The 108,817-nt window shown below is 47.4% G+C and overlaps 2 protein-coding genes and 1 long non-coding RNA gene across 7 annotated transcripts in view; all 3 read right to left on the bottom strand.

The window, feature by feature from the left end:
• The window catches only part of LOC121142735, a 16,494-nt gene extending 11,842 nt beyond the window's left edge, over positions 1 to 4,652 (bottom strand). Inside the window, exon 1 of the long non-coding RNA XR_005879808.1 lies at positions 4,462 to 4,652. This is a non-coding gene — a long non-coding RNA (uncharacterized LOC121142735). The remainder of the gene's footprint in view (positions 1 to 4,461) is intronic.
• A 31,034-nt stretch (positions 4,653 to 35,686) lies between these two features.
• On the bottom strand, positions 35,687 to 53,567 carry Asb1 (ankyrin repeat and SOCS box containing 1). Of its 2 annotated transcripts, XM_005082197.4 has the most exons (5): positions 53,239 to 53,566; positions 48,730 to 48,871; positions 43,943 to 44,245; positions 38,240 to 38,625; positions 35,687 to 36,282 (listed from the first exon to the last, which is right to left on the bottom strand). In XM_005082197.4, exons 1-5 carry the CDS (start codon positions 53,285 to 53,287, stop codon positions 36,155 to 36,157), a joined length of 1,008 nt encoding a protein of 335 aa, XP_005082254.1. In that variant the 5' UTR covers positions 53,288 to 53,566; the 3' UTR covers positions 35,687 to 36,154. The 2 variants fall into 2 exon arrangements, with proteins under 2 accessions (XP_005082254.1, XP_021089789.1); XM_021234130.2 differs by lacking the exon at positions 43,943 to 44,245 and having other exon boundaries at positions 53,239 to 53,567.
• A 9,057-nt stretch (positions 53,568 to 62,624) lies between these two features.
• On the bottom strand, positions 62,625 to 97,263 carry Traf3ip1 (TRAF3 interacting protein 1). 4 transcript variants are annotated; one of them, XM_040753017.1, is made up of 17 exons: positions 97,039 to 97,263; positions 93,906 to 93,974; positions 92,863 to 93,024; positions 91,579 to 91,716; positions 91,072 to 91,488; positions 89,699 to 89,767; positions 89,009 to 89,084; positions 86,561 to 86,662; positions 85,144 to 85,239; positions 77,857 to 77,877; positions 76,553 to 76,640; positions 76,129 to 76,212; positions 75,238 to 75,361; positions 75,012 to 75,048; positions 73,123 to 73,199; positions 66,291 to 66,514; positions 62,625 to 64,334 (listed from the first exon to the last, which is right to left on the bottom strand). In XM_040753017.1, exons 1-17 carry the CDS (start codon positions 97,159 to 97,161, stop codon positions 64,169 to 64,171), a joined length of 2,073 nt encoding a protein of 690 aa, XP_040608951.1. In that variant the 5' UTR covers positions 97,162 to 97,263; the 3' UTR covers positions 62,625 to 64,168. The 4 variants fall into 4 exon arrangements, with proteins under 4 accessions (XP_040608951.1, XP_040608952.1, XP_040608953.1 ...); XM_040753018.1 differs by lacking the exon at positions 77,857 to 77,877; XM_040753019.1 differs by lacking the exon at positions 86,561 to 86,662 and having other exon boundaries at positions 97,039 to 97,262.
• Positions 97,264 to 108,817: the final 11,554 nt, after the last annotated feature.

The following is a 108,817-nucleotide window of genomic DNA, read 5'->3' on the forward strand; positions in this document are numbered from 1 at the left end:
TTCAGAAAACGTAAAGCAACCAAACAAAAACACTTATTTTTATTTAAAATAGATTCTTCTCTCATACAATACATCTGACCCCAGTTTCCCTCCATACCTCCTAGTTCCCCACCCCAACCCCCTCTCTGCCTCCAGATCCACTCCCTCTCTGTTTTCCTTCAGTAAAATAGCAGGCCTCCAAGAGACAACAACCAAACATGACAAGATATAATAAGACAAGATTAAATCCCATATATCAAGGGATAAGGCTACCCAATAGGAGGAAAGGGGTCCCAAGAGCAGGCAAAAGAGTCAGAGACACCTCTGCTTCCACTATTGTGAGTTCCACAAAAACACCAAGCTAGCAGGCATAACATATACACAGAGGACCTGGTGCAGACCCACACAGGTCCCATGCTTGCTGCTTCAGTCTCTGTGAGCCCGTGTGAGCCCTGCTTAGTTGACTCAGTGGGCCCTGTTCTCTTGGTGTCCTTCATCCCCTCTTAAGAAGTGTTACTGCAACACTTCTTACAACATCATTATAAAATGACAACTAGCCCATCTTAAAGACGGTCAGAGAGACTAGCAATGCTTGTCTCACATGTTTAAGACCTTGAGTCCAACCCCCAGCACCACTGGAAAAAAACACACAAAGATTATGAAGACATGTTTCCCAAGAAGGATAAGCAAGTGGCCGGTAAACACATGAAGACATGACCTGTCCCCAGGGAAATGCTAATATGTCACCTTGGTGGCCTCCTCCAGTCCACCTGCCTCCACTCATGATGGACTGCCTCTGGGTTTTGTTGGGCTGTAGAAACAGGAAGCAACAATGAGAGAGATGCTAAGGAGCTCCTGGTACTGCTTAGTGTAACTCATCCTGTGCAGCAACACAAGTAAGGTCAGAAAACCCAGCCAAGATCTAGCTTCATGTTGTAGAGACATGCTGGGGAACACTACTGTTCCTTTGAGGCTGGGAGAGCAGGAGGTGAGAGCCCTTGGATGGGAATCATTGACTCGGGAGCTATATAGCATCCCCGGGAATCTCAGGAATGTTTCCTACCCTGCTACACGGTCTGGACTTTAATATACTCTCCACCTAAATGCCAAAGCATCCGTTCACATTCAGCAGGCTCTCAAGCAAAGTCCTTAATAAGCTTTGGGTGTTAATACCCAGTGCAATAAATGAGACACGGTCACATGAGGTGTTGAGAATGGGAAAGTTCAGCCTTTCCAGGCACCAACAGCATGACACAGCTGTGGGGACCAGGGCCCGGGACTTGTTCCCATGGTTCACTCTGCTTACACCAAATGCATGTTCCCTAAGTTCGTCTTCCTGAGCTAAAATCAAGGAATCAGCAGGGCCAATTCCCTTCCTCTCTTTCCTGCCTTCTAGAGGACCCTCCACTGAGGACACCTCCTACCCAGGACCTCAGTCAGTCACATCGGTAATGACCCCACCATAGTGTTCATGTGTTCCTGCCTGCCCTCTCCTAATTCACACCTTCACTTCTGTTCCAGTTCCGTGTCTGCTACTGCCACAAAATATCTTAACAGAAAGCAATTTGGGCAGAGGGGTTAATTTGGCTTATACTGCTAGGTTACAGTCCGTCACAGCAGGGGCGTGAGGGTAGCCAGGGTCTGAACCAGCTAGTCACATCCAGGCAAGAGCAGCGAGTACATGCAGGCTGCTTGCTTGTATGTGGTCAGGTCCTTCTCCAATCTGCAATTCGGTGTCGGGTCCAAAAGAAACCTGGGTCAGATCGCTAAGTCTGGTGCCTGTTAGCACACCAGAGCACCTGCTGACCCCCAGGCACTCTCAGCATTGCAAGTGCCTGTTACAGAGTCCGTCCTTGCTCCTCTCCGCTCTTCTTGCCCTGCCCCTTACCCTAACTCCTCCATCTCATGGGGTTTCCTTCCCCCAGCTTCTCATTCCTATATAGCCCTGCCATTTCAGTCATTCACTCCTCTCTACTCTTGGCTTTCTCTTGGCACGCTCTCTCTCTCTCTCTCTCTGTCTCTGTCTCTCTCTGTTTCTCTCTCTCTTTCTCTCTCCCTCCGTCCCTCCCTCTGTGTGTATGTCTGTGCTCACTCATGTGTCTGTGGTGTGTTTTGGACCCCTCTCTCTTGGTCTTTCTCAACACCTATCCCACACAATGGCCAAGTTCACTCGATTGGCCATGTTCAGTCTACTACTTTCTCTCCCTGCTCTGGAATCTTCCATATGCCTCTGGCTGTCCTCTCCCTCAAATTTATAATAAAAACCTTCCCCGCAACCATACCTTGGAGTGGTCATGTCCTCCCTTTATACATCTAGTGCCTAAACCCCCACTTTATACAATCAGGACCTCCTTCCCAGGGACTGGGGACTGGGTCTCCCACATCAATTAATTAAAACCACCCACAGACATGCCTACCGCCAATGCAGTGTAAACAGTCCCTCACTGACATGATTTTCCTAGGTGTTGTTTTTTTATTTGTGTCTATCTCACAGTTTAAGTTAACCATCACAATCCTAACCCCAGTGGGATGGGATGTAAAGCAGAACCTTCAGGAAGTAATGAAGCTACTAAGGCAGAGCCCTCATCAATAGGCTCAGTGCCTTTCTATAAGAACCCTGAGAGCTTTTTGTCCATCCTACAGTTGAGAGGACAACGACAGTATTTGTGAAGTAGTTGAGGATCACCAGACATGATGGTCTGGAAGGCCCAGCCTCAGCACTGGGAGCAATGCATGCCTATTGCTGGTAAACTAGCCAGCCTACCATGTTTCATTACAGCAGAGGAACAGACTAACATACTCTTCCACTGCTTAAGGGAACACTCACAGTTCTGCAGATCATGGTGGGGACATATTAGAAGCCAGCACTGAACCACTCAGTCAGCCACCAGAGGTCTCAATAAGGAAGCCAGAGACAGAGCCATGCAAAGAAGGCGCCCTGAACCAAGGGGCTCTGAAATAAGGGTTGCATGTAGTCTTGGAAGCTGTAATGCCTAAGGAAAGCATGTTCCTCTCAGAGCCGCTGTGAAACACTAACCCCAGAACTGTAAGAGGATAAATGTGCATTGTTCCAAGCCACTAGACATGAGGCTATTTGCTACACGGCTCTGAGGACACAGCCTTCCTATAGTGGCCACTGGACTATAAGGCAAGAACTAAGAGAGAGGTCAGAGAAAGTCAGGGTAGGGTCCTGGGATCCTAGGTGACCAAAGTCACCTAAGAACTCTTGAGCAGGTCCCCCAGGGAGTGATCAGGCATCGTGGCATCTGGAAGCAACTCATCTGGGTCTCAGCCAGGGCATTGACTCTGCAGCGCAGAAGCATGGACTCCTCAAGGCTTTGGATAGTGCACTTCCAACATCAGTTAGGCTGCAAATAGCCTTGAGTCACACGTAAGGTGGTGTAAGCCTTGGATCCCTTGGCTAATAGACCCCCTTGAGGAAGCAAAGCCCAAACATCACAGACGTAGGAAACCCACACAGGACCTGGTGCTTCTCTTAGAGCCCGGGTGGAGGTAGAGGGTCCCGGGGTGTTCCAGAGACCTTTCACACTGTCTCAGCAGTCCATTCAGAACTCAGCCTGCTAGAGACTGCAGAACAAGGAAGAATTATGACTTGTGACCTTGGAAATCGAGAGGCAGCCTGGGCTCCCCAACCCCCACCCCCAGGAGACACTGGGGTGGGAAGTTCAGCACAGATTTCAACTGCGAAGACCAAGGTGATTTAAAAGGTAAAATATTGGCGTTTGTGTCGGATTTCTGCGCCTTCCCCCTCTGGATCCTGGCTGCCCCCGCTTCCCACACCACACACTCCCTTAGCAGCCTGCTTGATGACAGCTAGCTTTGGGGGCTCATGTCTGCAGGTCGGAGCTCCGGCAACCCTCCTGCTCTCTGGGGCCCCGTGGAACCTTTCCTCGGGCTGGATTAGATGTACAGGCCACCCAAGGGTGGTAACGCTCCTCCCAACTGCGGTCTAGGTGCACACAGGGCCCAGTATACACACTGCTCCATTGTGCAACTATCCTGCCTGGCCAGAGGCCAGTCTTGCCCTGGCTATTCCACGGTTTCCAAATCCCACCATTTATGAATTGGGTTTGGTAGCTCTAGTTGATGATGTATTTAATTTTGCCACTATATTGAGTCTGCACGGACTGAAAGGAAAACACACAGACCTGCAACAATGCCTGGCCAGGCGCCCCGGGCACAGGTGTTTCTCATCTGCATTCCCTCCTGCTCTGCAAACGGCATTTTGCTCAATCCCTTCCTCCAGGGTGAGCTATGCAGAGGCAGGTTCTTTTAAACAACTTTGTGATAACTCTGTGCTCTCTATTCCCACAGCAGAGGACAAGCAAAACCCCAGGAGTCGGCTACCCAGGGAGGAAATTTACACCTAAACTCACCCATCCTTGGGAAGGGACAGAATGGCACCATAAGAGGGTGGCCAAGTAATTCTACAAGCTTGGGAAAGTTGCCTTTCTATGGTACCTGGAATGGGGCGTGGCTCAGCAGGTCAAGGGCAGAAATGTGTTGTGAAGGGCCTCAAGGTCCCCCTTGTCTGAAGCCTGAGGCCCTATGTTTGGTGGTCATAGCCCTACTGTCACCACCTTGAGATCATAAAGACAGTGGCGATGCAGCTACTCATCACCCATAGCAAGCCCCCCATGCACACAGCCCACCTGTAGCTCCTGCGTGGGAGAGCCAGGGCCAGGTGGACGGAGGTTGAAGTCGAGGACATGCCTCCCCACCTGTCACCTGTACCAAGTCACAGAGTGGGCCTGGGTTTCTGTAAGAGTCTGTATCTGCATGCCATTAAATAGGAATTTTTAAATACCACGAGGATAACAGTCAGGAGAAAAGCCACAGGAAAAGCTATTCCTGCTTCTTGAAGTAAGAGCAATGTGTGTCTACTTTGCACTACACCAACAACCTGGATTCACCTGGGTCCCAACACCCCCCACCCACCCCTCAGTCACACACACACACACACACACACACACACACACACACACACACACACACACACTAGCAAAGCCTACTGGTGCAGGCCAGCAGTCTCATCTACTCAGGAAGCTAAAACAGTAAGACTGAAAGTTCAATACCTGTTTGGGTTACACAGCAAGTTCAAAGCCAACCTGGGCAAGTTAGGGAGCTCCTGTCTCAAAAGGAAAAGTACAAAAGAGTTCAGTGCAAAGCACCAGTTGAGCCAGCAAAGGAGTTCTAGGCTCAATCGCAGAATGGCTTTGGGTTTGTTTGTTTGTTTGTTTTTAATGAACCTCTATTAGGGATGGAGACAGGACATAAGGAACCAGACAGGGAGATGCTACATCCAGCTCACGAGCCCTCACGGAACGGAGTGGCTGGAGAACCAGGCCAGGTTGTCTGGCAGAGCAAAATGACTGTAAAGGCTGTGTACACAGGAGTCTCTTTGCAGATGAGGTCTACAGCTGTTCCTGCACCCAGACATCCTTAAGGGACCAATGGGCCCCCAGGGGAAGCTGAGGAACTCCACAGGACATTCTCATATGAGTCACACGCTAGGAAGCTTCAGGAAAATATGTAGAATTTTTAAAGGCTTCTCAGAATCAGTAACAGGTTTTGTATTCTATTCTTTAACATTTCTAATATGTATTAATTTTTCAACAGTGACTAAACAGTGCAACGACTACAAATAAAAGTCAATCCCTCTCTGTGTATGTAAAAGAGGCAGAATGCATGTACACGGCATTGATTCACTCACATTTTGAAGGCTGTCTGGCTGTCCCAGCATGCTGGGTGGGTATCTCACTGGACAGCAGATCCAAGTGCTCATGCTGTATCTCTTAGACCGCCTGTGTACCTCTAAGCCACTGTTGAGGTGTATTAAAGGCTAGACGCGTGGAAGGGACACCCCAGGACACAGGGACATCTCCAAGAAAGCATGGGAAGGGGTGGGAGTCTCATGCCACCACCCCATGAGCCCTCGCGTGGCCCTTCTCTGAGTCACACAGCACTGTCTCTCATCTTCTGGGTGTTCCATGAGCTGAAATGGGACAGATGAAAAAGCTGCGTGTGACATTACAGGTGACAGTCCTGATTCCTGGCTCTGCCAACCAAACTGCTACATAACCACAGAAGCGTGCCTTTGCCTTTCTATTCCTAGAAGATAAGTGCTAGACTCCCCGTTGTAGTGATACCTTGTTTATACTCTAACAAATAAAGCTTGCCTGAAGCTATACCCCATGGAGGCAATGACATGAGCACCTGGCTGGGGACCAACCACAGTAAGACCCCAGATACAATCTGCTACTTCCTGTACACCTGTGTACACACACATAAATGCACAGATACACAGGTGTCCTGGCTAGATTTATGTCAACTTGGCACAAGCTAGAGTCATTAGAGAGGAGGGAACCTCAATTGAGAAAAAACTTCAATAAGATCAGGCTATAGAAAGGCAAGCCTCCAGGGCATTAATTAGTGATTGATGTGTGAGGGCCCAGCCTATTGTGGATGATGCCATCCCTGGGATGGTGTTCCTGGGTTCTGTAAGAAAGGCTGAGCAAACCTTGAGGAGCAAGCCAGTAAGCAGCATCCCTCCAAGGCCTCTGCATCAGCTCCTGCCTCCAGGCTCCTGCCATGCTTGAGTTCCTGCCTGAACTTCCTACAGTAATTGACTGTTACCTGGAAACATAAGATAAAATAAATCCTTTCATCTCCAGGTTGCTTTCTTCATGGTTTTCACCCCAGCAATAGAATCCCTAAGACAGCAGATGTGCATACAGACATATCCACACGCACAGACACTCACACCACCTCCCAGGAAGCATAGACCATACTCACCCCATGTCCGTTTTCCTTACAAAGCCCAGACTGGGTCCTTGTACATCATGAGAAATAGATGCTTAATAGATAAATGCATGATGCCCTTTTTACACATTTGTTTTGCATTTCTGTAAGCCCAGGTAGTCCTACTCTTGTCCTGTATGGCAAGTTCCCCGTGGAGCTATGAAATTCAAATCATGCAGTTTCTTTTTTTCATTCATGTAACCCAGGCTGACGTGAACTCACTATGTAGTTGAGGATGGCTTTGAACTTCAGGTCCCCCCCTACCTTCTCTTCCTGGGTGCAGGAATTATAGACCTGCACAACCACATCCAGTTTATGGAGTGCTGGGGATAGAACCCAGGGCTTTGCGGGTGAGAGGTAAAGAGTCTAACTGAGCTACATCACCAGCCCTACTCTGGTTCATTTTTAATGTCCTCTGACTCATAGCCTGGGGCTAGAAGCTTCAATGATGATCCGTCTCACAACTCAAGCTTGGGGAGGGCAGTGGGGACGGGACATGAGCACACGCCCTTCAACACCCCCGTTTATATGGTGTTCTGCACAGTATTCTCCATCTTCCTGGTCAATAAACAAAGCAAAACAACAGCAAGAATTGGCTTGAGGCTGGGGAGATGTGTGCTTGCCGCCCAGCATGAGGATGAGGTTGGTACTCAGCACCCAAGTAAAAGCGCTAGAAATGCCTGGTGGGTGTGGTGATGGTGCCTGAAATCCTAGCACTGGGGAGGCAGAGACAGGAGGATCCCTGAGCAGTATAGCCTGCTCAGCCAATTGGCCAGTTCCAGGCTAGTGAAAGACCTTGTCACTAAAGAAAGAAAGAATGATCAAATGGACAAGCAGACTGGAACACTCAAACAAACATACGTGCACAGGCACCACACACACACACACACACACACACACACACACACACACAGCCATGCACCTGTACACATGTGTAAACACAGAAACAAAAAGTGAGATCAACATCAAGGTGTTTTTTTTTCTCTGACAGGGCACTGATGATCCACATGTCTGTCACCTACAACCAGTTCGAAGACATTTCAGCCACCATCAGCATCCCCTCTAAACTCCTGGCCAGAGCCAGTCCTGAACAAAAATCGCCACTTAAGGACCCTGAGAACGTCCACTTGGCAGGCAGCTTTGCTGTCACAGAGCCCTTTGTGTTCTGTCATAGTTAGGCTTGGGGGAGAGAAAATGCATTTGCCAAAGGGTTGTTATCACCTTCTCCGTGATTCATGCGAAGGCTCCCCTCCTGGGAAGGGTGTTTTATTATGACTTCTCAGCTCTAGCTCCTTCTTACCCACTGTGAGCTGGGCTACATTCCTGCAATCCTGGGCTGTTCATAAAACACAAACAGCCATTCAACAGGCCTGGCCTCTGGAGGATGCATGACTCCCACCTACCCCAGCTACCTCAGCCTCTTGCCCTAGATGAGCTGGCCAGAAACCTGTGAGGAGCTTGAGCTGAGGTGCCCTCTCCATCCAGGCCATGATTATCTTCTACAGTCCTCTCAGGCCTTGGAAAGAAAGACATGGCCACCCCCACTCCCAGTACTAAGACCCATGGGATGGAGACAATGGGATGGACCAGTGACCAGGTCCCCCATCCTCTGCATCCTGTCCAACCCATACTCACTCTTTTATTGGCTGTATGCTCAGTCATCCCCAAGAAGAGCCAAATAGGGAAACGCCAAAAGAAGTTAGCAGGTTTATAAGCAAGTGGGTTTTTGCCAGAGAAAGCCCGTGTGCAGAGAACACAGTACATTGTGGTTCTTTCCTCGTTGTGGAGACAAAGTACCTGCCTGAGAAATTTAAGGGTTTGTTTCCACTCACTGTGTGAGGGTATCATTCATCGTGGTGGGGAAGGCATGACAACAGGTGTGAGAGGCAGCTGGTCACATTGCATCCACAGTCACGAGGTCACATTGCATCCACAGTCACGAGATGTGAGAGGCAGCTGGTCACATTGCATCCACAGTCACGAGGCAGAGGCGGTGGATGCTGGCAGGGAGATAACGTCAAGGTAGTACATGAAATGCACAGTCTGTCAGGACCAGCACTCCCCTGAGCGATAAATAAACATAATGAGGGCACCTGTGGACCCCAAGTGCATCACCATTTGTTAGAGCCAAATGTCACTAGTCATCCTTGTAACAAACTAGGAGAAAAGAACCCATCTCTTCACACAATTAGGAAGCCCCGCCCCAACCCCCACTTAATAGAAGAAGCCTGGATAGGTTAGGATTGGAGATTCCCTGACATTATAGGATCCAGTGGAATTTTCAGAACAGAGGGAGCCAAGGACAATAACACAGGAACTCAATTGTGAGGATATAAGAACCTAAGGCCTAAGGTATAGGGAATGAAGGACAGAACACGGGGACCAAGGACAGAACACAGAGACCAAGGACAGAGCACGGGGACCAAGCACAGAACACAGAGACCAAGGAGAGAACACAGAGACCAAGGAGAGAACACAGAGACCAAGGACAGAACACGGGGACCAAGGACAGAACACGGGGACCAAGGACAGAACACAGAGATCAAGCACAGAACACGGGGACCAAGGACAGAACACGGGGACCAAGGACAGAACACGGGGACCAAGGACAGAACACAGAGATCAAGCACAGAACACGGGGACCAAGGACAGAACACGGGGACCAAGAACAGAACACAAGGACCAAGCACAGAACACAAGGACCAAGCACAGAACACGGGGACCAAGGACAGAACACGGAGACCAAGGACAGAACACGGGGACCAAGCACAGAACACAAGGACCAAGCACAGAACACGGGGACCAAGGACAGAACACGGAGACCAAGGACAGAACACGGGGACCAAGGACAGAACACAGAGATCAAGCACAGAACACAGGGACCAAGGACAGAACACGAGGACCAAGGACAGAACACAGGGACCAAGCACAGAACACGGGGACCAAGCACAGAACACGGGGACCAAGGACAGAACACGGGGACCAAGGACAGAACACGGAGACCAAGCACAGAACACAGAGACCAAGGACAGAGCACAGGGTTCAGTGAGCCCTGGAATGTGAAGATGTTCTTGGGGACGCTGTATCTTCAGTCCTAAGTTGTAAAGTAGGGGGAACTGAGCCCTCTATGTGTGCAAGCCTTTCCTATGGCTATTCCCCTGGCCACCTACAGAGGACTCAATGGCTGCCCACTTGCTCAGTCAGCATCATCCAATGGGCTGTGACCCTATTCTGCCTACTCTACAAGTGCACACCCATCAAACTCAGATCCTGGTCTGCAGGGGACCCAAGGCCCATAGGCAGATGGTGCTGGAGAGAGCTAAGAACCATTGCTCCAGAAGATGATTCAGTCTTTGTGTTCAGCCACTTTGAACTCTTTGAATTCGCTTTTATTCACATAGAATGAATCACAAAAGGCCAGCTTCCAAGAGGTACACATGAGTAGCCCAGAATGTATCCAGAGACCTTCCCCTGGGTGGACCTTCAGAGATAGACCAGAGCCTGGGGTACACCTACAGCGGGGTTGGCAGGCATTAAGGAGGTCTCTAACTCCATGCAGAGGTCTGCAAACCCAGGCACTGGAACCTGTTTGCTCTAGCAAGCTCACTGCTGTGGCCTGTGGCATCCTGACATGCCTACTGTGTAGACTGGGGGATCATAGAGTCCCTGGAGAACTCATGGTGGGAAAGCTACCTCGCTTCTCCTGACAAAGAAGAAAGATCTATCCAGGCCCCAGGATAGGACTGGAGTGGCCCTCGGGGCAGCAGATCTGCCATGAAGAATGGCTCTACACCACAGCCCTGTGTGAAGTCCCCACACAACAATGGCACTTCTCAGGACTCTGATGACTGGCACACAGACCCATGGGACCACCTATGTAGGTGACTGGGAAAGGAAGACAAAACAGAAGCAAGCTCAACGATCCTGAGAGCAGACATGGCTTCAGATCAGGGGTGACCAGGGAGGGGTCCGCCCCGCCCAAGATGCTTGGGTAGAAATGGCAGTGGGAGAGACAAGCTATGGAGGGTAAGATGCTAGGCAGACAGGTGCCCTGGGGCTGGGCATCCCTTCTTCAAGGCGGTGGAAGTATGCAAGGTGCCAGCCGCACCCGCCTAGAGCGCTAGTGCTGGACCACTCTGAGCCACTTCCTTTCTGTCCCAAAGTCGCCCCGCGTGCCGGGGTGGAGACATTCAGAGAGCTCTATCCCCACAATTTGATCGGAATGTGAAGAGGAGGGGTGGAGCCTTCCGACCCCCAGCAGCTGTCCCCAAAGCAGTGCAGCTCAAAGGCCTCATTCCTCCTCATCCTCCTCCATCACGCGTTCCTTTATCCACAAACCCCTTGCCGGCTCCACGGAGACACTGACTGGTTAGTGGAATCGTCCAGTGCCCCAGCTTCTCTACTGTTCTCGTGGCTGGATCAGCCCCTGGAGCGGGGCGGGGCACGGGGGTACCAACCCTGAAGGGGAGTGGTTCTTCACTTCTAAGCCCTTCCACAGAGGGCTACTGGCAGTTGGTGAGTTCCCACTGGGAGCAGATTCACAGACTCCCTGTGGGAACAGGTCCTGTAGGAAGGGCGGCTCTTGAAAACAGCTGGTGCCTGCCTGCCATGGTGAGTGGACTTGGCTGGGTGCAGGAGGACCCACAGTCCCGGTCACTCCAACTTAGCTCCAGGCCTTTCTGAGTGGGGCAGGGAGGGGGATTGGGAAGGGAAAAGGTTTGTCAAGATGATGATGGCCAGAGTGCAGTAACCACTCTGACTGTGATCCAAGGGCAGCCGCTCCCACTTTTGAACAATTCTAAACACTTTGTAAGAATGTGAACCCCACCCCCAGCCTCGGCCATGTAGGCTAAAGGTGAGGCTAATTAGAAACAACTTTTGGTAAGTCTTTTGTGGGATGTGGGGCATCATGGGAGGGAGGTCCCCAGCCCACTGAGCAGCGTTTAGGAACCTGTGCCAGCTAAAAGTTGACTCAAGCCTAGTCCAGGATGATATCATTAAACGTGAACCATAAACCACAGGCCTTTGTACAGGACACCATCCATCTACCCTCCCTCACATCCAACCTTCTATGTTGTGGAAAAATCCTAGCATCTAAAGGTCACATCCATTATGAGACCCAGGCTTTCCTTGAGGTCCACACTGGAATCAGAGTAAAATCCATCAGGTACGTGACTGAGCCCCGCTCCCCCACAGGACCAAACCCAGCAGAACACCTCTGTCATCGGTCCAGAAGGACAGGGCACCCTGTCTCCCCAGCCAGCTCCTACAGCATTTGTACAATCATACCAGCCACTTTACTGGAGGCACAAAACAAATCTGTCTGTGTCTCACCTCCAGACCCTCCTTACTCTCTCCAGGGACAGCAAGCTAATTTAAGTCCCACCCAGCCATAGGATGATGTCATCTACCACACTCGTGGGTAATCCAGGTTGGCACCAGCACAGCCATTGGAGGACACTGTCAACACACCACAAGAATCTACCAAGTCCTTCAGCAATGAGCATTCCTGCATGGGAAGGGAAGTAAAGATGCAGGGGACAGGGACCATCATCACTGGTCCCCACACCCAAGATTCTAGCAACGAAAGCAAAAGTTCAATTAGATCGTATCCCAAACATCCAGGCCAAGCCACAGCCATGAAAATATACACTTAGGGTTGCGTGTGTTTATATAAGGAATGGGGCAAGTGGGAGCATGGTGTAGGGTATTGTATATGAGACATGTGATATGAGGTACATTGTGTATATGTGGTATATATAGTATATGGTGAGTGTGTATGTGTGTGATGTATACATATGGTGTGTAGTGTGCATAGTATGTGAGGTATGGTATGGTATGCTAAATATGGTATGTGAGATTGGTAAGTAGTATGTATAGGTCAGTGTGTTATATGGTACATATAATATGGGTCTGGGAGGGTCTAATAAATATGTGTGTGTGTGTGTGTGTTACATGCTATCTATGGTATTTGTCATGTGTGGTACTTCTTGGTATATGTGGCATATGATGAATGTTGGGGAATAAGAGCTATGAGGTGGTTTATGCTATTTATGATGTGTGAGTGAGGAGTGGTCATACAGAGCTATAAGATGTGTAGTACATATGTTGCATGTTTTAAGGGGTATATGTTGTGTATGTAGTACATATGGTATACAGTATTATAGTAAGTATTGTATGTAATGTGAAAATAAATAACTTCAGTGGGTATATATGTGGTGTAGGTATTATGGTGAATCCCATGTGTGGTATATAGTGTGTGTGTGTGTGTGTATGTGTGTGTGTGTGTGTGTGTGTGTAAGAGATGATGTAGTATATGGTGCGTATATATGGAGAGTATGTAGCATATGTAGGGGAACTGTTAAGAGTGTGGGGATATCATGTATATGGACATATGGTATAGTGTGGGGAGGGTATGAGGTCTGCTGAATGTTTGTGGTGTCTGTGATTGCAGGGATAGAGTATGGAGGGTATGGGGTGTATGAATGGGAGGCTTGTAATGTGTATGTGATATATACATATTTGTGTGCATTATTGGAGGAGTCTGTGTAGGTAGAGGACCAGATATGCTTTGTAAAATAAAAACATTTTTAACAAGTCAGGAAAGGAACTGAAGACAGAATTCACTCTTGGCATGCAGGAGGCTCTGGTCCAATCCCTAGCTTCACGCACATATGGAGAGCAGCTCAAAAATGAAAAAGAAGCCACCAGGAGCTGGGCATGGTGGCACACACCTGTGTTGTGGGATGCCCCTCTGTATGCTGTGAATATGTTTGTTAGTGTTGGTTAATAAAGAAGCTGATTTGGCCAGTAGCCAGGCAGAATAGAGCAAGTAGGAATGCATACAGAGATACGGAGAGAAAGAAAGCAGTCAGAAAGACAAAAGCAGCTGCCAGAGAAGCAAGATGTGAGGTAATAAACTACAGGCCTCGTGGTGATACACAGATTAATAGAAATGGGTTAATTTGGGCTGGAGAGATGGCTCAGCCGTTAAAGGCTAGGCTCACAACCAAAAATATAAGAAATGGGTTAATTTGAGTTGTAAGAGCTAGTTAGTAAAAGCCTGAGCCATCGGTCAAACATTTATAATTAATATAAGCCTCTGAGTGGTTATTTGGGAACTGGTGGATGGGAGAGAAACTTCCAGCTACACACCTGTATTCTCCCTACTCGGGAAGCTGGGGAGAGAGAATTTACATCTGAGGCTAGTTCGGGCAACTATCCTACTTTGCTTGCAGTCGTTGGGATAAAAGCAGCCTGGGGAGCCAGGATTCATTTGACTCACACGACCTGATTACAGTCCTTCGTTGAGAGAAACCAAGGCAGGAGCTGAGGCAGAGACCATGGAGGAATGCCAATTACTGGCTTTCTCTCTACAGCTTCCTAATACAGCCCCCATTCTGTCCTCACACAGCTTCCCCACTAGTCTTTCCTCCTTTCCTTATGTCACCAGTCCAGGGGACCGGGGTCCACCCTAATGATCTCACTTAACCTTAGTTACTCCTTCAAGGCCCATCTCCAAATCCAGTCACAGTGAGAGCCAGAACTTCCGTGTGTTTTCAGTGAACGGGATTCAACCCATAGCAACAGCAAGTTTGGAGAGAGAAAGATCGATGCCAACATTTCTATTTACAAGACACAAAGCTCTGAGGAGAAAGGAACGACCAGGCATGTTAGAAAAAAGGAGGACACCACCCATCCCCTCTCCAGGAGACGGAGGCAGGAGGTAGAAATTGGGAGCACAATGCATTTGGTTGAGATTCTATGAACCACGCGTGAGAACACAGATGTGTGGGCTAAATCCACGCCTACAGGAAGCACTAAGAAGCTTCCAGATCCTCTGTCAGGGGTCAGTATGCTTACATGGGGTATGAAGAGAACATGGCCCCCTGGGAGCCATGTTACCACATGCTGAGTGAGGGTCGGAAGTAGCACTCCTATGAAATCACACACAACTCCAGGAAGCTCAAACTGAGGGGGTCCCAGACTTGAGGAATGATGATGGTAGGGATCAAATACTACCTGTTCTAGAAGATGTACCCCATTCTCCAAATGTTCTAGAAGATGTACCCCATCCTCCAAAAATGCACTAAGAAATGCCAAGATGATGGGAGGAACAGTCACATGGGTGCCAGGCACCCACCCCATTCTCTCAAACACACTCAGGGACAAGTGCTACGTCAGTGTCAACTCAAGACCCTGCCCTTCCCCTGCCACCTGGAAACGTTCTGTAGATTTCCAGGGAAGACCTAAGCGGAGTTTCTTTTTGTCTCAGTGCTCCCAGAGGGAACAAAAGTGGAGTTCAGGGTTAGTGAGTCAGCCAAGAGCTGAGAGCACTAGGCCTAAACACAGTTTAAAACTGTGCCCAACACCGTGTGGCTTCGCTCCTCGCAGCGATGGCCAGTTTTCCCTAGAGAGAGCGAAAGTCAAGCATCTGAAAAGGCTGCCCAGAACTCATTGTGTCACTTTAGGGCACGCCAGGGAGCCTGGGGCACGAATAGGGATGATCAAGAAACAGAGGAGCCCGACAAAGACTGAACCTCCCTTGTCAGCTCAGCACCCACGCTGTAACTGCCTGAGTGAGCCAAAGTGAACATCTCCGAGTGCTAGAGTCGAGAGCAACGTTTCTCAGCTGTGGGTCACAACTGCTTTGGAGATAGGGCAGTCCTTTCCATGGGCCACATCAGGTCTCCTGCACATCTGATATTTACATCACGATTCATAACAGTAGCAAAGAAATGATTGTATGGTTGGGGATCACCACAACATGAGGAACTCTATTAAAGGGTCGCAGCTGTAGGACGATTGAGAAACACTGGTCTAGAGGAAGGTGACATCGTTCAGAACTGCAAAAAGTGTGACCTCAATTCTGATGCCCGACACGCATCAAAATTACCAGGCGTGACCTGGAGAGATGGCTCAGCGGTAAAGGGCACAGAGGTTCACTTCGGGGACCCACATGACAACTATCAAGCCAGCATCCATAACTCTAGTTCCCAGGGATCCTGTGCCCTCTTCTGGCCTTTGTGGGCATGGCATACACTTGGTGTATAGATAAACCGTTCAGGCAAAACACCCATGCAAATCAAAGAAAATAAATCTCTTTTTTCAATTACCAGATATACTGGACATGACACCAAAAGAAAAAGGTCACAATACTGTTTTGGAAACAAACGTCCAACAACAAAAGAACCGGCATATAAGACACAGGTTGTTATAAAGCGACCAAAGACAACTGCTACGGAACGGTGTCAGGAGACACAATAAACAAAGCTGGTTCAAAGAGTGCATACAGTGGAGTCCATTACCAGGAAATTCAAAAACAGACAAAATCAGTCTGTGGTAGTAGGGATTTTAAGAACCGATTATCTTTCAGGGAGATGTCAAACCCAAGAGATGTGAGGAAGACTCTGGAGTAATGGGAACTGAAAACACCTCAAGCCTGGTGAACTTTGCAGGGATGGGAAGGTGTGTGCTGGGCACCTCATCAGGCTAAAAACACCGGGATCTGTGCATTTTGCTCTATGTAGGTTACAACTCACTGCAAAATAAAGAAAGACCTTATTCAAAATCAGTGAATAGAACCCAGTGCCTGACTTTGCAGGCAGATTGGACTTCGCTGAAAGGACAGAGCACCGTAGAAAAGTCTGGAGAAAATCCCACAGAAAGAGAAAAATGCAGCATTGGGGAGATGGCTAGGTGAATAAAGCATTTGTTGCACAACTGTGAAAACTTAAAGTCCCAGAATCCATGCAAAGCCAGATGCGATAACAAGTGTCCTCAACCCCGGTGACACTATGATAAGACAGACAGCAGGGACAGAGTTCCCTAAAGGTCACAGACCAACTAGCCAGGTATGCGGTCGCACAACAGCAAAGAGACTTTGTCTCAAAGTAGAAGGTAAAGACAGACACAAAGTTGTCCTCTGATGCTCACACATGTGCCACACACACACACACACACACACACACACACACACACACACACACACACACGGGGTGGAGAGTCGGTGGGAGCAATCAGGCAGCCAAGAGGGGCTAGGAAGATGTCCCAGTGTGTAAAGTGCTTGCGTTTACCTTCCCAGCACTCAGACATGGCAGTCCTGGTCTGTCATCTGTTGAAAGGTAGGATCCCAGAACTCACTGTCCGCGCAGTCTAGTCAACGAGTGAGTTCCAGGGTTAGTGAGAGACCGTCTCAAAAACAAGTTTGGAGAGCAATGGAAGAAGACACAACATTCACCTCTGGCCTCCTGCATATCCACACACTATGTACCTTGGCCTCTGTCCACGGACACAGGCAGTGGCAGGCACACATGGGCAAAAGGGCGGAGAGAAAGGAATGATGTCTGACCAGGGTCCTAACCAAGCACCCCCTTGAGACTCATGTGACCCAGAAAACTGTTGAGAAATATGGAGGAACAAAAGCACCCTTAGCATAAACGGGGGGGGGGCGGACCTAGCACTTCCAGAAAGGAGGCAGCTGGGCCTGCACCCCTGCCAACAAGGAGGCTGTGAAACTGCTCCACACCTGCACTCACCTTTCACCCTGAAGAGCAAGATGGCCCAAGGGAGCAGAGGAAGCAGGGGCTCGCCCGCAACGCCATCATCACTTAGCCCTCAGGAACAACCAAGGCATTTCTCATATTTGCTTAGCTGGACCTCAGAACACCTTCAGGCCCGTGACTTCTTCCATTTTCAGGTGGCTGTGCTCTGCCTGGGCCACCACTGCCCATGAGGCATGAGGCCGGGAGCTGATCACTTTAGTATCACAGTCACAAAGATGGGGGCTAACGGCATTCCAGAGACTGCAGACTTGGGGATGCTTGACCCATGCTTGGGAGGAAAGGGAAGATGGATGTAGCTGAAAGGATGTTGGAGTCTTCCCCTGCTGTTGTTAAGTCCCATCAGCTGGGGTGGTGGAGGGAGGGGCTATGAGCAGTTCTGGAAGGTGGTCGGCCAACACCACGGTGCTGGCAGATCCAGCATCTGGAGAGAGCTTGCCTTCAGGTGCGCGGGTTCCGCCTTGTGGCCTGCTCACAGCTGGGAGAGGTGAGGCAGCTGGGGGTCTCTAGGGCACTAACAAGGAGGATCCGCCTCATGGCTCCATTACCTCTCGGGGGCTCCTTCTGGTGCCACCACTTTGACAGCTATGTTTTCAACTTGGAGATGACACAAATATACTTCAACAAGGGAATAGTGAGCGAAATTTGGGGATGGTAAAACACTCAAACTGTAGCAAGGGAGTTCGGTTTTTTAACAAGAATTTTTTAGCATTATATGGAGCATGTGGCTGTAGTATGACCTAAGAATGGATGAAAAAGGGGCCAGACTCCTCCTCTGAGTACCAAACATTATGTCCCATTAACCTAACCCATATTTTCTCCTGTGTGCCTCACCAGGCCTCAAATTCAGCATCCAGGCTACCTAGCATCTCCCAGTTTAGAGAACAAAATGCCCTATCCGGCAGCAGGAAGCCTCGCCCTGACACCCACCTCTCCCTCAGTATCATTACCTGACCCTCCAGGCTCAGAACACTTCCCTTCCTAAACTGTTCTGACATCAGCCTATCCCTACCCCTCCACCATCCACCACCAGCAGCACAGTCCACGTGGCCAGGGTCAACTGGACTCCAGCAATAGCCAAACTGCTGGCCTCTCCCAGGCATCCAGGCCACTCCTGCAGTCAGAGGCTCTTCCCATAGTGCAGACCACATTGTGACCACTGTGACAATCCCTGTCCAACTGTCATGTGAATTCTCGGGCTGACGTGACTAAGGATGCCCCATGACCTTTCCTGCAGTGACCTCTCTTGTTCCTCTGCACACTTGCCACCTCTTTGTTCCCTCAAGGTGCCAGTCCCCAAAGGTCTCTTCATATCTGCCTCTTCCTCAGTGCTACTCCCAGATGTCAAACATCAGCTTCCCATGGAAGCCCTCTAGCTAGCCTGGAGGCATGGTCCACTAGCCAGCAGCGTTTGTTCAGGAACCCATTAACCCTCCAGAGAGCAGTAGCTGGCTCCCAGCAAGAAGTGCACACAGGCTCAGGAAATCCCTGTTGAGGGAGCCAATGAACTCCTTCCGCCTTTGAGACAGGCCTGAGCAATGGGCATTCTTGGTTTCCCTCTGCGAATCCAGAGAAAGGAAGGGGAGCAGTCAAATAGTCACAAGGCCCAAGGCAGGCGCCTCTCCCTGTGAAAGAACAGGAGGCTCTGTTCACAACTGATTGATGAGGAAAAAAACTAGCTGTTGGGAATGCACATATTACCTTGAGAACTGTGCCACAGAAAAGGGAGAAATAAAAGTCCTGGGCAGCATAGGCATATGTGCTCTCCGACCCCCACGCAGCTGCTCTCACCCTGCTCGGTAGCTAACACATCCCTTAAGTACTTCCCAAGGAAACAGCCCAAGCGGTCTTTCCCACAGATTTGAAAATTCCTTATAATAAAAATGTCAAGGGTGAAATAAGACAATGCATTTTCCCAGCCCTCCATCAGGCCAAATTGCATATAAGCGCCAACATCTGAACAATAAAACTCAGAATGAGGCTCACCTTTAACTTGCTGGAACCCTGGTTGAGGTCGGGATTAAATCGCTCAGAGGTTGAAGTGAAATTTTTCATTTCCCTAGACTTTTTCAGACACGAGGCACAAATCTCCTTGGCCCCTTCCCAGACTCCTCCCTGCCTCCTTCCAGCCTGGCCTGCTTGGCCCCTGTAGCCTGTAGCTAGACCCTACAAATCCTGGAGAGACACTGACGGCTGACTGCTGAGAAGACATCTTTGCCTTGTGGCTGCTCTGCGCCCATCCATCCGTCCTTGCTCTGTGCTGAGCAACGGAAGGTTGCCATCAGGGATGTTCCAGACGCAATTTTAAGGGCCTTTGGGAAAATGTCCATGGTAGAGTTGCATGAGACAGACAGTGTCCCTCTGGTGTGTGCTCATCCACAAGATCTCACACCCTTACTCAGGACAACCAGATTCAAATTCCTGGCTCTAACCTAGTGTTCAGAGTTAATCCAGTTTCCCTATTGCCTTGTTTTCCCTACTGATTTCCTCCATCGCAGACAAGAATGGAATGGTGCATGGATACCAGTCCTTCTCCTTGGCCTGCAAAGGAGGGAAGCAGCATCCAAAACAGAGACCCAGGCAGCACCACACTTAGAGCCTTCTCTGCCTGGCAGAGTCTCGATCCACAGCAAGACTCCTACTGGATAGAACAAGGTGGCCAGCCCCTTCAACCGGCGGCCCTACATGACTTCAGCAGTGCAGCCGGGTCCACGCCTCTCCTCCGCCTTGCCCACTTGGCTCTGGAGATTACTGCTTTGCCTTTCATCCCCATGCGCTATGGAGATTAACAGACAAAGCCTGAAATCCATGGACCCCCGAGTATCACTGACACGGCAGCATTGGGAAGAAGACAAAGTTCTACGAGGCCGATAGCCAGGTTGGTGTCAGAGAAGACCACACCATCATGAGGCATCCTTCTCTATCAGCAGCCCAGGGTATCAACTCCCTTCTCAAGAAATGAGGCATCAGAGGAAGACAAAGTTCTATGAGGCCGATAGCCAGGTTGGTGTCAGAGAAGACCACACCATCATGAGGCATCCTTCTCTATCAGCAGCCCAGGATATCAACTCCCTTCTCAAGAAATGAGGCATCAGAGGAAGCCTTCTAAACTAGAGCAAGATCGGGATACTCCAATACAGCTCAACAGTACTCATCACGCCAGAACAGAAGCATCCTGGCTTGAGTCAAAAGAGGGTCCATAAACACTGACGTAGGAAATAAGTGGCAAGGATTCTAAGGCAGCCACCATCAAAACGCTTCAACAAGGACCTACAAACACACGGGAAACTTATGAAACAGAAAGTCTCATCGAAGAGGTAGAATCTAGGAAAAGGTAAAACTGGAAATATTGCACCTGGAAAAACACAGTACCAAACTAGCGTGGAAAACTCCCTGGATGGGCTCCACCAGGGGCAGAAAGCATAGGAGAGGACATGACTAGAGAGGGGAATGTACATAGCCCACTGCGAGCAAGAGGGAAACAGTGGTCAGGAAACTAACCGAACTCCAAGGCCTGTGAGGCCGTAACCAAGAGAGCCACACTTGCTTCATCTGCTTCACTCATTCGGTTCTGGGAGAAAAGAGAGTGAAGGAAGGATTGAAAAATCACGCCAAAGAAAGAAGCGGCTGAGATTTCCCAAGACTGACCAAAGCGGGTTGGGGTGGGAGCACAAGCCTGTTGTCCTGGTTTCATTTCTGATGCTACGATTTAAAAAATAGAAATAAAGAAACTGGAGGAAGGTGGTTATATGGCTGACACTTCCAGGTCACTGTCTACTGTTGAAGGAAGTGAAGTTCCAACCATGAGAGTGTGCAGAACTGAGTTCAGATCCCAAGTACCCACTGACAGCCAGATGCTGTGACAATGTGCCCCTACAACCCTAGCACTGGGGAGGTGGACACAGGAGACAGCTGAAGTTCACTGGGCAGTTGGTATAGCTGAACTGATGAGTTTCAAGTTCAGTGAGAGACCCCGGCTCAGAAAATTGAAGGTAGAAGAACTGGAGGGATGGCTCGGTGGTTAAGAGCACTGGCTGCTCCTCCGGAGGACCTGGGTTCAATACCTAGCACCCATACGGCAGCTCACTGCAGTCTCGGGATCCTACACTCTCTTCTAGCCTCCTAGGGACCAGACATGCATGTAGTACACAGACATAAATGCAGACACTCACATGCATAAAGTAAATAATAATCCAGAAACTTAAAGGTAAAAAGAGGAATACATTCAATGTTGACTCTGACCTCCTCATCCACATACACATATGACACTAACATTGAACACACACGCTTTTTTTAAAAGAGAGAATACAAGTGAAGGGGAAATCAAGACCCTCTCATGGTAGGGCATCTTGGAGTGACAGGAAGAAAATGGCCAAAAGAATAAAAATACCAGTCAACAAGGGCTGGAGAGATGCAACAGTTCATAGCACTTACTGCGCTCACAGAAGACTCAGGTTTGGTTTCCAGCACCCACATAGTGGCTCACAACCACTTGTAACTCTAATTTCAGGGGATCCAATGCCTTCTTCTGACCTCCATGGACTCCTGCACACACATGGTATACATATATACGCTCACACACATAAAATCAATTTTTTAAAAAATCAGTCAATACAATAACCCAGGCTTTATGGGAGTATTTTGCTAAAACGTTCATGTTTTTCACACTTGAAAACATTTCAAGGTTCCCTTGGCAGATAGAGAGCAGCTGGGGAATTGTGGAGTCTCATTAGGTTGTTTGAAGCTAATTTAGAAGAGGTTCATCCAGTTTCATTAAGAGAAACAATTTCATCAGATCGCTCTGCTTTTCAAAATATTCCCCATCCTTATTTGTAAGTTAGATTTCCCACAGAGAGCTTCATATACTCATAAAACTTTGAATTTCAATCTCAAGCTTATGCCAAATGGAGCTGCCAGATTTAGCCAATAAAAATATAAGAGGTTCCATTATTCCGTTTAAATATTGCATGGAGCATAGTCATACTAAAACCGTTCACTGCTTACTGACACTCACCAAGTAGGCATCCTGTACACAGGATGTACACAGGCTGGCAGCCCTGCGGGATGCAAGTCTCTCAGAGTCTGTGACACAGGGGTTCCTTCCAGTCAAAGGAAACAAGAACCTGCCAAGGGGCCCCCACATCCCAAGTCATCAGTCCCAGCATCCTCAGAAGTGTCCCAATGTCGTGGTACGGTGGTAGACTATAGGATGGCTTTCAGAGTGCCACATGATGGAACCCAAGACCCAGTGAGATGCTGTAGGAGGTGATTAGGGCATGAGGGCTCCATCCTTATAAAAGGGCTTATAGGACTAGCCTGGGTCTCTTGCCCATATGAAAACACAACACTCAAAACACCATCACAGAAGAAGAGACTAGGCCCTCCACAGACTCCAGAACTGCTGGTGCCTTGATCTTTGATTTCTCTGCCTCTCCAACCCTGGAAAATATACTCCATTGATTTGTTATACCAATGGGGATGGCACTGACATTTGCATGAGGATGTTCAAGGGCTTTTTCCAAGTTTTAATTCTTACGTGGGGACCACAAATCTGGTCCTTGTGGTCTCTGGGTGGAAATGAAAGGTTTAAGTGCAGGGCAGAGACCATCTGGGTGCCTGTACAAGTGACCCTGGCATATCTCTGCAACCAGGCCACTGACCCATGCACGCCTCAGGCCCTCGAGGCAGGTGAGTGGGCAATTTACATCCCAGCAATAGAACAAACACTCAAAGTGGGACCTGGTCAGGATCTCTGGCAGCTGGACAGCAGCTGCCACCAACATCCACAAGTGGCATAGGCAAGGGAGCGTGGCCAGGGAGAATAAGGCAAGCAGGCAGGGGTGCATTTGCCAGGCCAGGGCGAGGCGCAGGGGTGGTTGAGAAGTGGGAGCAAGCTGGGCTTGGCAGGACTCGCTGCCCCCACTGAAAAAGCTTCTCAATGTGAATCCAGCTTGTTCTCACACACCTGGAATTCCCATTCATTGCATTATACAAGCCCTGAAATTTGAGCTCTTGGGTAGAGCAAGACCCCTCCCGGCTGGCCCCAGGGTCCCCTGAACTGAGCTCAGAGTCCACAGCTCACCACAGCTTGGCTCAGAACCACAGCCAATCCTTCCGACACAGCATGGATGGCCCACTGGGATCTCAAAGGCATAAATGCACATTTTTCCATGAGCCCCTTATCAGGCTGCTGGATGTGAAACCAGACCTCAGATCCAGGAGCTGGGAGACAAAAAGTCACCTCACAAGCCTCCATGGCCCAGGATAAGACAACAGTACCTCAGAAAATGGCCCTCTAGAAATAGGTTCAACCTACAAAATTAATTCACTCTTGTCAAAGCATTTCATTCACTCATTTACTTATTCACTCATTCATTCATCCAGCATTTATGAAGCACCTACCGTACATATGCTGGCTCTATAGGGGTAGGCAAGGCACACAGGAAGGGAATGGGTTGCCCTTTCCCTGACTACAGGCAGATGCCTCTATGGGGAACACAGTTGCTAGGCTAGTTTAGTCAAAAAAAAGTACCAAAGAATAGCATCCTCTTCTGCCTGAAGGCATTGCTGAGTCCAGGCACCAGAGGACAGGACCTAGTATGGAATCCGTCTGGGCATGTCCAACACCATCATACCAATGGAGTGTGACCACAGCCAGCGGCATCACTGCCCCACCCCGAGCATCCATGTCCTCGGTGAAGATAGAAACAAGCAGGATTCCATGGACCACTCAGGGTCAAAAAGAAAAGACCTCAAACCAGGGTCAGTCACCACCTCAACCATTGTGCCATTGCAATGCTTAACTTAAGGAAAGGCAGCGCCCTGCCTGCTGCCTCTGTGAAGCTTGTGCCTGCAGGTTGGGCTGTGGGGAGCCAGACGGCAGAGCAGAGACAGGCAGGAGGAGGAGAGGGATTCTTATTCTAAACCCAGAGCAGCAGGGCTCAGGAACCCTTATCCAAGGTGCTTAGAGCCAGAATGTTGCAGACTTTGGATTTTTTCTGTTTTGGAAATATTTACATAGAGATAACAAGAAGGTATCTTGGAAATGGGATCCAAGTCTAAATGTGAAATTCATTTATGTCCCATAAACACCTTATGCATGTACATAATCTAAAGGTAATTTTAGGCAATATTTTTAAGAACTTTATGCAAGAAGCAAAGGAGCACGCTTTTATGAGATGGAAATTCTAATTTTGTAGCATCGTATCAAGTCAAAAAAGAAAGTTCCAGATGTGGTAGTATTTGGATTTTCGCATCAGCAGTGTTCAGTTTATAGCTCCAAAGGAGAGGTGAAGAGGACTGCTGGCCTGACGTGAGAACTGGAGAGCAGGTGACCCTTGCCAGCAGCCTGGAAATCAGAGATCAAACCACAGCCTGTGGGGAACTGGTGGTTCCTATAATTGGTGGTCGGGGGGCTACATGTGCATTTCATTTTTCTATAGGAAGCCAAGAGTAGAATCAGGGGTAGTTAAGGCATTGAGACCTTCATTCTGTCAGGCCTGGATCCCCACCAATCTCACCAGGAAGTACCAAATGCTTCCAAGCCACCGTGGCATCTCCCCTGATCTATCATAGCCCTACACGATAGTGAGCCACACCAGAAAGTCCTTCGTGCCATCACCACCCAGAATAGGCAAGTCACCAGCAGACATTCAGCACCACTGTTTGCATTCTGCCACTCCTGTGTGTCAGGGGACACTGAACTTCTTAGCAGCTAGCCTAGCTTGGAAGCCCTGGCTCAGCACCAACCTCAGATAACCATGTTGTCTTAGTTAGGGTCTCTATTGCTGTGGCCACAGCAACTCTTAGAAAGGAAAACATTTAAGGGAGGTGACAGCTCACAGTTTCAGAGGTTCAGTCCATTATCATCATGGTGGGGGAGCATGGTGGCGTGTGGGTGACATGGTATCAGCCAAATCTGGGTCAGAAGGCAACAGGAAGTGGACTGTAACACTGAGTGAAGCTTAAGCATAGACCTCAAAGCCTGCCCCACAGGGACACGCTTCCTTCAACAAGGCCACACCTACTTCAAGAGACCATCCCTGCCAATAGCACCACTCCCTATGAGCTTATGGGGGGGTCAATTACATTAGAACTACTGCACATGCGTACAGTGGGAGGTGAAGCCAGGGAGAAGCTGCTCACCTCCTTCCTATATCTGTATCCTTCTCCCCTCTCCCTCTGTCTCTATAGGGTCTTCCAATATAGCCCAGGCTAGCCTGGAGGTATGTGTTCCTCCTGCCTCATCCCCACGAGTGCTAGGGTTACTGGTATGAGATACCACATCTGGTTCCCACCCCGTTTTCTTAATTACCTGTCTGCAGATGGGTAGTTTTGCACTCCACTTTGCAGATTAAAAAAAAAAAGCCTGGAGGCCCTCCCTGACTATCTGAAGCTGTGTCTCAAAGCCAGGCAAGGGAATGGTCAACTCAGAACTTAAACCTTGCAGTCCAGTCTCAGAGCCGGCTCCATACCATACCACAGTGAAGTTTGGGGCTCAGAGACAGAGCTGGGGTTAGTTAACTGAACTTCTTGGAGCTAGCCTGAAGTCTAGCTGTACCCTGGCAGAGGCACCTATAGGTTGTGATTTTTTTTTTTTTTTGTTTTAACTTGGGACAATTGTGCTGGGGCCTGGGAGAGAAAACATTAGGGAAAGCAAGCTGAGGTGATCTCAGCATCTACTAGAAGATAAAAAGAATGTCATGACCCAAAGACACACTCCCACCGAGGGCCTCCCAAGTGCAGGCTTCCATGCCCAATGCAGGCTGGCTTCTCCAAGGAATGGACTTGGAGATGGTTTCTGGAGGTCAATGCATTTTTTGGAGTGCCCCCTGGGATCCAGTCTGCAGGAAGGGAAAGGACATGGGAGTGAGTAAAGCAAGAAATGGGCCTCAGTGCAGGCTGGTCCATGGGAAACACAAATGCTAGTTCAACAATTAGAAGTCTAAGTGTGGTTTGTGTAATCAGAGACAAGATCCCTGTTTGTCCAGAACTGCGCCTGGTGTGTCCGTCTCCAATTCCAGCATCCCATCGTCTGCAACTGAAAGCAGGAAGGGACAGAGCACATGATCATAGCCTGGCCCAGCATTCCTAGTGACATGCTACCAGAGCCGGTTAGAGCTGTATATATACCCACTATAGTCCCAATGCACTGTGTTTAGTATGCTGCTAACCGCTTTGCTGTGTTTTCCTTGGGATTTTGCACCTGTGCTTATCAGTGAGATGAGTTTCCCATCTTTTTTAAGCATTGAGGATGCGCTAACTTAATATGAAGTGTCTGGCACCAATTGCCTGCACACATCTCTGCTTTAACTCCACCTTGCATTGTCCAGCTGCAGTTCTGTATTCTTCCCTTGCCTGGTGCCTCAAGGTTAGACTCCATCCGCCAGCAGAGGTCGCCAGAGTAACACTGGAGGAGGAAGAACCAGCCTTTCCTAACTCTGAATTACCAGTCCATACCAGTGGCCATGATTACCGTGTCGCAACCTAGTGGGGCTTCACCTACCAGTGAGTTTAGAGACAATTCATCTGGGTTCCCCATGGAGGACTCAGAGATACTCAGAAAGTACTACAGACACCCCAGCCCCCAAGCCACTCCATAAAGGGCTTCTTAGCAGCTAACCTGCCAGTCCAGCTGTGCCCGCAGGCTTCTCGACAAGTTTGACAGTGCCATCCTTCCTCACAGCTCCCCACAAGGTATGCTGGGGAAGGGCTCTGTCCCCTGTGGCAGCTCAGTTCCTTGATTGTTCATCCTTGCCTCATAAACGCAGACCATCTCCTGCCCTGATAATCTAGGAAAGTATCTCTGGTATCTATCGAGCTAAAGCTACACATGACCTCTCCATTAGGGTCCCCATTCATGTCTTAGGAAGAGCTTCATCCCCTTCTAGCTCACCCATATCCTTGGGTACTCTCCCCAAGGGAATTCTCTAGATTGCCCCGTGTCCACAGAAGTTACAGATGCTCTCAAACCTTCCTTGCTCATATTAGTGCAGTTACAGTCACCTAGAATTGGTATCGGAGGCAACATGGAGATGGGCTCCCAAGGATGGGTTTGGGGAGGATCAGTGGTCATACTTGTGGGATTATGCAGCGCTTAGCTAACAGCCAATGAAAAAACAGGATGCCTGTGCTCAGAACTCACTGCCAATCACTAGCATCAGAGCAAGCTGTCACCTTTGAGGAATGTGACAAAGACAACTGAAGAAAGACCTTGGGAGTCCCAGCAGCTGCTGAGCCAATCTTGTCACAGTGGTAATGACTGCAGGGGCTATAGTGTGGGACTGGGTCCTCTGAGGACACCAGGAGCTGGCAGAGAGGCATGGCAAATAGGCTTGGAACACAGCACGAAATGGTGAGTCAGTGAGAACTAGAGAGCTCTAACAGTAGCCCTGAAGGACCCCCCTCCCCCATGTGTGCATGCGCACGCGCGCTGGCGCGCACACACCCAGGGGGCTGGTCTTTCTGAGAGGCAGAAATTATCTAATTGCTTTGGTGGTGAAGTGCTGAACTTTCAGCTTTATCGGTCTTCTAGCAAAGCCAGGGCATTGGCAGGGAAAGGGCTGAACCACAAAAGCCAGAGCAGGAGTCTTTATTGGACCCACGGGAAGCTTACACTCTTAAATCCCAGATCATAGCCGGGAGGTGGTGGCGCACACCCTTAATCCCAGCACTCGGGAGGCAGAGGCAGGCGGATCTCTGTGTGGAGGCCAGGCTGGACCGATAGCCTCCGAAACAATACAGAGAAACCCTGTCTCGTAAAAACCAAAAAAAAAAAAAAAATCCCGTATCATTTCGAATCTCACTGCTATACACCATTTGATGACTAGCGCCATCCAAGATGTACTTCCTTTAACTGGAAATCTAATCTCCTTGGGAGTAGATGCTTTAAAATGTTTGCTCAGTCTCCATGTTTATGAAATCCTGCTACTAGGGCCATATGTAGATGTGTCCACTAAGGGCTCCCTAAGATTCATTGATTTCTGCCTGGTGTCCTGCTGTCATTTAGCATGATGATCTCCACTTACTATAAGGTTTCTTTCATGAGTGGTGGTAGCTACACTTACCTGTGGTTGTAAGATCTGGAATGTAGTAAGGATTTATGCAGGTCTAGCAAAGTGGTGAGTGCATATCCTCTTAGTAATAGCCAGGCATGGTGGCATCTATCTGTCTGTCATCCCAGCACTTGGGAGATTTAGAAGCAAGAAGATCACGAGTTCAAGGTCACCCTCAGCTACACAATGAGTTAGAGATCAGCCTGGGCTACTACATGAAAGTTATTTTAAGATTGCTTTTTCGTTGCTGTTGTTGTTTTTGTTGTTTCCCAAGACAAGGTTTCTCTGTGTAGCCCTGTCTGTCCTGGAACTTGTTCTGTAGACCAGGCTGGCCTCAAACTCTGAGTGCTGGGATTATAGGCAGGCATCACCACTACCACCCATCTTATTATCAGCGTTTTGCCTGCATATATGTCTGGGTATCACGAGCATGTCTGGTACCTTCAAAGGCCAGAAGAGGTCAGCAGATCCCTTGGGACTGGAATTAGATGGTTGTAAGATGCTATATGGATGCTACGACCTGGTATCCTCTGCAAGAGCAGCCAGTACTCTTAACTGCTGAGCCAACTCTCCAGCCCATACATGAGACACTTTTGTTTTTGGTTTTTCAAGACAGGGTTTCTCTGTGGCTTTGGAGGCTGTTCTGGAACTTGCTCTGTAGACCAGGCTGGTCTCGAACTCACAGAGATCTGCCTGCCTCTGCCTCCCAAGTGCTGGGATTAAAGGTGTGCACCACCAACGACCGGCCATGGGACACTTTCGAAAAATATTTCAGTGTCTACATCTTCTACTATCTGTAATTATCCCCATATGCACACTTTCTTTTTCCTTTAGGGACACTAATGCTAAGCTTTGTTACATATTTGTGGTATGTCTAGTAAATTTCTGCTCTTTGTTACTGTCCCCTTCTACCCTTTTTATGTTCTCTTGGATATTTCCTACCACACTACTTTTGAGCCTTTCTCCCTCTGCGGTGACTACTCACCTCTGTGCACAATGGGGACTGTTTGGCTTCCACTAACACACTTATCCTCAACCTTCCATCCCACCATTCTGTCACCGCTCTGTATTATTATCCTCTTATCAGGAGCACTTACACACTAGTCACAGCTGTCATGTGATGGCTTTTATTGTGTTACTTTTTCTTACTCAGCTACTTTCATTGTTACACTTCTAACTATGGTGTCCAGTGTCCGATGCTGAAGACCAAGAAAGCATCCATACGCCTAGAGCCTTACATCTTTATTTTGGAGCTTCAACCTCCAAGTCTTCTTCCTTCTAGGCTTACTCCTTCATTTGAAGTGTATCCTTGAGTAATTTCCTAAACTTTTAGAGTTCATAGGCCGTTCAGAATGACTTTTAGTTGACCTGAAAATAAGTCCCACTGTCTCTCATTTCTAAAGTGCCATTGGGGAATCCGACGCCACTCACTCCTGGCGCTTTGTTCAGCTACTGTTTACTGGCTCCAGCAGCCTTCAGTCTGAAATCACAGTGCTTTTCCAGACATTAGCACAAGCTTTCTCTGGTGATCTGGAAACTGAACCTGGTTCTCAGGACTCTCCTTTGGAGTCCCCTGAATGGTGTGTTTTGTCCCTTCTGTGACCACAAAGCACACGGCTACCAACAGCTCTTTTCCTTGGAGTGGAGGTGAGTTTTCAGAGGGGCCTCTTGTTGCTTCGCTGTCTGCCTGAAGATCATTACAGAGCAGACTGAAGGCACAATGTTATCTCCATAGGGCTGGAGAGGGTTCAACTGTGTGTGTGTGTTTCGGAGTGGGGGGCTACCTGCTTCTTAGAAGGCTGGTGGCTAGTCCTCCTGTTTCACCCTTTCCCTCAAATACTTCGGAGGCACCAGGTGTCAGTTCAAGTCCAGGAGCTCAGACTTTCTGTGTCCCCTTGTCTCTCTTACAGCACTGTTTCTCGGGTTGTTCTATCACTCATCCATTCTCTTGAAAGGCTCTGCCGTGTCAAGGGGATTAGGAAGAAGTAATGTAAACAGTCACATTGAATCATACAAGTGATTGAATTCTGCAGCTTTCACAGGTGTGGCTCAAAGTGTCCAGCCTCCAAACTAAACAGTACCATTACGAGGTCAGGTACAATGGGACATACCTGTGATCCCAGCGGGAGACCAGGAGTCCAAGGTCTACATGAGACCCTGTCTCATAAAAATAGTTCAAGATGGAGATGGATAGATGATATCCACCTATCCATGGACAGGCAGCCTCTGCCACACAAATGTTTGAAGGACAGCAGAGAGGGGCTGGGGACATGGTCCTTCCTTTCAGTAGAACACCAGGTGTATGGAAAGGAGACAACCTCTGAAAGACACAGAGGGCACGCTAGGGAGTCAGACACTCAAGATGAATAAATACTTTTATTCAGTTCATTCCCTCCAGGCTTAGCCACAACCGCCACATCTTTACCCTAGCAAAATAAGTCATATAGCACATGGGACAGAAAGCAGCAGTGTCCACCACGTGCTCACAGCACAGAGTGCTGCACTATCACTGGCTGGAAAGCTATGGCATACAACGCTCTTCAATCCAGGAGCTCAAGTCACCAGGTGAAACAGGCTGTTAGGTAGTTTAACCCTGAGCAGCATATGGGTTCTTCCCTGCAGCCCCAAGATCCCCTGAACAGTAAGCTGTAAACGCCTGTTGTAAAGTCTTCTCTCCAGCCACAGAAAACTATGCAGGAGCCAGTGTCCCTACTATGTGAACTGTGCTCAGTTGCACACGGGGGGCTCATAACATGGTTCAGAGGATAAAGGCACTTTCTACCACGTGACTGAGTTCAATCCCTGGAACCCACATGGTAGAAGGAGACAGCCAACTCCCATAAGTTGTCCTTTGATCTCCACATCCACACCACAGCTTACACGGGAGTGCATGCACACATAAACATACACATCACACGCAATGAATGAATGAATGAATGAATGAATGAATGAATGAACAAATAAAATGTAAATAAAAGACTGCACATGGAGGAAGCTTCCACCCAATGAGACACAGGCCACAAAATTAAGGCATTTTGGAGGGAAATCTGAGGTCAACAAAACATTTATTATAACAATGTATCAAAAATGTCATTGCACTTTTGAAAGCTCTTAACTAGGCACAAGGGCAAAGCAATCTGTCCTGGCCACTGCAAGCAAGCACACACTCGTCCCCAAATAGGGAAGAGAGGATTGTAGTGAGCATGTCTCCAGCACAAGCACACTGGCCCAAAGCATGATCCACTACACACGCCCAACACTAGCAGAAGCAGTGGAAGCTGTGCAGGCCCTGCAGGGGAGAGGAGGGCTGGCTAGGCGTCAGAAGCAGTCACACTGCACATACAAGACAGCTATGTTCATCAGCGCCAATCTCAAGCCAGACTTACAAGCATTCTTCCACGACTTGGTTCATCTATGAAACAAAGAGGCTGAAGACACAGCTCAGTGGTAGAGTGCTTGCCTCACATGCACGAGATGGGGGTTCAATCCCCAGGACTGAAAAGAGCTCCGTGAATTCCTGACACCAAGTATCAGACACGTGTTAGGCTCCAGAAGTCCCCCTGTATCCTCCTCACTTCGTCGTCCTTTGTCAGGCTAGAGTGGATAGCAAACACTCCACAAATCACTGTCTACTTCAAAACCTGTATGTTCCCAACTGTGGGGCTTTCTTGAACGACCATAAATCCCTAACCAGTTATGCACATGTACCTACTACTATATTGCACGCCAGGGGAGTATGGGAAGGAGAGTTGTGAGGTGAACATAAGAAAGGACAGGAAAGGAGCTCCCAAGGCAAGAGGCACTTCCAGGAATCATTCTGAGCTGATGGAAAGTCCTTAGACCCCTGCAGGGCAGGGCAGGGGTCAGCGCCTAGAGGGCAGGTAGTGAGGAGACAAAAGTACCAGCAGACTGGTGCCATCGCTAGCATCCTTGGTGCCACTGGTGCCCATGGCCCGAGAGGGGGACAAGCGATCCTCACCAAAAAGGTAATAGTGACTTCCCATGGACGGTCTCGTGAATTTGGGGTGGTAGAGGTCCATCAAAAGCATGTTTAGACCACACCAAGAGATCCTAGAGATAAGCTGGAGAGATGTCTCAGCGGTTAAGAGCACTGGCTATTCTTCCAGAGGTCGTGAGTTCAACTCCCAGCAACCATATGGAGGCTCACAACCATCTGCAATGAGATCTGGTGCCCTCTTCTGGCCTGCAGGGATACACGCAGTCAGAAAACTGTGCATAATAAATACATCTTTAAAAAAAAAAAAAAAGGTCCAGGAGATCCTAGAGATTACTCTTAGGCCCCAAGCAATGGGAAAGCTGCCATGCCTTTCACCACCATGCAGGCTATGTAAGATCCAAAATTTTCTCATTCGTTTGTAACATCCACTATAGCCGGACTGTGCCAGGATTTCAGCAACAAGCAAATTTGAAGAGAAAAAAAAAAAGAAAAAGAAAAAAAATCTGGGGAATGCAATGAAGAAGACATCCTGTACCATCACTTTCAAGCAGACATTCTATTATTGGTCAGCAAGGACATGAGAGCAGAATAAAAGACAATCCAGTCAGCTGAGGACATTTGATTTCCTCAAGTATTGCACGCTGTCCTTAACCTTCGCACCTGCACAGCTCTCTGTGAATGCAGCACTGTGGACCGCAGGGATCCCACTGCCACGAGAGCACAGGTCGGTCAGTAAGTGCACTTCCACTAAGTAGTAGTTCCCACATGACAGAGACCTCTTGCCTGTGTCAACTCTTATAGGACCTAGCCAGAGTCCACAGAAAGGCACAGCAGGAGAGTCCTCCAGGAACCCTCTGACACAGATCAGGGCAAGTCAAGGCAGGTAAGAGCGTGTTTTCCTCTGCTTCAGACCCAAACACAGTACTTTTTCTTTCAGGAAATTTTCATTTAAAAAAAAAAAATCATTGGACCTGGAGAGATGGCTCAGAGGTTAAGAGCACTGGCTGTTCTTCCACAGGTCCTGAGTTCAATTCCCTGCAACCACAAGGTGACTCACACCATCTGTAATGAGATCTGATGCCCTCTTCTAGCCTGCAGGCAGACATGCAAGCAGAACATTGCATGCATAATAAATAAATAAAAAGAAAAACGTGTTTCAAAAAAAACGTGTTTCATGCATGTAAGGTGGTGGTGGTACATGCCTTTAGTCTCAGCACGTGGGAGGCAGAGGCAGGTGGATCTCAGTGAGTTCAAGGCCAGCCGAGTCTACAAAGCAAGTTCCAGGACAGCCAGGGCTGTTACACAGAAAAATCCTATCTCGGAAAAACAAACAAACAAACAACAACAACAAAAAAAAAAAACATGCAGGAAAGAGCAGAGGGAAAACTTTGAAAACTGATGGTCCTTAAGACTGACAACAGAAATGGTCAACATTTGAAAACTGCTAATTACCTACTTAACAAGTATTTTTGCCTGAATCTACCTAATGTCAAAATAAAACAAGAATCTCCACCTTAAGAAGAGCATAAACAAATAAATAGATAAATAAATAAATAAATAAATACAGTGTATGTATTTGCCTATACAGTGATAAGCAAAACAAATAAAATAGCTACAAAACTATAACATTGGTAAGTTTCCAGAAATAGGTCTAAAAGCACACTGCAAAGACAAATTCTAAGGCCTCAGCACTGGCTAAACTCCAGTCTGTCTGACCAAGATCAAGTGGCCGCCCCAGGAATAGCAACAATCATACCGATGGCCCTTGAATGAGCAGGGATAGCTTCAGGCTCCTTCCCTCTGAGTCACTAGAGCCGGCTCAGCCAGAAGGCAGCAGTTTCATCAGGCCTACCACATTTCCATGCTAGGGAGGACACAGAGCTCAGAAGTCTGCTGAGTAAAGCGGCAGTCCTCATCAATTTCCCATGGTGCCTCCCATGAACCCGGCGTGCTCACGGCGATAGTGCTGCTCTTTCCTACTGCAACAAAATGCAGTACTTTCACGGTGCTACTGGAAACAAGGAGGGCCAGCCAGCTTAAGTCATCACCAATGCCATTTCACACTCAGGTCTGGAACAAGCAGCAAAACTTCACAATGCCGAGACTCCGGAAAACCTAGCACAGAGGAGCCTACTCATGTCCCAGTGAAGAGCTCTAGCCTGGGCCCCTAAAACACAGCTGGGGAAGGCTGGAGAGGAACAGGCTCTGGTCCAGTTCATTCCCTCCCCAGACAGAGAAGTCACTGGCAGGGCTAGGCAAGGCTCACTAGAAATCCATGTAGTGCATTTTGGCCAACTTGGTGACGCAGGCCATCATTGCCTGTCTGGTCAGCTAAACCACACAAGGGTCCAACAGTAAAGTATCGTTACAGGTTAGATTTCTTTTATGGCCAAAACTCTATAAACAGCATTAATGTCTGCTTCTCCCTAAACATTCTCAAATCTACAATCACCACAGATCCATACAATAGTCCTAAGTGGCTTCAAAGTGACAAAATTTGATTTCACCAAAACAGGAACATCCTGAGGATGCTCAAGGCTATCTATGCATAGTTCCTGACCCACCTGCCCATGACCCTCACGCCTGCACTGAGCTCATCTCTCTCACTCGCCAACCCTGGGCAGGACGGGGAAAGATCTCTAGGAGCGCCCACAAAGGCACTGGACCAGAAAGAGGGAGAAAGAGCCTGGTAGGCACCTATAGACCAGAGCTACCCAGGTGGCCGATACAGTTCCCACTTTCTATATGGGAGGGTCTGTGTGGAGGGAGCACCCCAGTGTCATCTTATCCTGTGATGACTGGCAGTGAGTGCTATTGGGATTGTCCCTGGTCTGAATGTAGGCAGTCACCTCCTGGCTAGTTCCAGGTGGGCCTTCTAAAGGTAATCACTGTCTGAAGATCCCCAAAGTGAGACAGCCATCAGAAAACCCCTGCCATGCCGGGCATTGGTGGCACACACCTTTAATCCCAGCACTTGGGAGGCAGAGGCAGGCGGATCTCTGTGAGTTCGAGGCCAGCCTGGTCTACAGAGTAAGTGCCAGGATAGGTTCCAAAGCTACACAGAGAAACCCTGTCTCGAAAAAAACCAAAAAAAAAAAAAAAAAAAAAAAAAACCCCTGCCAGGACAGGTACTGCACTGTGGACACTGTGCTGGGACCTCATGAACTAAGATAGCAGGCAGTGTATGCAGCCAAGAAACCATGTTGGAATGAAGACACTCCCAAGAGAGAGGCTGCAGCAGCAAGAAGGGATGCAAATCTGACGGCACATACAGACAAACCCAGGCAAGAAAACAGACTAGCAAGTGCGTGTACTGTGTTTCTGTTCGCTACATATTTTCTTACCAAAACTCTCTTCTTGTTTGGATATCAAGCCTTAAAAAAGAACAATTAAATTGCAAAGTAAACATAAATAGAAGCATAGCTATGGAAAATACACGCTTACCCTCTAGGGCTATTACAAGGCTTGCAGGTTCAACCCATACCGCACATTTATAGCCCATTTCATTAATATATAACAGTAAAAATCCAAAACAGAGATACTGAAGAACAAAATTAAGTTTGTATGCGCCTCTCAGTTGACAATGACTCAAGGAGTGTTCGATGGCCCGAGCACCTGAGATGGAATCATAATCCAAGAGAACATGGCCGTTTCTTCTTCACTGACAGCCAGGGAACAAGTTGGCAGCACAGGACGTGGTTCAGAGGATGCAAGAGTCTGTGTCAACTTTCACTGCAGATGATCGGCCTCCTCACTGCAGTCAGCACTGCATCTGAATTCTACTCATAAAGCAGAAACTTCTTTATGGGGTCTGGCAGCGGCAGCGAGGGAACCAGATGTAGTCGGTATTTGCCAAGAGCTCTTCTCACAGCCACACGGCACAAACTCAGCAAGGTCCTGGGAATACCTGGAGAGTGTGAAGGGAAAAGTTTATTCTATTCTAGTTCTAAAGGCCCAGAGCTGACTATAGTGGACACAACTGCACTAACATAACTACTTCCTACTCTCAGAGACAAGAAGGCCCTGGAGGCGAGGAAGGCCTTGCTATCTGCTTCCATCTAACCAGTCATGTGCTCATCTGATGCCAGAGCCTCCTTCTGCAATCCTCAGGGCCCTAGAAAAGGCGGCTCCCACAGATGAGAGCAAATGACCCTCACTCTTGTTGTCCCAACAGGTGCAAGGAGGCCTGGGGACACCAAGTTTGCAGTATTTGAATTCAGAGAATAGGATGACAGTCCGGCTCTAGATCAAAAAGGACACAGCCAAACCCCTGCTTCAGGAGATGATGACAAGAGAAAGGTTCATTCTATCAGCCTGCTTCCCAGCAGGCCATCAGCCAACAACTGGGAGGAAGGCTAAACAAGAACATGCTTCCATGAACTGGCATGACACACTGGTGCTATTTGAGAAATAAGAGGCTGAGGATAAGACTATTAATTCAGATGTCCTCTGACAAGATGGCAGGAGTGAAGGGAGGAGAGACAGCAGGCAGGAAATAAGACGGCCACACAGGCGAGCTTCTAATTTCGAGAGAGCCTGACAGCAAACCCGAGCACAGGTAACGTTCAAACTCTCTTGCCACTGACTTACTAACTCCTTGGCAAAATGTTCCTACACAAACAAGCGAACTCCAGATTTCCTTTTAACAAAAACTGGATGTATCACACAACTCAGTCTAAGGGTACCTGAGTGGAACTAAAAAAGGAGAGGAACTCTAGAAAATGAGCTTATATCTCTGTCCACTAAAACACATATGAAGAGAAAGTCAGGGGTAAGAAGAGCAGAGAAGGCAAAAATGAGTAAGAATAAAACATAATGACCCATGAATGAAAACACCATGGGCCGGGCCAACAAGATGGCTCAGAGAATGCTACTTCTACACAATCACCTGAGTTCAACCCATGGGACCCATGTGGCAGAAAGAAAGAACTGACTCCTTTAAGTTGTCCTCTGATTTCTACTCATGCTATGGCATATGCATATTTCCCACACACATATACTATATTAAAATACTTAAAGAAAAAGACATGATGAAACCCATCACTTGGTACAATGATCTAAGAAACAAGAAATAAAAAAGAAAACAATGTGAAAAAGAAACCATTAACTAACAATGAGGTCAAAAAGCAGAGCAAAAAGTAGAGAATACAATTCTGAGAACTTTGAAAGCATACATCTACTTTTTCAGACTTTTGGCATCAGCTTTAGGTGTTTAGGAATGGCAAAATAACCACTGGGGCTGAGGAGAGAGTTTAATTGGTAAAGATCTTGCCATGAAAACACAAGACTCATCCTCCCAAAGAAACCAAGAGCAGTGGCACACAGTGTTATCCCAGCACTAGGAAGGGAGAGGAGAGCAGATCCCAGCTGTTCTACGAGCCTGTCTCTAAAATAAGGGTGAACAGTACCTGAGGTTGCCCTCTGACCGTCCCCCCCACACACACACACTCTCTCTCTCTCTCTCTCTCTCTCTCTCTCTCTCTCTCTCTCTCTCTCTCTCTCTCTCTCTCTCTCTCTCTCTCTCTCTGAGGGCTTTAATCAGTGCTTAGCTAGAATTTTTCTGGGGAGTGTTTTATTATTTAAGATTTACTTATTCATTTTCATATGACCAGGTGTTTTGCATACAAGTATGTCTGGACATGTCTGGATACCACATGCATGCAGTGCCTGCAGAAGCCAGAGGAAGGCCTCCTAGAACTGGAGTTATAGACAGTTGTGAGCCTCTAAGAATCAGGTCCTCTGAAAGAGCAGTCAGTGCTCTTAACAGCTGAGCCATTTCTCCAGGTCCTGTTTTAATTACTATTACATCTCACTTGTTCAATCAACCCCAGATCACAAGACAGTGCTGAGTTCAGGTAACTTACTTCTGGCCTCTTTAAAGACCTGCAAGGCCTCAGGGTCCATCTTCCTTCTGCCTCTTGCCTCTGGGCCCAGTGATTCCCACTTCACCAGATTCAGGTTGGCTCCAAACTCTACCAGCAGGCTCACAAAGGCTGCCTCACAACCATGGCGCAGGACAGCATCCATGACACACCCAGGGGAGCCCCTGTAGAATTCCTGTGTATTGACAGGGCCATTGCAATTGAAGTCAGGATTTGCCCCAGCCTGCAGGAGGAGCCGGAAGCACTGAAGGTTATGGTAGGCAGCACTGATGTATAAAGGACAGACCACCAAGGAGGTAAGCCGCCTTGAGAAAGGGGGCCTGGTGTCAGGAGTCAAGTGATGATTGACATCTACGTCCGCCCCATACCTACAGGAAGAGAAAAACAAGTTATAATAAGTCAAGCAGACCACAAAGACTGTCCAGCACCCCGAAGAAGGCATTGAACAGTCACACAGGGAGCCTCTGAAGACTCCACTGGTCACAAACACAGCCAGGCCTCTCATCTGCAGGTACCATATCTAAAGACTCAACTAACTGCCCATCAAAAATAGGAAAAAACTCAGGCTATAATGCACATGCACAGTCACTTTCCTGTCTTAATGGGGAAGGGTGGTCTTGAACTTTTTAATACTTTCTTCCTCAGGATAATTGGAAATTCATATGGGAAAAGATAAAGTTAAGTTCATTCATCACAGTGCACACCAAGATTAATTCCAAATAGATAAGAATTACAAATAAACTATAAAACAATACGGAAACTAGGAAAGTTTATTTGGGTCAAATTTATCACTTGGGGCTGGTAAGATGGTTCAGTGGGTAAAGTCCCTTGTTGTCAAGACTGATGGCCTGAGTTCAATCCCTGGTACCCACACTCTGGGGAGAACCAACTTCTTCGAGTTGTCCTCCGACCTCCACACCCATGCCATGAAGCACCCACCCACACACACACACACACACACACACACACACACACACACACACACACACACACACACACAATAAAAAAATTTTGTTGAATTTTAAAGTACCCTAAGATTCTACTCCCGGTGTTTACTGGCTATGCTTTAATAGGAACAGAACTATCACTCCCTGCTAAGACAACTGAAATGGAGCAGTCCCTGTGGAGAGAAATTTGGCAATTCTATCAAAACTACAGATGCACTAACCCTTGAACCCACCCATCACACTTCTTGGGATTTGTTCCCAAGGCACATTTACAAAACTAAGATGTGTGCACAAGACAATTCATTAAAGCACTGTTCCTAACAGCTGAGCCAGGAAACCACCAACAGGACTGTCTGGCTTATCCCTAAGAGGCAGAACTGAGAAGCTATGAAGGGAAGGAGGAATATTGTTCTATACTGTTCTGGAATGTCCTCTAGAGCACATGAATGTGTAAGAAAGGTGAGACAGGAACGAGTGCAGTACATACTTATTTTACAGGTCTGCCATGTAAAAAATAGAATATTCAGTCATACACATGCATTTACTCATTTGTAATATTAAAGAACAAATTATAGACCTAAATGCTTACCTAGAGGGGTAAGGGAGACCAGGACAATGAGGCAAGGCTAAACGCTAGACCTTTCTCAATACCCCTTGTTGTGTAGATTACAGTTGGAACCATGTAAACACTTTACACAGTGAAGCAACCATTAAAAAAGGAGAGTAAAAAGGAACCAACAAACACAAGTACATCCATAGTTGGTCAGCCATGCTATGCTCCCTAACATGACGGAGTGTTCTTTTCAGACAGTCTACACATTCAGCCTCACAGGGTTAGCAGGGATACTCTCAGCATCAGATTCAATTGCAAGGACTTAGGGATTCACAGCAGGAACATGGCTTCACAGCAGGGCAGCATCATGCAGCCCTGTCCAGGAGGCAGATGCACAGCAGTCAGAAAGTGACTCCCAGAGTTGACCATTTCCTGACTCCCAAGGACAGTCCAGATATTAGGACTATCTCTCACCAGGTGCTGGTGCTGAAGTACCCACAGCCAATCTTTTTTGTTGCCCTTGGTGTGCTCCACAGACACCCAAATATATTGCAATTTGAGCTGTCTGAGGTCAAGTGCAAACTACTTATCTCTTTTACTCTAACCAAGAGTCAGTCAGTTACAACAGGGGGCAGAGTCCTGACAAAGCACGCACGGGACCTTCTAAGGACAGGGGCTTGGCATAAGGCAATGGAGCCCAAATGGGACAAGGGGGAGTGAGGAGGGGCAGGAAGAGATGCAGATTAGCTCCAGTCAGTGAATAATGGGAACAGAAAGGAATATGGACACACACCCTGGGCTCCAAGGATGCAGCCTGACAGTACAGTTTTGCTTTCTTTTCTTATTGAGACCGGGTCCCCCTATGTTGCGCAGACTGGGAGCAATCATTCAAATAGCTAGGTTACAGGCATGTGCCACTCTGTTCAGTTTAGATCTTTGTTTCTGCACAGCATTCTTCACTGAAAGAAGACTGGACTCTGGGAGGACTTACTCCAGGACCGACTCACAATGAGCTTAGACTATCCTGTTATGTCAGAAAGTAAGGAACTGCTCACAAAACAGTAAGGACATGTCAAAAGGACACAAAGCTGGCTTAAACCACCAGTAACATTAATGCGATCCTCAAAGTAAGTAACTTTGATGGACTGTAACTTCACCTGGACAACATAAGAAACCGTATCTCCTCAGACACCGGCCACCTGTACACTTAAGCCCTCTCTGGCCCTAGACAGTTCTGTGATGTCTCACAAACTGTGTCGTCAGTATTTATTTCACTTGCAACAGGAAATGACAACACATAGGAATGATGAGGGGACACAACATGGGGGACCTAATATCCAGGTTCCAGAGAAGATGAAATAATGCCATTTCCCTGCCCAGACGACAGATGGCCAACAGTCTTAGCCAGCAGTCCTGTTTCACAATCTGTCTCCATCCAGCACTTCGGGTATTTAAAGGAACTGGAATCAAAAGTGCTTCTTTGAGGCAGCATAGGCCTGAGGACACACAAGGCCAATATCCTTTATGGGCACCTTTCCTCTACAAATAAAACCTGAGGCTTTCTAGGAGAGAGAGGTGAATACAAGCAGAAAACTGTTCCACTTCACTTTTCAACTAACAAAAGGAAACTGACATCTCACTTAGTAATCATTTCCTCCTTCCTCAATGGAGACATGTCTTCCAAATTGTTGATAATCTTTGTGTGACAGTGTGACAATCTGGTAGCAACTGAGCTATAGGAAAGACAGCCTTTGAAACTCATAAAAATATACTGAATAGGATCCAGTTAATTTTAATACTGAATATTTTCTAAATTTCTTTATTGCTTTTATTATCTCTACACACCCAAACAGCTGAACAAATCAATGTAACTTTGAACACACAGAAACATCATTTCTTACCTTCTATCCTAAAATATCAGCAATGCAGAGCAAGGCGGCTTACAAACAATCAGGGGAAGTTCCTTACAGAGGGCCAGAAAATTGCAATAATGAAAGATGAGAGACAGCCTACAGGAAAAATGACACAGGCAAGCAGGCAGGCAGGTTTGGGTTTTATTTAGATGACATTAGCCATTTAGTAATTTAACAGTACCATTTTCATTTTCCTGCTTTATTGTTTTTGGCTATTTGTTTGCTTGCTTGTTTTTAGACAAAGTCTTACTATGTACCTATGCTACGTAGACCAGGCTGGCCTCAAACTCATAGAGCTCTATCTGCCTCTACCTCACCAGGGCTGGGATTAAGTGTGCATCATTACATCCAGCAAACCCCCATTTTCTAAAAGTAAATCACCATACTTTAGAATATAGAAGGATTTTAAATAATATAATATATGCTAATGTGCTTTCTTGTCAGAGTAGTGCCCTATGCTCCACAGAGGAAACAGAATGTATAGTCTGAAATGGCCACAGGGATTTCTGAACTAAAACAGAATTTCATCAACTGATCAAAAACATTTCCACAGGCACAAATGAATGGCTCAGCAGGTGAAGGATCTTGCTGCCAAGCTTGATGACTTGAGTTCCATCTCGAGAATTCATAGAGTAAGAGAAAACCAACTCCCACAAGTTATGTCCCGATCCCCACAGGCATACTGTGTAGTAAACATAAGCATGTGTATATACACACAAACACACAAATATAAAAAATACAAAAACACAGCCAGGCAGTAGTGGGCACACACCTTTAATCCCTGCACTCAGGAGGCAGATCTTGGTGAGTTTAAGGCCAACCTGGTCTACAGAGCAATTTCCAAGACAGTTAGGGCTGTTACACAGAAAAATCCTGTCTTAAAAAAAACATTTCCACATTAATGCCTTAAATTCTCTAAGATGAAAAAGCATAAATTTGGGCTGGAGAGATGGCTCAGAGGTTAAGAGCACTGACTGCTCTTCCAGAGGTCATGAGTTCAATTCCCAGCAACCACATGGTGGCTCACAACCATCTGTAATGAGATCTGGTGCCCTCTTCTGGTGTGTAGATGTTTGTAATAAATAAATAAATCTTAAAAAAAAAAAAAGAAAAAGCATGAATTTAAGGTAGCCTAGATAGCCAGGCTAGAAATGCCTAAATGATTTTTTTAAAGCCCAAACTTCATTGCCCTCTAATTTTAAAACTCCTTGACAATTTTTCTTTCCCCATACCAAGTCTACAGCTGATTAGTATAAAACCCTTTTGAAAGACTCTATTTCCAGAATGTGGCTGAGGCCATGTTCTGCACCCGGCAAGAATGCTCACTCACCTGAGCCCACCGCTGGCAGTCTTCTACAAACTTTCACCTGCTCCTTTTCTACACAAACACTCTCACTAAGAGCCAGCTAGCTACAAAAGCTACGATGACCTACCATAGAACTAGCTGGCCTCCACAGTAAGGGATGAACAAGATACCTATGGTAGAAAAATGTTACTGAAAATATGAAAGGGAAGAACACAAGTTGGTTCAAACTGAAGTAGATGTAATATTAATATAATTAAGTCCCAACACTCAGAGCAAAACCTAATTGAAATGCAGAGGCAACTGACAAAAGTCACAACAGTAATTACAGACTTAAACATTTCCCTAAATTTTGGCAGATTTGATGGCAAAGAAAAAAGGGGGATCCCAAAGAAAAGAACTTAGGCTAACACACCGTGCAAACATTCACAACAATATGTGTGAGTGACATCAATAATGAATATCTTCACTGTTATTACAAAATCCTCTTCCATAACTCTAAGAACAAAGAAGAAATCAACCTCAACTACAGCTATTTAAAAAACTAAGCTTCTGGGACTGGAGAGATGACTTGGTAGTTAAGCATTTGCTAAATTTGCAGAGGACAAGAGTTAAGTTCCCAGCATGCATCATATGGCTCACAACTACCCGTAACAGGGGATCTGATGTTCCCTTCTGGTACACACACACACATATACACACTTTTAATACTTAAAGAATAAGGAACATTAGAGGATATGGCCAAAGGTATAAATGAAGGTAAAGTACACTGAAAGTTCACATTGCTAAAAATAAATAAATAAGCACACAACTCAAAAAGTTCAGAAAAATAATCGTAAAACATCAGTGGGTCAGAGAGCAATGAAGAGCACCAACGAAGTAGTCCTTCCAAGTCCTCTAACAATCACACCCTTAGAGCAGGAAAGGCAAGTACAGACGCAGGGATGGCTACAGACCTGCAGTACTAACCTGATAAGAGCTTTCAGGATGTCATCCCTACCCACTCGAGAGGCATGGTAGACGGGAGTGCTGCGGTGGTGCCGGCTGCCGTTGGGGTCAGCACCAGCTTCCAAAAGGATCTTAGTGCTCTCCAGGTGCCCATTCACTACAGCCACATACAGAGCAGTCTGCCCCTTGACATCCACCAGGTCCACCTCGGCCCCTTTGCGTATGAGGAAGTCCACACAGTTCCCATGGCCTGCAGTGGCTGCAATTCTCAATGGTGTACAGGGGAGCCAACCACAGCACCAGACAGACTTCTCATTGATGCGGCTAGATGGGAACACAGAAACCTTATGAGAATCACGCCAGGCAAATGAGCTGCTTTCCCTCCTTTCACACTGGCAGAGGCTTCCAAGAAAGACAGCCTTTTTGGTAGCCAACCCTCGGATTTAGAATACCTTCACTTGTGTTCTGTTTTCTTTCTCATGGTGCTGAAGATCAAACTCAGGATCTTGTACATGCTATGCAAGTACTCTACCCCTGAGCTACATTTCCAGCCCTTTGTGTTCTATGTGTTGAAAGGCTTCCACAATTGCCCCTGCTGAAATCAAGCAGAGAAAGTAGACATGGGGGCCCATGACAAGGAAACTAGAGGCTTCAGCAGAATAGTTAGCACTAAAACTGAGATTTCTTAGATTCCTAACCCACATTCCAAAGCCTGTTCCTCTGTAAAACATATTCAGATCCATCAAGGACACAGGGCAAGAAAAGCAGGGCCATGCATGCCCTCTTTCTAGTGACCACCTATAAAGGTCCAAGGCTGGAGTCCTCTGCAGATAGAAACAATCAGTAATAGTAATGTCCTCCTATCCTGACCCAGAGCAACTGAGAGCCTAGGAGATCGTTAAGGTTACAGGGACTGTATTCTTGGTCAGCAGTGGCAATAAACTGTCCAGATGCAGCCCTCAGTCAGTATGAGCCAAGACTCAGTGACCAGAAGGAGTCTGTAATCAAGAGGCCAGGAAAAGAAAACAAAGGAGATAGCAGCTGCCACATCCCTATAGTGGAAAGTCAGCTGGCCTATGGCTGATCACTACAGACCTGAGAAGTGAAAAAGAGAACATCAAAGGAATGTCAATAAGTGGCGGTAGAAAAATAACTACCCAAGATAAAGAGCCATAGGAGACAGGTTAGAGAGATGGCTCAACGGCTAAGGGCATGAGCCACTTTCCCAGAGGACCTGAGTTCAATTCTCAGCACCCGCATCAGGTGGGTCACAATCACCTGTGACCCCCATTCCAAGGGATGACCTCTTCAGGCCTCTGTGGGCCACCTGTATTTACATACATATACCCACCCACCTCCATACACACACAATTAAAATAAGTAAAATAGTCAGGCAGAGTAGTACACACCTTTAATCCTAGCACTCAGGGGACAGAGGCAGGCAGATCTCTGTGAATTTGAGGTCAGTCTGGTCTACATAATGAGTTCTGATCCAGCCAAGGCTACATAGTAAGACTGTTGGGGGAAGTCCTGTGCATTTGTCAATAAAGTACTGTTGAGCCTATAGGAAACCTAGATAGGAGGGACTAGGAGTCCAGGAGAACTCTGGGAAGGAGAAAGACAAGAGAGTCAACATGTGACGCCATGGGGGTAGGACGCCGGGAACTATTCTCCGGTAAGAAACATACTTAGATTAACAATTATGGGGTAATTACTTAAGGCAGAGCTAGCCAGTAAGGGACAAGCAAGGCCAACAGCTTCATAATTAATATAGCCTCCTGTGTGTTTATTTGGGACTCATGCGGATCTAGAACCAGGCTGGCGCGGCAGAGCCCAGGTGACTGGCGGGGGATAAACCAAAGCGGCTAGCAAAGGAAAAAGCTTCTCTTAACATAATGGTTGTCAGGAGTGGGATTGAATTTCCACGCAAAACAACAAAAGCTTTAAAGGAATTTTAGAAACAGAAGAACGGAGAAAAGCATAGATTTTTGATAGCAGCATTTTTCTCAGGTGTGCTCTGTTTTGCTAGCGACAAGCCGAGATTCACGTGGCTCGCTTACCGGAGTCTTCCTGACTCGGCATAAAAAGAAAAAAAAAAAAAAACCCAGCAAGGTTGTTTTAAGAGACTCTGCTAACAATTAAAAGGTGTGTACGTACAGCTGGAAGTGGCAGCTTTTGCTGGATGTCAGCATGGACTGAGGCGGTAAGCTGGAGTCACGCTTACGCCCGCCATCTTGACGGAAAAACCGGCAGTTTAAAACAGCCACGGTTTTACAGATAAGACACGTGGCCAGAAAAACATAAAGATTTACAGTAAAGTCAGACTTGGATAAAGAAAAATCTCTAAAGGTTTACAGTGTGTTTAAAAATATACGTAAGATTGAGAGAGAAAATGAAACGACAAAGTGGTATATAAATACAAAAGCCGGCGGTGTGGTGGCACACGCCGGTAGGATTGCTCCAGAGGCAGAGGCAGGCAGGTTTCCACAGAGAAACCCTGTCTCAGAGAAAAATAAATAAAAGTGAAAGAAATAAAGTAATATTAGATAAATAAATAAGCCACGTAAAGATGGAAAATACACAGAGAGTCTGGATACTGTACGCTATTGTGTTTTTCAGTTTTTTGATTGCTAAGGAAGGAACAAATGCTAAAGTACACTTGATTATAAATGCTGCTGAATTAATCCAACTTCTATCTTTTGAAAATGCCTTGACTTCAAAATTTAAGTACAAGGATATGTTACTCGGAAAAGGAGTTTTAATTTATGTTTCCACAGAACATAAAAAGCTGAGGATTTCTTCCAGGCTTCTGTGGTTTGACCAACCAAGACCCCCGGAAGCAGTGGACCAGGTGTTTCAACGACTGAGACAGCTAAGATGATACAGCCTTACAGACCCCGAAAATACGGACTTATACAGGTTTCTGAGTTTTGTCATGATCCCCATGGTATGAACAGCGCCCCCTTCCAGCAGGAAGCAGTTTGGAATGAACGACGTCCCAATTCCCATCTTGTTTATAAATCTTTGTTTTCATTTAAATGGGGTTGTTTATAATTGGCTAATGATCACAGCCAATATTTTTTTAATGGAAAAAAGGGGAATTATGGTATGGGTATTGTTTTTCATTTATTGATACAAATTCAAGGTCAATTTTGTGATATGTATATTTCTCCTCCTGATTAAGTATTGTGCTTATACTGATCTTTTAAAATGTAATGCGTAATTAAATACAGATTATAGATAGTTACTTATAATAGTCAGAATTTATAGTTAGGTTAGTTAGGTTTTCTAGATATACAGAAATATATTTGAGATGGACAGTCTTCAAACCTCTCAAAGACCTTCAGAACATGGCATTTAAAATGGTTTAGGGTTTTTCTTGACAATGAGAAATGTCTGCTCCTGGCAGCACCAATTATGTCTGAGAGGAAAACGGGCATCGAAGAAACTCGTTATGGAGTTTGCTTTCAACATGGCAAGATTAGCCATTTGGGCAAGAAACTGCTCTTGCTTAGACTGTTTGACTGTTGTTGTATAATCTGGACATGCAGGACCCACAGGAAAGTGACTGTTGAACTCAGTCTTACAGGGTTCCTGCTTCATGGAAGAGTCTACGGGACTTTCTGCAGGACACAGAAAAATGACTGACAGACTGCTGATGCAGATGGACAGTTTTGAAATTTCCTGCTTTGCTGAGAAGTGTTGCAGACACATTGTGGCCTATGGGCTGAAGATGGATGCCCGGACAATACAGAGGAACTTCGGGTGACTGTCCAGGCAGTAAGATGTCTCTGTCAATCCTAGTGTTTATATATTATCCTTCTGTGGTCTTTGATGGAGTTGAAGACAGATAGTTATAATTATAGTTTTCCTTAGTTATGATAAAAGATAAGCAACATATAGGACTTTGGACTCACAAGGATGGGATGGATGATATTTTCTTTAAATCTTGCTAAAATATTGTAACTATGTTCTTACTTGATAACTGTTCTGTCATATATAATTTGACTATGTTAAAATTAAGACCTTTCTTTTTGTTTAAACAGAAAAGAGGAGATGTTGGGGGAAGTCCTGTGCATTTGTCAATAAAGTACTGTTGAGCCTATAGGAAACCTAGATAGGAGGGACTAGGAGTCCAGGAGAACTCTGGGAAGGAGAAAGGCAAGAGAGTCAACATGTGACGCCATGGGGGTAGGACGCCGGGAACTATTCTCCGGTAAGAAACATACTTAGATTAACAATTATGGGGTAATTACTTAAGGCAGAGCTAGCCAGTAAGGGACAAGCAAGGCCAACAGCTTCATAATTAATATAGCCTCCTGTGTGTTTATTTGGGACTCATACGGATCTAGAACCAGGCTGGCGCGGCAGAGCCCAGGTGACTGGCGGGGGGATAAACCAAAGCGGCTAGCAAAGGAAAAAGCTTCTCTTAACAGTAAGACCCTGCTTCAAATAAATAAATAAACATCTTTTTTTTGTTTTCTAAAGAACCATGGGGGACTTGGGGAGATAAGGTCACTACTGACGTCTCTAACATTGTCTTCAAGAAAAACACCTAGGAAACTAATGCCAATGCCCAGATAGGACAAGTTGCCAGAAAACACAAAAGCCAATCACAGGGCCAGACTTGAACCCAGAAACCCCTGGCCAAAATATCTGGCCACCAATAATTCTTCCTTTTGTTCCTCCTCTAAAATCAAAATGCATTCCTGTAGCATCAGTCTTAATCTGCAATCCAAACTACAAATTCCAGCCTCCTGAAGGCCCACAGGCCAATACCTGTAACCAGCCCCAGTAGGGATGCTCACCTTCGGTAGCTCTCCTCTTGCAATAGGTTCCTTAGGGTTTGGAGGTCCCCTACGTAGGCTGCATCGTGGAGCCTTGTATCTTCACAGTGCTCTAGTGGATGGTCACAGAATTGCTCCCTCAGCCACTCCTTCAGATTAGGACCTGCACTGAAGAGAGGGCTCCTATCAGGGTGGCTCCTCCCTGCCAGCCACACAGGAGCTTCCAAATCCCAGACAGCAATTCACACGAGAAAGCTATAAAGTTTCCCAATCAAATAGGATGCCTTCTGACACGGCTCCTCCCTGCCAGCCACACAGGAACTTCCAAATCCCAGACAGTAATTCACACGAGAAAGCTATAAAGTTTCCCTATCAAAGTAGCACATTCCTGACCCCCAGTCTGATAAGAATTTTTTTCTAAAAAGAAAAGAAAATGTGATGGACTGAGGAACAATGGAACAATAAACCAATAGTACTTCATAACATAGAAGAACCTAAATAAAGTACTACCAAATTAAAATTTAAAATATTAGCCAAAAAACCTAGCATGTAACTACTCTAATTTATCCCAAGTATGTAAGAGCATCTCTGAATTGGGGGTATCTGAAAAGAGAATGGTAGCCATCTCCTTTACTACAAAGATAGTTGGTTAACCTGAGCCAAGGGCCAAACAACAGTTGCTACTTGGAAAATAGGTGAGCTCTGAAAAATAGCAGCAAAGGTGTCTGGATAAGAAACAATTCAGCAGAGCACTACCATGTCCACAGAGGTCCATGTGTTAGAGGTGTGGTCCCAGTGTTGTAGTGCAGGAGACAGCAAAGCCCTTTAACCAGGGTGGCATCACACTCAGCCACAGGGTCAGGGGAAAGTGTCTTCCTGCAGGACTAAAGAATTTCTCCTGGGATCCTGGCTAGTTCTTTCAGAGGGTAATAAGAGCATGAGACCAGCCCCACTTAGTCTCTGGCTTCCTGGCTAGCAGGAGATTGCACTGACTGCAACTCCCCCACTGCCGTCTGTCCCAGGGTGCCACAGGTAAAGTGAGAGGCCTACCTACATCAGAACCCGAATCATGATATTCAGCCTCTAAGACTGAACTAAATAAATCTCTTTTCTTTACAGTTATCCTATCTCAGGTATTTTGTTGTAGCAATGAAAATGAAAAAAACAGGAAATAAATCTCAAAGGTAAACATTTTGTATTGAAATTACATTTCAAGAGGCTGGGGAGATATCTCAGTTGGTAGTACCTGCCATGCAAACATGAGCCCTTACGCTCAGATCCCCACCATTCATATAAAAAGCCAAGACTCGTATAAAAAGCACATGCCTCTAGTTCTACTGGGGGCAGGGGAGGCTCCCTGAGGTTGTGGATACCTGGGCTGGCTGGCAGACAATCTAGCTAGATCCAAATCTGTAGACTCCATGTGCAGTGAGAGACCTTGTTTCAAAAATAAGGTGGTGAGTGAGGATAACTTTAAATGTTGACCTGTGACCTCTACATATGCATATTCACACATAGAGAAAAAAAATTATACCTCAGTAAAGTAGAAAACTAAAAAAAAAAAAAATATGCAGTCCAGGTGGTGGTTGGTGCATGCCTTTAATACCAACACTCGGGAGGCAGAGGCAGGCGGATCTCTGTGAGTTCAAGGCCAGCATGGTCTATAAGAGCTAGTACCAGAACAGGCTCCAAAGCGAGAGAAACCCTATCTTGAAAAAAAACAAACAATATTTATATATATATATATATATATATATATATATGTATGTATGTATGTATGTATATGGTGTGTATATATATATAAATATATATAACCTATATGACAAAAAATAAAGCGGACTAAATAGAAAAAACATACATACCACATACTAGAAGGAGAAGATTCAATATTAGAGAAAGTCTCAAGGTTACCCATAAATAAAATGTAACCAGTCTCTTCAGAAATTTAATACCAAATATACCAAAATTTTCAAATTTTATTTGTAGATATACATAAGGGAGAATTGCATTTTGTTTTAGTAAGATTAATGAGTCAGGCAGTGGTGGCACACACCTTTAATCCCAGAACTTGAGGCAGAGGCAGGTGGATCTCTGTGAGTGCAAGGCCAGTTCCAGGACAGCCAAAGAAACCCTGTCTTGAAAAACAAAAAACAAACAAACAAAAGAATAATGGGGTGGGCTGGAGAGATAGCTCACAGGTTAAGAGCACTAACTGCTCTTCCAGAGGTCCTGAGTTCAATTCCCAGCAACCACATGGTGACTCACAACCATCTGTAATGAGATATGGTGTCCTCTTCTGCCGTTCAGGCATACATGGAGGTAGAATGTTGTAAACATGATAAATACGTAAATGAATAAATCTTTAAAAAAAAGAATAATGGGGTAAAAACAAAACAAAACAAAATCTTACCATATTAGATAACAAAATTCTCACCAAACTGAACAACACCACCAACAAAAACCAAACAAATAACAACAACAACAAAAACAGGCATCAAAAGCAGAGAGAAAAATGTAGTTAATGGAGATTATTTGTACAATTAATCAACTGCTTGGAAACACCTGCATCTTTGCTCACGGATCACAGCCCAAACTTAACTCCAGGAGACTGAAAAGTTTTGTAAAACATTGCACCAACAGGTGTTATAAAAACAACACAAATTCTAACTGCTGAGATACAAGTCTCCACCCTGTGATGATGCCCTAGCATGTTGTAACCAAGCAGAGTTCTAAAGCACATCCCTTCCCAAGCAGAGCTCTAAAGCACATCCCTTCCCAAGCAGAGCTCTAAAGCACAGCCCTTCCCAAGCAGAGCTCTAAAGCACAGCCCTTCCCAAGCAGAGCTCTAAAGCACAGCCCTTCCCAAGCAGAGCTCTAAAGCACAGCCCTTCCCAAGCAGGCTTTTTCTAGATGTTTAAGTTGTTTCCATATTCAAATAAAAATATACTTTGAATCCCTACTGAATACAAGACTCTCCTAAAGGTACGGCGTGGTGATGAGTAAGTATCCTAGCATTCCAGGATCTCCAAGTCCAAGACAACAAGGCTAACAGCAGAACAAGATTCACAAACAACCAGATGTGCAGCAGATCAACAGGCGGGCATCAAGCCTGGAAACCACTTTTTAAGGCTCTATCCAGGTCCTCCTTCAATCACTACACTCTATTGCAAGTATACTGCAGTTGCCAATGGGTATAAAAACTCAAGGCCAAAGTTGGGGAAGATTCAGATGTATGGGGTAACTGTCAGGAAAGTGGGCACCATTAGACTTGATCAAGCCTTTGGACCTCCGTTTGCTCACCTCTATTCAATGCTACCAGTCTTTTTCCCCAGGTGGAGCTGGCCTCATAACTCCACCCTGTCAGCCCATCCTACTCTGCCAGGACCCCTTCGGAACCGCCCCCAGTGCTAGAGTCAAAGGCCACTTCACGTTTGTGTTTTCTGATCATCTAATCCAATGACAACTCAGCAACCCCCAAGATAGCACTCCAGACCTGCCCTCCACCCCCAGGCTGGAAACACACTAACAAAACAGATACTCAAAGCAGACTGCAGGGGACCAAAACCACTGTTTCTTCCACAGGACCTTTGTTTACACTAAGAAATAGTTGTCTCTTACCCACCTCTCTCCCATCTCTCACTCCTGAATGACAGGGAAGTCCACTCAAAGATCTTGTCTGTCCCTGAGAACAAAGTCACTGCCAACCAAAGTTCTTGGCGGCAGAGGCTTTATCTAGCCTTTTCAGGTCACCCTGACAGCCTCAAGTGAGCCAAGCCAGCCAACAGTAGACCACCAATAAAGTTTGTTGACTAGACAGAGGGAGGGATGACAAGGCTGTTATTTGTGTGGCCTTCTGAGATTTTTGACACCTAAGAGAGTTCGCCGAACAAAACAAGTGCCTCTCCAAAGCCAGAGACGCACATAGCAAGATACTTACTACAAACGTGTCAGTCTCAGAAAGATCCCAATGTGGAACTACGTACCTGGAAATTCTCAGTTTCAAGCAGCAGCATTGCAAAGTGGAGATGCTAACCAGGTGGCAAGTGTCAGCCTTTCTCTGAAGGTGAGTCAAGTGTCGCTGTAAGCGCTGTCACTGGCAAGCTCGCTGGGGGCAGCATGGTAGTCAAGGGGGGGGGGGGGGTTGTCCAGTGGCTGTGATGCACCATCTCGGCCATGCGCTGGCTGGCGAGACGGGATGAGGAAAAGGAGCCTGCCCTATACAGAGGCCCCACCTCTGACCAGTGTGCTCAGACCTGGAAGAGGATCCGTGCCCCATGCCACAGCTGGGGTCACCGTAGACTAGGATCGGCTAACAAGGTGGCAGTTACATGGCCGCGGGAGGGCCGTCCACGAGAGGCCGAGGGCGGAGGTCGAGCCCTGGGCCCCACGAAGCCTTACTGACCCCGAGTGCGGCTCCGCGAACCTGGCCGCCGGGGACGGAGGACGAGGCCCGGGATGCCCGAGAGCCACCCAGACTGAACCCGAGACGCAGCCCCCCCGTACCCTACCACTCCACGCCGCTCACGTTACCTGCGGACCCCGGGCCGGCCCGCCCTTCGGGGCTCCCGCCCTCCGCCATGCCGACTCGGCCCTCAGCCTCCGCCCTGACCCCGCCGCCCGACCGTCGGCCTCCGCAGCGCCTCCGTCAGAGCAGCAACCCTGTCCGAGATACACCTCCGCCGCTTCCGCAGCTCGGCTTCCGGCCAGTATGCACCTCCCTATCGCACTTCCGGCTCTGCCTGCTCTCGGGACGTCTGGGTCTCCACTTCCGGCCTAGCTAACGGACTTGAGAGCCGGTCTGTGAGGAAGGCAAAGCGGTGTAGCGGCGTCTACGAAGGAAGCGGCCAGTCTGGGGAAACGCCTTTCCCCAGGGGGCGGAACTCCTGATTGGCAGGTTCTGTCCCCGCCCACGGAAAAGGCGGGACGTGGGCGTGACCGTTTGCCACCAAGTAGACTGGTCTCCACCTCCCGCGGCGGCTAAAGGGCGACTGGAAACGAGAGGCGCGCTTCTCCTTGCAGCGCAGCGCGGCTCCAGACCCTTGTCAAGTGGTGTTAGTTGAATGCAACTCAGAATGTCTCCATGGAACCAGCAGTGTTTGTAGCCTGGCAAGGCGTGTGAACCCAGTGACTTTCCTCCAAAACTCGCGATTTTACACGGGTCACACCGTGTGCATCGCGTCCAGAACAGCTTTTAAGCATAGACGCCTTCGCGTCCTTCCATTCTCCCTCTCGCGACTTAGAGAAATTAGGGAAAGAACCTTGCAGGGGAAGGACCCCAGTGAACCGGGGAGGCTGCGCCTTCGGGAGACAGAAGCTCCCCGCCGTCCGGGGAGGTGGGGAGAGGCCGCAGTCCCCAACACGGTAGCTGTGACTTGTCTGCATCTTTGTGTGGCCATGGCACAGCAGCTGAGAGCTGGCAACCCAGAGGTAGCCGGCATAACCTCGTGCCCAGACTGGCTCACGGGCATTGAGGGTGTCGAGGGGAAAGAGAAGAGATTCCTGCAGTGGTGTTTGGGTTTGATAACAGCAAGAGAGCCCTGCTGGCATGAGGGACTGGTGACACCAATGACACTGCAAGGCAGAGGGCCAGCTGGCACAGCCTCATCTTGGCTCTGCTCCACGGCTGCAGATGGCAAGCTGGGATGCCTCAAGTGTAAAACCACCTAGATGTGCATGCATGGATTCATACACACCAAAATGTGGCACCGTGGGCCGTCCATACAGCCTTGAAAAGTCTCCATCCCGGGCTACAGCATGGACAATTCTGGAGGACACTGTGCTCGGTGAAATAAGCCACCTATGAAGACAAATCTTCCACGTCACTAAAGGGATCAACTTCATAGAAACAGAGTGGCATAAGAGATACCAGGTTGATACCAGAAGAGGGAGTGTCCATGGTGAGGGGACAGAGATAAAACTCCATGCTGTCACCCTAGCCAGAGAACGTCCCTTAATTCTCTTAGAGACTGCAAAAAGACTCAGGCCAAACTGGATTCATGGCTCTGACTGAGACAAGAATTCTAGGACTGGTAAAAGCAAATTTGAGGGTTTTGTTAAAGATATTAACATAGACTTGAACCACAAGGCTTAGAAGAGAGTACCAAGAAAGACACACCCAAGTGTAGCTCCTCACGGGACTCACAATCTTAGCACTAGCTATATGCAGCATTTTGATGTCTCTTAAGTTAGATCTCAAAAGGTTGCTCAGAAACATGTGTGTGTGTGTGTGTGTGTGTGTGAGAGAGAGAGAGAGAGAGAGAGAGAGAGAGAGAGAGAGAGAGAGAGAGAGAGAGAGAGAGAGAGGGAGAGGGACAGAGGGGGAGAGAGAGAGAGAATATAAAAAGTTCGGAAGTTGGGGAGGGGAATGAATATGATTAAAATACATTGTGTAAAAGCTTTCAAAGAAGAGGTTTTGATCAGGTGCGTCTTGCCCGGATCGGGCTGTCAGAGTCTCTGGTGACTCTAGCATGCAGCCAGCTTCAGCTGTGCCACCCTCCCTAGTCCCAAGGAGCCCAAGTAGCTGCCCTAGGTTTTCACAGCCTATGTATGGAGGTCATGTGGCCTGAGCAGAGCCTTCATACCCCTCATCTGCCCCGCTTCCCCCCGTGGAGGTCATCTGCTCTAAAGAGGTAAGCCACCCTTGGTTCATGAAGGGAAGGTGGTCTCCCACTCCCAAAGCATATGGCAGCATTCTCAGTGTCTGGAATAAGGCAAATGGAAGGTCACATTCTCATTGACCCACACTCTTAGTTCCCCCAAGGTCAGGAGCCTGATTAGTGTTGTAGCTATACCCAAGACCTCAGAGCCTGCAGCTAACTGGGTCAAGCCTTTTCTCAAAGACCACCCAGCCCTACATATCTCTCCCCTACAGATCCCAGTTCTTCCAGGTTTTCTGAGCTCAAAAGACCTACCCAGAAAGGAATCCAGCAAGGAGCCAGGCAGGACACCTCATGCTCAGGAGCTCCTCATCCTACCTCAGCCCCTTCCCACTGCACACAGCAGGGACATGAGGCTACCCAGATGCATAAAGGGAAGGATGCTGCCCACCCCACCCCACCCCCAATCAGATGTGCTGACCCTCCACAGCTCATGCCCTGCAGCTAGCTTACCTCTGAGACTGAATCAGTGGGGGTCTGAAATGGGCATCTCTCCTGGCCCTGAGCCCAGGTGGGGAAGGTAGGACCTGTTCCCAGCAAGCCTCATCCACTCTTCTCTTCTGAAAATCATGTTGCAACTTCCCATCCTTGGTGGAGGTGAGAAGATTCTTCAGTTTTCACCAGTGAGTCCAGAAGACTTAGGTTCTCCCCCAGAAACATCTTTTCCAGGTCTTGCTTGCTCCAGACATTGCTACCCAAGCCTAGAGCCAACTTGTGAAGTACTAGGAGGCAGAGTCCACATCCTGCTGGTGGACCTCAAATGGGGCAGTTCCTCCACACATGAGTTTCCTCGTCACTGTACATGCAGTGCAGCCCACTTCACTGGGGTGATAACTCAAATTTGGATAATGACCAAAAATTCCACAAGTGCCATGTACTGATGAAACATCTCAGAACTCTAAGAGAGGCCTGTGGATGTTCCTGTCATGACACTTGGCTGAGGGTCATTTTACTCTATTCAAATAAAAACCACACAGAGGTGGCTCCCTTAGTATTGACATCCCTGCATACCTGAAACTCCACAAGGTTTCCAAACCTCAGGGCTTAGAGTTCAAGCCCTGATAACCAGGGCCTTGTGGTGCCAGCCTTTCACAGCCAGAAACTCAAAGCTCCAGCACTCAAATCACAGTTCTGTGCCTTCAAACGTGGGATCCCTGTAACCAGTGTCACAGCTCCAAAGCAGAGTGATCGGGTCCTCCACCACCTGAACCAGAGAGGTTCATTGCTCACTGCTTTACCAAAGAGAAAAAGCCTCAGCTTCTCTCTGCTCTTGCCTGTAGCACTGTTGCAATTTATAGAAAAGATGAGTAAAAGCCAGGAAATGCACATGTGTACACATAGCTCCCAATAACTGATGTGAACTGTGCAATTCACCTTTTCCTGGGAGACATCCAGGAGCTGCCCCTCTGGTGCCTGGGCTTCAGACCCCAGCATAGGAGTTGGTGAAATCAATTAAAAAACTCTCCCTCTGATACTCTCTCAGCCTAGACACAAGGGGGGAGGGCCTAGGGCCTGCTCCAAATGATATGACAGACTTTGAAGATCCCCCATGGAAGGAAGGTCTCAACCTCCCAGGGAAGCAGAAAGGGGATGGGAGGGAGGGGGGTGGTGGGGGACAGAGGAGGAGGGGAGGGGGAGGGAACTGGGATTGACATGTAAATTTAAATTAAAAACAAAAACAAACCTCTCCCTCTCCCCCTAGTCTGGCTCATGGCAAATCTCCTGCCTCAGTCCCTCAAGAGCTGAGATCACAGGTATGAGCCACCACACCTAGCTAAAACATTTTTACTTCCTATTTAAACCCTTTGAACAATTTAATTTCAAAAGCTAAAATCTACCCACACTGGAATGTTAAGACACTGGATCGGGACTGTTGAGAAGCCTGTGCCCACTCCAGAGTGACTATCGTCCTCTTGCTTTCCTTTTGAAAAAAAAAAATGTTTGTATTGCTGTGTACATGCAGTGCCCAAGGAAGCTGAAGAGGTCCCAGTGTTGGTTCCCTTGGAGCTGGAGTTACAGGTGCTTGTAAGCCACCTGATGCAGGTTCACGGGACCCAAACTCATGCCCCTGAATGAGCAGCAAGCACTCCTCTCCACTCAGCCATCTCCATCCAACCGTCATCTCTTAATTCCCGTGCTTAAACCTTTGTGAAAGCTTTGTCTAAATAAACACAACGTTTGCTGGTCCTGACTCACACTGAAATCCTTTTATTCAGTGAGGAATCCTGGCTTCCTCTGAGTGGAGTTTGGAAGAGCTCCACGAGCTGCTGTAGCCAGGAGTGCAGAGACGACACTTACCTGTGTATGGTGCCTACTGTGTACTGGAACTGTGGGAGATTTAGAGCTGAAGAAACCTCAGCCTACAGTGGGAGAGGAGTCGAGAAACTCACTCAGACAGACCCAGGGCATCGAGAGTGACTCCCAAACCGGATGAGGAAGTTAGTCCAGGACAGAGGGGCTCCAGAATATAGGACTGCAGTTTCACAACCAGGGTTAAGCTGGGACTGCATCCCCTCTGCAGCCTGGACTCTGCCCTTCATTGTATTTTCCTCATTGCCAGGTACCGTTTTCCTCCCACAAAACATGGCTTCTGTCAGTTGGACTCCTAAACCCACTGATGGTCCCGTTAGGCAGAGGAGCCCTTCATTAGGGAAGCCCAGCTCCCCACCCCACCGCCACCTCCATTGTACACACACAGACATGGTGTCTTTGCCTCCTCACACCATCCCTGGAGCTCTTTCTCCAGTCCATCGGGTGTCCCATCTGACCATCTGACACTGGGCTCCCAGCCCTGCTCCCCCCATGTGACCCCTGACATTTATCTCCTTGCCTACGTCACAGCTGACCCAGAAGCTATCTCCTGTAGACACTCATTTCTCCCTCTGCTGGGATGAGTGTGTGTTTCTCTCATGGGAACTTGCCTACGCTTATCCGGATAAGTGGATCACTGTCCCTCAACAGCCAGAGCCAACAAGATCCAGAAATGCAGGGACAGTCAAAGTGGAACCCTGCCCCTTGGAACCCGAGGACCAGAGTGGAGTGCTGAAGAGCAGCCTCAAAGAGAACTGATTCCTGTGAATGCAAGCCAGCTACACAAAGGGTCTTTGCAAATGTCAGTGAAGAACGTCAGAATGAAGTCACTTGGAGCAAGGTTGACTCCTCGTAAAGTTTATTCCAAAGACACAGCTATTAAAGGCCTGGTCCCCAATTGTGGTGCTATTAGAAGTTGGTGGAACCCTTAGGAGGAGCCTAATGTCAGAAACTGGAGTGACTGGAAATGTCCCATCAGACTGTGGGACTGTGGGACCCAGACCTCCTTCCTCATTCTCTTTTACTTCCTGGCCATGCAGTCAGTGGTTTTGCTCTGCCACATGCTCCCAGAAAAGTGCCATCTTGCCACTGGCTCAAAAACTGGGAGAGCCTGCTCTGTGGCCTCACTAAAGGACCACCACCTCCTCACTCAGCAAGTAGTTTTTCACCACACGCCCACAGTCTCAGAAATCAACACTCTGGTTTCCCTTTTGGACCAGGAACAAGTCCAGTTGGATCCCCAACCAGGGACAAGAGGTGTAGGAAAGACTCCCCTAAAGGATTTGGAAGACAGAAAAGATCAAGATGTCACAGCATGTAGCTGCTCTCGGCTGTGTTACCCAAAAGCACTGTGTGGGGGGACGTCTTTCAGAGGTTAATTATTCTCATGCTTAGAATTGATTTCCTCCCAGGCCCCAAACCAAAGGACACGAGCACAAAGGGGGCTGTTGTGGAAGCTGAGGCTCCTGCAGAGGTCATGCTGGGGTCAGAATCAATGGCACTACCTTGGGCAGGGAACCAGCAGAAGGCTAGTTCTGAAGCCATAAAGGCTCAAAACGCCCTGTGTAGCAATTAATAAATACCATTGTTGATAGACAGGAACAAAGCCCCCCTTCACTTCTTGATTTGGTGGCCCGTTTGGTGAAGCACTTAGGAACAGACTCAGCCAACATACACACATAATGGCTTTAATTACATCCTGTGAATTTATTTTTCCAGGGAGAAGTATTTCTGAGGGGAAATGTCCATAAAAGTAGCTTTAGCAGAGTGTGATGCATGTGCATTTCCTATAGGAAATCTGTTTAGTTTAAATCCCAGCTTGAGGGCACAAAGACAGGGGACCCAGAGCAACCTGCTGACAGCCCAGAGGGGGTGAGTGGTGGTGCAGGGACACTGTGCCCTTTGCCTTTGTCCTTGAGATGACTTTCTCAGTTGGGCACTCGGTAATTCAGACTTATTCTTAGGAGTCAAGTGGCTATGCTTTCATGGCTGCTGTCCTCCTGCCAACTGAGACTCCTCAGAGATGGTCATCTCCCAAACTTTTGTTTTAAAGTTACCTCTGAATTGTAGGACGGACGGACGCATGCGCGCGTACACACACACACACACACACACACACACACACACACACACACACGTCGGTTATATTAACATGCCTTCTTTATATACCACTTTTCTTTTTTTAACATAACCAATACCGACACCACAATGGCTATGACTCATTCTTTCTAACTTCTCGAATCTTTGGCTCTCCAGCTTCCAGGACCGCCTGACATCCAAGCACTCAATCTACACTGACAGGTACTGAACCTGAGGGCACAGAGGGAAGTTCTGAAACAAAATTAAGTTGCCTCCAGTTACTTCAGTCCTATTACATACCCACTTTCAAGATCTGAGGGGACAGCTCAGCGGGTAGAGCGCCTGTTGTACAAGCATGAAGAGCTGAGTTTGGGTCCCCAGCACACACATAAAAAGCCTGGTACAAGCCGGGCGGTGGTGGTGCACTCCTTTAATCCCAGCACTCGGGAGGCAGAGGCAGGCGGATCTCTGTGAGTTCAAGACCAGCCTAGTCTATAAGAGCAAGTTCCAGGACAGCCTCCAAAGCAATACAGGGAAACCCTGTCTCGAAAAACCAAAAAAAGAAAAAAAGCCTGGCACAGTCACACAGGACTACAATTCCAGTGCTGGGGGAGGAAAAGGGACAAAAACAGGAAGATCACATGGTCTTGCTGGCCAGCCAGCCTAGCTGGAAAAAAAAAGAAAAGATGAGTTCCAAGTTCAGTGAGGCTTTGTAGTAAAGGGTAAGGCAGGGTGTGGAACATCCAATATCCTTCTCTGGCTTCTGCACACAGGCATGGGCACATGTACACAAGCATATACCATGCACACACACACACACATCACACATAAGTAAATAAACCACTTTATCCATGTCCTCATTCATAAACGTACAAAACTGTGGCCTTGGTGTATAGATACACAGCTTATTTTCCTTTTTATCCTAAGTTCTCATTTTTTTTTAGATTTATGTATTTAGATTTAGACTTATGTATGGATGTTTGCATATGTGTGTGTGTGTGTGTGTGTGTGTGCATGCCCAAGGAGTTCAGAAGACAATGCATCTGCTGGAGCAGGAGTTACTGATGGTTGTAAGTCACCATGTGAGTTCTGGGACCTGTACCCAAGTCCTCTGCAAGAGCAGCAGATACTCTTAACTTCTGAGCTGTCTTTTTAGTCTTTGTCATGAGCTTAATGCTTCATTTATCTATAAAAAAATTTGTTCTCTGTGACACAAAATACTTCTGACATCACAGTGGGGAGAATCAAGATGTAATTAGGAAGGAGAGATGTCTAAAAGCTATGTTTTCTATAGTTTCAAGGATTAGATACCAGACTAGTCCTAGGAATGGAAACTGTATGCAACAAAATATACATATACAACATAAAAATCACTTTCTTAAACTCTGTGGTGATACTTTTTCAATAAATGCTAAGCAAAGCCCTTTGTTAGGGACAGGTACAACACATCAGAAAGACAGATCTGACGCACAAACAGACCAGAGGGCAGACAGGCCAGTAATCACAAACTACAGAAGGAAGGAGAGTTTACATTTGGGTTCACACTTGGTCAAGAAAGTAACAAGCAAGTATGGTCTGGAGGTGACTGGAACCAAGTCCACTCTCTCCAGAGGCCTCTGTGCTCTTCCCATTGCTAAGGAATCCAAGCATTTTAACAGCAAGATGATGTCTTGACGGGTTTAAAAACAAAAATGAGGAATGAGGAGGTCTTGAGCTTTACAGGCAATGGGAGCGCTCTTGGAGGAGCAGCCTGCTGCACCTGGTGCCTGTGCAAATGCTCTGAGTGGGCTGAGGAGCAGCAGCCTGTGAGGCACCTAGAGAAGTGCTTCTGTCCACAGCACTGCAGGCTGCAGGACCTATGTGGAGCACTCATAGGATGCTTCTAGATCACTTGAACCAGTTTAATGCTTAAAACAGACTTTTTCTGTGTGCTTGGATTTATTTGTGCACATCAAAAATAAGAGGGTGAACTGGTTAGTTCAGGCAGCTTGCTTGGTAAAGCAAGTTAGGCTCACCAAATCCTTTGTCAACCGACTTTGATGCCTATCCACCCCAAACTCTCCCTGACACTTGAGGCACAGCAGGGAAGAGTACCTCTGTCTTCACATACTTACTCACTGCTGTTTTTGTAAAGTTGATCACTGAAAGGAAAATAAGTGTGAACAATACAGTATGAAGTATGAATGTTAGCCCTGGGCTACTGTTTTCAGTACCTGTGTATCTGGGTATGAGTGCAGGTGCACATTGTAGCAGTCACTTCTCACTTTCCGCCTCGTCTGAGGCAGTCTTGTTTGCCGCTGCACAGACCAGGCTGGTCCAGCCGCTCGGGACTCCCTGTCTCTGTCTCGGATCCTGCTGTAGGAGCTGTGGGACTGCAGATGTGAGCTACCACACCTGGCTGTTTTATGCGGGTTCTGGGGCCCCTACTCAGGTGCTCACGCTTGCACAGTGGACCCTTTACTCACTGGGGCATCCCACCACTGCCCCCATGCTATTTGAACACATGTCTCCTAAGCTCAGATTAGGGTCAGCGGAGTCTGAGACTTCATATCCCTAACATTAACTCCGTACTTGAGGAAACTTATAAACCATAAGGGAGACAACCAGGAATTCTACTTCTATACTCTCTCAGAGTAAGGTCAGGGATTAATGTGTACATCCCCAAAGCAAAGACAGTCACAATATAGCCTTCAGAAATGACACATGCCATCTTAAACCTTCTAGCAAAAGACGAGTGGACTCATAAAGTGACAATCACTACAGGAAAAGCAGTGTGTCACAGTATGGATGAGAAGCTATTTCCCCTGGACATACCTGAAATTAAAAGTCCAAAAGCTCACATTTTTTTTATCAACTTGACAATCCATACACTTATAGGAAAAATAGGTGATTATTTTAATGATTTATGTAAAAAAGAAAAATAAAACTTTATGATACAATCTGATAGACTACAGCATATAAAATTTACTCACATACAATGTATGTAATTTTGCAACATAAAAATTCTATTCATATATACAAATTCATAAAAGGTTTTATATATATGTTAACTTGGGCTACATAGGGTCCACTTAGGGTTATGGCTAACTCATTCACTTTAGTAAAAAATAGATTATGAACATACAAAAGACTAGTTGACTACAAGCCTTCCCTCCCCATCCCCCTCAAACTATTCAGAAGCATCTGGGTGGGAGAAAAGTGTGGTGTGCTTCAGTCAGGAGAAAGACAACCCACTAAAGGAGCCTTCACACTGTCGCAACAGCCCCTGGCTGAGGACTGGGCTGCTGCCTTTAGCTGCCTGAGAAACACTAGCTGTGCCATGTGTGCAAGCCTTAAGAGACAAAATGTGCTCAGGCAGTCTTCACACATTCCAGGGCTTGTCTTAGTGAACATAATAAATATTCAGATACGTAAGTGCCATCTCAGACCTTAAGCCAGCAAGAACATCTCCAAAGACTGTGAGATCCTTTAGACAATAATTCAAGACCTCATAAGTATTTACAGTATTTTACATAGGCGAAAACTGAATATAAACCATAAAAGCTATGCTTTAAAAAAAGACCTTTAAAAAAGGAAAACAAACACAAACTGTAAATTGGTATGCTCTCTTCCTTAGTCCCCACACTCCCAGTGCACACACCTACATAAAGGAAAAGGGCTGTGCTGCCTGCCCTTCATGCTACAAGGTCTTGGGAGGCCTGGGGGACTGCTTATCCATCAGAAGAATCCTGGAGGCTGAAGAAAGCCCAGGAGGTAACCAGCGACAGTTTCCCATCAGATGGCACCCATGGAGGCCAGACTGAGTTCTCCTGTTTCAGCATATGAACTGCCAGAAAAGCAGACAGCAGGGCCATGAGGGGACGGCAGAAAGACGCATGTACAATAGGAAGAACGGTGACCCTGCACAGGTAACAGGCACCTTTCAAGAACATGGGCTGAAATGTCCCTTTCAGGTAGAAATGAAAATGCAATTTAATCCTTTGAGGCCTTGTTCCCTTTCTATTTATCAAGTACACACCAAAAAGTCCACAGTCTCCTTTGCTCAGTGCTGGCAGGAAGTCCTTCTGGGAGACTCGGAAGCAGAATAAAGGCCTGCAGTTTCCCCAGTAGCACGACACAACTTACCTGCCAGAAACTTCAGGTACAGGATTAAACAGGCTGCAGCAGAAAACATCATTTGCCCAAAAAACCCCAGAGAAATAAGCCCTCCTATAAAGGCAAGCTGAAGACTAAAGTAGCAAGTATTGCAGCTGGAGGAGGTAAGAAAACACAGCCTTTTAATAAGTTTAGCGCCTAAACCGAAAGCTCTGACTTTAGCCGGGTCCAGGCATCTGCAGTCCATTCCCTCGGCAGGCTGACTGAGGCAGAGTGTGGTCTCCTTTCTCTTCTCCCATCATCTCTGCAGAGCTGGCCGTTCACCTTCGTGACGTCAGGTTGATACTGTGCACCATCTTCTGGATCTTCTCCTCGTTCTTCAGGATGTTGGCCTTCACAGCACAGATCTTGTCCTGCTGGTCTCTGATCTGCTGCTCCAGCTCAGACAGCTCTGCCTTCAGGGGTTCCACCGCACTGTCTGTGATGCTGATGGGAGACAGCCAGTGACTCATCAGTGTCCTGAGGGTTCTGTCTGCACCTCTCCCTCCAGCCCAAAAGCCGGTAGCAGCAAAGGGCTGGCTTCACCAAGAAAAGGGTTAAGTGCCAGACCCCAGGCAGCACTCACAGCTGGCAGGCCTACGTGCAATCAAGCCTGAGAATGCCAATCACGTGTCTCTTCCCACAGCACCAGGGGGAGAACCCAAGCCTCATGCTAGGCAGGACTCTACCACAGAGCTGTTTCTCTAGCCCACGTGAGATTCCCTTTCAAAAGTAAAATGAAAAGGAGCTACTATTTCCTCAGAGACAGGCTTGAAGTCCTTACAGCTTATAGCACACACACAAAGACTGAGGGGCAGCAAGGAAGTGGGCTACCAAGTCCCCACAGACTCTGGACCCAGCCTGGACCAGTCAGGCAACACCTCTCCTCTGGATAAGGCTCACAGGGCTGAGAGGAACTCCCTCTGCCCATGTCCCATTTGTTCAGCAAGGGCAGGTGGCCTCTTCATTGTTGGGCAGAGCACTGGAACAAGCACAGAAAATACCTCAGAATGCTGGAGTCAAACATAACCTTTCCCTTCAGGCTTACAAATAGAAAGTAAACACAACACCAAGAGCCAGGCCCGCTCTATGCTGCAATAGCGCAGGGTCAGGTTCTACAAGAGAGGCTCTTTAGGCTGACATTTCCCAATATTTTAAGTCAAAACTGACGAAGTGCTAACCATCACATGCTGCAATCTTCACTAACAGTCTCAGTGATTTTCTAGATTTTCATGTTGCATATTTAAAAATTTAAGGGACTAAACATAATAAGAAAGAGCGCCCATATTGGTTGTCCCATACAAAGCAGTCAGCCCTGAAATCATATGCACACAACAAAAGCAGACGTGGGACATACATACTTAATCAAAAAATAAAAGGCTATCAGTTTGAGAGTGGGGGCATCAGAGAAGGGTTGGAGGGATATCTAGCAGAGGCTGGAGAAAGGGAAACAGGAAAAGTGATGTAATTCTACTAGGAAATTAATTTTTGGGTTTTTTTGTTTTGTTTTTTGTTTTTCGAGACAGGATTTCTCTGTATTGTTTTGGAGGCTATTCTGAAGCTTGCTCTGTAGACCAGGCTGGCCTTGAACTCACAGAGATCCTCCTGCCTCTGCCTCCCGAGTGCTGAGATTAAAGGGATATGCCACTGGTTTAGGAAATTAATTTTTAAAAATTGAAAAAAGAAAAGACAGTATGTTTCAGTTTGGTGTAGTGGTGCACATCTTTAATCACAGTGCTCAGGAGACAGATGATTTCTGTGAGTTCAAGGCCAGCCTGGTCTACATAGTGAATTTCAGGCCATCCATGCTATACTGTGAGACCTTGTCTCAAAAAAAAAAAAAGAAAGAAAGAAAGAAAAGGAAGGGAGGGAAGGAGGGGGGGAACCATTTATAACTCAGCTTTTCTGTAACATGGACTCACAGATGCATCACTTATTCAAATCACATCTTCTGAAGAAAAAGCCTGCACAGTCACATGCTTCTAGATTTACTGATTACAAACGCAGGGGACCTTTCTAAATAAATGTCCTTTAAATAAAACAGCTTTCTAAATAAACCTCACTTCTCAATGGCTAGACTATTTCTTACAGTTACAGTTTTGAATGCTTTCATCAGTATCTCGTTCAGATCCCCCACCTCTCTGCTTCTGCAGCCCCTGCTCCCCTCTGCAGCCCCCGCCCTCCTCCCCTCTGAAGCCCCCGTTCCCCTCCTCTCTGCAGCCCCCTCCCCCTGCAGCCCCGCCCCCTCCCCTCTGCAGCCCCCTCCCCTCTGCAGCCCCCGCCCCCTCCCCTCTGCAGCCCCCCTCCCCTCTGCAGCCCCCGCCCCCTCCCCTCTGCAGCCCCCTCCCCTCTGCAGCCCCCGCCCCCTCCCCTCTGCAGTCCCCCCTCCCCCTGCAGTCCCACCTCTGCTCCTTGGTCAGGGCCTCCGCATGCTGCCTGTTCTCGATGTGCCACAGCTGCAGCTCGTTCTGCATGGCGTCGACGTCCTCCTGGATGTAGTCCATGATCTTTCCCAGGGGAAGTGCACTCTTACACAGGGTCTGGATGGACACTCGGAGTTTCTCTATCTCCTTCGAAACGATGTCCTTCTCCTTCTTCCATGCTGACTCAAAGATGAGGGAGCGCTCCTTCAGTTAGGGAGGAAGAAGAGAAAGTCTTCAGGAGTGAGCTAGGCAAGTTAGAGCAGCACCAAGCGGGCGCCACAAAAGGAACCCGCGATGAACTGAACTATGAGAAACTGCTTGTTCTGCAGAGTTCCCAAGAAGCTGAAAGGACCAGAGAGAGCCAACACGGGCAAATCACACATTGCAGAGGAGACACGCACAGTCAGGAAGCACAGAGAACTCACAGCTCTGGCAGAAAGCACGCAAACCAATCTGACCAGGAACAAGAGACACAGAGACAGACATGACCAGTAGTAAGCTCATGAAACCGTGTCCAAGAGCACCGGTGGCTCTAAGTGCAATTTTTACAGCAATGCCCGGTATCAGGGTCTCTGGGTCTCTGGTAACTGCCGGTTAGGCAGCTTGGGGGTGTCTTTAAAGACATCCCAATCTATAGCTTGAATCTAAAAGCGTCTGCTGAAGGCTTGGGCATTATGAAGGGGATTTTTGAGAGGTGAGATGACTAGATAATGGAGGGTCTCTCCTCACCCTTGAGAACTGAAGGACCTCTCGGCTCCCTCTGCTCCTCAGCTGCATAGGTGAGCAGCTGAGCTCTATTGTCAGCGCTCAACCTCACCACAGCCCAGAGCACTGGAGCTGACTAAGCACAGACAGAAACCCCAGAAGCTTCGAGCCAAAACACAACTATCTCCCTTGAAGTTGATTTCCTCAGGTACTTTGGTCAAAATAACAGAAAGGTGACTGATACACATACAATCCAGCAAAGGAACATCCAAGCATTACTCAGAAAAAAATTAAAACTCACATTCACACAAAAATCTATACATAAATGTTGACATTTTATTTAAACTAATTATAAACTGGACATGCTTGTAAATCTAGCACTTGGAAGGTAGAATTGAGAGGGTCAGAAGTTCAAGATTATCCCCTCAGCTACATAGCCAGTTTGAGGCAAGCTAGAGATCTGTCTCGATAAAAATAAAAATAAAGGAAAAAACAAAAAGTAGTCACAAGCTAGAAATAGCCAAAATACGTTAAATAAACTGTGGTATATCTATATTATGGAAGACTATACAGCAACAAACACACACACCATCACCTGAACAACTCTTGGAAAATTATGCCAAATGAAAAAACCCTGCTAGGCTATAAACTGAATCCTCATATTCACAAGCCTGAAGGACAGAGTTACAGAAGTGGAGGGCATAAACTGAATCCTCATATTCACAAGCCTGAAGGACAGAGTTACACTAGTGATGGCCAGGAGCTTAAGGTGGGAGAGAAGAGGTCAAGCCATAGAAGAGCACTGAGAAGGATCTTGTGACTGGAATGTTCTGGAGCTTGACTATGCTAGTGTTGGTAATCTGGGTGTGGGGGACCCCATAGGTGGGCTAGGAAGGCTTTAGAGCACACCTCCAGTGCTTCCCACAGCTCAGAGGGATCCACAGTTACCTCAAAATAAAATGCTTTTGTTAAGGGAGATAGGGAAGCCAGGCATGGTGGGGCATACTTGTAATCCTAGAGTTGGAGGTGGAGACAGGCAGGCGGGGCTTGCTGACCAGCCAGCCCAGCCTCCTAGATGAGTGAGACACCTTGTCTCAAAAGAAAAGGCAGGTTGGAGCTGGACAGATGGCTCCATGGTTAGAAGCACTGGCTCTTCTTTCAGGGACCTAGGGGTAACTCCCAGTACCCACATGGCCGCTCACAATACCTAACTCCACCGGCTACAACTCTCTCTTCTGGCTTCTGTAGGCCCTAGGCACACACATGGCACACAAACATATATGAAGGCAAAACACTATATACATTAAAAAATAAAAAACAAACATTTTTAAAGGTGGACAGTACCTGAAAAACATGATACCTGAGGTTGCCCTCTAACCTCTACACGCACTTGTACAGACAGGGACACATATACACGTGTACACACACACACACACACACACACACACACACACGGGAGTGACTGATTACATAAAACCCTTTAAACTAAAAGGCTAATGACTAAAAGGAGAAACAAACTACTTCTATGGGGAAATGAACTATATTATATGTAAATCAGTGGGCCTCTCCACGTCTACTGCCATAGAAGCTGAGTAATGTGGAAATGCCACACACACTCACAGCACCACTACTATCTAGCAGCAAGCAGAGTGCCAAGCCAACTTGCAAGATGCAGGGGTGACAGAAGGCAAGCTGGCCCTGCACGGCGGGCAGGGTTCCAGATTGAGTGAGAGCGGTGACAGAATCCCTGGGAAGGAACACACTGGCCTTGCTTGTGCCCAGGGAGGGCTGAGGGCTGGAGAGCGGGGAGTGTCGTGGGAGGGATGTGGGAAATACAATGAGGACCCTGGCTTGATCCTGACCAGTGACAGTCATGGGAGGGATGTGAGTGTCAAAGAAAGTTCATTACATCAAAGTTTAAAAGCCATTCAGACTTCAGGAAAGGGAAGGAGCCCAACGGCATCAGAGACAACTGTCCAGCAATGCATTGGGAAGGCAGGGCTGGGGCTTGAAGCACATGGCTGTCTTTGGTTGGTTGGTCCATGTTTTGTTTTCTTTTGAGATGGGGTCTCAACTGGCCTCAAACTTGCTATGTAGTCCAAGACAACCTTGAACTTGTGATTCTCCTTTGTCCAACTCCTGCGTGCCATGTCAGGATGACAGGACTGCACCAGCAAACATAACTTAGGAGAGTGTTTCACTCATAATTTTTTAAGTAGAAGTCTTTCGTTGCATTGCTGAAACCCCACAGATCAGTCCCATAATCCAGGATCCCGTTTCAGTAACCGGATCTTACTGGCCAGCCTCTGCACTGGTCCTCTGCAGAGACACAGGTACCGTGCACTCCACCACCCCTGACCACCACGGCCTTGTTTTTAACTACTGCAACTTGTGATGTGAAACAATGTCAGCATCGTTTTCAACCAGAACCACCCAGCTGTGTAGGCCGCAGACACTCAACAGGCATCACCTGTACCCACCTGAATGCCACACATGTATTTTATGGCCCATTCTGCTGAATGACAATGCTGATAAGGTAAGAACGCACAGACCATGTGACACTGTGATCAAGATTTGTGCACAACCACAGACTTAAGGACAAAAATCACCTTATTTCCTTAAAAGACAAACCCAAATTCCCACAAACTAACAGACCTTTTCCTAAAGCTTTTGTGAAAGAAACCAATCCTAGTAATAACAACAACAATAATAATAATAATTACTATTGTTATCATATTACATAATAATAGCTACTATTGCTATTATACAATAATCGTTATATTATGCAATAATAGCTGTAGTAATAATAATAATAGTTATTATTGCTATTAAGGTCATTGAGGAAATAGCACTGAGTATGTTCCCTCTGTCCCTCTCAATGAAAACAAACAATGTCCCTAAGAAATCAACTCAAACAAATAAGAACCACAGGTAAACAAAGTCAAAATAAAAACACCGTGTCTGGAACTAAACATCAGAAAGGCTTTCTCTAGAACAGCTCCCTGAGAGAGTTGACACATGGCTAATGACACCACACCACCTGGTGGCCAAGTAAGAATCTGAGGAGTAACCAAGATCACCAAATAAAACACCAAAATCCCCACAGGGGACTGAGTTAAACAGCACTCACTGCGGACTATTCACCTCAATTAAAATATAACACAGGAAGGTTATTTTGTTCATTAACAGGCATTTGAAGATACAACAGGTTTTTACATTTCCTAAGAAATTCTTTTTTCTACCGTGTCTCATGAAGCCAGGCTGGCCTCCAGCTCCTGGGATTACAGGAGTGCCTCACCATGCCCTGTTTTAAATGTTTCTCTATGACACTATCCATAATTCCCTGACAGCTGCTACAGGTCACAAGTGACAGACATCCAGTTCCCAGTGAACACCAGCAGGGCCTGATTCTCAGAAGCAGAGGCTTTAAGCCAACACAGAGAGAACAGAACGGTCAAGTAGCCGCCTCTGAACAGGAGGAGAAAGCGCACAGCATTTACATCCGACCGGAGCAACCTGAAATGAAGAGGGGCTGAGAGGCAGCAGTGTAAAAGAGGACCGAAGACTCGAGGGAGAAAGTCACGGGCTTCAGAGGCAAACCTGTGACTGCCCACACCTCTGACAGTGCCTTCACCTATCACTTTTAGAGCAGAAGGGACACTGGAAAAACTGCATTTCTGGCTTTTTCAAAAACCTCTCATGAACTTGAATTAAGTAAAAAATGCTGGCAGGAGCTAGTAATACCAGCTTGAAAAGCAAGCATGCAACTGGGAAAATGCAGGAAGCACTTAATACAATAAATAAATACGATAATATAGTACATATGATCCGTGTATTTATTCTATAACATGTTGTAAGTCCATTAGCACAGCAAGAAATCTCTTTCCTCCCAATGAACTTCAAAGACAGCCTGGAGGACTACCCAGGTTAGAAATAATGTATTTCCTTAGCATCAAAAAACAAAACAAAAGAAAAAAAAACCCCCGTTCCCTCCAAAAAGAAGTGCCACCAGGACAAAAGGCAAGCTTGAGGCATGCATCTGGGCTAGAGCCACTTAAACACTTAGATGAAGGGGAGGGAGGAGGGAGGGACACACATGCTGGCAGCAGACAGCCATCCTGAGGGAGCTGAGTGAGACGTACATTTGCCTCTGAAACCCTACAAGGGGTCCAGAACCCTGTACCCAAGGACAGAAAGTAGACACACTTTTGCATGCATTGTGAAATACTGATTAATAAAAACTCTCACAAATTAGCTACCAAGAAAGACTCATCAATTCCTAAAAAGTGACTGCTGTTACAGTACAAATTGTTGATAAAAAGACATTAGAAACTTTTGCTTGAAAGGTAAAAAAGAGCCACCTAAGAACCCACACATCAGGGAAGAGATCACACCCAACACACAGATATTAAAAGTAAGAGAGTTTTTCCTATGCAACATCAGTTTGACAAAGGAGTTGAAAGTGTCAGCACAGGGCTGGGAAAAGGATTTACTCAGTTGGTAAGGTGCCCACTGCATGAACATGAGGTCCTGAGTTCAGTCCCTAGCACCCAGGGCAGCACAGGGCAGCCTCAGTAAGTAAGGTGGAGAGCAACTAAGGACACCAGGTGACAACCTTTGGCCTTCACATCCCCCACCCAACACACACACACACACACACACACACACACACACACACGCACGACAAATGTACAATCTCTTATCTGTTTACCTTTTAGCATGCACTGATCTGAGTTTGTGTATATGTAATGGATATGCACGTCTGTGTCCAGGTGCACATTCCAGTGCACAGGTGCGCTTGAAGGCCAGAGGAAGGTGTCAGGTGCCCTCTTCTATCACTTTCTACCTTGTTCCTTTTGAGATAAGGTCTCTCCCTGAACTTGGGCTCATGGTTTTTTTGTTTTGGTTTGTTTGTTTGTTTTGGCTAGGCTAACAGCCAGCAACCCCAGTGATCCCCCTGCTCCACCTCCCACGGTGGCTAGGACTACAAGTTTGTGTAGGATTCAAATTCTAGTCCTCATGTTTGCACAGAAAGGCCTCTTAACCACCAACCCATCTTTCCAGCCTGATTTACTTGATAGACAGACAGACAGACAGACAGACAGACAAAAAGTTGCGACATAAGCACTAGAAAAACTAAATAGCTGAGGATATCCAAAAGAAAAGGGAAGACGGGAAGACGGCATGGCGACAGAGGTATCTGTCAAACTGAAGCTGCTCAGCTCTAGGGTCCAGGATTGTGCAAATCCCATCATGGAAGATGAAGACAGCTCAGCTAAGCAGAGGAGACCTGGAACTGTGGACAGGTTCCTGAAGTCAGAGAGCCCTACTTCAGAACCACCTGGAAAACATGGATTTCAGCCACCAGACCCTGACATATCAAATAAAACCCTCCTGACCTCACTGAAGTTACAGTTACTTCAAAATTAAAAGTAAATATTAAAATGTTGCAACTATTAAAGAAAGTGACGATAAATAAAAAAGTTCTGGGAGAATAAAAAAGATGTCGGAGCTGATAGGGGACATTCTCATTCAAACCACCAAAACTAGGTGTTTAGTGCTCCACCCTCTTACTAATGTGACTCAGCCCTTCCACCCTCTTATTAATGTGACTCAGCCCTTCTTTTGTGGGAGCTCTCATGGCCTCTGACTCAGCTGGAAGCTGATGGCAGACAGGACCTACAGATATGACAACAGTTTAACAACAACAACAAAACCCACATCAGTACAAACAATCCTGGGAGCCACATACACATAGAACTCACAGTGAGAACTCACAGTAAGCTGAAAACCCCCAGCTCTTAGTTTGCAATGACCCAGGGTCAGTGGCCAGCATGTCCACTCTTCACAACTGCCAGGAGAATGAGCAGGCAAAGCCGGAAGAGAAGCTGAGGAGTGGACACAGAAAAGCCTCCCCACGCGGCTGCTGACTCACAACGACCACATGGTCCAGAGCAGCACCCCAGACAGAGCCCCGCACATGCATACTCTCTACACATCAGTTGTGAGGGAACAGCATCTAAGCATGTGAACAAGATTACTGATTTCAAATCTATTGGAGGTCGTAACAGCTAAAGGATTTTTCAAGTGCCCGTGTCAGCTCTTACCTTCTCGCCCGGCTTGGCAGACTGCTGCAATCTCTCATAATCCTTCTTCGTCTCCAAGATCTTTTTCACAAGCCCACCTGTTAAAAATCAGGAGTGTTCAGTTAAGACACATTTTCTACCCCAAGAAGCTACTTATTATTCTTAGACCTCATTGGGAAGGTGGAAAAAATGCTGAATTCTCACCCTTTCTCTTTCCGTGTATCAAAACACCTTCCTACTGTGTGCTAAGAGAAAACACAGTGCCACCTGCTGCTGGCAGAGGCTAGTCACAAAGTGTCATATAGAGGAGTTTTAGAAATAAACAGACTTTCTTCTTCTTCCACGAGTTAAGAAGAAACGTGGATTAACACCCCAAAATGTAACCACCCACTGCGATTCTAATGGTTCCTTGGTGCTGATGCTTCTTTTAGAGTAGACAAGAATACTAAATTTCTTTTAGAACTCTCCCTGGTATAAAAAGCTAGGAAAAAATCATTTTCTTAAAAATACTATTTTACAGTGCTACCCAGGCTGCTGGGGCAGTGTAATAAACAGAAGAAAACCCTGTGAACTACAATGATGGCCAGTGACCATGGTACACCCACCGGGGCAACAGTGGCGCAAATGTTAAGGAGGTAACCAGCCTCTTCCTGCTGAATTTAAGACCCACTCCACAGAAGGAAACGCAAACACAGTACCGTAAATCTGCTCAAGACCCAGTGGTCAAGGAGCTCACAGCCCCAGGAGAGAATGTCTTCTATTCTGCTAAATGGACATAGCATCAAATTGCCCTCTAAATGTGTATCTCTCTACCCACAATTAGTGCAGCCCTCAGACCTCATCAGAGAAGTTTCTTTGTGCAGTAGACGGTGGTTAATGCACAAACGCACGACTTATCAAAATACATTTCATCAAATGTTCAAAGAATTAATAAAATATTATACTTCAAAGTGTTGTTTTTTGGTTTTGCTTTTGCTTTTTTCAGTTGGGGAGGGGTGGTGCATGCCTTTAATCCCAGCACAGAGTGGATCTCTGTGAGTTTGAGGCCAGCCTGGTCTACAAATCGAGTTCCTGGATACCCAGGACTGTTACACAGAGAAACCCTGTCTCAAACAACAACAACAAAAATATTTTTAAACCCAAATATGCCGCAACGAGGCTGAGCAGATTACTTATGATGTAGCCACATGGCGTCCACAGACCACTAGGAAGAGAGACCAAACTGTGCCTCTGTGCTGGAATGAAAGCCAGCAGACTATCAAGTTTAACACAGGGGCCCGCGCGCGTGCGCGCGTGGGCCCACACACACACACACACAAAAATATCACTCATATTTTTACCTATACCTATGGGGGGGGAGAATATAGGGAGAAAGAACAAGGCCTGAAGTCTTATACCTCAGCACTGGGTGGGGAGGTGTACACTTACAATCTCAGCATTCATGAGCAGGCAGGAGGATGGTCAGAAGTGGTCTACAGTGAGTTCTAGGCCTCAAACAACAACAACAAAACAAACAACAAACTTCCACCTCTTGATGCATTTAGCTGTGCACATTTAGCCTTAAAGCCCCGGGAATATTTTATATGAAGAAAAAACCAAAACTGAGGTGGTAGCACATGCTTATAATTCCAGCATTTAGGGGCTGAGGCAGGAGAATGGAGAATTCCAGAAAGCCTGGGCTACACAGCAAACTCTAGTCTCGAAAAAAAAATGTATGTGCATGTATGTATACAGGCATTAATGTCCCGGACAGATAAAACACGATGCCATTGTGACCAGAGCCTAATCTCAAGTCCTGCAGTTCCCTACAGGCACACATGGTGGCAGCAACAGTGCCCCTCCTAGGACACAGCTGGGCACAGGATGGCCTCAGAGTCAGCCCACATCCACATGTTCTCATGTACACTCACCATGCTTCTCCTCATCCTCCAGGTCCCCTGCTGGCACCTGAATAGAAAAGGAGAAAGATCAGCTATGCTGAATTTTCAAAGTCATTAAACAAACAAATGTAAACAAACAAACAAAAAAACTAAAACAATTAGACAACTTACAGAAAAATTAGGGGGAAAAATTGTATCTCATAAATTGAAAAGCCAAAGTGCTTTTACTAAGAACAGGACCCTCTGGTGAACTAACCATCTCAATTTCTGACATTTCTGCAAGCTGAGGGGAGGCTTCCACCACAAACTGCTCATCATCTTCATTGTCAGAATTCTGTGAGTCGATGATCACATTGGAGACAGTTTTACCACTTCCAGACCTGAACAAGAAGAGAGCCATTTACACTGGAAGAGGCCACCAGTTTTATCAGCCCCATGCACCTGAAACATCACACTGCTCTGAAAGAAGCCAGGCTGCCATTGCCACAGACAGGTGAAGGGAAAGCTCCGGAACAGTAGGGAAGAAGAGACCACCACCTTTCACTGGCCAAAGCCTCCACACTGCCAAGAGCTGTAGGCACCCCAGCCCTCTACCCCAGCCCTGCTGTTCCTTCTGCTGGGTCCACAGAGGCTCTTGCCCCCCCCCCTCTTCCCTGACACTGATTCTAAGATAGACACAGACCGTGCCTCTTCACAGGGCAATACCTCTAGGCCCAGCCACCATACCCATTATGTTCAGCTTTGGGATACCTTTTATTTCTAACTTTTATGCAGTTAAGCCTTCAACTATTCCCTTTTATGCTTTGAAAGTCTTCTATCTAGAGGTCAGAGAATCACAACCCAGCACGGGTTGGGCCCATGCATTCTGAGGTATCATGAACATGAGCACACATATTTCTCCCCTTTGCCAGTCTGGAATGCATGCTGCTCTGTGCCTTTAAAGCAATGACCTAACCCACCTTTCTTCAAAAGCAAGTTTTCCCAGGAATACCTCCTACATCCCCGCCTAGTCTCTCAGCACAGGCCCCAGACCCCTGCACCCCACGGCCCACACACTACAGAACACGGGCCCGTCCTCTAGAGCCTCCTGCACACCCACAGACAGGTATCAACCGATCGGCAAATGACACTCCACTCACGGTCTCACCTGTCTCCCACCAGCGTCTCGGTGCTCTCTTGTCGTTTGACCCTGGGAGGGGCTGGTCGCGCACTTCCAGGCCGAGGCATTCTTCTAAGTATCGAAAAGAAAAAACAGGACATGAAACACTCACACACATTTCGAGGTGGACAAAATAAAAGCCTAGGTCATCATTAATACTCATTCCAATGCCACTGTCAGACAAACACTCTGCAGAGGACTATGAACACCCATTAGCACAGCAGAGCTGCCAATCATCAGAGTATGACAGACCTTCGACATTACTAGAGAATCCCCAAACTGCTATAACGCTCCAAACATGGTCATGTAACTCAGGTACAAGAAAACTGTGTACAGATAGTAACTATGACATTGCACAAGTGTTGAATGGCAGCAGAAGTGGCCACACTCCCAAGACTGGGGAAGGACACACCTGAGATTGGAGGAAAGTTCACTGGGGACTTCTGCATTCTCTGACACCTCAGGCTTATCTTGGCCAGTAACTGGTCCAGCTTCTCCTTCTGAACAGGTGAGAATCCAATCAGCAATTCAAAAAGGATGCAATAGTAACAAAGATAAATTTACTCAAGTATAAATACCAACTATTTAAAATACAAGTATTTGAAAAGACATCAGTCAAATGATTGAAAATTTCAATGAACTCTTTTCATCCTACCAGAAGAGGTCTGACATCTAACTGTGGATACTTGGGGGCATGGGCACATGCAAACTGGCCAACTAATCAAAGAGTCAAGGTGACGGGTGGATGGATTCAGTCAGCCACTCAACACAACTGAACTGAACCTGAGGAAGGGAACGGCACACCTCCACAGACAGGTGTCAGTCGCTCAGCAAATCACAGTCCACTCGCATGCTGGGCTCCTCACTCTAACAGCTAACTGACCACACAGGGTGTACAGACATCAGTCAACTCACACATGTGGGGTCCTACAAGTGTGGATGGCTCAGTTATAAACAATGCCGTCACCTAGTACCTTTCATTGTTACACTGATCTGCATTTCTAAATTATCTACAGTGGATGCTATATGCTTTCCATAGTCAGTAAGTAGTTTTGTTTTTATGAGACAAAGGTCTTGCTATGTAGTCCTGAAGGGCCTGGATCTCTCTCTATAGACTAGGATGGCCTCAAACTCATAGAGGTCTACCTGCCTCTGCCTCCTGAATGCTGAGATTAAAAACATGCAGGACCACCTGGCTAAAACAAAGTTTTCTTCATTCTAATAAAAAGATTAAGCCTGCAAGCTACAAGTCCAAACTACTAAGACAGTGGGATTTATTCTACTATTTAAAGTAAAAGAAACATACTCCTTAGAAAACCATAGAGTAGAATTTGAAAATTAGAAATAAATGTGATACTCTGGAAAGAGCCCTGAAGCGTGGCGCTTTTCAAGATAAATACAAACAGGCAGAGGCAGGTGGATCTCTGTGAGTTCAAGGTCAGCCTGGTCTACATAGCGAGTTCCAGGACAGCCAGAGTCACACAGAGAAAGCCTGTCTCAAAAAAAAAATCAAAAACAAAACAAAAAAAAGAAAAAGAAACACAAACATGTATAACCCACATACAAGACTAAAATTTAAAACACAGCAAATTAACATAAATTCAATGTTATATTTCCTTAGTATTTCACTGGTACATTTTTAAAGCACAGAAATGAGAGCCCATGTTGCCATCTGCACATGCATGACCACACCAAGCACATCAGAACTGCTCTCACCTGCGTCACTGGGGGAGTCGCCTAGAAAGGAAAAGCATCAGAAAATTAGCCTTCATGTAGGGAAGCACACGCAGTGAATCACTGAGCAGTCAGAGAAAATACACCTCCAATAACTAGGAACCTGCGGGGACAGGCTCCTCTGGACACTCCTCTACCATGTCCCCCATCGGTCTGCTATGGCCAGTCAGAACCCTAACCCTGCACATTAAAACCAGACTGTGGCCAGGCAGTGTGGCATATACCTTTAATCCTAGCACTTGGGCGGCAGAGGCAGGCGGATCTCTGAGTTCGTGGCCAGTCTGTCTACAGAGTGAGTTCAGAAGAGTCAGGGCTACACAGAGGAACCCTGCCTCGAAAGATCGAGAAGAAAATAAATAAAGAAAAACGGGGGGGGGCGACGGGATGGGACAAAACACAGCCTGTGAAGGAGCCATGCCACAGAGCTAAGTGAAGCAAAGACTGATGTCACAAAGTCATGAGAAACAAGCTGGTGTGGCAGCTTGGGGCCAGCAGGACCAGCAAGCTCAGCCCACCCTAACGGAACTGACTAGACGTCTCCACCAGCTTCCTGCAGCCTAGACTGCACCTTCACCTAGGGTGCTTTCTCTTCAAGTGCTGTGCTCTGGCCACAAGCACAGCCCATTCAGTCAAAAGTACCACAGGACAGAGTCGAAGCCAAAGCTGTGGGCTGGAGATGCAGAGGGTAGCAGAGCTTACCAAGCATCTCTAAGTCCCTAGGTTCCAACCCCAGCATCACCAGACAGCAAAGGTGAAAGCACATAATCCTGTGTCACATTCAGGAACACGTTTACACAACATGTGAGAGCCACGGCACCTCAGCTGGGGAGAGCAATACACATCCACACATGCCCATCTCCACACAAGAGCAGCCTTGCCCTCAAAGGCACAAGCAACAGAGCACCCACACGTGGGTACAGGGGTGATGGCCCCTGGGATCTGGCTCGCACAGGACATCCCTTGAGCGCTACACCAGAGCTCCTAGCCAAGAGTTCTTGGAGACACAGAAAGGGGAGACAGTCTAGGATCCTTTCTCTTGGCCCCAGGAGACCCTAGTATCACAGCACAGAATGGGAGTGGTCAGGGACTAGAGAGAAGAACAGATGAAACAGCAATGGGGACCCAGAACAACAGGCAACAGGCATGAGGGACCCCACCAGAGCCAGCAGCAGGCAAAGACACCCTCAGGTCCTTGCCGGCCCACAGACCTGGTGTCTCCTGCAGGCTGTGCTATCGCCTCTGCTCTGCCCTCCAAGCCTAAATCAACACTTCCCAGCTCGGAGCTCCCCTGGACACCCTCCTGTCAGGATGGCCGGTAGGCTATCCTGTGTCCCAGCCCGCCCTCAGGCCCTCTCCCCACTCCTCCCATCCTCGCCTGTGCAGCGGTTTTCCCCACGTTTGCAGCTCCTGTGCCGACACCAGGGCAGGTGGCCTGTAGCCCCAGTCTCCCATGCAGTTCCTGCCTTGGCCCTGACATACCGTCGCTCTCAGACAAATACTCTGTTCAAACTAGTTGACAACCATTACCCTCACCTGGCTGCACCCACCATGCCAGACCAGCACAAGCCCAACCTGCTGGAGGCTCCCAGGCTTTGGGAGCAGACTGAGGGGTGATTCTACTGCAGCCCTTCAAAAGGTGCATCTGGATACAGGAGGCACCACAGACAGGACCAAGCAGCAGCCACATTTTTGGCTATCTAAAATCCTCCAAACGGGGTGGCCGGCAGGGCTCTGACCAGTGACCCTGGAATCTGTTCAGGGATCATTCTTGAAACCCCTGGCATCACAAAAGCTTCACACTAGTCCCAGGAGTGTCTTGCCTGTGCTGCCAAGCAATGACCTTATTTTATGGGAAAGACAGGCGTGACTCCCCCTTGCCATATCAGGGTATACTCAGCCCTGGCCTCGCCCTGAGAGGACACTGGCGCCTGGCAGCTAGCTTCCTCTATGTGGCTTAGTCTCCTCCCACCAAAAGCTGTGAAGGGGTCATTCTTACCTTTCTGTTTTACTGCTGGCTCTGGCTCAGCACTCTCCCGCCACAGACTAGCTGAGTTATCATCTGAAATACTAGTTCAGTTAGTGTGGCTTCTCAGATCCTGACATAAGAGTTCAATTGGGCACGAGACTGCGTCCTGAAGGGCCTGTGACTGATGGCCTGCCCAGCACCTACATATCTATTCCCACACTGCCACATGCCAAGGATGACAAGGGGAGTTTTTGAGAACCTGTGGTTCTGGGGTAGACATGGGAGGAGAATACCAGACATGCGCCTGGCCCAGATCTCAGGCCGGCTGGGATCAGGGACCTCCCCAGCCAGGCAGACTGGCCCTACCTCCCCATCCTAGAACCAGTTATACAAGCTCCCACCAGCCAGGCCTGAGAGCCAAGCTTCATACAGTTGGCACATCAGGAAAGAAAGAGAAAAGGGAAAATACTTTTGTCGTGGAACACATCCCTCAAGACATTAGAGTCCCAAATACTGCCTGCTGATTACTAGTGTGCAAGTCTTAAAAATAGAAAAAAGTTCATAATGTGGGGTAAACAAAATACTTCCCATATTAAAAGCAAAAGGGTAAGAGAGGGGCTCACTGAGCAGGCTGTGCATGGCAAGCAGGCCTAACTCTGAAACTGACCCATCAACTCAAGGGCCCGGGAAAACAGTCTGTTTCCTGAAACCTAACCACAATCTGCCATTAACTGTCAAATGGCCACTCTAGTTAGGAAGAACTACATAAAGTAGTGGTATGGGGCTTTATAAGGAAATTTCTCTTCAATTTATAAAAATACTGGCCTAACAGTCTGCAAGAAGAAACCAAGTACTGCGAGTGTTTTATAGAGAACAGTCAAAGAATGAGATTCTAAAATCTAAGAGCAAGCAAGTCTGCAGCTGCGGGAACCACCAACTACACAAGCACCACTAAGCCCAAGCTGTCCCCCTGCCCTTGTAAGCGCCAAGCACTTCTGTTCTACAAAACCCAGCACCACAGTGAAAAGTACAATACAGCACTGCCTGTCTGTGGGAAGCCCACGGCACTGGTGCGTCATTCCTGGCCGTCTGCTTTATCAGTTCATTGACTGGGGAGCAGTGGTGGGATCCAAGCCTGGCCTGGTCTGGCACCTTCTAGACCAGCATCCTACCACTGAGCTATATACCTCTTAGCTCAGATACATCATATAATTTTACCCTTCTCAAGCTCTACTGGTTTTGTTTTGTTGAGTTTTGTTTGTTTGCTTTTAGTTTTGATGGAGCGAGGTTATTTCATTTTGTTTTGTTTGATGCAGCCCAGGTTGACCCTGAACTCAACATGCAGCCAAGGCTAGCCTTGAACTCCAGATCCTCCTGCCTCCCCAAACCAAGTGATGGGATTACAAGCATTCACCACCATTATGCTTGACTTCACTGGTCCTCTTTCTAACTTTAAATTGTAATTCTTTTACAATATTTTTACTTATTAATATGATTGAGAGGATGTGATCCATGGGTGTGGGAAGCACATGGAAGTCACAGACAACCTTATGGAGTCAGCTCTTTCCACTGGTCCTGAGGACCGAACTCCAGTCAGGCCTCCACTGAGCTGCACTCTCCGGGTACTGGAGGCAGTCTTTACTACTCTGGTGTTGTTAGTGCTTTTGCCCAGTGTTCGCCAGCAGGGCAGGGCTGCTGTTACATCTGATTGCATAACCACATTTTCAAACAGTGGGAAATAGTTTTTTAAAAAATCAGAACATGAGCCGGGCGGTGGTGGCGCACGCCTTTAATCCCAGCACTTGGGAGGCAGAGGCAGGCGGATCTCTGTGAGTTCGAGGCCGGGCTGGACCGATAGCCTCCGAAACAATACAGAGAAACCCTGTCTCAAAAAAACAAAAAAAAAAAAAAAAAAAAAAAAAATCAGAACATGACTTGGATTTTAAATAATAATCAGAAAATAATTCTGTCCAATGTTGTTATGTCAAAGGATGTCTATTTTGTTTTATTGCATTTGGGGGCTGCACACTGAACTTTTACAGAAAATTATCAAGATGTCTTTATCATCTGCTATAATCATTCCTAAAAATCCACGGCTAGGGCAAAGCAAGCATAAAGCGTTTAAACTTCACTGAAGCTTAGGCCCTGGGTGAGCTGCACTGCCGTACTTTGCTGTAGTTTTGATAACAGCAATAAAACAAATTGAGTGAGGTATAGTGAGCAGAATAAACAATGGCTTAATGCACCAGAAAAGCCAGGAAATGTCCAACTAGAGAGACCAGCACACACAGTGCAAGCTCACATTACAGCAACCATGTAGGCAGGAAGTAGGGTTGAAGGGACATGGGCAGACTCCTGGTGAGTTCAACACACCTGAAAAATCCAAATGGGTACAAAACCCATGCACTCTCTTCTGGCAACCCACAGCAGAACCTGCCATATGCAAGGCCAGGCCAGCCAGGAGATGGCTGCTTTCTTTGAAAACGCAAGTCAAGAATGATGCACACCTGCACACCTGCACACCTGCACACCTGCACACCTACACACCTGCACACCTGCACACCTGCACACCTGCCATCCCAGCTCCTGCAGGCAGAGACAGAAGGATCTTGAGTCCCCAGCCAGCCTGGGCTACATACGTAGTGAGACCCTATCTCAAAAAGAAAACGAGAAAGGACAGGTTCCTCTCTGAAGAACTAGGAACGAACAGCTGTCAGAGAGAAAGGACCCTTCAGATGACACTGGGACATTGGATCTGGAAAGCATACTCAAGCAAGGCACTGAAGAACTGACAGCTGCCGGTAAATTCTCAATTCCCAAACAGCTATGCTGGGAGACAATGCTAGTGACTGTGACAGCAACCAGGTAGGTAGCATAGAGCTAGTTCCTGGCTGAGGCCTGTGCAAGCAGCAGGGCAGATGGGTAGGGGAAGAGATGTCTAGGGCACTCCCAAGCCAGGACTCTGCTCCTGACCACTGTTCCCTAAATCCACAGTGTCAGCCCTACCACCTAGGGGCAGCATAGGAGCCGTACCCTGACTACCCCACTAGGGGGAGGTACAGGAGTAACACTCACCCTACCAGGGGGCATCAGGTTTTACTCTAAGCTACTGAAAACCCAATGGTACAGTTTGCACTTCTTAAGGACAGAACTTATGTTTTCACACCTGTAGATAAGATTTATAAACTGTTCAATATAAGCCTAAGAATGGCTTCAATTTATTTTACATCAATGGTCGCACTGGGCTGTCAGTTTCAAATAGACTACATCCGCTCACTCTCAGAGCAGCTATCTCCACAGCCACATACAATGAAGAATACAAGGGCTCAAGAACACGGCTCAGGGAACCACCTGAAAGCTTGCTCCAGGCCAGGAGGGGTAAGCGGAACAGGTGGGAGTCATCCGCTGGTCTTGGATGGGAAGTCACAGTTAGACAGGCAAAGACACCCTCCCAGCTCTCATCACCACCTCTACAGATGGGAAACGCTCTCCTTAAAATAAAACGTATATCACAAGATAGGGTTGAAGGGTTACAGGTCCACAGTGTCAGTAGGAACACTGACTGCTCCAGTTAAAAGCCTTGTGTCTGACCAACCAAGACTGACAGCCTAGAGAAGCCATGTACAGAGCTGGACTGGAAACAAGGCAGCCACAGACAACTTTCTCATGGCATCTCCTCACCAATAAGGGAACAGAATGGTTCAAACATCCCTTTTAAAGATCTGAGTTCCAGAAGGACCCCATGCACAGATCCGACCTGCCATCATTCTAGGTGGTTTCAGAGTTTTACTGTTTGCTGTGCAGCATAGGAGTCTGAGTCTGAAGCCCCAGAACCTACATACAAAAGCCAGGGAGGGTGGCATGTTCCCATAATCCCAGCACTGGGGAAGTGGACACAGGACAACACCAGCAGCCTGCTGGCCAACCAGCCTAAAAGAAATGAAGACCCTGTCTCAGAAACAAGGGAGCTGGAGAGTGGCTCAGCAGTTAAGAGCACTGACTGCTCTTCAGAGGACCCAGGTTCAATGTCCAGCACCCACATGGCAGCTCACAACTATCTGTATCTCCCTCCAATTCCAGGGGATCCGACAACCCTCACACAGATACACATGCCAGCAAAACACCAATGCACATAAAAATAAAAATAAATAAATAAAAACATGGGAAAAATCAAAGCTATACAAAATCTGGTAGATACAAGGCAGGTTAAACCCGGAAAAAAATTTATCTTCCTCTAAAATCAAAATTAGAGTCTTATTTTTCCTTGCATGCAACTCGAGAATTCTCTTTCTAAAGAATGTGGTCTACAGCTACAGGAAACTAGAGTGTCTGGCTGACAGTGAGGGTGGCCCTGCACACTTCTTCTCCTCTCCGGCTTTTCTGTAACGACTGTCACAATATGCCATGGACAACCTTGGGAGTCAGTTCGCTCCTTGTACCACGTGGGTCCCAGGAATCAAACTCAGGTTCCAGGACTGGCCGAAGGCATCTTTACCTGCTGAGCCATCTCACTGACCCACTTTTTAAAGCCTTAATGGTGGAGAACTCTGAATGAATGTATTTTTATACCCGATGGGGATATTAAATGTACTCCTCTATGGAGCAATCCACGTTATCTTACTGCACATCAGTGTCAAAACGAGCAAGAGTAGGCAGTGGGGCGCACACCTTTAGTCCCAGCACTCAGGAGGTACAGGTAGGTAGATCTCTCTGAGTTTGAGGCCAGCCTGGTCTACAGAGAGAATTCTGGGACATCCAGGGCTACATAGAGAAACCCTGTCTAAAAAAAAAAAAAAAAAGGAACAAAATGTCTTGACTTACATGTTATGCACATACATCATGCCTGTCAAACACGTGTAATAGTATGTACATATAATATACAAAAAGGCATGTAGCTATGTGTGGCACACATCTGTAATCCCAGCATCTAAGACAGGAAGATCACTGTGAGTTTGAGACCAGCTTGGGCTACAGAATGAGATGCTGTCCCAAAAGAAGAAAAAAATTGGGGGGTGGGGCTTAAAGACTTACTTCATGCCGATTTAATAAAATTATCACATAACTTAGCAAATTAAATCAAACTGGATGGTAAGTCATATCTGATCCTCAGTATACGGGGGAAAATATGTTGAGCATTAAAATGCTTAGAATAAAAATAATTCATAGCTCACTGACATGTAATATTCTGTATCAAAATCAGGAAGAATTTAAACTGAAGGATAGTTTCTCTTAACAGTGCCACAGACATGAAACTATTTCGTATCAAAACCAGAGGAGTCAAACTGAAGGATGCATTTTCTTACCTATTTCTGAAGCTGTCGTTTCCTGATCTGGTTCGTCATTTAGTCCCGACACTATGGAGTCTAAAATCTTAGCTGAAATATTATCCTCTTTCCTTCCTGACATAAAACAGTTAACAGCAGATTAAAATGCTGTAAGGCATTTTGTATTTGGGCTGCTTTAGTTAGGGTTTACAGGGCCAACTACCAAAGTCACCAACAAACTGCCTTGTCCAGTCAGTACTCAACTCTCAGCTGGCCTAGGCCACCCCTTAGGAGACTGGACATGATGCCCTCTCTCCTCTCCATCATGTCCTTCCTTTGACATTCAGGACACCCTCTCCAACTTTTCCTCTGATCCATCTTCCAGTATGAGTCTTGGCAGGTGCTCTGTTCCTCCAGCATCTAGGCTCATGACCATTTAAAGGCCACACTGGCCATCACTGCAGACTAAGACCACTCATCTGCAGTCTCCTGCTTCTGTGACTCTCCCTCCCCATGCCTAAATGACTCGCAGTCTGTGCGTACACACATGCGCACCTCTGCTTGCTTCAGACATCTCCAACTTGAATGTCCCAGAGTTCTTGCAATACCACATAACCCGCCAACCAGCACCTCCGTCCCACATTTCCCAGGTGGGTCTCCCCTTTGAGTCTTTTCTTCCAGGCTGGTGACAAACAATCCGTCGTCTGTACTGCCAAATCCCTAACTCCCGCCTGCTCCCACCATGGCTCGGAGGCTGAGCTACCATTATTTGTCATCTTCACACACCACCACCTCTCAATGCTACAAACTCTCAACATCTTCCAGCCTCCACTCCCACCCTCCAGGGTCAAATCTCAGCTCTACCCTGTGTAAAATCCAAGGCCTTCTGCACACACCTGCAGACCACACAGCCAAGAAGACAGTTTCTCAGGGCCCTTCTCCAACCACTGTCCCTCTCTCCACCCTAGTCCACAGCTGGGCTTCTACCACGCATCCGAACAAGCCTGCAGCGGCTCACAGTCCCTCCTCCAGGCCGGCTACAGGGTCTCTTTCTCCCTAGCAGCTTGGGAGCTGATGCCCCCGCTTACTGAGGCTCTTCTTGCCTGAGTCCCTCATTGCTGCTTCTCTTGGATTCATTTTTCTTCACTTACACAGGTTTGTACTCCAGCAGTGTCTATACTTTGGATTCTGCCCAGGAAAGAAAGGAAGGTTCAAATGGGCACTTCAGTCCATGGCTGACATGGAGCAGGATGCGGCAGCTCAATGTGGCAGCCCTGACAGAGCCCACGGTCCTTTCCCATCTACTCCAGAGATGAGGCTTGACGTCACACAGGAGCAAGCACTGAGTGGCCACCCTCCATGGTCAGAGATCACCCAGGAGCAAAAGATCAGACACTGACTAGTTCCACTCACAGACACCCACTCCCCAGCCTCACTACTGCTTGAGTGATCTTACCAAGCTGCTTCATGCTATGGTCCTTCTTAGCTTTACGGTAGGAAGCGTTATGTTCTTTTTCAGGGGTAAGACTATTTTCACTGGCTCTAGAATCCCTTCTTCCTGACATGAAATTGCACAATGGAAATAAGTGTTAAACTTAGGAATGCTGCAGTTACCAAGCAAAGGAACTAAGATGAATTCAGTAAGTTCTGAATATACAGATATGAGTATATATGTGTATGTTAGAAATATATAAAATATGAGCTATTTCTGAGTAAGTAAAAGTGTCATATTCTCATATGTCTCTTAAGTGCTATGGTGATTCCAGAAGAGTCTTAAGAGTCTACTCATGTCTCAATCCCTTGTTCTTCAGAGTGGATACAAGGCTCACCCTGTGAACCAAACACCCAAGCCCTGTGTCATGGGCACTTCAGGGTCAGGACATTTGCTCAAATGATGACCCACTCAAGAAAGGCAAACTATCTGGTGTGGTGCCAGCCCTGCTGAGGGAAGGGCCTCTGGTGAATCAGTGCCTGGCTAGTGAGGCTGGGAAAAGAAAAGTTTACCGAGCTGCCAACTCAGTGAGGTTCAGAGTCAGAATTCTTGCAAGTCCCTGGTGGAATATTCTTTTGAGGATCACAGAAGAGAAAGAGGCGACACAGAGAAGGGCGATAGTGTCACAAAGCTCCCACAAACTAGCAAGAATTAGAATAGAGGGTGTGATAATGCACACTTACAATCTCTGCTCTCAGGAGGCTGAGGCAGCCTGCTGGACTACAAAGTGTGTTCAAGGTTGCCTACACTATAAGACCCTGTTTCAGACAAAACCACCAAGAAAAAGCAGGACGAGGAGGAAAACAGGGTCCCCAGAAATAAAACAACACAAGGTACCAACCATCACCTCAACTAGAAGACACCCAGCACACCACACACACAGCCAGGCCTTCCCAGATTACGGAAAACACAGTCAACACAAGTCATGACAAGTTTGTCTACTTAAGGTAGATATAAGGGATAAAGGGATTTAAATTCATTTATCTGAAAGAAATTTAACTAGAAGAGAAAACAAAATACAACACCCCAGGCATGGTGGTGCACATCTTTAATCCCAGCACTCAGGAGGCAGTAGCAGAGGAATATCTGAGTTCAAGGTCAGCCAGGGCTATATGGTGAGACTTGGTCTTAAAAAAACTATTTTTTACTCTGTAAAGATAAACAAATCAAAACAGCATAATTAAAATACAACTTCTTTAAAAAGGACAGCAGCAGAAGGCAGGCAACAGAAGACATGGTGTCCCAGAGACCAGGGAAGCGCAGGTCACCAGGACAATCCAGAGCCTCAGCTTATACCATGAACTACAAAAAGCAGTTGATTTAAAAGCCTACATAATAAAAATGTCTGATAAGACCAATCTTCAGGTCTCCAATCTCCAGACACACCACCAAAAACCACAAGTAGCTAAAATATTACGTGTTCAGGCAATTCAGAAGCCAAGTGGAAAAGAACATTTAAACACTGCAGACATCCTAACAAGGGGCGTGTGAAATAAGCACCACAACTGGACTCCACAGCAGTCAGGCAGAGAAACAGGTGCATCGGAGCAACCCAAAACTGTTGACACAGGGAAATGCAGTTCCTGTAGGAATCACATGCTGACATCTGTGACATCTGGGGAGCTTTGAAACACAGGGAAGGGATGGGATGAGGTGTCCATGGAGCCCTGAGGCTCAGGCCTAACATCACCCTTGCCTTATGCCAGCAACCGTTCCTGTGGGCTTCTCCCACAGATGGCACACACAGGAAAAGGCTTTTTGACATAAAATGTTACCACAGCATCACAAGCTAGGCAAGGAGTCGTTACTGAATAAAAAACCCCATCTGCCATACTCCTGCCTCTTATGACATCACAGGTTAGGAAGAGGGTAATTCTTCCAAAACCACTACTGCTCAACAAAGCCACTCCGTACTTGAGTGAAGTTAGGAAGCCTCCAACACTAGCAGCTGTCCCAGTATCCCCAAGCTCTCCTGACCTGTCTGCTGGTCTGCTGAGCAAATCCCAGGCCAGGTCTGTGAGCTTAGCTTTCAACATGATTCCTTCTTAAGAGCAACAACCCCTGGTGTCTGTGTCTGATCTGCAACAGGGCTCAACTCTTTCTATCACAGCAGAGGAGCCAATGAGACTGAGATGACTGACAAGTCATTCTGAAAGGAAACTCAATGCATCCTTTAGACTTCAACAGGTTCTCCTGTGCTGGGTGCCATATATATATATACACACACATACATATATACACGGCCCTTTGTGAATATGTGCAGAAGTCACAATCTCCAGCTTCAGAGTCCACCAATCCACCCACTCCCAGGTGTTACAGTGCTGTGCTCCCCAAGATTCCCTTCTACTACACTCTGGCCACACATAAAGCCCTCCTCCATCTCAGCTACACGCACAGGCAGCTTTGCAGTACCTTCCAGTGAGGTCTTAGATCTCCGTTTTGATGTTTTTGATGTCAAGGACCTGGATGCTCCCACAGAAGCCTCAGCCTTAAAGAGAAGAAAGAGTTACTTGGCACATTGCACATCGAATCCATCAGAACTTACTTTTCATGCTCTGCTGGAAGAGTGTAACAGGATACATCCATTGGCTTGAGGGACCATACCAGCCCCATGTGACTACACCCTAAAACCTGAGTAAGACATAGAGGACATCAAATCTCCTCGCCTTCCATTTAGATCCCTCTGTGCCACTTTACTGAGAGAAACACTGTGAGATGTGCCTATGAGGAGCCTATCTCTGTTGCCACATAGTCCTAGGCTGAAGGACAAGACGCCTGTCGCTGCTCCCTCAGATGGTCTGGGAGCAAGTCTGCGGGGCACTCTCTGGATTGCTGACCTATGTGTACAGTGCCATCCCTGGAAGGTGGACCCAGACTATAGAGAAGCAGTTGACTCACAGCCTGAGAGTGAGGCCGTGTACAGTGCTCCTTTATGCTCTCTGCTTCAGGAAGCCTCCAGGCTTCCTCTGATGACAGACTGTGGTGTGCAAGTATAGGCCAAGGAACCCTCTACCTCCCCCAGGTTGGTTGGATCAGTGTTTTATCATGGCGCGAGAGAAGCAAACACACACACAGAAAGAAAGCCTGTTTTTTAAACTTTACCTCCATCTCTGCTTTGGCATCTTTGAAAGTTCCATCTGACTTTTTAGACATCTCTCCTGAGCTTGCTGACTATAAAAAGAAAAAGAAGAATACTTTTTACACTTTAGAATTGCTCAAATCTGTAAAATTAACAATGAAGACCACACAGATACAGTACATGACACCGAAGAACCAACAAGACAACCTCTCACACAGGGGCACATTGCCACTCCAGATCTGAGAGCCATGGGACTCTGCCTAGACGCCCCAAGTCTTCCAAGCAGAGAAGCATTGGACAGCAGTGTCCCTGCCTACCTATCTCAGTTTGCCTTCCGGCATCCCAGATACTTCATAGGCTGCTATGAACTGATCAACATCATCCAAAGATTCAACATCGGAAAAGCCGACTATCCCTTGCCTGGACGCTTTATTCACTCCTTCGCCTAAGATATGCCTACTGTGTGCCAGCACTCATTAGACTAGGAATTTAACAGTGAACATTAGTAACACTCAGAGTATGTGCTTAAAGGTATTTTAAAATGTTCAAAAGCTTTCTGAATAACGCTGAGTTAAATGGCTGAACTACTACTACTAAGTGACAAAAACATCTCACATTTTTAAGAACTAGGCCAGTAAGATGGTTCAGAGTATAAAAGCATTTTTCATGCAAATCCAGCACCCTAAGTTAGATCTCCAGAACCTAGCACAAAGGTTAGGAGAGCAGACTCCACAAAGCTGTCCTCTGGCTCCACACTGTGGCATGCACACACCACATCTGCACACACTTCATGCACCCATACATAACAATTAATTAATCAATTAATTAATTAGTTTAAGATACCTGGCAAGGAACTAGTATCTCCTTGAGTACTGAAAGGAACCAAAGACAGCCACAACTCACAGTTGCAAATTTTCCAGGATGACAGGTTCAGGAGCAGAAGACATGGCTCAGAGGTTAAGAGTCCCTGCTAACTCCTGCAGAGATGCAGAGTTCGATTCTCAGCACCCACACATCAGGCAGCTCACAACCACCTATGCGTCCAGCATACATGGCATATTCACACAAATTCTAAAAAATTAAAAATAAAAACTAAGTCCTTAAAAAAGCAAAAGTAGGACAGATGCTATGTTAGAGAGCACGCCACACTCTCCAAGTAGGCCTCGGGGCTGGGGGGATTATGAGTGCTGGCTCCCCTGCAGAGGACGTGGGTTCAATTCCCAGCATCCACGCAGCAGCTCAGAACCTCCGGTAACTCCAGCACCAGGGAAGTGATGTCCTCTCGAGGCCCCAGAGGCTCCTGCACATACATGGTACACACAAACTCATTCACACATAAACCTAAAAAGAGCAAACAAATCTTAAAGAAAGAAGGAAGTCTTGACCATGACCATGCCTTTTTCTCTGGCTTGTCTGGATCTCTGCTTTTCTCCCTGTCAGGGTCACGGGAATGTTCCCCATTCTTCGCTTTCCGCCGCTCCCGGTCTTTTCCTTTGTCACGGTCTCGGTCCTTCGGCCTCTCCTTTTCTTTCCCACCCTCGCTCCTCCTGTCCCTCTCCTTGTCCCTTTCTGCCTCTCTGTCGCGGTCTTTGTTGCTTCTGTCCCTGTCCTGCTTGGTGCGCGTTCTGGCTTTCTCTCGCTCTCCCTCTCTGTTTTTGTCCTTCTCAGGGTCTCTGTGCCGGTCTCTGTCGGGCTCCCTCGCCTTCTCCTTGTCCCTCTCCTTGTCCCTGGGTTTGTTTTCCTCTTTCAGGTCTTCCTTCGGTTTGTGCTCTGCACTTGTGCTTCTCTCCTTCACCTCAGAGCTTCTTTTATCCTGAAGAAAAGCACACACAAGGGACATCATTCCTCACATTCTCTTAAATTATAGAGACTTCAGTTTCAAAGGCGCCAGCCCACAACTCACCTCTTTCTGAGTCCTGGACTCTTCTTCCTTCACACTCTTGTTGTCAGAATCATGTGCTTTGGAGGTCCGTAAGGCCCGTCCTCGAGAGTCCCCCTTCTCCCCAGATAAGACTCTCTTCACTGCCTCATCACTGGAGAGCTTGTTGGTCATGTCAGGGAAGACGAAATGAAGTTAACACATACAACCAATGAAAATGGAGCATTCAAGGGCAGTTCACTAAACAGATTTTCTTCCTACCATAAAGGAAAATATTAGTGACAAAGCACCACGTTTGACAGCCATTACTAATGACAGCCCAGCTGATAATCCTGCCACCCCGCTACCAAACCATCGGTGTAGACCTGAGTGACTCCAGTAACCCACAGAGCACTACAAATGTCTTCAAACAGAACCCTAGGATCTAATCCCCACACATCTACTAGTACAGCTATTACAAAGGAGGTTTTAAAATTTAAGTATGAGGAGGGAAACGTAGAGCCTGTGAGTCACTGGGGACACAGAGCAGTGCCACCCTCCAGGAAACAAAATGGCGCTCCTCACAAGCAGACACAGAACAACCAGCATGACCCAGCCACCACCCTCCTATGTTCACAAGAGAATTGAAAACTGGTCTAAAGACACAGATCCACTCTGCACTCAAAGAAACACTGTTTGTGACAGCCAGCACGTGGAAGTAACACAGACGTACCTTCACAGACAAGCGGACAATGTAGTCTACCCACACAGCAGAGTACTGGTAACTGAGCGGGAGGAAACTGACCCCTGATGCACCATGGATGAACTCTGAGGACACCATGCTAGTGAAAGGACTAATACAACCACATTCGTGAGGTACGTGGACAGTCACACTCACAGTGATAGAGGGGTCAGCTGTCACTGGGATGGGAGGAGCAAGAGAGTACTCTCTTACCTGATGGGTACAGAATGTTCGTTTTACAAATGAAGAGTGGACAAGTGATGACCACTAATGTATTCAAACTATGAAACTGTATGCCCACTGGGAGGTTTGACACAACAGAAAACTATCTCAAGTCCCATCAAAAGCAGAGTCTGGCTCCTGCATCTCTCACAGCCATCCAGGGTAGTGGACAGTGCTCTGTAGGCAGACTTTTCTGTCACGCCAGCCAATTCCCAAATAACCACAGCTCTCGGCAGAGGACTGCTCTCTCACATACCTGCTCTACCTGCTCCATGAGCATGGACTAGGAAAGCGTTTCACACCAGCTCTGTCTGTCCAGGACCAGCCGCCTGCCAGGAAGGGCTTCAAAGGCAGGCTCCACCTACCTTGTTGAGGCAGCACTTGCCAATCAACTGAAGCAGCTCGTTGGTCTTCTCAGGTTCATGCCCGGCCACGATTCTAGCTGGTTTTGCTGACAAGGGTTCTCCCGAGACCATCATGACCACATCTATGGCCTTCTGTAGGAAGCTAATTTTTGCATCTTTATCCTGAAATATTTCCATGTAAGAGACAAATATTAAAATAAATACTTTGGGGCTGGAGAAATGGCTCAGTAATCAAAAGTGTACACTGCTCTTACAGAGGACCCGAGTTTCAGTTCCCAGCACCCACATCAGGTGACTCACAACCACCTGTAACTCCAGCTCCAGAGGAGCTGACATCCTCTTCTGAATTCCACGGGCACTGCACTCACACTCACACACACACACACACACACACACACACACACACACACACACACACTCTCTCTCTCTCTCTCTCTCTCTCTCTCTCTCTCTCACTTTTGGTTTTTTTTTTTAAAAAGAAGCCATGAACTTGACAGAAGACAGTGTAGGGAGCACCAGTGGAGTTGGGAGTTGGAGGGAGGCAGTGGTGCATGGATATGATCAAAACACTCTGCATAACCATATGAAGTTTTAAAAAAGTCTTTTGGGTTGGAGAGATGGCTCAGTGGTTAAGAGCTATAGCTGTTCTTCCAGAGGTCCTGAGTTCAATTCCCAGCAACCACATGGTGGCTCACAACCATCTATAGTGAGATCTGGCCTGCAGGCAGACAAGCAGGCAGAACACTGTACACATAATAAATAAATAAATCTTTTTAAAAAGTCTTTTAAAATACAAGCTCGATTTTTAAGTAAATAACTTGGAGTTTGTACTGCTTTTCAATAGACAAATTTAACATAGCACGTAGTTGCCACAGGTGAGAAAATGAAACAAGACAGGGTATACATAACTCAAAATCAATCAGCCTTGCATCCCACCCATTTATCAGCACAGGCATGATACACACAACAATGTGCTGCCTGTAAAACATACTCTGTTCCTGAAGGCAAGGGTGTGGAGTAAAGGAACTCACAGGAGAACCTACCTTGACATTATCTGACTTCATCTCGGCATCTGTGTAGAGGCCCTTCATGAAGCCAGTTATCCTAATCACCTGCAGAAGACAGAGGAGACATCAAACACACCTCACTGGTCAGCCCCTTCATCGACCTCATCCACTGAACCCCACTCTCAGGAGAGGTAAAAACCCAGCCACACTTGCAGCTCTAATTGATTGATCCCCTTCCTTAACAAACATTTGATGCTATTAAATGTGGGGCCCGGGATTCAAAGAACAACCAGTTATGAAAACAGCAAAGACTACCAACACGGAGCAGGTGCTGCGAAGTTCACACTAGGGGGTGGTAGGACCAAGAGGATAGCTTCCACTGAGGCCAGAGACTGACAAGGAAGAGCTGGGAAATACACACTAAAAAGAAAACAAACACCAGGTCCAGGCTGACAGGTTCCATCCGAGGAACCAAAGTTACAGAGGGTGGCAGAGTCTGAGGCCACTGTAACACCAGGCCTGACTCCAGTCCCTCTGCAGCAGCACAAACTGAAGCACTCCAAGGAGACACAGTTTTTATATGGCAGAGGACCTGACCACACAACCCTTCACCAGGGCACTCAGACCAAGTTGGGGGAATGGACTCCAGAAAGGAGTTACTCAGTACTCAGTACTCAGTAAAGAGGTACTCAGTAAGGACATGTATGAGTAGGCAAATGGTACACAGTGACACGTTACCAGGAGGTAGGTTTAAAATATCACCAGCAAGACAGCCCCATGTGAATGCCACCTCCTCCTCTGGGATGGGGCTGCAGCTACTCTGGCTGCATCATGCTAGTTATTAATTAATCCAGAAGAGTCCATCTCACAGCAAATTTCAGGAGAGCCATATTACTCAGGTGGGCTGGGCTTGTGCTGGATCATTTCTGAGAAGACAGCTGGCACGTGGACCACCAGGGCATCCTGATCTAAAGTTTAGAGAAGACAGCTGGAACATGGACCACCAGAGCATCCTGATCTAAAGTTTAGAGAAGACAGCTGGAACATGGACCACCAGAGCATCCTGATCTAAGCTTTAGAGAAGACAGCTGGAACATGGACCACCAGAGCATCCTGATCTAACATCACTGAAACTTCCTTTGCTCAGATTTTCCCAGGACAATGACAGGTTAAATTGTGCACAGCAAGTGTGACAAGGGACATTCATGTCACAGAACGGAGGCTTACTTAATAAAGAAACAGTCAGCTAGCTGTAGCTAACCCATGAAGGTGACTTGAGTGCAATAGTCAGGGAAAAGAAAAATCCTCCAGAAGGCTCTCCACCTGTGACCCGAAAATCCTTCCAAGTACGTCAATTCTGACAAGGAGACGACAGCTAGTGTGCCTATCTTTATACCAGAACATACCGGCTTCACCACTGGACCCAGTGAAGTCTAGAAGAAAAGCAGACCTTATCTGTCCACTTCCACTTCAGTGCTCCTCCTGACTCCCACGAGCCCCCCACTCCATTCCTGAGAGACTTCAGGAGGAAGTGCACCCCCAGTAAGCCATGGGCTGATGGTACAGAAGAAAAGCCCAGGCTCAGCAGTCCCCATTGTGACCGGCCAGTGCCACGCTGGCTAGCACTCCCTGGCTCCTTCGTGTTGGAGGGCAGCAACTGTCCGCTTCCTGGGGCTCCACACAGCGAATCCCTTCCTCAAACCTTCCAGGATAGGATGCAAGTGTCTCACAGTCTGGGAGGGGAGACTACCAGTCCCTTGGGATGGGGGTGGATTCCAGAGCGTTCCTGGAGACACCTAAGACCGCTAGCCGACAGGGCCACATTCCTCGACAGCAGCTATTACAAGCTAAGGCAGATGTGCCAAAATGAGTAAGCGAAGGGTGGACTGAGGAGCTCAACCTGCTGAGGGACAGCACAGGGGAGACCTTGAGCTCTGGAGACTAAGTCCCAACAACACCCTAAGTTCCAGAGACTCTCTGGAGTACCATGGCAATTGTGCTCACCCCCTGCAGTGACACTCTGGAATGACCAGGAGCCCTGACAGGCTCCACACAACTGAGACTGTTGTGCAATGCTATGCGCCTCATCCAGTGTAGCGCCCTGCAGATCCGCTAACAAGTGTAAAGCATGCCCTAAAGAGACACGATAGTAACTGGGAAAAAATATGAATGCTTTGTAAGGGAGCCCAGAAGCTTCCTTGTAAGAGGTGGTAAAGTAAGGCATGTCCCAAGACCTATAGGCCTGGGTCCCCAACATGGAAGGCACACTGGCCCTAGCCAAGCTCTTAATCAGGCCCAAACAAGGACCTCCAACCTACCCAGGCCTCAGCTATAAGCAGAGCCCAATTCCAGGCCTCCAACATACACTCCAGCTCATAACAGCACCCTGACCCTGTCCCAGGGCTCAGCCCCACATAAGGATGCCAGCCCTGGCCTCAACCTCCATCCCAGCCTCAGCTTCTGGTCCCAGTCCCCTAACCTACAGTCTGACTCTGAACTCCAGACCTGGACCCCCCTGACCCTTAGATCTCTACCCAAACCACTTGACCCAACAGACCCTCACCTTGGTCTGGGCCCACAACCTGGCCTGCACCTGGCCAGGCCAGCCCAGCACAGCCCTCCAAACCTACAAAGAACCCTAGACCCTGCATCCAGACCCTATCAGCCTGGCCCTCCAATCCACAGGCTGACCTTAGACCCCAGACCCAGGCCTCAGAGCCGCACCTGGCCATGACCCTCTAACCCAGCCCAACCTGCAAACAATCCTGACCCTCATACTGCCCAGCACCCTCTAGTCTAAACCCTCACTCCAACTGAAGGCCAACCCTGACCCTTACCCTGACCCGGACCTGCACCTCCACCCTCCCTCACGCTCGTTCTAACCAGCACCGAGGGCTTGACCCTCACTAACCCCACCTTCGTCTTGATCTGCACCCGGGAACTAATCTTCACTTAGGCCTGAACCCTGGCTGGCACCCTACCCCGACCGTCGCACTACTGGGTCTCTCACCCCGACACTCACTTCGACCCACACCCAACCCTAACCTTCACCCCGATCCTCACCCCGTCCCACACCTACCCTGACCCTTAACCGGTCCGGCACCCTACCCCTACCCTCACCGCATCTCGCCTGGAAACCTGACCTGACCTGCACCCAGCCCGCGCCCACCTCGGTGATGATGTCGTGCAGGTAGCGGAACGGCGGCTTGTTCAGCAGCTTCTCGGTGAGCGGCGGCCTCCGGATCACCTTGCCCAGGGCCTCCTGCGTCCGCCGCACCACTGCGGCGTTCATGGCGCTGGCGCCCGCGACCGCCCGCACCCCTCCTCGCGCGCCGCGCCTCCGCCCGGTGCCCCGAGATGCCCGCCGTCCCGGCGCGCCGGTCTCCCATCCCACAGTGCACCGCAGCTCGCCACCGCGCCTGCGCGCACCACCCGCGCCCGGTCTCTAGGGCCGCGCGGCCTTGGCAACGGACGCGCGCCCGGCCCGACTCAGCCCCTCCTGCCTCTCTAGCTGCGCTGGAGGATGCGCGCGCTCCGCCTCGGTGGCTGCTTGAACCTGAGCCTGCTCCGCCCGCCCCACGCACCCCAGGGCGCTGCGCGGAGCTGCCCGGAGACCCGGCCATTCTGTGTGAGAAAGGAGCTATCGTTTCTAAAGAAAGCGTACGAAGAGACATGTTTAAAGTAACACCCACCAGGAAAATAACTCTTCACATTAACTTGGAGATGGACTTGGCTCCTTTCATACCTGTTCCCTGCTCAGCACCCTCTGCCTTGGGTAATCTTGAAAATTTTGCCAAAGGGAGAGACGTGGGGAGACCGTGTCCGCCGTTCACCAGGGCTGGCCCAAAGCTGTAAAGTGGCTAGGCCCTTAGATGAAGATGCTGCAGCCTTCCACCCCTGGGCCATGTGGGAGAGAAGCCTGTTGTTCTCACTGGTTGTGAGGATCAGGTGCTGCTGCTGTACCTGAGATCTGGAACTCCTTCCAAACTGAAGGAACCCCAGCTAGGGTTCTGCCTACCATGGCCCTCTCATTTCTGAGCCCCAGCTGGTGTTTGGCCTCTGCATGGTGGAATTCAGAGAGTAGAGGTCCTATCTCTAAACACTGTCCCAGAGATCAGACCCACATAGCTCCTACCCTGGAAAGTTCACTCTGGGCAGAATCCTGCTGTGAGTATATGCTGGAAGTTATGGCCAGCAACTAGCTTGTCTGTGATACTGGACTGGGTGGTGGGAACATAGGTGTGACCTTGGGCGTTTACTGAGGACCTGGGACCTAGGCCATACAAAAGGAAGGTGATTCCTAATACTCTCACAGCCTGTAGAGAGCAGGACAGTAAATGGACCCAAGAGGCCCTGTGGAAGCTTAGAGTCCAGCGTTCTGCTGCTCTTTGGGAGTGCTAGTCACCAGGGAGCCTCCAGCCCACATGTGTATCAGAGTCTCTGAGAGGATCCAGGACAGGAAGTATAGTCAGCCAGCCCCTGTGAGAACTGACCTAGAGGGGGCAACCACATGGCAGCCTTTGAAGAGTATAGTTCTGTCTTCTATAACATCAACTCTGCCGCCGGTCCAGCCCACCCCTCCATACTAAAAAGAGGGTACAGCATTCTGGTCACAGAGAAAGAAGGTCCCAGAAGATGTGACCACCTACTGCTGGAACCAGGGTCTCCCAGGGAAAGGATGCAGAGGCTGGTCTGGAGCCAGCAGTCTTGAGGGGTCAGCAGAGTAGGGCCACTAGCCTAGATCACCCCACCCCCACCCCAAAGCTAAGACAGAGAACAGTAAAGAGTCATTCATGGAAAAGGTAACTGCTTAAGTATGGAAAAAGAACAGCAAAGAAGGCTTTTCTAGCACAAAAGACTGGCAGGGGAGGCTTTGAAAACGAGCAGTTTCTGAGCGAATGAATGAATGAGATAACGGTGGCTGTGACTCACCCCTGGAAACAGAAGCCACAAAGCACAGTGGCTTCCAGGCCCTACCTCCCCCAGCTGGGAGACAAAGACCTGAAGGTGCTGAGCTTCCCATGGGCCAATGGCCCAGGATGTGGGTCAGGCCTGGGGAAGGGCCTGGATTTGGGTACCAGGGTAGAGAGCAGCCATCGTGCAGAGAGCAGACAAGCCTCACCCGTGGATACAAGACCAGTATGTCTACTCCATTTGAATTTCAGATATAACAGTATTTACCATAAATTCATGGCCCACAGTTCATCTCATTCTTTTACTTGAGATTCACAACTGGATAGCCTGCAGTTTTTGTTCTCTAAGCCTGAAGCAAACAAAGTGTGTCCCTGCAGCAGAGCTCACAGCAGAAGCAGGCATCCCCCACAGGTGGGAATCCTCTCCTGGCATTTCTGTTTCCACTTCCCCAGCCAGGAGGGCAAAGCCAGGTGCCCCCACTAACATCCAGCCTGGAATGTTGACACCTCCATGGCTGGGCAGCCTGGTGGAAGCTGGGGGAGGCACAGCGAGAGGGAGCGGGCTGCATCACAAAGTGCTGCCTGGAGGGTCGCAGGACCTTGGCAAGGCTGGGGTCTGGGTCCCATCACCCGCAAAGGCCTCTGAGCCACTCATACCAGTTCTCCAACATCTTGAAGCACTGCTGACCACTGCTTCTCTTCAGTGAGGGGAAAACTCTCCTTTGTGGGCACAGAGTCGGGGTCAAGAGCCCCACTAGGGAAGTGAATCTAGGCATGAGGGGAGGAGCCAGGTAAGGGCCAGCTGAGCAGTAGAGCCTAGCATGTGTGAGGCTGTAGGTTCCATGACCAGCACTGCAAAGCAAGAGGAACAGGAGGGCTTTTCAGGTGACTCAGGGAGCCCAACTTCCACCATCCACATTCCTCTCAAAGCAAGTTATATTTTATATATTTGCTTTATTTTTACTGTGTCATTTATGATTTTATATTTCTTTGCTTTTCTGGGGTATATTTCACAAATAAAAGTCATGTAGCTTTGTATCATACAGTATGACACTTTGATATTTGTATATATGGTAAAACGTTTAAGTTTAGATAATTAACATGTTATTGCTTTCCATACGTGTCATTTTTATGATGAAACTGTTTAAGATCTAGTCTCCGTGCAATAATTTAGTATGCAATGGGTTGGTATGATCCATAGCCACTATACTATAAAATAAACAGGAGGTCTCTTTTCACCCTGTGCAGTTGAAAGTCAGACTCCTCCTACAGCTTCTACCTTTGACTCTCTGATTCTGTGAGTTCAGTTTTAAATCCCACATTTAAGTGAGATCATGTGGCATTTGTCCTCTGTGCCTGACTTATTTCACTTAACATAATGTCCTCTAGGTTCCTACTCATTGTTGATTTCCTTGTTTTATGGCAGAATATTCCTCTGTGAATATCATATGTTGTTTATCCATTCATCTATCAATAGCTACTTAGATTGATTACTATCCTGGTTAGCTTTCATTGTAAACTTGATGCAAGCTAAAATAATTAGAAAGGGGATCTCAGTTGAGGAATTCCCTAGATTAAATTGGCCTGTGGGTCTGCGTGGAATTCTCTTGATGGTTGACTGATATAGGACAGACCAACCCACTGTAGGCAGAACCATCCTAGGCTGTATAAGAAAGCTAGCTGAGGGCTGGAGAGATGGCTCAGAGGTTAAGAGCACTGGCTGCTCTTCCAGAGGTCCTGAGTTCAATTCCCAGCAACCACACAGTGACTCACAACCATCTGTAATGCGACCTGGTGCTCTCTTCTGTTCTGGGCAGAACACTGTATACATAATAAATAAATAATTTTTAAAAAAGGAAAGAAAGCTAGCTGAGCCAGCTGTGGTAGGGCATCCTTTGATGTCAGTACTTGGGAAGCAGAAGCAGAAGGGTTCCGGTGAGTCCAAGGCCATCCTGGTTATATAGTGAACTCCAGGACTACTGCATAGAGAGACCCTGTCACAAAATAAACAGCAACAGAAAGAGAAATAAATGGCTGAGCATGAGCCTGCCTGTCTGCCAGCTTTCCTTGGCTTTGACTTTCCTGCTCAGAAATAATATTTATAGAATAGCAGTCAGGCCTGCCTTCAGGCTCCTGCCTTGACTTCCCTCAGTGATGGACTATGATCCAGAATCACGAGCCAAATAAAACCTTCCTGTCCCAAAGTTGCATATGAAATGAAACTAAGACAATTATGTGTTTTAATTCATTATTTATTTATGCATCTCTGTGTGTGTTTGAGACATGTGTATATAAGTGCCTACAGAGACCAGGAGACATTGTTAGTTTCCCTGGAGCTGGAATACAGGTGATGTGGGCCACTTGATATGAATCCTGAGAACCAAACTTGGGCCCTCTAGAAGAGCAGTAAGTACTCGTAATCACTGAGCAATTGCTGCAGCCCATACATTTTTTTTTTGTTTGTTTAGTTTGGTCTGGTTTGGTTTGGCTTTGGTTTTTGTTAGACAGGCTCTCATGTTCTTCTGGCTGTCCTCAAAATCACTATGCAACTGAAAATAACCTTGAACTCCTGATCTTCTGCCTCCACCTCCCAAGCACTGCGTTACAGGGCTGCACCTCCACTCCTGGTGTTTCTGTGTACCAGGGATCTGGCTTTGTGCTTACTAGGTAAGCCAACCAAGCTGAATCCCCAGCCCTGATTCCAAATCTTGAACAATGCTGCAATGAACTTGGGGATGCAGATAGTCCTATAAGACACAGATCTCCCTTTCTCTGGATGTATACCTGGAATGGGATAGCTAGGTCAGACGGTAGTTCTCTTTCCAGCTTTTCAAGCGCATACTGCCTTCCACAGTGGCTGTACTGTTTCACATTCCCACCATGAGCTCCCTCTTTCCAGTCCTCAGCAGCACCCAGGAGAGTTTGTTAGTCATCCCCCTTTTAAAAAGATTATTTATTTTTATTTTATGTATATGAGTGTTTGCCTGCATGTATGTCTGAACCATGTGGGTGCAGTACAATGGAAGTCTGAAGAGGGCTCGGAGTCCCCTGAAACTGGAGTTATGGGCCACCATGTGGGAGCTGGAAATGAAACCTGGGTCCTCTGGAAGAGCAGCCAGTGCTTTTTAACCTCTGACCCCTCTTTCCAGCTTCTCATCATCCCTTTTCGGTGATATAATCCTCAGTTGCTTTCTGTCATAACCAAATAGTTGCCTTATAGGATGAACTGTGTCCTTCTAAAATCCCGTGCTCAAATCTCCAGTAACTTGGCCAGTGACTTAGTTTGGAGACAGGCACTTTAAAGAGTTGATTATAATTAAATGGCCACTAGAGTGGACCTGAATCCAAATCCAACATGACTGGTGTCCTCTTAAGAGATTAGGACACAGACAGACAGACAGAGGATCATGTAAGGTCACAATGATAAGATAGACTAGACATATGCAAGCCAAGAAGATCCTGGGAACAATACCAACCCCATCAGGACTTTGACTTAGATGTCTAGCTTACAAAATTGAGCCCCCAAACATATGGTGCAAGTTGTCATACCCTCTTCATGCTAGAGCACCCCAATAGGTTCTGTGTGGCCCGTGGTTTTGGGTCTACAGTTAGCCTGTGGGACTCGCTTGCTCTGGGTAGACAGGGGAAAGGCGTGTGTCCAGCAAATCAAAACCTACCTGATCCAGGATACAAAGTGAGACTTCGCCAGGAGCCTGGCCAATGGCAGAACTTGAGCAAGGCCCCGCCCTCAAGGAACACAGAGCTTAGGACAGGACACACTGCCCATGCATTTGGGAGCTCAGCAAATATTTGTGGCATGCTTCACACATGAATGAATATTGCATAATGAATACTTGCTGTTTATTTGGCCCTTGCTTGTGTCAGGGACCATGCATACTTGGTCTTTGAGACTTGCCCAAGCCTGCCAGTGGAGGGATCACTCTTTCCACTTTCCAGATCATGTTCCGAGGCCATAATGGCTGTCTCTGTTCCGTTGTAGAAGCCAGATGGGGAGGTGGATGGCAAATAAACTGCTCATGGACTGATCAACAAAAGTAAACAAACTCTATCTGCAGCCTGGGAGATGTAGGTCTGTTGGCATAGCAACCCAGGCTGTGATTGTACCTCCACTGGAGTCTTTGGTCATGAGTCAACCTTGTCCAGCAAGAGTTCAGGCTTTTTGTATTCCTGATCTTCATATGGATACATCCTTGTCATCTTTGGAGCATCAAAAGTAGACCCTATTTGGACTGGAGTGATGGCTCAGGAGTTAAGATCATTTGCTACATTTCCAAAAAACCTGAGTTTATTTCCCAGCACCTGTATTAGGTAGCTCATAATAGTCTGCAATTCCAGATCTGGGGAATCAAATGCTTCTGGTTTCCACAAGTACCTGCACTCACATGTACAAGCCCACCTGAAGACACACACACACACCATAATTAAAAATAATAAAAATATTGTTTAGCCGGGCGTTGGTGGCGCACGCCTTTAATCCCAGCACCTGGGAGGCAGAGACAGGCGGATCACTGTGAGTTCGAGACCAGCCTGGTCTACCGAGTGAGTTCCAGGACAGGCTCCAAAACAATACAGAGAAACCCTGTCTCGAAAAAAACAAAAAAAAATATTGTTTAAAGGTAGACCACATTTGGACTCTCCATTCTATTATCTTACATCATTTTCATCCAAGTAATTTGTTTTACTAAAACAATGCAAGACAATACTCATGACCCTTGCTTTTTGTCTTCCTAATAAGTGGATTCTACAAATGCAGAGGCCCAATTGCTTTGTTCAGCCCTCAGTCCCTTCTACCTTCAACACTTCAGACACACAGTCATTTTGGATACTTCTTTCATTGATGCCACAAAACATCTGACAAAAGCAACACGAGCAAGCAAGCGTTTGTTTTTGATTCACGTTTTCAGGGTTTAGTCCCTCGAGGCAAGGATGGCATGGAGCCAGCGGCAACTGGTCACTCTGTGTCCCCAGTCAGGATGCAAGGAGAAATGCATCCTGCAGCTTTGCTGCCGTTTTCCTTTCTATCCAGTCCTGGGCCTCAGGCCGGGGGATGATGCTGCCCACATTCAGGACATCCAATCTAGAAATTCCCTCACGGGCACGCCTAGGTGTTTGTCTTCTAGGTGGCTTTAGAGCTTGCCCTAGTTAGCTTTTGACTGCTGTGATAAAGGCCATGACCAAAGCGACTTGGGGAGGAAGCCCGTCACTGCGGAAAGCCGTGGCGGGAGTTCAAGGCAAGAACCTAGAGGCAGGAACTGAAGCAAAGCCATGGAGGAGAGCTGTTCACTGCCTTGCTTCCCTTGGCTGACTCAGCCATCTTTCTTACACTACCTTCCCCCAGGGGCGGGTGGCGGGGTGGCACTGTCACATCAATATTAATCAAGAAAATGCCCCCACAGACTTGCCTACATACCAAACTGAGACATGTCCTCAGTTAAGACTCCCTCTTCCTAGGTGACTCTAGTTTGTGTCAAGTTGACAAAACAAACAATGCAACCCCACAAAACTAATCAACACAGGGATAATGTTAACCCTCGCCGACATGTGATAACTATTTGTTGAACAGTGACTAGACTGTGATTAGAGATGTTCCTTCAAAGGGTTCTTAGTAATCTGGCTATAATTTAAAAGTCTACCATGGTTTTAATAAAAAGGGAAAAGTTGTAATAGTCCTTATATAATGTGGCAATAATGGTGTGTGTGTGTGTAATTATGAAAAAGTCCAGTAGTTTCAGGCTCTCAGAGATTATTTCCAGGTGTTGTGGTTTGTAGGATAGTTGTTCTAATTCTTTTTTTTTTTTTTTTTTTTTTGGTTTTACGAGACAGGATTTCCCTGTATTGTTTTGGAGGCTGTCGGTCTGGCCCGGCCTTGAACTCACAGAGATCCGCCTGCCTCTGCCTCCCGAGTGCTGGGATTAAAGGCGTGCGCCACCACCGCCCGGCCTAATTCTTTATATTTCACTATAATCTCGATCTCCTTCTCAATAAATAGTAACTATTATTTTTTAGGTTTGAAATTGTCAGGGGTGGGGGAAAACTGGGACATCTTTGTGGGAAACCCATCTGCATACCCTCTGACTTCTCATTTTTGGGCCTTACCAAGGCATGAAGGATTTGCACTTAAGATGCTTTGGAGAGCCCTGCAATCTCAGCCCGTGTGGAAACCTGAAAGGACAGCCCTCCCCCACCCCTTACAACGCTGCTGCCACCGCCGCTGCCACGGAGGGGTCAAGGCCCAGTGCAGCCCAACCTGAGTCTTTCATCTGAGAAGGCCTGGTCCTGGGGATCTGAAGGAGTAGCTTACACCCGTGGGGACATATACAGAATCATTTGTCTAGGCACACGCCTTCATTTCTTTTTCTGTTGCTGTGATAGAACACACAGACAGAGGCAACACAAGGGAGAAAGGGTTTATTTGGCTCCTGGTCCCAGCTATAGTCTATCATATGTCCCAGTGACAGGAGTATGAGAGAACTGGTTACAACTCATCCATAGTCAAGTGCCAAGAGTGAGGATTAATACACACAGACCCTGCTCAACTCCTTTCTCCACCCTCATACACTTCAGCATCCCTGCATATGGAATGCTATCACCCACAGTGGACTGGATCTACCGACATCAACTAATATAATCCAGACAATTCCCCCACAGACATGCCTATAGACCAACCCAATTTAGACAGTTCCGCACTAATACTCTGGATTGTGGCAGGTAACAGTTAAAACTGATGATCACAGGGCACTCTGCTGGAGGGAGGAACAAAGGCATGTATCCTATTTCTCAAAGCAGGGGATGGAAACCTCTTTCTGACTGAGTCCTAAACAACCATCATAAAAGTATAGTTGACTAGTGTCCAAAGTCAGGCTTACTAAGCGCTATTTGCCCTTTCAAACAATAAGCGAGAACAAGACATCCAGGTCAAGTAGGGCACTGAGAGCTCAGAGATTTTTCCTAGAGTGAGAAATCTTAGAAGGCAAGGATCAGAAGATGAACCCCGGCCAATGCCAAGACCTGGAAGCCCTTGGCCTTCCTGTAGTCCCATGTACTTCACACACTTAACAGAACCTGACCCACAGGGAGTTTTCTTGCCTAGATATCCCTACCTGCCACACCCATAAGCCTGTGATTCAGCCTTGCTGACCTCCTGGTCCCACAAAGACAGCCTCAACCAGACACTCCAGTCACTGTGTTGACTGTCTCTGGGCCTGTACTGCCTCTTCTGGCCAGATTGCAAGCTCCCAGGAGGCAGTTGGGACCCTGGATGTCCCCTCAGGACACTCTAGACATGTCAGTTGGATGGAGGAAGGAAGTCGTGAACAGTGGCCTGGTGGATGCTATAGCATGTCACTAGATACCCCCTCAGATCAGACCTTGCTTCCTTGGCTGTTAGGAGTGTTGTATCCTCTCTGGGGAACCCTGGCCAAAGTTGTTTTTCTCAGCCGCATAGCCCCAGGCAGCCTATATTCAAGAAATTGGTGGAATGGAAACTCGTTTTTCAGAAGTGTCTACCAGAAGTAGTCACGGGAAACAGGTTCTAAAATGAGACTTAAGAGCTAAATCACCACTGAGGGTTCAGAAAGGGAGAACTGACTGTCAAGACTTGAGATCCTAGAGGGGCAGGCTTCATTGTGGTGAGGTTAGGCGGCATACCAGCAGGGGGCACCATCTCCACTACTTGGAAGGACTTTGGAATTCCTTGGACTGTTGAGGATGCTACAGAGACTGGGGACCTTCGTGACAGCAGAGACTTGCAGTCCCAAAACAGAACTGGCTGAGAATCAAACCCAAAATTAATTCCCAGGTAGTGGAGTTCCAGGAAGGCTTAATTCTCACCTCCCAGAGGCAAACTGTCCCAATTGAGGGGTCAGTTTGACTGGGTAGGAAATGCCTAGGCAAATGTCCCTGATTTGCCCAAATAGCCAGGCCTCTGGAGGTAGCCCACTCCTATGTAAGGCCAGCAATTTTCCTCTTTCTCAACCACAGCGAGATGATGCAAGGCTATTCCAGAACCTAGCCCATATTCCTACTCCAGCAGAAGACTAGAGTCAAGTCACAGCAGAATCTGTCTGGAACCTTCCAGGCCCACTAAGAGAACAGATACAGTATTTCAAAGGCTGTTTGTGTTCCAGCACCGACAGCATGGACCAGACAAAAAACCATACCACCCAGAGCTGGGACCCACAGGATCCAGAGAGGAATGAACGGATCAGAGAGCTGGACACGAAGAAAGGGTGTAACCGAAGCTGGAAAGTTCCCATTTGGATTTCAGACCTGAAAACAGGGATAAACTTTGACCGTGGTGACAGAGCATTCTCAAACGGCCACCAGCCTAGAAAAAGATGGAGCCCTAGCTTCCTTCCTAGGTGGAACCCCCTGTTCACATCAACACTCAGCACTGTGGGAATCGTGAACATTTTTACATGGGGGCTGTGTCTTCATCCTCAGCCCCCTGCTCCCTGAGGCTGCCCAAGCATCCCTGGCCTCACTGCTCTGGCCTACCTACCCAACTTATTTTCCTTTCCTTATGTCCATGGGCTAGGCTCTGAGCCTCCCAACACGCCTGCTTATCACCCTGGAAACGTGCTCGAAATTCCCTTTCTCTAATGCTCCATCCTTGAAATCAAATAGGCAACACTGCAGAATGGGAACAACACTGGTGAAGATGCAGCACCATCAAAATCCTCCCTGGATAAGTAGCCTTCCAGCGCCAGACGATGTAGGAGTTACCGTGAGCCTCCCAGGATAAGCAACTCGGGAGTCTTTTAGTTTGCTTTCATGTTTTTCTTATTCAAACAAAATCGAGTGTATTGTATATACTGTGCTGAGCAGAGTCTTCTCAGACATTTACAAAGTTTAACCACATTTTCAAGAGCTCCTATCTGTTCTGACTCTGGTAAATCATACCCTACGCTGACATGCCATGCTCCCCTGTATGACCCAGCTATGTGCAGAGGCCAAGCTAGGCAGTGCCAGCCGGAACCCTAAGAAGCAGGAACTGTGAAGTGAGGAGCATGTGGTCCTTGAGGCCTGGGGAGGTACGGAGTGAGCAGGGGCAGGAGCCTGCTGGGGATTTCTGCCTTCTATTTTCCCATCAAGGCAGTTTTAGATCTTACGGCAGGCTAGCAGTTGCCACCGTGCTCCAGAAGCCATGCTATGAACATTTAAGGAACTGTCCCATTTAATCCTCAGAACAGACCCAGGCTGACAACAGGCAAAGGAGAAAAGGCAGGCTTTTCTCCAAAGAAGATACACAAGTGACCAAGTCCGTGTAAGGACAGATGGTCAGTGTCAGTAACTGGAGAAATGCAAGTCAAGAGGTCGAGAGATGACTTGGTGGGTAAACCATGCACAAGCCTGACAACCTGAGTTTGGCTCCCAGGGGCCTACACAAAAAGCTAGAGGTGGTAGCAGGCATCCCAGCACCCCAGGACTCCATGGGCAGTGGGACAGAAGAGGCTCCCAGAACTTCATTGGCCAGCTAATCTGGAGCACACAGCATAGCAGCAAAAAAACAAGAAAGATAGACGCTGCCAGGTGGTGGTGGCACACACCTTTAATCCCAGGACTCAGGAGGCAGAGGTAGGCAGATCTCCATGAGTTCAAGGCCAGACCCAGTGCTGATGGCAGATCTAGCCTGGAGCTGGATAGGTATGGCCACAGGACCTAGGCTGTCTAGAAGTTATTGCCTCTTGGCCAGTTGGAACATTGCTTTTGAAATGACCCTGTGATGGGAAGGACATGCCCATATATGGTCTTTCCTGAGACAGAGATCCAAGTGTGTTTTCTCAATATTTGTTTGGCAATATAGGCCATTCTCTTTGTTCAATCTAAATGGATAAACTTTATATGTGCTTTGCAATTGTTATAAATTTAGGACAGATGATACTGGGCATAATGTTGGCATTGAAGGAGAAAAAACCAGGTCTGCACCCCTGCAAGACGCTGCTGAATAAGGCCAGGCTCATTCTGGGGACTCTCAGGGTTCCTCATGCAGGAGGAGCATGGAGTGGCTGTTTT

The sequence above is a fragment of the Mesocricetus auratus genome, unplaced genomic scaffold (genome assembly GCF_017639785.1).
Source record: "Mesocricetus auratus isolate SY011 unplaced genomic scaffold, BCM_Maur_2.0 Super-Scaffold_100010, whole genome shotgun sequence".
NCBI classification, from domain to species: domain Eukaryota; kingdom Metazoa; phylum Chordata; class Mammalia; order Rodentia; family Cricetidae; genus Mesocricetus; species Mesocricetus auratus.

Excerpts from the sequence above, each read along its gene's own strand:
- Traf3ip1 (XM_040753017.1), bottom strand. The coding sequence starts at position 97,161 with ATGAACGCCGCAGTGGTGCGGCGGACGCAGGAGGCCCTGGGCAAGGTG. Across the intron at positions 93,025-93,905 it reads TGAAGTCAGATAATGTCAAG|GATAAAGATGCAAAAATTAG; the intron begins GTAGGTTCTCCT and ends GAAATATTTCAG. Across the intron at positions 64,335-66,290 it reads GCCCTGACCAAGGAGCAGAG|CATCACAGACAGTGCGGTGG; the intron begins GTGGGACTGCAG and ends GTCTCCCATCAG.
- Asb1 (XM_005082197.4), bottom strand. The coding sequence starts at position 53,287 with ATGGCGGAGGGCGGGAGCCCCGAAGGGCGGGCCGGCCCGGGGTCCGCA. Across the intron at positions 48,872-53,238 it reads GGCCGGCCCGGGGTCCGCAG|GTCCTAATCTGAAGGAGTGG; the intron begins GTAACGTGAGCG and ends TCTTCAGTGCAG. Across the intron at positions 36,283-38,239 it reads GGTCTTTAAAGAGGCCAGAA|GTATTCCCAGGACCTTGCTG; the intron begins GTAAGTTACCTG and ends CACACTCTCCAG.